Source organism: Triticum dicoccoides, chromosome 7A (assembly GCF_002162155.2).
Source record: "Triticum dicoccoides isolate Atlit2015 ecotype Zavitan chromosome 7A, WEW_v2.0, whole genome shotgun sequence".
NCBI classification, from domain to species: Eukaryota; Viridiplantae; Streptophyta; class Magnoliopsida; order Poales; family Poaceae; genus Triticum; species Triticum dicoccoides.
This window is the reverse complement of record NC_041392.1, coordinates 273,023,205-273,167,383: the sequence shown is the minus strand read 5'-3', so window position 1 is coordinate 273,167,383 and position 144,179 is coordinate 273,023,205.

Sequence of the window (144,179 nt, the reverse complement as noted above, 5' to 3'; positions counted from 1 at the left end):
TGCCGCACCGGGAACGAGGGATTCCGCACCGGGAGCAATTCGCCAGGGACGGGAGAACCACTCCAGGTGATGCCGTTTGCGAGATCCTGGATGTGGCATTGCAGTGCATCTGGATCTCTCTAGCAGTGCGCTGCGTGTCCTCGTGCGGTTCATCCACGGGCGCCAGGGATCACCTCCCACCTCCAATCTTTACCCTCACACCCCAGCCCACATGCAGTTCAGTCGATGTGTTCGTGCTGTGCGGAGTGCATCTGCGTGCAGTCGGCCGGCCGGCGGTGTGGAGCGCATGTGTGTAGTACCCACGGTGATGTTCACCGCTGCGTGGTGCTTCAGTGCAGTTTGCAGTTTTCAGAGGAGTTCACTTTTATTATTTTTGGAGGAATTGTTTTTCCAAAATCGTAAGGACATGGTTTATACTTTGGTAAAAATCGATGCAGTTTATTAAGAAAACCTTTGCGGTGCACTTTGCAAAACAAGAAGGCCGTGAAGTTCAAGGGTACTCTGATGCATTACGCACCCGCGGTTATGTTAACTATATACTTTGCAACTATATTTTGCAGGAAGAGACAAGCACGCAAAAAATTGATGCACCCGACTAACGCTGACCATGTAGTCTAATAACATTGTTCATGTAGTCTAGTTGAATTTACAAAAAAGGTTAAAAATGATAAAACAAGTATGTCGTTCACTTCTATATATGTTGTGTTCACATGCCCTTGTCACTGCGGTCCACTCTCGCTTATGAAAAACCTTAGAAAAATGGACAAAAAGAAAATATGCTTATGAAAACCCTTAGAAAAAAGGATAAAAAGAAAAATATGCAGTGCGCTTGCCCGTCCGATGAAGTGCGGGTTTTAGTCTAAAGAAGTGCACTCCACCTCGTTTGGTAAAATTTACATCCCACAAAAAAGAAATCATGCAATGCACTTTGTCTGTCCAATGAAGTGTGTTTTTAGTCTAAATAAGTGTGTTTTTCTGTCTGATGCAGTACGGCTCGTTTACGGTAGTCTCGAGGTTCACTTTTCATATTATTGTGGTTCACCAACACTCGACATGAAGTGCACTCCACCTCGTTTAGGAAAATTTGCGTCCCACAAAAAGGAAACCATGCAGTGCACTTGTTTGTCAAATGAAGTGCGGTTGTTCGTCCGATGCAGTGCGGTTTTCAGTCGGATGAAGTACCCACGTCGATTTGGGTGTCATGAAAAACAGAGTGTCCGCATTCCGGTAAATTTAAAACTGCTCTTAAACCGTAAAGAATTAGAGAGAGTGTTCTACATGAAAAAGTTGCGTCTCGTTGATATCTTTCCAACGGCATATCATTTGAATCATTTCGACAACCGGTTTGTAAAAATTTCGTGAAAAACGGCCGCTGCCACTCATCGTCCGCCGCACGATTTTCAAAATTAACTTAAAACTGTAAGGAATCTCAAAACCATTTCTACATATGGAAGTTGCGCCTTGTCCATAGCTTTCCAGCGACGTATTACACACCTCGTTTCGATAAATGGTTCAAAAACTAGAGCAAAAACAGTACCGAAAATTGCAAAAAATTAAAAAAAGAATTCCGCGATTTAGTAAATTCGAAACTGCTCTTGAACCGTAACGAATTAGAGAAAATAATAGATATGAAAAAGATGCGCCTCGATGATATCTTTCCAATGGCGTATCATTTTCCTTATTCCGATGAGCGGTTTAGGAAAAATCACGAAAATACGCTCGCTATCACTCGTCATCCACCGCACTATTTTTGAAACTGCTCTTAAACCGAGAGGAATCTCGAAAAGTGTTCAACATGATGAAGTTGCGCCTAATCAATAGCTTTTCAACGATATATTATACACCTTTTTCCTATAAACGGTTAAAAAATTAGAGCGAAAACAGTACCGGAAAAACATTGCGTGCAGTTTTTTCGACACGAAGTTCACTCGTGTGAGTACTGCAGCACACTTGGTTCAAACAATGACGTGCACTTGCATTGAGCATGCAGTGCGGAAGTGTTATCAGAATAACTATTCTGATAATATTATCAGAATAGACCGGCTATATATATATAGTGTTACTATTCATCATCCAGGGTGCAGAATAAGTTATTCTTCACCCGAGGTAATCTTACAATCATTTCATAATTAAATTATGTTTCGAATTCAAATAGTTACATTCCTATTGATTCACTATGTAAAATTTGACATAAGAAAATAAAAATATAGGTCATAAGACAAGAAAATTTGCAGTTTATGTGTATTTTACACTATGTTTTTACGTTTTTAATTTTACATAACATAATTTTTTTACGATGATTATATTTTTTTACGGTCTCTTTTCACGTCGGAAATAAGGCAAAACTTACGGAACGTAAAATTACGGTCCATTGATGGTAAAATAGAGGGGGGTGAAGAATAACTATTCCTCACCCAGGGTGATGAATAGCGCGACCCTATATATATAGACACACACACACACACACATATATATGTGTGTGTGTGTGTGTGTGTGTGTGTGTGTTCTGTCCTCTACAACATTTACTTATAGCTATGTTTTCAAGTTGCCATCTTCTGCTCTAAGTGAATGTGGTCGGACCCTAACCCCTTCTGTTCTTATCCCTCAAATTCTCTCTGTCTCTTCATATGCATTCCGTTGAAACGTGTCGAATGTCTTCACCGTGTCCTTGTCAGCTGAAGATACAAATACACACATTTAAAACTAGTTTTAATGTTCTTATCCTTTTTTCCTGAATACCGGAGAAGCCAGAACGACCACCCGACAAACCAGGCGCGCGTGGGGACGTGGCTCAACCTTCAATAAGTTGCATGTCGACCACGTGTCCTTCAGATGGGAACCATCAGGGGCACCTACGTAATTGCATTGCGCCACCCTCCTCCTTATAAATACTTCTCCCCTCGCGGTCATTATCTCTTCTCCCCCTCGCCGTCTCGCTCAAATCCTAGCGCCACTGCTAGCCTCAGTCGATGCCGGAGACGAAGCGCTTTGATGCCGCAACCTCTCTGACGCCGTCTTCACGCCGGCCACAGACATCGTCTTCTCCGTTGCTGCCGTAGGTGTCTTCCGCCGCCAAGTTATGGCGCGGGAGATTGGACTACTGGACCTCCTTCCGCCTCATCTAGTAGTTCATTGTGCGGTAAATAAGACTCACTTTTTACCATTTATTTGATCTGCTAAACTGTCCACATCTTCTAAGAGTTGTTTCTACACTTCCAAATCTATATCTTTTTGTTTCTGCATCTCATAACTTGCAAGCATGTTCATTCATGTATCACAACTAGTTAGATTCCTCACTTGTACTTATTCATGGATTCGTACAACTCTGGAACCAACTCACATCAATAAGTGAGTGTCTTCGCGCTATGAGGTCAATGTCTTCAAACTAATTTATCTTCAAAATCTTCTCAGAATGCATATGACCTCTTACCCTTCCCTCGCATCTCTAATGCTGTCACAGGTACATGTTAGTGGGAGAATCATTTGGTTCTCATAGTCTGCATTCATTTGTAGAGTTCTTACAACATCACATTGAATCACCTAAAGCCAACTCTTGTCCGACAAGCAGATTGAAGCCAAACACTGTTGTGAAGCCTTTCATTCTGAATCCAATGGCTGGAGGAAAGTCTGCCAAGAAGGGTGGCAAGAAACCCGGGACAACACTGCATTGGACTTGCCATCGGATCTCTATGAACAGTACAAGTCTGACCCGGAGGAAACCTATGGTGAACGCAAAACTCGAGTCCAATAGATTCGAAGATATTGGGCAGAGGAATGGTTTCAGTACCATTTTGTTACACCAAAGTACGCAAAGAAGAATGGTGTAAGGCCACCATGGGCCGATATTGTGTACAGAAAGCTGCACCCCAAGACGAAGGCTGAAACCATTGCAAAAGGCTTCTATCCTTGCATGGTCAAAGGACCTCAGCCTAAAGATGCTGACCCATCCAGTCTCCGATGGTGTCGTGAATATGAATTGTTTGAGCAAATCTTCAGTTCTCAAGGGCGTCTGCAGCACAGAACAAGAAGGACCTGGGGATTGACTTCAACCCTGGTCCAGCAGCTCCAAGGCCAGATGGCAATCGTGAAGCTGATCAGAACATCATTGGTCCATTCAATAGTTTTGATGGGCTCCTCTCCCACATAGCTTCACAAAGGGCCACCGTTGAAGAAGCTGCTGGTGAAGAGGAACATGCTGAAGTTCTTGAGCCCCCGAAGCCAAAGAAGAAGGCTAAGGCTTGAAAAGCGTCAAATGTGAAGTCATTGAAATATGCACCTCCTGGATCTGGTGTGTAGTCTGAGGATCAATATCGCATCTCCAAGAAATCCAAGAAGCCCAAGAAGATTTCTAGACACGACCTCACCCCTGCTAGCATTCTATGAAATGAAGAGAGTGTTATAGATCTGTCAAGTGATGAAGATCTTGCTGATGATGCTCTGGAAATGCTCATCAAGAGCAAGCAGGAGGCCGAAATCTTCAAGGATTTTCCTCTCTTTGATGCAAATATTCTCAACAATTTCATCGATGAATGGTTTGAAGATCCTACTCTCACTATTGATGACCTACATCTGCCCATAGACATCAGTGTCACATTTCAGGGCTACATAGCCAAGGAACTTGCCATAACTCAGATATTGTTGAACTGAAAAACAAAATTGACTATGAGAAGGCCCAGTTCAAGAAGGATATGGCAAAGATCAGTGTCATTGATGTTCAAAACTTCAAGCAGATTATGATTGACCTCAAGGCCTAGTTCAAAAAGAAACATGAGAAAGCCAAAGGCTCACGTGAGCACGCGAAGCACTATGCTCAGAAATGCGTCCAGGCTCACAATGAGGCTGTGAAGAGAAAGGCTCTTGGGCGTACATCATTGACCCCAAGCTGGCTGCCAAGAAGAAGAAGAAGCCTGCTGAAGCTGAACCCGAAGCCCCAAGGCAGGAAATACCAAGCATTATCTTCCCTGCCAGTATGACTGGCTTGAAGCCAAAGATCCCTTCAACATCTTCTGAACAGGGAAACACTAAGATGATTGAGGCCGAAGCCAAGAAGAGGAAGCACCATGATACTTCTGATGCTGCTCCCTCTAAGAAGAAGCTGAAGATAAAGTCTTCAAAGTCTTCACGCAAAGAACATGCTGCTCCCCAAGAACCATTGCTCGCTGAGCCTATCTCTATCGCACTGCCAGCGTTCACCAATCGCGAGCGTCGTCTCGTCGTGCATGAGCCTGCTTCCACAGAGGCTCATGAGTCTGAAGATATTCAAGCTGCTGACTCCACCGCAGTTGAAGACATTGGTCATGATGACAATGTTGAAGATGATGAAGTCCTTCCTCAGATCCTACCCAACTCGGTATCATCGCCTGCTCCTACGAGCAGTGAACTGATAAGCATTGGCGGTCCCACAACGCCAATCACACAAGATGTATTCTAGGAAGAGAAACACCTCAACTCCCCGTTGCATGAAGTCATTCCTTGCACTCCACCTGCTCATGTCACCGCTCCGGTACTTGAGACACCCAAGAGACTCCAGAAGACATGGAGAAGATCACTCCTTCACCACAGGCGTCGCCATCTTTCTGAAGGCTTCACAGAGGCCCTAGGCCCATGGTCTCCATGTCCAGCATTCCTGAAGATGATGTGCAAGCCACAAGCTCAGTAGCATGTCAAGTGTTCCCTGAAGCCATCCCTTCGGCGACTGCTCAAGAATCTGAAGCCAAAGTGGCTGAAGATATTCTGGCTGCATCAGCCGATGAAGAAAAAGAAGACCGTGAAGTCATTCCCCCTACCATTGATCCCGTTGTTCAAGAAGAAGAGGTGATTGTGCCAGACCCTCCAGTCCATGAAGCCAGTGAAGTTGAGGCAAATGTGGCTGCCACCACCACCACTAATGAAGCCAATGACATTCTCATGGCTGAAGATAATGTGCAGCCCGAAGTCATTGCTGCCACAGAAGACAATGTGCAGCCATCCACCTCGGATGTGGCCGTTCCTCCCCCTATGCCTCACACCATGGAACGTGCGTACAATCATGGTGAGCTCATTACTATTCGATGGCCAATCTTGATACCATCCACCGCTCCTGATCCCCAATATGACTATTATGTGGAGCAAAGGCCTCAAACACATAAGCCAAAGCCTAGGCTGCCAAGGCTTCCAAGTGTTGTCACTATGCAAAGTCTCCTTCAGTGTGCTCAGCTTCAGAGAGCACACCACATTCTTTGACTCGGCCAAAAATCCATACAAGAAGCCAAAGATCTCCTCTGACAGGTTTTGGAGCCACCAGTAATGCAGCTAATACTCATGCATTCTATACAATCATGACAGAATCTTTCCCCACAAGAGTTTGGATTGTGATGCCATTGCTGGGCTGCCATGCCTTGAAGAGGCTCTTGACTGCTTCCAAGAAGTTGGGCTGCTCCCATTTGTCGTCGACAAGGAGCACTGGAATGAAGAGCTACTACTACAATTCTTTGCCACCCTCCATATATCAGGCTACAACATGGATCTAAAGACATGGGTCCTTGAGTGGATGTCAGGTGATGTTCATCATGTAGCCAAAGCTCAAGATATCATCAAGCTCACTTCCCTGCTCACTCCTGGTGATTTGTATGAGCCAGGTTGTCAACGCCATGAGAAAGAATTGTAGAGTATATTCCAAAGGCATGAGCCCAATATGAGTCAAATGCTCAGTATGATGAAGTCATTGCCCAATGATGCTGAATATCCCAAGGAGTTCTATGTCAAGGACCTCGAGTACCTACCCCAAACCATTTATCACATTCTGAGGCATACTCTGTGGCCTATCAAGGGACATTCTCCGGACGCCAAGCTTGAAGGCACCATGAAGACATTGGTCTTCTACAACATCAATGGCATCAGGTTCAACACTCAAGACTTCTTCATTCGACAGTTGGACGCTTCTGGCATTGATCTGTTTGGCCTCAAGTTTTATGCTCCATGGGTCATGCGGCTGATAAAGCTTCACTCAACCATCGACTATCAAGTTTTAGCTCACAACCATGTTGTATTCTTGCCTGAAGTGGACATGTCCCATGAAGCTATCTATCATGTACCTACCAAGGAGCCAATACGCGAAGACAACGCTGCCTTTCAAAGCTTCATTCAGCCTATTGAAGGTGTTCATGTTCCAAATCCTCCTGCTCCTGCTGGTCCTCTTGCTAGTCAACTTTGTTTGCCGCATTTTGCGAACACTGATGCAATAGCCATCACGGTATCTCAAAGGCCTCAGAAGCATGCTCGTGTCCTGAATGACAGAGAGCTTCTTGTATCACTTCACCAGAAGCAGGATATGCATCATGACTGGCTGAAGCGCTAGATGCAGAGTCTGCTCATTGATGTCAATTGTATTCGCAACCTTGCAACCAAGAATTCTTTTGTTGCACATGAAGCCTGTCGACGGTCCTGGAAGAGCCTCAAAATGCTTTGTTCTGAAGACGATCTTCGAGAAGATGGCTTCACTAAACGTTACAAGTTTTATTCCAGGCCTCCCCAATCAGCAAGCTGGCGTCCAACTCCTTCCCTTGAAGAATCTGAATATTCATCTTCGGCTCCCACTGTTGCTGCACGAGTCATAGATGAAGAGGACGACGCCACTTCACCGGTGATGGATTCATTGCGTCACGATTCTGCATCAGGCCCCTCTGCACCGCCCAACTCCAACGTCGACACTGCTGGGAACGATTAGATGCTCTATGTCTTCAAACCTTTTTGGTCCTTACTGACAAAAGGGGGAGAAGCATATGAGTTTATAGTCTTCAAGTGGGTCCATATGGGTTGGGTGCTTATTTTTGCTAAGTTCTTACAACTCTCATTCTTGAAACTGCTGGCTTTTGAGTTGTAATACTTAAACTTGATGGTCGTCTGCCACTTTTGCTGCTACCTTATGATGCGATGATAAATCCTGCATGAAGTCATTCTGCAGACGCCCATTTCTCATGCATTTCATTATCTTCATTACTTTATGTATGCATGATGAATTGTCTTCATGTGTTGAAGAGGATCTCCACAAAGGCACAAAGTAAAAACTGCCATGTGCATTTGCATTCAAAAGCAAAACATTTATATGCACACTTCAAGGGGAGCCTCTTCCAGCCTATGAAGACAATGCCCATGTACTTCAACTTTCACATACTTTTATCCCCGTTGAAAACTTCAACCAGATTGTCATAAATCACCAAAAAGGGGGAGATTGTAAGTGCATGTAGTGCCACCCCTAGTTGGTTTTGGAGTATTGACGACAAACATGGTCAAGGGACTAATGTGTTTGTGAGAATTGCAGGATAACACAGGTAGTAGTCCCGCATTGATTCGGTTTACCCACCAGAGATGACCCCTAAAAATGTATGAAGACATTGAAGACAATGGTGGTTCGTGAAGACATTCACGTTGAAGATAATGACCTATGAAGACATTCACTTGAAGACTATGGAGTGCGAAGACATAGTTCATTTCGTAGTTTCCTTTTCTTCTTTATTGAGTCATAGGAACCACCGTACTGTTAAGTGAGGTCCAAGTGAACAAAGTCAGATGACTGAAGTGATACTCAACCAAAATCCTATGTCTTCGAGCAACGACAATGAGAGCAAATCTTATCCAGAGTTGGATGAGCCAGCTTTGCTTGTAACCCAAGCCAAGCTATCATGTGTGTTTGAAATCTGACCGTTGGATGATACGTCTCTGTCGTATCTACTTTTCCAAACACTTTTGCCCTTGTTTTGGACTCTAACTTGCATGGTTTGAATGGAACTAACTCGGACTGATAATGTTTTCAGCAGAATTGCCATGGTGTTATTTTTGTGCAGAAATAAAAGTTCTCGGAATGACCTAAAAATCAACGGAGATTATTTTTGGAATATATAAAAAATACTGGAAGAAAAATCCACGTCAGGGGGCCCACACCCTGTCCACGAGGGTGGGGGCGCGCCTACCCCCTGGGTGCGCCCCCTGCCTCGTGGGCCCCCTGACGGTCCATCGACCTCAACTCCAACTCCATATATTCGTGTTCGGGGAGAGAAAAATCAGAGAGAAGGATTCATCACGTTTTACGGTACGGAGCCGCCGCCAAGCCCTAAACTCTCTCGGGAGGGCTGATCTGGAGTCCGTTCGGGGCTCCAGAGAGGGGAATCCGTCGCCATCGTCATCATTAACCTTCCTCCATCACCAATTTCATGATGCTCACCGCCGTGCGTGAGTAATTCCATCGTAGGCTTGCTGGATGGTGATGGGTTGGATGAGATTTATCATGTAATCGAGTTAGTTTTGTTAGGGTATGATCCCTAGTATCCACTACGTTCTGAGATTGATGTTGCTATGACTTTGCTATGCTTAATGCTTGTCACTAGGGCCCGAGTGCCATGATTTTAGATCTGAACCTATTATGTTTTCATGAATATATGTGAGTTCTTGATCCTATCTTGCAACTCTATAGTCACCTATTATGTGTTATGATCCGTTAACCCCGAAGTGACAATAATCGGGACCATTACCGGTGATGACCGTAGTTTGAGGAGTTCATGTATTCACTATGTGTTAATGCTTTGGTCCGATACTCTATTAAAAGGAGGCCTTAATATCCCTTAGTTTACAATAGGACCCCACTGCCACGGGAGGGTAGGACAAAAGATGTCATGCAAGTTCTTTTCCATAAGCATGTATGACTATATTCGGAATACATGCCTACATTACATTGATGAACTGGAGCTAGTTCTGTGTGACCCTATGTTATAACTGTTGCATGATCGATCGCATCCGACATAATTCTCCATCACCGATCCAATGCCTACGAGCTTTTCATATATTGTTCTTCGGTTATTTACTTTTCCATTGTCACTGTTACAATCACTGTAAAACCCAAAAATATTACTTTTGCTACCGTTACCACTTCTATCATATTACTTTGCTACTAAACACTTTTCTATAGATATTAAGTTTCCAGGTGTGGTTGAATTGACAGCTCAGCTGCTAATACTTGAGAATATTCTCTGGATCCCCTTGTGTCGAATCAATAAATTTGGGTTGAATACTCTACCCTCGAAAACTGTTGCGATCCCCTATACTTGTGGGTTATCAAGACTATTTTCTGGCGCCATTGCTGGGGAGCATAGCTCTATTCTTTGAGTCACTTGGAATTTATATCTGCTGATCACTATGAAGAACTTGAAAGATCAAAGAACCAAGATTTATCCCTCAACTACGAGGGGATGTAAGGAACTGCCATCTAGCTCTGCACTTGATTCACCTTCTGTTTTGAGTAAACTTGCGACACCTACACCTGTTATTCATTCTGATATGTCGCATGCTATTGATGATGCCACTTCTGCTTTGCACAATACTTATGATGAAACTACTTCTATGCTTGATAATACTGTGCCACTAGGTGAATTTCTTGATGAACAACTTGCTAGGGCTAGAGAGAATGAAATTATTGAAACTGATAATATTGATGAAAGTGATGATGAAGATTCTCCCCCTAGATATGAATTGCCTGTTGTTCCTGAAGGTTATGTTATGGATGAAGAACCTGCAAGAGACTTCTTAGCTTGCAATGATAGATCTGATCTTAAGAAATTATTAGCAAAGCTTAAAGAAAAGTCTTTGAATGCTAGAATGAAATATGACCCTGCATTTGCTACTTCACCTATCTTTATTACTCATAAGGATTATGATTTCTTGATCTTGAGTTAATTACTTTGGTTGAATCTGATCCTTTCTATGGATATGAATCTGAAATTGTTGTGGCACATCTTACTAAATTAAATGATACAACCACCCTATTCACTAATGATGAGAAAACTCGCTTTTACTTTATCCTTAAGTTGTGTCCGTTCTCATTAAAGAGTGATGCTAAGACATGGTTTAATTCTCTTGATCCTGGTTGTGTGCGTAGTCCCCAGGATATGATTTATTACTTCTCTGCTAAATATTTCCCTGCTCATAAGAAACAAGCCGCCTTAAGGGAAATATATATTTTTGTGCAAATTGAAGAAGAGAGTCTCCCACAAGCTTGTGGGAGGCTTCTCCGATTACTTAATGCTTTGCCTGATCATCCTGTTAAGAAAAATGAAATACTTGATATCTTTTATAATGGACTAACCGATGCTTCCAGAGACCACCCGGATAGTTGTGTTGGTTGTGTTTTCAGGGAAAGAACTGTTGATCAAGCTGAATTGTTATTGAATAATATGTTGACTAATGAAAATAATTGGACACTTCCTGAACCAACTCCTAAGCCAACTCCGAAGAAAAGGGGTATTCTATTTCTCAGTCCTGAAGATATGCAAGAGGCAAAGAAATCTATGAAAGAAAAAGGTATTAAAGCTGAAGATGTTAAGAATTTACCACCTATTGAAGAAATACATGGTCTTGATAACCCAACACAGGTAGTAAAGGTAAATTCTCTCTATAGTTTCGATAAATGCGAAATCCCATTTACTAAGTTTGCTAGCCAGTGCTTGGGTGAGTTTGATGACTTTATGATTAAACAAGAAAATTTCAATGCTTATGTTGGTAGACAATTGAAACACAATGTTGATATGCTTGAACACTTGAGTGATTCTATGGCTAATGTTAAAGGTGAACTTAAACTTATTAGTAAACATGCTTCTATGGTTACCACTCAAGTAGAACAAGTAATTAAGGCTTAGAATGATTTGCTCAATGAATTAAATAATAAGAAGAATGATAATGATGTTAGAGTTATGACTAGAGGTGGTAAAATGACTCAGGAACCTTTGTATCCTGAGGGCCATCCTAAGAGAATTGAGCAAGATTCTTAGAGAACTAATATTGATGCACCTAGTCCTTCTAAGAGGAAGAAAAAGGAGAATGATAGGACTTTGCATGCTTCAAGTGAACCTATTGTTGACACACCTAAGAATCCCAATGATATTTCTATTTCTGATGCTGAAACACAATCTGGTAATGAACATGAACCTAGTGGTAATGTTAATGATGATGTTCATGTTGATGCTCAACCTAGCAATGATAATTATGTAGAGATTGAACCTATTGTTGATCTTGATAACCCACAATCAAAGAATCAACGTTATGATAAGAGAGACTTTGTTGCTAGGAAGCACGACAAAGAGACCCATGGGTTCATAAACCCATGCCTTTTCCTCCTAAACCATCCAAGAAAAAGGATGATGAGGATTTTGAGCGCTTTGCTGAAATGATTAGACCTATCTTTTTGCATATGCATTTAGCTGATATGATTAAAATGAATCCTTATGCTAAGTATATGAAGGAAATTCTTACAAATAAAAGAAAGATACCAGAAGCTGAAATTTCCACCATGCTTGCTTATTACACTTTTAAGGGTGGAATACCAAAGAAACTTGGAGATCCAGGAGTACCACCTATACCATGCTCCATTAAAAGAAACTATGTTAAAATTGCTTTATGTGATCTTGGAGCCGGTGTTAGTGTTATGCATCTCTCTTTGTATCGTAGACTTGATTTGAATAATTTGACACCCACTGAAATATCTTTGCAAATGGTTGATAAATCAACTGTTGTACCTGTCGGTATGTGTGAGGATGTGCCTGTTGTGGTTGCAAACATTACTATTTTAATGGACTTTGTTATTCTTGATATTCCCGAGGACGATAGTATGTCGATTATCCTTGGTAGACCATTTTTGAATACTGCAGGGGATGTTATTGATTGCAATAAAGGCAATGTCACTTTTCATGTCAATGGTAATGAGCATACAGTACACTTTCCGAGGAAACAACCTCAAGTCCACAATATTAATTCTATTGGAAAAATTACAACAATTACTATTAGAGGTTTTGAATTTCCTCTTCCTACTGTCAAGAAGAAATATGATATTCTTATTGTTGGGGATGTGCATATCCCTGTTGAAGTAACCTAGTGTTATTCAAAATTTCTCCGGTTTCATGATATTCGAAATGAGTTTGTTAACAAGACCTGATCAACCTTGTTAGTGGATTCCTTTTGATGAGCATGAGATGGATGAATTTAGAAAACACAACCTTCTGTACCATCTTTTTACTTTCTGTTATTTATATTAAATAAAGAAAAAAAATAGTACTTTCCGTCTGTTTTCTGAATTATCCGTGTAATAAAAAATACCCCAAAAATAAAAGTTCTCCAAATGACGTGAAAATTAAATATGATTTTTCTAGAATATTTGAGAATATCTGGCACTGAGAACACAGCAGGGGGAGCAGCCACGTGCCCACGAGGGTGGAGGGCGCGCCCACCCCCTGGGCGTGCCCCGTGCCTCATGGACCCCACGTGGGTCCCCTCCACTTATTCCAGCCACTATGCACTCCTCTTCCTCCCCAAAAAATCACTAGCCAGCTCAAACCCGAGTTCTTGCTCATCTTGCTGCCATTTTCGATCTCCTTGCTCAAAGCTCCATTCACAAAAATTCTTTGGGGGATTGTTCTTTGGTATGTGACTCCTCCAATGGTCCAATTAGTTTTTGTTCTAGTGCTTTATTCATTGCAAATTTTTGCTGCTTAGGTGACCCTGTTCTTGAGCTTGCATGCCAAATTTATGTGGTCAAAAGTAGTTTTAATGCATGATATGGCCTCTAGGCACTTGTAGGAGTAGTTGCTATCAATTTTGTTGAGTTTGGCTTACTTTTATTTTAAGTTATTATTTTTTTCAGAAATTTTCAGAAAAATATGAAGAGATTTTTGAGGGGCTCATCGAGCTGAAGCTCGAAGGATAAGCAAAGTGAAGAGAACAAGAAGCCCAAGTATAATCTCCCTCGTACTGTGGAGGTTCGGCCATGCGAATGGCCTTGTGATGAGTTCTTGAAAGAGGCCGTGATTCATGAAGATTTTTATCATTTGGCTGAGAATGCAGGCCTCACCGCCTTCCTCCACGACCAGCGTGAACAGTATCTCTTACTCACCAATATCTTTGTGCAAAATTTTCATTTCCATGCTAGGATATCACCACCTTCGGTGGAATTTTATTTATATGATGTGCATAAGGAGATGTCACTTTATGATTTTTGTCGGGTTTGTTTGATACCGTTTGTGGGCAGCATAGAGGAACCACATCGTAATGATGTGGATGGATTTATTGATATGATTGTTGTAGGGGAAACGAGGAAAGTTTCCGATGCAAGAATTACTAGCATACATTTTCCTGTTCTACGTTACTTTGCAATATTTGCTAGTAGATGCTTAATTGGTCGCGGGAACTGTGGAAACCTCATTGCCCCGGATATTGTTATTTTGCGCCATGCCTTGTTTCAGGATACTGCTTTCAGTTTGGGCGCTATTGTTGCTAAACGGTTAAATCTGAACCATACTAAGGGCCCCATCTTAGGAGGCATCTTTGCCTCTCGCCTTGCTGCACACTTTAACATACCTATCAGACATTATGAGAAAGAGGAAAAGTTGTTGCCTCCTATTGCTCTAGGTTATAAGAGTATGGTAGCACATGAGTTTATTGTTAAGGATAGAAATAAGACACTCAAATATAAGTTGATATTTAACAAAAAATATTGGGAGTTTATTACCTTGCCTACGCCCTCTTTGTTTAACATATTTTCAGGCATATACCTTGTTCCGCCGGAGGACATTCTTGCCTACCAGAACGTTGTTGAGGAAATCGTTAACTGGTAGCTGCTCGGTTGGCTAGCGAGTAGGGGATTAATCGGCTAACCGGCAAGTTAATCGGCCATTTAATCAATTAATTGGACGATTTTTCGGTTTATCGGCTACTCGGTGACCCTATGAGTAGGGATTAATCGGAAAGTTAACTGGTTAATCGGATGAATTCTTGAACATGGCCAGAACCAGATGACAGCTGCAGAGCTGGAACCACCATCTGACCCTCACCATTAGTCCGTTTACTAGTGGAATCCGGAGGAGATCGCTAGCCAGTGGCAATCCGAGGACCCTTCTCAGTACGACCCCAACTACAACTTTGATCCATGGGCATAGACCAACTTAGGCCAAAAGCCTAAGCTTGGGGGAGTACGTATCTCTCACCGACATTACATTCATGTTCACACACTCATGCTAGTTGTCGGTGCTCATACTTTTTCATTGTATCATCCATGCTAGTTTATTTTCTTTTTACGCCTTCTTCTTGTGTGTTTGAAAAGCCTTAAGAAAAACCAAAACAATTAGTTGTAGCTTTTAGTTAGTTTACTTTTCATGCCTGTAGTAGTAGTAATTAAAAAGAAAACCCAAAAAGATTTCTCGTTCTTCTTTTGCTTGTTGGGAGCTTTCCCGTGTAAATAGTTTTGTTTCTTTCCTTTCCTTTGGGATCGAGAGGAGAAGACCATGATGAAAATGTTGAGTGGCTCTCATATGCATTATTGTTGATCTAACAAAGAGCCCATATTACCTTGTCTTCTCTCTTGAATTGAATGCTTGCAGATTCCAGCTTAATCCAATGCACGTGCACTATTATTATTATCCACACCGTTCGGTTGTGCAAGTGAAAGGCAATAATGACGATATATGATGAACTCATTGAGATGAGAAAAGCTGGTATGAACTCGACCTCTCTTGTTTTTGTAAATATGATTAGTTCATCATTCCTGATTCAGCCTATTATGAAAGAAACATGTTTGCAATGACAATTAGAGATTATAGTTGCTTATGCCATGCTTAATTAGCTAGGAGTTTATAATGGTTTACCTTGCGTGCCAACATGCTATTAAAATGGTTGTGATGTGGTATGATGGGGTGGTATCCTCCTTTGAACGATTCGAGTGGCTTGACTTGGCACATGTTCATGCATGTAGTTGAAACAAAATCAACATAGCCTCTACGATATCTATGTTCATGGTGAATTATATCCTACTCATGCTTGCATTCGGTGTTGATTAATTTTAATGCATGTTCATGACTCTTGTCGCTCTCTAGCTCGTCGCTTCCCAGTCTTTTTCTAGCCTTCACTTGTACTAAGCGGGAATACTGCTTGTGCATCCAATTCCATAAACCTCAAAGTTATTCCATATGAGTCCACCATACCTACCTATATACGGTATCTACCTGTCGTTCCAAGTAAATTTGTATGTGCCAAACTCTAAACCTGCAAATAAACATTATGTTTTGTATGCTCGAATAGCTCATGTATCAACTAGGGTTGTCTGTATCTTCCATGCTAGGCGGGTTATTCTCAAGAGGAGTGGACTTCACTCCTCATTCACGAGAAAATGGCTGGTCACCGGGATGCCCAGTCCCATGCTCAAATCAAATCAAAATAATTGCAAACAAAACTCCCCCAGGATTGTTGTTAGTTGGAGGCACCCGTTGTTTTGGGCAAGCCATGGATTGATGCTTGTTGGTGGTGGGGGAGTATAAACTTTACCATTCTTCTTGGGAACCGCCTATAATGTGTGTAGCATGGATGATATCAAGATCTCTCGGTTGTTATGTTGACAATGAAAGTATACCGTTGAAAATATTATTCATATCTATTTCAAAATCGAGCTCTGGCACCTCTACAAATCCCTGCTTCCCTCTGCGAAGGGCCTATCCATTTACTTTTATGTTGAGTCATCATCCTCTTATTAAAAAGCACTAGTTGGAGAGCACCGCTGTCATTTGCATCCATTACTTTTAGTTTACATTGAGTATGACTTGACTGGATCTCTTTTACCATGAATTACAATGTCTACTCAGTCCTTGATCTTTAAAGGTGCTCTGCATTTATGTTTTGCGGTCTCAGAAAGGGCTAGCGAGATACCATTTTGTTATATCATATTCTTATTGTTTTGAGAAAGTGTTTTCATCCGAGATTTATTATTATTGGTCGCTAGTTGATTATGCCATTGATATGAGTAAACATGAGACCTAAGTGTTATTGTGAATATGGTTAGTTCATAATCTTTGCTGAAAACTTGTATGCTGGCTTTACATATTTGCAACAACAAGAGCAAACAGAGTTTGTAAAAAATTTTCTTTATCACTTTCAATTTATCAACTGAATTGCTTGAGGACAAGCGAAGGTTTAAGCTTGGGGGAGTTGATACGTCTCCGTCGTATCTACTTTTCCAAACACTTTTGCCCTTGTTTTGGACTCTAACTTGCATGATTTGAATGGAACTAACCCGGACTGACGCTATTTTCAGCAGAATTGCCATGGCATTATTTTTGTGCAGAAATAAAAGTTCTCGAAATGACCTGAAAATCAATAGAGATTATTTTTGGAATATTTAAAAAATACTGGAAGAAGAATCCACGTCAGGGGCCCACACCCTGTCCACGAGGGTGGGGGGCGTGCTTACCCCCCTGGGCGCGCCCCTTGCCTCAGAGGGCCCTGACGCTCCACCGACCTCAACTCCAACTCAATATATTCGTGTTCGGGGAGAAAAAAAATCAGAGATAATTATTCATCCCGTTTTATGATACAGAGCCGCTGCCAAGCCCTAAACTCTCTCAAGAGGGCTGATCTGGAGTCCGTTCGGTGCTCCAGAGAAGGGAATCCGTCGCCATCATCATCATCAACCTTCCTCCATCACCAATTTCATGATGCTCACCGCCGTGCGTGAGTAATTCCATCGTAGGCTTGCTGGACGGTGATGGGTTGGATGAGATTTATCATGTAATCGCGTTAGTTTTGTTAGGGTTTGATCCCTAGTATCCACTATGTTCTGAGATTGATGTTGCTATGACTTCGCTATGCTTAATGCTTGTCACTAGGGCCCGAGTGCCATGATTTCAGATCTGAACCTATTATGTTTTCATGAATATATGTGAGTTCTTGATCCTATCTTGCAACTCTATAGTCACCTATTATGTGTTATGATCCGTTAACCCCGAAGTGACAATAATTGGGACCATTACCGGTGATGACCGTAGTTTGAGGAGTTCATGTATTCACTATGTGTTAATGCTTTGTCTGGTACTCTATTAAAAGGAGGCCTTAATATCCCTTAGTTTCCAATAGGACCCCGCTGCTACGGGAGGGTAGGACAAAAGATGCCATGCAAGTCCTTTTCCATAAGCACGTATGACTATATTCGGAATACATGCCTACATTACATTGATGAACTGGAGCTAGTTCCGTGTGACCCTATGTTATAACTGTTGCATGATCGATCACATCCAACATAATTCTCCATCATCGATCCAATGCTTACGAGCTTTTCATATATTGTTCTTCGCTTATTTACTTTTCCGTTGTTACTGTTACAATCACTATAAAACCCAAAAATATTACTTTTGCTACCGTTACCACTGCTATCATATTACTTTGCTACGAAACACTTTGCTGCAGATATTAAGTTTCCAGGTGTGGTTGAATTGACAACTCAGCTGCTAATACTTGAGAATATTGTCTGGATCCCCTTATGTCGAATCAATAAATTTGGGTTGAATACTCTACTGTCGAAAACTATTGTGATCCCCTATACTTGTGAGTTATCATTGGACACATGTTGGTTCCTTAGTGACCCAGGTTCATTTCAGACATATCATGTCGGGTTGCCTCCTGGCTATAAATAGCCCACCCCCACACCATAAGTTGGTGGCTGCTCAGAGTTAGTGCACGGCTTTTGTCATTTGAGAGCAACCCACCTTTGGAGCCTTTGAGAGAGAGTGCCTTGCGAGGACAAAGCCCAAAATACCTAGAGCCAAAGAGTGTTAGGCATCACTGAAGTCTTCCTGTCCGCGTGACATGAAGACTTATTACACTTGAGGACTGTGCATCCTCCAGCTGGTTAGGCGTCACGTTCTGAGGATCCAAGAGTCATTGTGGATCGCCAGTGAATGGAGTCTGAAGGTTTGGAAGTCTACCTTGAAGACTTACCAGAGTGAGTGGCGAGGACTGTGTGTCCTTAGTTGAAGGGGAATAAGGTGAAGACACAGTCTTCTGAGTTCAATCCCAGCCTCCCTAACCAGACGTACAATTGTCACAGCAACTGGAACCAGTCTACCAAATCCTTGTCTTCACCAAGCTACTGGTTCTATCCTCTACCTTCTTGACATTTCAGTTTGTCTTTGTGAAGTCATTGCTTGTTTGTCTGATCTATTTGACTTCACTGTGCGAAGACTATTACCTATTTTACTTCACACTGTCTTCCATTCCGATCCGCACTACCTAGCTGCTATTAGTCTTCATGCTTTCTCTACATTGCTTACTTGACTATGGCATGTCTAGTGTAGTTCATCTTCCGCTGCATATCATTTAGGTTCTATTACTTGTTTGTCTTCAAAAGACCTTGTGTCTTGAAGACTTTCATAAAAATCGCCTATTCACCCCCTCTAGTCGATAACTAGCACTTTCAACCACGCATTAACATCTCAACTAATTAGGCGCCGGGGTGTTACTGCCTGGATTTTTTTTTTCAGTCACGCCCAATGGAAATCAGGGCCAATCGGGATTCACCTAGATCCCAGCGATTCCAGATGTACGCCCTCTAAACCGTGATGAATACTACAGTTGACATGTAGGAACAGTATTCATGTCTAATGGTATGATGTGCAAGAAGGGGTTGCCAAAATTATATGTATGATTTATTTTGGTGGAACAAGCACGCCATGTTATATGTATTAGTGATGCCTCCTTTTCTTGCACCTGGGTACGATTTATTTTGGTGGCAGATTGAATTTTGTTCATCTCAAATTAAACCTTCACTTAACTATCTTTGTTGTAGTTTTTTATACTCACTTAAGTGCAGTCCTTTACCTTTGAATTTGATAGCTATTAGTATAGAAGTTACAATTTACTCCATCCATCATGTTACAGTAAAAGTGCTCCTCCCAATAGGTCATTATGTAACAACTAAAATTTTAAGCCAGCGCCTTATATGTATTTGCAGAGTCTATGATAGATATAGAAGCATCAAAATTAAATATACACCCATCCCAAATATGTTGACATTTTGCCAATTGTTTTTCTTCCTATTAACATATTCATGAAAAGATTCACTGAGGTGGCCAAATACAATACTTTTGTCTAATACATATACACCCTTCCATTTTGGTTAATAGTTAGACATATTTTTGTTAATTGTCCTAAATGATCTTGATATTTCATTTGCTGACACATTTTTTTCTTGCCTGCTGCGTCTTTTCCATTTGGAGAAGGCATGGTAAATTATTATTGCACCCTATTCTTTCTTTGATGATTTTTCTTACACTTATATATACCTAGCAGAATGTGGTAATATATGTTAGTAGTTCCATGTTGTGTTTCTTATCAAGTATTTACATACGCTCTGAATTTAGTGCTCCATGCTTTGAATTTTAAAGGATTGATTCCTGTAAATGTTTGCATCTTACAATATTTCATCGGCCATTGGTTTCATAACTGAATGTAATATTAGTTTGCATCCATGCAGCAAAGAAAAGAAATTCACATCGATATAGTAGTCATGTGTGATGCAGCAAAGGTGACCCATTCATTATTGTCTGTGAGACTCCATAACCAAAGTGAGGCTTTTTTTCATTTGCTGGAGAAGCATGATGCTTTAGGATAGTCCATGCTTTATAACTGAAATGCGCTTCAGTTAGTTTTGTTGTAAAATGATTGTTCACTTGGTATTTTTTTAGGAATGGTTCACTTAGTTTTTTTAAAATACTTCTATATAATACATAAGTTCATTCCACATTTTGTTTTGTAGTGTAGTTGCAAACTTAAAGATGGTCATTTTGTGGTTAATGCATCTCCAAAGTAATTGTGGTTGTTGGTTGTATCGACATTCTAAGTTCCTAAATGAACTTTGCATTCTTTTACAGATAACAAAAAACTTTCACATTGATGAGAATGATTCTTAATATGGGGTGCTAGGGATCAGGACAAATTCTGATAGTGAGCCACATTTACAAGCATTCAAACAACTTTTTTATCTTGATGGTTGGTGTTTCCTCAACCTTTGAGATTTATTATGCATGGGATTCATTTTGACCTTGCGGTAATATACAAGGCATGTAGTAAATGGGTTTCTATACATTCTATCTTACTCAAAATATTATATATATATATATATATATAATTTTTTGCACGTAATTTTATAAATAGGTGCCTACATATTCCCACAGCAACGTGGGGTATTATCTAGTATCTCCAAAACCAATACCACCTTTTTTTATATGCACATTTTCCACCACGCAAACAATGCATTCTCCTATGTGTCGCATCATTGATACGTCTCCAACGTATCTATAATTTTTTATTGTTCCATGCTATTATATTAACTGTTTTGGATGTTTTATATTGATATGTCTCCAATGTATCTATAATTTTTATTGTTCCATGCTATTATATTATCTGTTATGGATGTTTAATGGGCTTTAATATGCTCTTTTATATTATTTTTGGGACTAACCTATTAACCGGAGGCCCAGTGCTAGTTTCTGTCTTTTTGCCTATTTTAGAGTTTCGCTGAAAAGGAATACCAAACGGAATCAAAACGGAATAAAACCTTCGCGATGATCTTTCTTGGAGCGAAAGCAAACCAGAAGACTTGTAGTTCAAGTCTGGAACGCCACGAGGCAGGAGGGCGCGCCCCCACCCTCGTGGGACCCTCATAGCTCCACCGACATACTTCTTCCACCTATATATACTCTTATACCCTAGACACATCGCAGAGGGCCACGAAACCACTTTCCACCGCCACAACCTTATGTACCTGTGAGATCCCATCTTGGGGCCTCTTCCGGCAATCTGTCGGAGGGGGAATCGATCACGGAGGGCTTCTACATCAACACCATAGCCTCTCCAATGAAGCGTGAGTAGTTTACCACAGACCTTCGGGTCCATAGTTTTTAGCTAGATGGATTCTTCTCTCTCTTTGATTCTCAATACAAAGTTCTCCTCTATGTTCTTGGAGATCTATTCGATGTAATACTCTTTTGCGGTGTGTTTGCCGAGATCTGATGAATTGTGGGTTTATGAACAAGATTATCTATGAATATTATTTGGTTCTTCCCTGAATTCTAATATGCATGATTTGATATCTTTGCAAGTCTCTTCGAATTATCGGTTTAGTTTGGCCTACTAGATTGATCTTTCTTGCAACGGGAGAAGTGCATAGCTTTGGGTGCAATCTTGCGGTGTCCTTTCCCAGTGACAGTAGGGGCTGCAAGGAACGTATTGTATTGTTCCCATCAAGGATAAAAAGATCGGGTTTATATCATATTGTTTGAGTTTATCCCTCTACATCATGTCATCTTGCTTAATGCGTTAATATGTTCTTATGAACTTAATACTCTAGATGCATGCTGGATAGCGGTCGATGTGTGGAGTAATAGTAGTAGATGTAGAATCGTTTCGATCTACTTGACACGGACGTGATGCCTATATTCATGATCATTGCCTTAGATATTCTCATAACTATGCGCTTTTCTATCAATTGCTCGGCAGTAATTTGTTCACCCACCTTAACACATGCTATCTTGAGAGAAGACACTAGTGAAACCTATGGCCCCCGGGTCTCTTTCTTATTGTATTGCATATCTTTTATTTACATCGCATCTTGTTTACTATTTTTCAATCTTTACTTTCCAATCTATACAACAAAAATACCAAAAATATTTACCTTACTATCTTTATTAGATCTCACTTTTGCGAGTGACCGTGAAGGAATTGACAACCCCTTTATCGCGTTGGTTGCAAGGTTCTTGATTGTTTGTGCAGGTACTAGGTGACTTGTGCATTGTCTCCTACTGGATTGATACCTTGGTTCTCAAAAACTGAGGGAAATACTAACGCTACTTTGCTGCATCACCCTTTCCTCTTCAAGGGAAAACCAACGCATGCTCAATAGGTAGCAAGAAGAATTTCTAGCACCGTTGCCGGGGAGATCTACGCCAAGTCAAGACATACCAAAGTACCCATCATAAACTCTTCTCCCTTGCATTACATTATTTCCCATTTGCCTCTCGTTTTCTCCTCCCCCACTTCTAAAACGATTTTCGAAAACCTTTGCCTTTAATTCGCCCCTCTTCCGTTCATCTCTTTTTTGCTTGCTTCTTGTGTGCTTGTGTGTTGGATTGACTGTTTGTCATGATGGCTCAAGATAATACCAAACTGTGTGACTTTTCCAATACCAACAACAATGATTTTATTAGCACTCCGGTTGCTCCTACTACCGATGCTGAATCTTGTGAAATTAATACCGCTTTGTTGAATCTTGTTATGAAAGATCAATTTTCTGGACTTCCTAGTGAAAATGCCGCTACCCATCTAAACAACTTTGTTGATTTGTGTGATATGCAAAAGAAGAAAGATGTGGATAATGATATTGTTAAATTGAAGCTATTTCCGTTTTCTCTTAGATATCATGCTAAAACTTGGTTCTCTTCTTTGCCTAAAAATAGTATTGATTCATGGAATAAGTGCAAAGATGCTTTTATCTCTAAGTATTTTCCTCCCACTAAGATCATCTCTCTTAGGAACGATATTATGATTTTTAAGCAACTTGATCATGAGCATGTTGCACAAGCTTGGGAGAGGATGAAATTAATGATACATAATTTCCCTACACATGGTTTGAATTTGTGGATGATCATACAATTTTTTTATGCTGTATTGAATTTTGCTTCTAGAAATCTTTTAGATTCGGCCGTGGGAGGCACTTTTATGGAAATCACTTTAGGAGAAGCTACTAAACTCCTAGACAATATTATGGTTAATTATTCTCAATGGCACACCGAAAGATCCACTAGTAAAAAAGTTCATGCGATTGAAGAGATTAATGTTTTGAGTGGAAAGATGGATGAACTTATGAAATTGTTTGCTAATAAAAGTGTTTCTTCCGATCCTAATGATATGCCTTTGTCTACTTTGACTGAGAATAATAATGAATCTATGGTGTGAATTTTGTTGGTAGGAACAATTTTGGTAACAACGCGTATAGAGGAAACTTTAATTCTAGGCCGTTTCCTAGTAATTCCTCTAATAATTATGGTAGTTCCTACAACAACTCTTATGGAAATTTTAATAAGATGCCCTCTAATTTTGAGACTAGTGTTAAAGAATTTATGAATTTGCAAAAGAATTTCAATGCTTTGGTTGAAGAAAAATTGCTTAAGATTGACGAGTTGGCTAGGAACATGGATAGAATTTCTCTTGATGTTGATTCTTTGAAACTTAGATCTATTCCACCTAAGCATGACATCAATGAGTCTCTCAAAGACATGAGAATATCCATTGATGAGTGCAAAGAAATAACCGTTAGGATGCGTGGTAAAAAAGATTGCTTTGTGAAAGCGTGTTCTTCTAGTTATCATGATAATAATGATGAAGATCTAAAAGTGATTGATGTGACTCCTATTAAATCTTTGTTTTCCAATATGAATCTTGATAAAGATGGGACTGGAGATGAGTCAACTTTAGTTAAAAGGCGTCCCAATGATTCGGAGTTTTTAGATCTTGATGCAAAAATTAATAAAAGTGGGATTGAAGAGGTCAAAACTTTACATAGCAATGAACCCACTATTTTTGATTTCAAGGAATTTAATTATGATAATTTCTCTTTGATAGATTGTATTTCCTTGTTGCAATTTGTGTTAAATTCTCCTCATGCTTATAATCAAAATAAAGCTTTTACTAAACATATCGTTGATGCTTTAATGCAATCCTATGAAGAAAAGATTGAACTAGAAGTTTCTATCCCTAGAAAACTTTATGATGAGTGGGAACCTACTATTAAAATTAAGATTAAAGATTATGAATGCTATGCTTTGGGTTCTGGTGTTTCCACGATTCCAAAAACTTTGTGTGATGAGCTATGTTTCCGTGAATTTGATGACTGTTCTTTAAATTTGCATCTTACGGATTCCACCATTAAGAAACCTATGGGAAGGATTAATGATGTTCTTATTGTTGCAAATAGGAATTATGTGCCCGTAGATTTCATTGATCTTGATATATATTGTAATCCTACATGTCATATTATTCTTGGTAGACCTTTCCTTAGAACGACTGGTGCAATTATTGACATGAAAGAAGGAAATATTAGATTCCAATTTCCGTCAAGGAAAGGCATGGAATAATTTCCTAGGAAGAAAATTAAATTGCCTTATGAATCTATTATGAGAGCCACTTATGGATTGCATACCAAAGATGACAATACCTAGATCTATTCTTGTTTTTATGCCTAGCTAGGGGCGTTAAACGATAGCGCTTGTTGGGAGGCAACCCAATTTATTTTTGTTCTTTGATTTTTGTTCCTGTTTAGTAATAAATAATTCATCTAGCCTCTGTTATGATTTTGTTTTTCATGTTTTAATTAGTGTTTGTGCCAAGTAAAGCCTTTAGGATCATCTTGGGTGATTGTTGTTTGATCTTGCTGATAAAAATAGAAAGTATGCGCTCACGAAAATAATTTTCATTTTTTACCAGAGAGCGTTAAAATACCAATTCCAAATGCAGTAGATCAATATCCTGGTCGTCCTAATTTTTCAGAATTTTTGGAGTTACAGAAGTATTTGAAACCTCCAGATTGCTACAGACTGTTCTGTTTTTGACAGATTCTGTTTTTTCGTGTGTTGTTTGCTTATTTTGATGCATCTATGGCTAGTATCGGGGGGTATGAACCATAGAGAAGTTGGAATACAGTAGGTTTACCACCAATATGAATAAATAATGTGTTCATTATAGTACCTTAAAGTGGTGGTTTATTTTCTTATACTAACGGAGCTCATGAGATTTTATGTTGAAGTTTTGTGTTGTGAAGTTTTCAAGTTTTTGGGTAAGATTTGATGGATTTTGGAATAAGGAGTGGCAAGAGCCTAAGCTTGGGGATGCCCAAGGCACCACAAGGTAAAATTCAAGGACAACCAAAAGCCTAAGCTTGGGGATGCCCCGGAAGGCATCCCCTCTTTCGTTTTCGTCTATCGGTAACTTTACTTGAGGCTATATTTTTATTCACCACATGATATGTGTTTTGCTTGGAGCATCTTGTATGATTTGAGTCTTTACTTTTTTACCACAATCATCCTTGCTGTACACACCTTTTGGGAGAGACGCGCATGAATCGGAATTTATTAGAGTACTCTATGTGCTTCACTTATATCTTTTGAGCTAGATAATTTTGCTCTAGTGCTTCACTTATATCTTTTTAGAGCACGGTGGTGGTTTTATTTTATAGAAATTATTGATCTCTCATGATTCACTTATATTATTTTGAGAGTCTTTTAGAACAGCATGGTAATTTGCTTCGGCTATAAAATTAGTCCTAATATGACGGGCATCCAAGATGGGTATAATAAGAACTTTCATATAAAGTGCATTGAATACTATGAGAAGTTTGATTCCTTATGATTGTTTTGAGATATGAAGATGGTGATATTAGAGTCATGCTAGTTGAGTAGTTGTGAATTTGAGAGATACTTGTGTTAAAGTTTGTGATTCCCGTAGCATGCACGTATGGTGAACCGTTATGTGATGAAGTCGGAGCATGATTTATTTGTTGAGTGTCTTCCTTATGAGTGGCGGTCGGGGACGAGTGATGGTCTTTTCCTACCAATCTATCCCCCTAGGAGCATGCGTGTAGTACTTCGTTTCGATAACTAATAGATTTTTGCAATAAGTATGTGAGTTCTTTATGACTAATGTTGAGTCCATGGATTATACGCACTCTCACCCTTCCACCATAGCTAGCCTCTCTAGTACCGCGCAACTTTCACCGGTACCATAAACCCACTATTTAGCTTCCTAAAAACAGCCACCATACCTACCTGTTATGGCATTTCCATAGCCATTCCGAGATATATTGCCATGCAACTTTCCACCGTTTCGTTTATTATGACACGCTCCATCATTGTCATATTGCCTTGCATGATCATGTAGTTGACATAGTATTTGTGGCAAAGCCACCATTCATAAATTTTCATACATGTCACTCTTGAATCATTGCACATCCCGGTACACCGCCGATGGCATTCACATAGAGTCATATTTTGTTCTAAGTATCGAGTTGTAAGTAAATAAAAGTGTGATGATCATCATTATTGGAGCATTGTCCTAGTGAGGAAAGGGTGATGGAGACTATGATTCCCCACAAGTCGGGATGAGACTCCGGACGAAAAAAAGAAGAAGAAAAAGAGGCAAAAAAGAAAAGGCCCAAATAAAAAATGAGAGAAAAAGAGAGAAGGGACAATGCTACTATCCTTTTCCCACACTTTGTGCCTCAAATTAGCACCATGATCTTCATGATAGAGAGTCTCCTATTTTGTCATTTTCATATACTAGTGGGAATTTTCATTATAGAACTTGGCTTGTATATTCCAATGATGGGCTTCCTCAAAATGCCCTAGGTCTTCATGAGCAAGTGAGTTGGATGCACACCCACTTAGTTTCTTTTTGTGCTTTCATACACTTATAACTCTAGTGCATCCGTTGCATGGCAATCTCTACTCACTCACATTCATATCTATTGATGGGCATCTCCATAGCCCGTTGATACGCCTAGTTGATGTGAGACTATCTTCTCCTTTTTGTCTTCTCCACAACCACCATTCTATTCCACCTATAGTGCCTATGTCCATGGCTCACGCTCATGTAGTGCATGAAGATTGAAAAACTTTGAGAGCATCAAAAGTATGAAACATTTCTTGGCTTGTCATCGGGGTTCTGCATTATTTAAATATTTTGTGTGATGAAGATAGAGCATAGCCGGACTATATGATTTTGTAGGGATAGCTTTCTTTGGCCATGTTATTTTGAGAAAACATGATTACTTTGTCAGTATGCTTGAAGTATTATTATTTTTATGCCAATATTAAACTTTTGTTTTGAATCTTTTGGATCTGAACATGCATGCCACAACAAAGAAAATTACATTGATAATTATGTTAGGTAGTATTCCACATCAAAAATTCTGTTTTTATCATTTACCCACTCAAGGACGAGCATGAATTAAGCTTGGGGATGCTTGATACGTCTCCAACGTATCTATAATTTTGATTGTTCCATGCTATTATATTATTTGTTTTGGATGTTTAATGGGCTTTAATATGCTCTTTTATATTATTTTTGGGACTAACCTATTAACCAGAGGCCCAGTGCCAGTTTTTATTTTTTTGCCTATTTAGGAGTTTCACAGAAAAGGAATACCAAATGGAATCCAAACGGAATGAAACCTTCACGATGATCTTTCTTGGACCGACAGCAAATCAGAAGATCTGGAGTTGAAGTCTGGAACGTCATGAGGCAGGAGGGTGCACCTAGGGGGGTAGGCGCGCCCCCACACTCGTGGGCCCCTCATATCTCCACTAACGTACTTCTTCCGCCTATATATACTCTTATACCCTAAAAACATCGCAGAGGGCCATGAAACCACTTTTCCACCGCCACAACCTTCTGTACCCATGAGATCCCATCTTGGGGCCTCTTCCGGCGATCTGCCGGAGGGGGAATCGATCATGGAGAGCTTCTACATCAACACCATAGCCTCTCCGATGAAGCATGAGTAGTTTACCATAGACCTTCTGGTCCATAGTTATTAGCTAGATGGCTTCTTCTCTCTCTTTGATTCTCAATACAAAGTTCTCCTTGATGTTCTTGGAGATCTATTCGATGTAATACTCTTTTGCGGTGTGTTTGCCGAGATCCGATGAATTATGGGTTTATGAACAAGATTATCTATGAATATTATTTGGTTCTTCTCTGAATTCTTATATGCATGATTTGATATCTTTTTAAGTCTCTTTGAATTATCGGTTTAGTTTGGCCTACTAGATTGATCTTTCTTGCAATGGGAAAAGTGCTTAGCTTTGGTTTCAATCTTGCTATGTCCTTTCCCAATGACAGTAGGGGCAGCAAAGCACGTATTGTATTGTTGCCATCAAGGATAAAAAGATGGGGTTTATATCATATTGTTTGAGTTTTTCCCTCTACATCATGTCATCTTGCTTAACGCGTTACTCTGTTCTTGTGAACTTAATATTCTAGATGCATGCTGGATAGCGGTCGATGTGTGGAGTAATAGTAATAGATGCAAAATCGTTTCGATATACTTGACACAGACGTGATGCATATATTCATGATCATTGCCTTAGATATTCTCATAACTATGCGCTTTTCTATCAATTGCTCGGCAGTAATTTGTTCACCCACCGTAATACGTGCTATCTTGAGAGAAGCCACTAGTGAAACCTATGGCCCTCGGGTCTCTTTCTTATTATATTGCATCTCTTTTATTTACATCGGATATCGTTACTATTTTACAATCTTTACTTTCCAATCTATAGAACAAAAATACCAAAAATATTTACCTTACTATCTTTATTAGATCTCACTTTTGCGAGTGACCGTGAAGGGATTGACAACCCCTTTATCGCGTTGGTTGCAAGGTTCCTGATTGTTTGTGCGGGTACTAGGTGACTTGTGCGTTGTTTCCTACTGGATTGATACCTTGGTTCTCAAAAACTGAGGGAAATACTTACGCTACTTTGCTGCGTCACCCTTTCCTCTTCAAGGGAAAACCAACGCATGCTCAAGAGGTAGCATATATGCTCTAATATGCTATTTTATATTATTTTGGGGACTAACCTATTAACTTAGAGCCCAGTGCAAGTTTTTGTTTTTTCCTTGTTTTTGAGTTTCGCAGAAAAGGAATAACAAATGGAGTCCAAACGGAATGAAACCTTCGCGATGATTTTTCTTGGACCATAAGACAACCATGAGACTTGGATATGAAGTCGGAGGAGCCACGAGGCGGCCACAAGGACGGAGGGCACGCCTAGGCGGGTAGGGCGTTCCCCCACCCTTGTGGGCCCCCGTGACCCTCCTGACCTAATTCTTTCGCCTTTGTATTCCCAAATATCCCCAAACCACCAGAGGCATCCACGGAAACACTTTTCCACTGCCGCAACCTTATGTACCTGTGAGATCCCATCTAGGGACCTTTTTCGGCACCCTGCGGAGGGGGATTCGATCACGGAGGGATTCTACATCAACTCTATTGCCCTTCTGATGAAGCGTGAGTAGTTTACCACATACCTACTGGTCCATAGCTAGTAGCTAGATGGCTTCTTCTCTCTCTTTGATTCTCAATACCATGTTCTCCTCGATGTTCTTGGAGATCTATTCAATGTAATAATTTTTTGTGGTGTGTTTGCCGAGATCCGATGAATTGTGGATTTATGATGAGCTTATCTATGAATATTATTTGAATCTTCTATGAATTCTTTTATGCATGATTTGATATCTTTGTAATTCTCTTTGAACTATCGGTTTGGTTTGGCCAACTAGATTGTTTTTTCTTGTAATGGGAGAAGTGCTTAGCTTTGGGTTCAATCTTGTGGTGTCCTTTCCCAGTGACAGTAGGGTGAGCAAGGCACATATTGTATTGTTGCCATCGAGGATAAAAAGATGGGGTTTTCATCATATTGCTTGAGTTAATTCCTCTACATCATGTCATCTTACTTAATGTGTTACTCTGTTCTTTATGAACTTAATACTCTAGATGCATGCTGGATAGCGATCAATGTGTGGAGTAATAGTAGTAGATGCAGAATCGTTTCAGTCTACTTGACACGGACGTGATGCGTATATTCATGATCATTGCCTTAGATATTGTCATAACTTTGCACTTTTCTATCAATTGCTCGGCAGTAATTTGTTCACCCACCGTATTATTTGCTATCTTGAGAGAAGCCTCTAGTGAAACCTATGGCCCCCGGGTCTATTTTCCATCATATATGTTTCCGATCTACTATTTTGCAATATTTTACTTTCCGATCTATAAACCTAAAATACCAAAAATATTTACTTTATATTTTATCCATCTCTATCAGATCTCACTTTTGCAAGTAACTGTGAAGGGATTGACAACCCCTTTATCGCGTCGGGTGCAAGTTGTTTGACGGTGGAGGAGATTGCCTCCAGTGATGAAGGTGAAGAGGAGGAGGAGGACGAGGACGGCGAAGACGATGCGCCGGATGATGGAGGCGACAACCAGCCTCATCCTGACCATGTCTCGACCAATGGGCGGCATGTTGACGAGCCAACTGCCGCTGGTGTCGACCAGGCCAAGACCGACCAGGTGGCCGCTCCACCACCCGGAGCCTCGACCTCCACCGACCCCCCAATCCGGCTTCTTCTCCTCTGGCCTAGGCGACCAAGTTATCTTTTCTTCCTGTTTTGTAATTTCTTTTGAACAGACTTGTTATATTTGCGCAGTTCCACCCGCTGGGGTGTATTCAAACTCTGTTGAATGCTGGCCAAGGGTCTTTTGCTATGTAAATTATCTTTGCCAATTTCCAACTTGCCTTGCTCATCTGCTCTTTTGACTTTTTCCTTTGTCGCCTTCCCTTAACTGCCATCTTGTCAGCCAGTCAGCCACTCTGCGGTCTGTGGCTGGGTCAAGTACTTATCCGTTTTTTGGGAAGGCAAGTACTTAGCCTTTGTAGAGCATAGCAAGTTAAGTTGTCGAAACCGGCCGACCGGCTGCTCAACAGCCGGTCGGCAAGGCGGGGAGCCGACTTGGCCTATGCAAATGTTTTGGTCCTTAGCCATTTTTCGTGTGGGCACCATTTCCTGCCTTTAACTCTTGCCAGACGGACAGTCGCTCTGCGAGCTGCGGCTGATGGCAAGAGAGGGCTTAGGTGCCGGCACACTACTTTTCCGATTGCAGGTAACATAGGCATAGTACAAGGCGGCAAACCCCCGGGCCGACTGGTCGAACCCGGTGCCAGGCAGAATAACGAAGTAACACATTCATAGACATCACTGAGCTTCGGGCGGCTGGGTACCTGGCAAAGGAAATTGCCCACCGTCTTCTATCCCAAGGACAAATCATTCCCATGCCGAAGCCCGACGAGAGGGTAGTGTTTGTCGGTGTCAAAACCGGCGGATCTCGGGTAGGGGTCCCGAACTGTGCGTCTAAGGTGAATGGTAACAGGAGGCAGGGGACATGATGTTTTACCCAGGTTCGGGCCCTCTCGATGGAGGTAAAACCCTACGTCCTGCTTGATTGTTCTAGATGATATGAGTATTACAAGAGTTGATCTACCACGAGATCAGAGAGGCTAAACCCTAGAAGCTAGCCTATGGTATGATTGTATCTTGTCCTACGGACCTAAACCCTCCGGTTTATATAGACACCAGAGGGGGCTGGGGTTACACAAGGTTAGTTTACAAAGGAGGAGATATACATATCCGTATTGCCTAGCTTGCCTTCCATGCCATGTAAAGTCCCATCCGGACACGAGATGAAGTCTTCAATCTTGTATCTTCATAGTCCAACAGTCCGACAAAGGATATAGTATGGCTGTCCGGAGACCCCCTAATCCAGGACTCCCTCAGTAGCCCCCGAACCAGGCTTCAATGACATCAAGTCCGGCACGCAGTATTGTCTTCGGCATTGCAAGGCGGGTTCTTCTCAAATTTTGAATGTTTGTCAAGTAGTGTCTGGACCCATAAATGTTGGACTTCTTGGCTTCTGCGCCCAATAAGGGCTATCTTCCATGCGTCGAATGAATACGAGGAGCCAGGGCATTTTTACATTCACCCCCTAGCCAGATAAATAAATTGTCTATTAAAGGGATGGGGATTCTTAGATCCAATCCATACCATCCTCCCACAGCGAGAATCCATCGGAGCGCGCTTCAGAAAAATCCATTCCAACATGGCCGACCACCGCAGCTCCTCCTCCTGCCCCCGTAGCCCTAGGCCCGGTGATTGGGAGAGATGTTCCATCCCACATAGTCGATTAGTCGAACTACAGACTCAGGGATTTCTCCCTCCAGCGTATATGGTTCTCGTCCGAGACGGGCTCGCCACCTACAATGGCGGGGAGCAAGCGGAGAGCTTCCCCAGCCCCTCTACGGGGGAGCGGGTGTGCCTTGTTCCCTACTTATTAAGGGGACTCGGATTTCCAATTCATCCGTTCCTCCGTGGGCTCCTGGAGTTTTACGGCCTCCAACTGCATAATTTCACCCCTGCTTCCATATTACACATCGCCGGCTACGTTGCCCTTTGCGAGTTATTCCTGGGCTGTGAGGCTCATTTTGAGCTGTGGAAGTGGTTATTTTGCCACGTCCCTCGCACATAGAAGGGGTCACTTTATCAAGTGGGCGGAACCGAAATATGGCGCATCGCCGAAACCGGATACCTGTCCGGTACTCCGAAGAAGACGTCCGAAGACTGGCCTTCGGAATGGTTTTATATGGAGGGTGTCCCTCTTCCGGACCCTGTTCGGCGGGGTCTTCATGAGTTCAACAATGCTCCTATGAAGAAACGCCGAAGCTGGCGCCCACGGAGCCCCCAGGAGGAAGACAACGGAGAAGTCCTTTACCTGATGAACCGGATTAAAGCGTTGGCTCAATCAGGATTGACAGTAATCGAAGTTATGTCAATATGCATAATGCGGGGAGTGCAGCCACATCAATATCGAGGGCACCCCCTGTGGTGTTTTAACAGGGAAGATGATGCCACCCATTCCGGGCGTAAGGGACTGGACTCCGCTGCTGCTTTAACAAAAATTCTGTCCGAGTTGTTCAAGGGAGAGGAAGAGGAGTTCATCCGCATCAAGCCACGGGATGGATTCTCCATGTACAACCCTCCAAGTTGGGTGAGTTATATCTCCTTACTCCCATTCTTCCCGCATTTTTTGTCGTAGGTACTTACCTTGCCATTTTACGGCATGAACTGCGAAAAGCTGTAAGGGAGGTCAACAGCCCATCTCCACAACCAGAGGACCCTAACCGAGCCCTCGGTCCCGGACTCAAAGAAGATCCGGACATACTCGTGGAGCTGATAGATAGGCAGTTCTATCAATTGAGCTGTGATGATGCCATGGTGGCCATTACGGCCAACTATCCCGGACTGCTCCCTGCATCGCACGTCAGAAAAACCAAAATCCCAACTCCAAAAACTAGGATCCCCTTTTAGACACTTCACCTACCATATACATATGGTGTTTTACAAGGAAGGCATTCGGGACGCCATGCCGAACCCACAGCAACTCGCCAACAAGAGGCACTGAGGCCGGGTAGCCCAAAAAGGAAGGCGGTCAGGACTGAGACACCGGCGCAGAGGTATGACAAAAACCACGCTCCGTGGTAGTCATCTTTCTCAAAATGTAATGACGTCCATGTTTCTTTAATAGAAAAAACGCTCGCCGGACTATGTCGGGAGAGGCTGCCGATCATGCTTCCACTATTCGGGCTCCAGGGCCGGACATAGAGGCGGAAGCCGACATGGGGCGGACGCCGGATACTCCTCCTATAGAGGATGCGGATAGACTGTCTGCTACAAATTCAGAAGTGGAGAGCTCCATGAATCATAGGCGTCTCCAGGCCGTACTCCATGACGCTTGCTTCTCACCAGAGGCATTTGATGCCTTCAATTCTGGAGACGCATACCTCCGTGCTGCTCAAAATGGTCTAGCCAGAGCCACGGACCAGTATGTAAGGGATGTATGTATCAGTAGCCCCTGAGACTTGAAACAGTTGACGCAACTGATTTAAGGATCAATATTTGTGCAGGTTCTTACCGAGAAGAATTCCCAACTGTCTCAAGAGCTGGACGAGTGTAAGGCCTAGCTGGAAGCCGCTGTTGCCGCATTGAAGGAGTCCAAAAAGGGTCCCCCTAGTAACTCTTGTGTCTATTGCAAATAATATCAGTACCAGGTAGTATGCGGCGTACATGCACACCTAACAATAGATGTTGCAGGTGGCCCCGGAGTGAATCCGGAGGCCGTGGAGGCGGATACGGCACGTGATGATCGATAGCGAAACGCTGGCGAGCGCGTGCTGATGCGAGTCAGGCAGGAGAAAAACGATCTCCAAGATGCCAATATCCGGCTGGGCGTGGAACTGAAGGATGTCCGAGCCCAGCTTGCGGACTACGTGAAGGAGAATAAACGGCTTCAACGCGGCATTTTTAGTAAGTGCTTGAATGAACTTTTTAAAGGAGTTTGGCGAAGAAGCCTACTAACATCGTTATATCTGCAGGTATGCTGACGGGTCGTCCCGCGGAGGAGATGCCTGGGTCCTCGGGTGATCTTCTGCCAGAGCTCTCACAACTGCACGAACAAGTTCGGCAGGTGATGCAGAGTATTGCCCAAGCCTTGTGGCCGTCCGCGTCCCCGCCAGGAGGCATGGGGAAGCTTATAGAGAAGCTGAAGGGAGCACAGTGGCGCTTCCGGTTATGGAAGATATCGGCCTGTCAACAGGGTGCACGGGAAGCCTGGGCTATGATGAAGACACGATACACCAAGGCTGACCCAAACCACATGGCCGAGGTCGGACCTGTGGGGCCCGACGGGAAAGAAATCCCTGTCAGTTTAGTGTATGATCAAGTAGAGTTAGCCGCACAAGTATTCCCAACAGGATTGTAGGCTAGACAACCTGTTGGATGGTATAGAAGAAGAATTTAATCAGTCTTAGTGACTGTGTACTTCAAGTGACATATGTAATGTCCCTAGCCGGATTGTAAATCATTTGTCATGGCGGACCTTTTCGCTTCGACCACTGGACCAGATAGTCCGGAGTGTATCCGAATACCCACTCGGTTATATAAAAACCGGGGTATGCATGGAAACCAGGCGTAGGGGTCATAAGTGCTTGAACAGACAAGTACCCAACTAGCTATGTTATATTACATGGGTAGTAAGAAACATCTTCTAGGGAGAATAGTTCCGTTAAGGGTTCCTTTCCCTGGGTACGCATGCCCTGATGTGCATGTCCGAACTGCGAGTCGCGGGTTAAAAACATGTGAGGGTGTGTAGGAATTTAAATGAAAGTCATCTTTTATTCACCGACCAAATATTCCCTTAAGAACACTAGCTTTCGGCTTCACCCAGTCTGAGGTACACATCCGGCTGACCCGAAAGTAACAATTGCAGAGGTGCTCCCCTGATGCCCTAGCCGAATTAACGGGAACGTAGGGCATAAACACAAGAGCCAGGTAACCCAGCTTGGCCAAAACTTAAGTCATATCGATGCATATAATGGCGAAAAAAGGTACATGTGGAAGAATGACACATGTGCGGGGCATGAAGCCCGGAAAAATAATTAGATTAAGCTTCTGTATAGGAAGCCCCCAGGTATATTGAGCGCGGTTAGCGCATCAAGATTGTGTAACCAAGACACAAGTTTAGCCCTTAAGGGCTTTGAAGAGAAAAGAGAAAAAGAAAGAGGAAAAAACATATGTGCAAAAAATTCATGGAGGTAAGGAGACGAACATAGAGTCCGGCGCTAGGCGTAGAATCTTCAGAGTCTGGGTGCGTTCCATGGGTTTGGCTCGAGTCGGTTATTCGATGCATCCCGCAGACGGTACGCTCCACCGGTCAGAACCTGGTCAATAATGAAGGGACCTTCCCATTTGGGCTTGAGCTTGTTCTTTTTCTTCTCCGGCAGGCGCAGAACTACTTCACCAGCGTTATAGGTTTTGGCCCGCACTTCTCTGCTTTGATACCTTCGAGCCTGTTGTTGATAGAATGCAGAATGGGATTTTGCCACGTCGCGCTCCTCCTCCAGGGCATCCAAACTGTCCTGCCGATCGAGCTCGGCCTCTCTTTCTTCGTACATGCGCACTCGAGGTGAGTCATGAATTATGTCGCAAGGCAGTACCGCCTCAGCGCCGTACACCATAAAAAATGGTGTGTATCCGGTAGTGCAATTCGGCGTGGTCCGCAGCCCCCATAGTACGGAGTCGAGCTCCTCTACCCAATGGGTGTCTGATTCCTTTAAGGACCAGACTAATCTGGGTTTAATGCCACTCATGATAAGACCATTCGCGCGTTCGACTTGACCGTTAGTTTGTGGATGATAGACAGAAGCATAATCGAGCTTGATGCCCATGTTGTTGCACCAAAGTTTCACCTCGTCGGATGTAAAGTTTGTGCCGTTGTCAGTGATGATGCTGTGGGGAATGCCATAACGGTGTACAACCCCAGATATGAAGTCTATCACCGGTCCTGATTCAGCCGTTTTGACAGGTTTGGCTTCTATCCATTTGGTGAATTTGTCCACCATGACCAATAAGTATTTTCTCTTATGGGTTCCCCCTTTGAGGGCTCCGACCATATCGAGCCCCCAGACCGCGAAGGGCCAAGTAATGTGGATGGTTTGGAGGGCGGTAGGTGGCATGTGGCTTTGGTTTGCAAAAAGCTGGCAACCAACACAATGTTGAACCAGATGCTGTGCATCTGCCTGGGCCGTCGGTCAATAAAAACCTGTACGGAAGGCCTTACTTACAAGGGCCCGGGCTGCTGCGTGGTGGCCGCCGAGTCCGGCATGGATTTCTGCCAACAGCTTCCGCCCTTCCTCTTCGGAGATGCACCTTTGAAGGACTCCAGTTGTGCTTTTCTTATAAAGCTCTCCCTCATGGACCTTGTAGGCTTTAGATCGCCGCACTATGCAGCGAGCCTCATTTTGGTCCTCGGGTAATTCCTGTCTAGTTAGGTAGGCCATAAATGGTTCTGTCCATGGGGCGATGACGGCCATTATCACCTGGGCTGACGGTGTTATTTCGGTAGCAGAGCCTCCGATTGTGTCAGAGTATTCGGTATCTGGGGTTGTGGCCGAGACCGGACTAACTTTGCCAGTGTCCCCTTCCCATACCATGGATGGTTTAAACAGTCTTTCCAGGAAGATGTTTGGTGGGACAGGGTCGCATTTAGCGCCGATACAAGCTAGGATGTCCGCTGCCTGGTTGTTTTCCAGAGCCACGTGGTGGAATTCCAGCCCCTCGAACCGGGCTGACATTTTGAGGACGGCGTTGCGATATGCCGCCATTTTCAGATCCTTGGCATCAAAGTCTCCATTTATTTGGAAATTGCGAGGTTCAAGTCCCCACACACCTCTAGGCGTTGGATACCCATGGAGACTGCCATCCGGAGCCGTGTAGTAGGGCCTCGTATTCGGCTGTGTTATTGGAGTCCGTATATAGTATTTGGAGCACGTATTGCACCGTGTCTCCGGCGGGGGACGCCAGGACGATGCCAGCCCCTAGACCAGCTAGCAGTTTAGAGCCGTCGAAGTGCATGATCCAATTGGAGTATGCGCCGTACTCTTTAGGGAGTTCGGCTTTTGTCCATTCGGCTATGAAATCGGCCAGTACTTGCGACTTAATGGCTTGTCGTGGCTTATATGTTATGTCGAACGGGAGGAGTTCAATAGCCCATTTGGCAATCCGGCCCGTGGCATCACAATTGTTTATTATGTCACTGAGTGGTACTTCGCATGCCACTGTGTTCGAACACTCTTGAAAGTAGTGTCGTAGTTTCTGGGATGCCATAAATATTGCGTATGCTATCTTTTGGTAATGTGGGTACCATGATTTGCATGGGGTGAGGACAGTGGATACATAATATACTGGCTTTTGAAGCGGGAATTTATGTCCGCCCGTCTCTCATTCGACGACGAGCACCGCGCTTACAACTTGGTGAGTTGCCGCTATATATAATAGCATTGGTTAGCCAATAGTTGGCGCAGCCAGGATTGGGTTGGCGGCCAGGATGGCTTTGATTTCTTCCAGTCCGGCTATGGCTGCGTCCGTCCACTCGAAGTGTTCGGCGCGCCTAAGAAGGCGATAAATGGGAAGTGCCTTTTCTCCTAATCGGGAGATAAAGCGGCTTAAAGCCGCCATGCATCCAGTCAATTTTTGGATTTGCTTGAGGTTAGTTGGGATAGCCAACTATGACATAGCTCGGAGTTTAGCCGGATTTGCTTCAATTTCTCTACTGGAGACGATGAAGCCCAGGAGCTTTCCGGTGGGAACGCCAAAGACGCATTTTTCCGGATTGAGCTTAATGTCGTACGTTCGGAGATTGGTGAACGTGAGCTTCAAGTCGTCTATTAAAGAGTCGACGTGTCTGGTTTTAATGACCACGTTGTCTACGTATGCCTCCACAGTCTTGCCGGTCTGCTTTTCCAGACATGTCTGGATTATGCGCTGATATGTTGCGCTGGCGTTTTTGATCCCAAAGGGCATTGTGTTGAAGCAGAAGGAACCGTATGGTGTTATAAATGCCGTTGCGGCTTGATCAGACTCTGCCATCTTAATCTGGTGGTAACCGGAGTATGCGTCTAGGAAGCGCAGTGATTCATGTCCTGCGGTAGCGTCGATGATTTGATCAATGCGAGGGAGTGGGAAGGGATCCTTTGGGCAAGCCTTGTTAAGGTCTTTGAAGTCGACACATAGGCGCCAGGATTTGTCCTTCTTTTGTACCATCACCAGGTTTGCTAGCCAATCCGGATGTTTTATTTCTTTAATGAATCCGGCTTCCAGTAGCTTGGCCAGCTCCTCTCCCTGGCTTGTCGCGTAGGTTCAGAGAAACACCGAAGAGTCTACTTGACCGGCTTGAATCCTTTTAGAATATTAAGGCTATGCTCGGCCAATCTGCGTGGGATTCCTGGCATGTCTGAAGGATGCCAGGCGAATATGTCCCAATTCTCGCGCAGAAACTCCCGTAGTGCGGCGTCTACAGCGGGGTCTAACTGTGCCCCAATGGATGTTGTTTTTGTAGGGTCCGTTGGATGGACTTGGAATTTAACTATTTCATCCGCTGGTTTAAAGGAGGTGGACTTGGATCTTTTGTCTAGTATCACGTCGTCCCTGTCCACCGTGGAGCGCAGCACGGTTAACTCCTCCGCCACAAGGGCTTCGGATAATGCCTCGAGGGCTAGTGCGGTTGTTTTGTTCTCGGCGCGGAGTGCTATGTCCGGATCACTAGCTAGAGTGATAATTCCCTTGGGTCCGGGCATTTTGAGCTTCCTGTACCCGTAATGGGGTATGGCTTGAAAAATCGTGAATGCCTCCCGCCCTAGAAGGGTGTGGTATCCGCTACTGAACGGGGCCACTTGGAATGTAATTTCTTCGGACCTGTAATTCTCCGGAGTGCGGAATACCACATCAAGTGTGATTTTCCCAGCGCAACGTGCCTCCCGACTAGGGATGATTCCTCGGAAGGTCGTACTGCTTTGCTCAATGCGGTTTCTGTCTATGTCCATCTTTTGGAGAGTTTCCTCATAGATGAGGTTTAATCCGCTCCCGCCATACATGAGCACCTTAGTGAGCCGTGTCGCTCCATGGATTTATTGCTGCCACGTGGCAGACTTCGGCAAGGCCACGGAGTGATCGCTTATGCCTATTATTTGAGGCGAAGGACTCGAAGATTGTTAATACTGTGTTGTTATCCGTGGGGAGGTGCTTTGAGGTATTTTGGGTGAGAAGATCCTCACCGCTTTTGGACACCTGCCGGAGTACCCAACATGCTCTAATGCTGTGTGTTGATATGGTATCCGCTGTACTATGGATTTTGCAAGGCCCGTTGAGCCATCCCTCCAATACGGTTCCACGCCCTGTAGTGGGCTTTTGCTTCTTTGTAATTGAGTCGGGCTACTTATAATAGTGCGCCCTTTTAGTTTGGACTGGGGGTTTTGTCAAAGCCGGATTATCCCAAAATTGCGTTTGGGTTTTCTAGGCACTCTCCATCGCATAGTATTTCCGTACAATGTCTGCCAAGTCAGCGAAGTGTGCTATGTCACGGTGACTTATGGCATTGAGGACTCCCTTGTCCGTGCAATTGTTGCAAAAGAACAAAATTGCATCTTCCTCGCGACAGTCCTTGACCTTGTTCATTACAAGGAGGAATCTAGCCCAATAGTGATGTACTGTCTCTTGGGGCGCTTGCCTAATATGGGAAAGATAGTTTGTATCTGGGTGGGTGGGTGGATTTAAGTCCATACCTTGACCCAATCCATGATCCGGGGGCAGGGGAGTTTCCGATCTTGGAAGTTCGGGCTTCGGGATATTGCCCTGCGGGTTCGGTGTGCGGCCTGATTCTGGATTCAGGGATAGGGCGGCGTCCTCCTGCGAGCGCGTATCTTGTTCGGAGAGCTCGGGAATCCAGACATAGTTCGTCCTCAGGATAGAGGGAGAATCACCGCATTGCTCCTCCACCACCGCTATTTGATGGGTGACCGGTGGAGAGTTAATCTCCCTTTGGTCGGGTTTAAGCCCGATCCGATCATAGTCCGTAGTGACTCCCAGAGCGGCAATGCGATCCAAGAGCTCATTCAAAGAGGAGAGCTCCATTGGATCCATCTGCTCGGCAAATTTTGGGCCGATGTGGAGGCTATTTTCGTTGACCCGAGAGGTCATCGTCGGCGCAGTGGCTGAGCGGGCGGTCATGACGAAGCCGCCTAGTCGGAGAGTTTGGCCTACAGCCAGGGCTCCCCTAGAGGTGATGTTGTCCTTGACAACAAGGCGAGCCATCTTCCTTATGATGACGACATGATGGAACTCTCAATGAAAGCACCAATGTCGGTGTCAAAACCAGCGGATCTCGGGTAGGGGGTCCCGAACTGTGCGTCTAAGGCGGATGGTAACAGGAGGTAGGGGACACGATGTTTTACCTAGGTTCGGGCCCTCTTGATGGAGGTAATACCCTACGTCCTACTTGACTGTCCTTGATGATATGAGTATTACAAGAGTTGATCTACCACGAGATCGGAGAGGCTAAACCCTAGAAGCTAGCCTATGGTATGATTGTATCTTGTCCTACGGACCTAAACCCTCCGGTTTATATAGACACCGGAGGGGGCTAGGGTTACACAAGGTTGGTTTACAAAGGAGGGGATATACATATCCGTATTGCCTAGCTTGCCTTCCACGCCAAGTAAAGACCCATCCGGACACGAGACAAAGTCTTCAATCTTGTATCTTCATAGTCCAACAATCCGGCAAAGAATATAGTCCGGCTGTCCGGAGACCCCCTAATCCAGGACTCCCTCAGTGTTCCTCCCCCATTTCCTCCGCGGGCTAGGGTTTCCACTCCACCCCTTCGTCCGCGGGATAATGTTCTACTACGGGATGGACTTCCATGATCTATCCCCGAACTCCTTCCTCAATACCTCGGTATTTATCATCGTGTGTGAGGCCTTCCTCTTCATCCACCCCCACTTAGGGCTATGGCTGAAAACCTTTAACGTGAAGCCCAAGGTGGTGGACGGACAGCACGCAGAGTGCGGGGGCGCCATGGTGAGCAAGCTCACTAATGTCTCTTAGCCAAAAGGCACATTCGTGGAGTCTATCAAGGAATGGCAGAAACAATGGTTCTACATCACCGAACCCCGCGACGCCACCTGGGCCGCGACTGCCGCATTCAACTCCGGCGCTCCTATGCAACTTACCTCCTGGGTCATGAAGAGACCAAACTGGTGTTCGTCAGACGAGCTGATTGCGCTGCAAACGCGCATTCAAAGCATGATCGATAGGGACATCGAGCTCGTCGACATAATTCAAGTGATGCTGGTGCGCAGGATCCTCCCCTGCCAGAGTCGAAGCCGCCCTCTATGGGATTTCAACCCGAAAAAGCGCCACACCTTGGAAAGGCTCTTTGAAATAGCTCACAAAGATACCTGGAAGTTGCTCTTCAAGGGCAATGAGATACCACCGGCCACAGATTCGGACCATGGCCACAACATAAAATGTTATTTTCAACACATCCCCTACTTGCTTGTTTCAAGGGTGATATCTAAGCTTTTATTATCATTTCTTTTTCAGTACTAGTTGAAGAAGGCGAAGCAGATACGGTGTCCGGCTCCCCTGCCTGAAGAACCAGTCACCCCGCGCTTAGCGAAGATGCTGGAGTCGGCGCCTTATAAGGCACCAGAGAAGAAGGCCACAGGAAAGGCCAAGGGGGTCTGGAGTGGCCCCCGCCGCAAGGGCACTTCAGACGTGACGTCTGAAGACAAGGCCCGTTCCCCTGCCGCCGAAGATGACGAGGATGAGGAGGAAAGCGACTCTCCCCTTGATGGGGGGAGGAAGAAGAGGGCGACCTCCACGACTATGGTGGTGGAGGCGCCCAAGAAGGGGACAATAGCTCCCTGCAATCCTCGTCAGGAGGGTCGATGGATTCCAAGGCGATGGCCAGCGATTTGCCGCCAGCCGCTCACTCCCCCAAGGCCAAGGATGATGCAGAGGTGCTGTCTCGAAGGACTGTTCCAGGCGGGGGAGAGGCTCAGGAGGTGCCAGAAGGTGAAAATCCTGCCGCCGGACACCAAGGGGAATCAATCCCCATGGAGACTGGTGGGGAGGGCCGAACTTAGTTTGACCCTCAGCCAGACTCAATTCCGGAGACCGAGGCTGCTCTGAAATCCGGCACGCTACCTCCTTCGAAAGAAGGGAGGATGCCAGTTCCCCCGGTGACCCCTGTCCAACCAGGGGCACCGGATAATCTGCTGGACGCGCTGCGAGGCGCTTCCATTGTGGATTAACATCGTGTCCTTATGGGCACGGTAATTGAAAGGGTTCAGTCCGTCAAGAGTGGACTAACCAAAGCCTACAGCAGCCTATTAACAGGTTTTGAGGTAAGCAGCGCAAAAAGGAGAAAATCCCCAAATATAGACAGTAGCCCCTGAGACACTATTCGGTTTTCGAAAAGAAAAACAGGACAAAGGATCAATCTCCTATTGCAGGAAACTAACTAAATCTGTCTGAAATGTATGCACATGCGTCGATGTTGGCCACAGCCTCGCATATTGCCGAAGTCTCTGGAGGAGGAGCTGGGCCAGGTGAAGAGGCAACTCCAGGAAAGACAAGGTAAGTAATAACCTATTATGGATTCAAAAAACGGGGGAAAATGATATGCAATGATCCGAATACCATGATGTGAACAGAGGCGACGACCGAGGTCGAGGCCCTGAAAGCGGCCCTAGTCAAAGCCGAGGGGAGGGCTGTCAAGGAGCAGGCCGCCTGTAAGAGGCTTAAGGCCCGGGTCAACGAAGTCCAACAGCAGCTCCAGGACGCGATGAAGAAGTGCAAGACCTTGGAGCATAATGTGTCGGCTCAAGAGGCCGAACTTACCGAGGCTCGTAAGAGTGCGGAGGTGGCCCAAATTGAAGCCCAGGGCGCCCTCCATGAGATCCAGGAGGCTAAAAAGATCGTGGCAGGTAAGGCATTCAATATGCAAAGCAAGAGTGTGAAGAGGTAATTTCTTTTACTAACCCGAATTCGGATCTAGGGGCCTTTGCTGATCTGCCACGCAGTGTGATCGATGCTGCGGAGCTTTTCTGAGCCGAAGAAGGGAGCTCCGCGGAGAAGCTGTTCTGGTCGCAATATTGTGCACCAGAACATCCGGTGCCCTTCAGCGATTAGCTGAAACAGCTGGTCGAGCTGCATAGGGTGGACGAACCGGCTATGGAGGATATGATAGTCCGGCTGTGGCCAGCCGAAGCTATTCCCAGCAGCTACTTCGGCCTCATGAAGAAGTTGGTGGATGCATGTCCTCGGCTAGATGTCATCAAGCGGTTCGTGTGCATCGAGGGCGCGCGTCTGGCCTTCTCTTATTGCAAGGTCTGGCGGGCGAAGCTGGACGCTGCCAAGCTAGTGACCGGGGGGCCGCTGGAGGGCACGGAGTACCGCACAGCCGAGCGATACTTCGGCGATGTCTTAGAGGGGTCCCGCATTGTTGTGGATCATTGTGGGAAGGACACCATCTTTTAATGAATGTATTCGAGCCCCCTCCGCCTTGTATGATGAAATAAAATGTTTATGCAATATAATGCTTGTTATGTTTTTAAAATTTTACTTCCTGTGCAGCCGTGTTGTATAAAATCTGAGGATTAACCAGTCGTCGGCTTCTGCCCCCATGTAGGTAGTACGGGGGTGTTTGGTATGGAATCTAAAAAATCTTAATCCAATTAGATGGTCCTTGAAGGAGTTGTTTAGCGCAACGAACCAGGCAACTAGACTATGCGGCTGTAATGCCCTCACTTAGCCATAGGAGTACGACAATAAAAACATGGGCGCAACCCCTAGTATCCGAACTAGAGTGCTATAAGCGTCTGATCAGGAAGTACCAATCCTTCGCGTAATGCAGAAGAAATCTCCAACGATTTGCAACCTCAGAACAGCTGACCAGCTCTCGCCGCATCATGACAGTCAGTTTTCGGCTTTCTCTACTGAGGTGCTCCTTTGGATAAACCAAGGCACAATCGTAGTAGTTCCCCCTTTACTACCTTAGCCGATGTAGTGGAACGTAAGGTAGCAAGCACAGGAGCCGGGGAACCCAACTATTGACTAGAGACATGATTCGGAGCCAATGCATATAATGCTAAATTTGGGGTGCCGAACTATACTTATAAAAAGTGTTCGGACTTTTGTTGCCATAATGTGGGGTGCTATGAAGCCCTTGGCAAGCATGAAACATACCAAAGTGTATGGGTGCTACCTGATAGGGTTATCCACAAGGGAGCTGAAAAAGAGAAAGAAGAAAGAACATAGAAAAGGTACAAAAAAGCAGGAGTCCTACAGCTCCAGCCGCAAACTATTCTCATTGTAATTTAATTAGTATGTCAAGGCGTATTGATACAGGTAGTGCGATAAGCAATATGCTATTTGACATGCCGAAACCAAGGGAGAGCTGCATGAGGGTCCTGAAAAACAGGTAAAGTTATTGTTAACGAAATCACCTAAAAAGTCCCCCATATGTCTGCGGTTCTCGCCGTCTTGGTGTGTTTATCCTTTAAGAGGACCGCTGACCAGACCATCAGAAGGTGCCTGTGGGATTGAGACCTGTAAAAGGAAACAAGTAAAAATGAAAGTATATGTTTATCCGACGTCGGTTGAGCCGTACAACGAACCACAAGCTAGTTATGCCTGCATCGATGCGCATGGGATTTTGAGTGCGTAATTATGTACGCGCGGCACAAATGCCACCACTTGATCGGAAATGCGACGGAGGCCAGATTGCTAGTCGAGCTCCTGATGAGCCGAGCTCTCCTGCTGCAGAGTAGTTCAGACCCTCTTAACAGTGTCTGCGGGCTCGGCAGCCGAATTAAGGTTCTGCTTGAGAAGGCCGCTCTGTACTTCTGCTGCTAAGGCAGCTGTGTGCTCTTCTGTACGGAGGGAGCGTTCCGTATTTCCATTAACCGTTATGATGCCGCGTGGACTGGGCATCTTGAGCTTGAGATAAGCATAGTGTGGTACTGCGTTGAATCGAGCAAACGCAGTTCGTCTGAGTAGTGCGTGATAGCCCTGCGAAAGGGGACGGTATCGAAGATTAACTCCTCACTTTGGAAGTTGTCCGGAGATCCAAAGGGAACCTCTAGTGTGATTGAGCCCGTACAGCGGGCCTCTACACCTGGTATGACTCCTTTGAAGGTAGTCCTGGTGGGCTTGATCCGGGATGGGTTAATGCCCATTTTTCGCGTTGTATCCTGATAGAGCGGGTTAAGGCTGCTACCTTCGTCCATAAGGACACGAGTCAGGTGGAACCCGTCAATTATCGAGTCTAAGACCAGTGCGGCTAAGCCACCGAGACAGATACTGGTCGGATGATCCCGACGACCAAAGGTGATCGAGCATGACGGCCATGGATTAAATTTTGGGGCGACTAGCTCTATCGCGTAGACGTCCCTGGCGCACGCTTGCGCTCCCTCTTGGGGATGTGGGTAGCATATATCATGTTCACCGTTTTGACCTGAGGGGGAAACTTCTTCTGTCCCCCTGTGTTCGGTTGCTGGGGCTCTTCATCATTGTCATTGCTTTGCGATCCCTTTTCCCTATTCTCGGTGTTTAATTTGCCGGCCTGTTTGAAAACCCAGCAATCTCTATTTGTCTGATTGGGTGGCTTGTCTGGGGTGCCATGAATCTGGCACGGACGATCGAGTATGCGATCCAAGCTAGATGGCCAGAATTGTTCTTTTGGAATGGCTTCTTCCGCTGACAGGACTTAGGCCCCCTGAATCCGGCATTGCCTGTCATGTCCTCGGTGTTATCACTGTTGTTTCGACGCTTGTATCTGTTGTGTCAAGACTTGTCTTTGCTAGTTTTAGCTTCAGGGGTGCCGATGTCGCTTGCATTGTTTTTGCTATGGGCCAACCAACTGTCCTCGCCCGCACAAAAGTGGGTCATGAGTGTCGTGAGGGATGCCATGGTTTTGGCTTTTCTTGGCCGAGGTGGCGAGTGAGCCATTCGTCTCGGATGCTGTGCTTGAAGGCTGCTAGGGCTTCGGCATCCGAACAATCAACGATTTGGTTCTTTTTAGTTAAGAACCTAGTCTGGAATTTCCTGGTGGACTCTCCGGGCTGTCGAACTATATGGCTTAAGTCACCAGCGTCCGGAGGTCGAATGTATGTACCTTGGAAGTTATCGAGGAAAGCCTCTTCCAAGTCCTCCCAGCTGCCAATAGAAATTGCAAGCAGACTGTTGAGCCAGTGCCGAGCTGGCCCTTTGAGTTTTAAAGGGAGGTATTTGATGGCGTGGAGGTCGTCGCCGCAGGCCATATGAATGTGGAGAATGAAGTCTTCGATCCACACCGCGGGGTCCGTGGTTCCATCGTATGATTCTATATTCACAGGTTTGAACCCTTCTGGGAATTCATGATCTAGGACCTCATCAGTGAAGCAATGAGGGTGTGCGGCGCCTCTATATCGGGTCGTATCGCGACGTAGCTGGGATGGAGTCCGTTTGTGGTTTTCGGCCCGCACGTGACTAAGTTTGTCATGTCCGAATAGGTGGTCGTTGTCGTGTGTCGAGGCACGCCCTCGCAATCCGTAGATTGATCTAGTGTGTCCTGGTTTATTGTTCAGGGTTTTTCGGAGGTCATATGTATGCCCCTGGGCTAGTTTACCTCCGCCTGTGCACTGAGGCGGGGCTGGGTGGTGTTCGGCGTGAGTTGCCGTTTTGTCTTGACCACGTGGTGGTTGGTCAGCCGCATTGTACGATGGATGTATGTAGTTCGGCGCCTCCTCGTCAAACTGAGGTAGCAATTTGCGCTTTGGGTAGCTTTTGGTTGGGCGCTTGAGGCCGTACTCTTCGGCTGCTAGGATATCGGTCCATTTATCATTGAGCAGATCTTACTCAGCTTGAAGCTGCTGCTGCTTCTTTTTCAGGCTCCTTGCAGTGGCAATTAGCTGGCGCTTGAAGCGCTCCTGCTCAAGAGGTTCCTCAGGCACGATGAAATCCTCGGTACCGAGGCTCACCTCGTCCTCGGAGAGCGGAAGGTAGTTATCGTCCTCTGAATCTTCGTGCATGGCCTGTTTACCAGGGCTAACCTACCCGCCTTCCCGTTCATCTTGTTCATTAGCTGTATCGACGGGGTCTTCGTTGTCTTCGGCACCTTCTGGAGTGTTGTCTTCTCCTGTGCCGGTGTTGCTATCTTTACTGTGGCGTGACTTAGAGCGGCGCCGCTGCCGTCGGCGCTTGGACTGTATTTCAGAAGGTTTATCCTCAGCTGGATCTTCCTTGTCCTCGCCGCTGTTCTCCTTTGGTGCATCCACCATGTATACATCATACGAGGAAGTGGCCGTCCAGGGTCCGATGAACAGTGGATTCTGGGCCTCTTCTTCTCCGGCATCGTCGTCCATACCGTCGATGTCTTCAGAGTCGTAATCAAGTTCGTCAATCAAATCCTCGACCGTGGCTATGAAGTGGGTGGCGGGTGGGAAGCAAAATTCTCCATCGTCAGCCCCTAGTTCGAGCCGGATATAGTTCAGCTGCGAGTCCTTCGCCAAGGACAGGTTTTTTAATGAGTTTAGCACATCACCCAAAGGCGAGTGCTGGAAGATGTCTGCGGCGCTGAATTCGAAGATCGACAAATGATCAAGCTCGGCGTCCACGGGCTCACGTGGTTCGGAACTTACGACCGGAGACGAGTCCGGGGTTTCGCTAACGAAAACGTCGTGAGAGGTTAAGTCCATGTGCGGCTCCAACGCCGTGGAATCTGTGGCCTCCGTAGTGGGGTTGATCCCCCCATCCTTGGATGGCGCAGCTTGCTCCGGATCTAGGGACAGAGCGATTACAGGAGCAATCTCCTGGGTGCGGCTTGATGACAGATTTAGGTCATGATCATCGGGGTGACCGGGAGCGGCTACCGCAGTCTCGAATCTGGCGAAGATCAAGTCTCCATGGATGTCCGCAACGTAGTTCAAGCTCCCAAATCTGACCTGATGGCCAGGGGCGTAGCTTTCGATCTGCTCCAGATGGCCAAATGAGTTGGCCCGCAGTGCGAAGCCGCCGAACACGAAGATCTGTCCGGGGAGGAAAGTTTCACCTTGGACAGCGTCATTATTGATGATCGAAGGGGCCATCAAACCTTTTGGTGACAACACAGTGGAACTCTCAATGAAAGCAGCAATGTCGGTGTCAAAACCGGCGGATCTCAGGTAGGCGGTCCTGAACTGTGCGTCTAAGGTCGATGGTAACAGGAGACAATGGACACGATGTTTACCCAGGTTCGGGCCCTCTCTATGGAGGTAATACCCTACGTCCTGCTTGATTGATATTGATGAATATGAGTATTACAAGAGTTGATCTACCTCGAGATCTTAGTGGCTAAACCCTAGAGGTCTAGCTTGTATGGCTATGATAATGAGTCTCCTATCCGGACTAAGTCCTTCGGTTTATATAGACACCAGGAGGATCTAGGGTTACACAAGGTCGGTTACAAAGAAAGGAATCTACATATCCGGTCGCCAAGCTTGCCTTCCATGCCAAGGAGAGTCCCATCCGGACACGGGTGCAGTCTTCGGTCTTCGTATCTTCACAGCGCATCAGTCCGGCCCATGGCCAACAGGCCGGACGCCCAAGGACCCCTTAGTCCAGGACTCCCTCGAGGACCACATGAGACTTCAGGAGTCCGGGCTACCCCTTGAGGCACGAAGAACGGTGCTCGAGGTCCTGACAGGTGTCCCATTGCCAGATGACATGCCAAGGAAGAGTTGCCTTCTGTACCGCTGCTTGAACAAGGCGACATTCATTGAGCAGATGCCTTCCTTCGATGAGTGGGGGCTACGTCCGGTCGGCCTCATGGGGCCCCGTGAGAACCCCATCATCGTGGTTCCTCTCCCTGCTGCTGGCGTCGAGCTCGCCCCAAGTGTTGATGCAGGGGGCAAGCTCCACTGGGGGCCGATGGTGAAGGTGTCGAGATGCTGATGCCGCCCATGGCTCCTGAGGCGTCATCCTCAGGAACTCGCGACTCTTGCCCTGGGGCGGCGGTTGAGGAGGCGGCGCGGCCTGCGTCTCCTAAGGCCGGGGCTCCTGAGACCTCGACAGGTCGCTGTGAGGCAGGGCATGATGGCTCCCCTCAGCTTGGCGCTCCTGAGGCTGCCCCTTCGAGCGCTTCTGTGACGCCCTGAGACCGATGCGCCAGGTGTCTTCCAGTTATTCGCCGTCGTTGCCATGTCATTTGCTTGCATGTTGCATCTTGTCATGTCATCATGTGCACTGCATCATCATGTTTTCAAAACCTGCATCCGTCCGGGTTTCCCCCAGTTCTTTCTGTTGTCCGTTCTGAGCCCAGACACACTTGCACGTGCCCGCGGCACGTCCAAAATATTATTTTATAAGTGGCCGTAATATGTTCTCGGATTGGGTTGAAAGTTGGCGTGCGGTCTTATTATAGTGTAGGTAGGACGCCTGCCAAGTTTCATTGCATTCGGAGTCCGTCTGACGCCCCAACGATTAACTATAGCGACAATATAGTCGGTTAAACGTCGGACGTTTTCGGTCTCCGGAATCGGTTGCCGAGCTGCCTTTCTTTCCTCTCCTCTCAGCCCAAGGCTTTCTGCACAGCCCACTACCATTGACCGCCAGGCCCTACCTAACCTCTCTCGTCAGCCCGCGGCCATCCTCGCGCGCGTCCGAAAGTTGTCCCGAACCCGACCCGGGCAGTCATCACCCTTGGGTCTGGATCATCCCCAAACATCTACAAAATGTCTCCGTTTTTGTTAATTGGACTTCCTAACATATTTTTTTCTCGACCGTCTGATTAAGATCGGAGGGACCAAATGCCCCTAAACTTAGCCCCTTTTGCTACATATAGATCAACCAATAGCCTATTTTGGGCAAACCCTAGAAATTAGGAGGCTTGTCCCATCAGTCCAATTCAGCCGCCGCCACATTCCAAATCCCCCTCGATACCTCCCCCTGCCCGATCCAACCAACCAGTGCTCCTCCTTGGATCCCGCAGCGCACCCACCAACCAGAGCTTCTCCTGATCCTCTTTGTCCCATCCACCCCATCGATCGACTTGTCCCTCTCCCGCAAGCCTCAATCCCGCAGCCTCTCCCTCAACCGGACGTCACCGCCGGCGATCAGCACCCCCAGGCCGGGCTCGTCTCCCTTCTCCTCGGTCGTCTCTTTCCGTTTCTCCTTCCCCGTGCTCACCTTGCTCTCCCGTCATTGTCTGCTTGCAGGGAATGAGGAGCACGTCGTCCGACGCCATGGACGGCCTTGAGCTCGTCCCCAACGCCGGCCTCCTCTGCTGGAATCTCCAGCCTCATCCCGCCTCCGTCTCCCCTGGTTATGCGAGAACTCGAGGACGTGGACAAGCCCCTTGCCTTGTCTCGATCCCGTGGATCCGAATGCCCAACGCCGCTCATCGTCGTACGCCAGGATTTTGCACCCCGCCGAGTTTCCTGCCGCGCCGCTGGAGCTCCATTCCCGTGCCCAGATCCGTCGGATCATGCCGTCCCAGTCCCTTTCGGCCGGTCCTCGCCGGAGCCCTCGCCGGTCTTCGTGCCATTGCCGGCCTCCCCTGCATCCTGCATCGAGCAGGAGAAGAACGCATGCAGCCAGCACCTCCGCTCGCCTGTGTTGACCCGAGCGCTGCGATGGCCTGTCTCCTTGCCTCGATCCGGCCCAACTCCCCCAAGCCCGCCAGCGCCAGATCGAACCAAGGCCCAGCTGCGCCCCAGCGTGCCTCCTCTTCACCGAATTGGGCCAGGCCCAGGGTGAGCAGCCCCCCAAGCGCCCCCTCCTCTTATTTTTTTTCACCTGTTGGGCCAGACAATTCGGCCCGCGTATGTTTTTTCTAGCATCTGTGATTTGTCTATTTATTCCAGAGACTACTGTTTTTGTAGAAAACCCCTCCATGCTCATGCATATAATAACTTCAGAATCGTGCATCGAATTAAAATAAATTATATATGAAACTTGCTTAGAATTTTGTGTAGATTAATAATTTACAACTTTCATCCTTGTTAAAAATGTTTTAAATGATGTTTGCTTATATTTTGCCTATTGCCATGTTAAAATGCTTTATTTCATAACTAAATAACCGTAGCTCCAAACTTAACAAACTTTATATGTAAATGGGGTAGAAAAATGCCTAGTTTAACATGGTGACATTACTTTGCATGTTAAACAACTCTAAAATATGGTTTAGGGAAGAACAGTACCATAACCAAAATATGCACATGAGGATTTTTCCGGACTTGTTGTTTGTTGTTCCGGCCTCATTTAAACTTGCCTAGATAGGTAGTTTTGTTGTGCTTCACCCTCTTGCCATGTTAATCAACATTTAATCTTGTTGGGTACATAAACGAGATCAAACTAAATAACTTGAATGTGGTGTTTCATCAATATGCAATGGAGCTGCATATTGAGCTCCACTTAATTTGTAGGGTTGTTTGTGCACTTTGCCATGCCATGCTTCATTAAACCAGACATGCATCGTACTTGGTTGTGCATCATGCCATGTTCATGTGGTGGTTGTTTACTATGTGGTTTGCTTCTTTCCGGTGTTGCTTCTTTGGGTTGGTTCCGATAATGTCGCGTTTGTGAGGTTTCGTTCGACTTCGTCCGCTTGTCTTCTTCATGGACTCATTCTTCTTCCTTGCGGGATTTCAAGCAAGATGACCATACCCTCGAAATCACTTCTATCTTTGCTTGCTAGTTGCTCGCTCTTTTGCTATGCCTATGCTACGATACCTACCACTTGCTTTATCATGCCTCCCATATTGTTAAGCCAAGCCTCTAACCCACCTTGTCCTAGCAAACCGTTGTTTGGCTATGTTACCGCTTTGCTCAGCCCCTCTTATAGCGTTGTTAGTTGCAGGTGAAGATTGGAGTTTGTTCCTTGTTGGAACATGGTTATTTTGTTGGGATATCACAATATCTCTTATTTAATTAATGCATCTATATACTTGGTAAAGGGTGGAAGGCTCGGCCTTATGCCTGGTGTTTTATTCCACTCTTGCCGCCCTAGTTTCCGTCATATCGGTGTTATGTTCCCGGATTTTGCGTTCCTTACACGGTTGGGTTATAATGGGAACCCCTTGACAGTTCGCTTTGAATAAAACTCCTCTAGCAAGGCCCAACCTTAGTTTTACTATTTGCCTCACCACCACCTACTTTCCCTTGGGAGTCGCGCTCCCGAGGGTCATCTTATTTTAACTCCCCGGGCCAGTGCTCCCTTGAGTGTTGGTCTGAACTGAGCTGCCTGCGGGGCCACCTCGGGGAAACTTGAGGGTTGGTTTTACTCGTAGCTAACCTCATCTGAGTGTGCCCTGAGAACGAGATATGTGCAGCTCCTATCGCGATTTGTCGGCACATTCGGGCGGCTTTTGCTGGACTTGTTTTACCATTGTCGAGGATGTCTTGTAACCGGGATGTCGAGTCTGATCGGATTGTCTTGGGAGAAGGAATATCCTTCGTTGACCGTGAGAGCTTGTGATGGGCTAAGTTGGGACACCCCTGCAGGGATTGAACTTTCAAAAGCCGTGCCCGTGGTTATGGGCAGATGGGAATTTGTTAATGTCCGATTGTAGAAAACCTGAAACTTAACTTAATTAAAATGCATCAACCGCGTGTGTAACCGTGATGGTCTCTTCTCGGCAGAGTTCGGGAAGTGAGCACGATGTGGGAGTTATGTTTGACGTAGGTTGTTATAGGATCACTTCTTGATCATATTTTCTCAAACATGCTTTGCCTTCTCTTCTCGCTCTCATTTGCGTATGGTAGCCACCATATATGCTAGTCGCTTGCTGTAGCTCCACCTCATACCTTTTACCCTACCTACAAGCTTAAATAGTCTTGATCGCGAGGGTGTGAGATTGCTGAGTCCCCGTGACTCACAGATACTTCCAAAACCAGCTTGCAGGTGCCGTTGAACCATGCAGGTGACGCAACCAAGCTCAAGGAGGAGCTCGATGAAGATTGTGTTTGCTATGTTGTTCCGTTTCCAGTTGATCAGTAGTGGAGCCCAGTTGGGATGATCGGGGATCTGTGTAGCATTTGGGGTAGTCTTCTTTTATTTTGGTTCCGTAGTCGGACCTTGAGTGTATCTGGATGATGTAATGCTTTATTCATGTAGTTGTGTGAAGTGGCAATTGTAAGCCAACTATGTATCTTTTTCCCTTATGTAATACATGGGTTGTGTGAAGATTACCTCACTTGCGACATTGCTTTCAATGCGGTTATGCCTCTAAGTCGTGCTTCGACACGTGGGAGATATAGTCGCATCGAGGGCGTTACAAGTTGGTAATCAGAGCCTTCCCCGACTTTAGGAGCCCCCTGCTTGATCAAATCGCTAGCGTTGTTGAGTCTAGAAAAATGTTTTGAGTCATTTAGGATTATATATATCAGAGAGTTAGGAATTCTTTTTACTCCTCAGTCCCTTTGTCGCTCTGGTGAGGCATCCTGACGTAGAGTTTTGACTCTTCTCTTCTCAAATTTCACTAATTGTTTTAGGAACACGCGGGTATCTTGGAATCGTTCTGATGGTTTTGTAACGAGAACATTGTTCTTGGTGCCTCCTGACATTTAGGGGTTGTGGCAGTGTCCCGGGGAGTTGAGCTCCGAGGTGTTGTTGTCACAATTTTATCATTGCAGTTCTGGAATACCTGAGTTTCACCGACATTGAAAATCTCTTTTATGCAGTTGTTGGTGAGATAACCTCGACACCACCCAGTACTGGGGCGGGAGTTCGGGAGTATTGCCATAACTTGTATAAGGGATGCTTTTCGAAGGTTGAGGTAAATGATTTCCGAAGGTTTCTTGGTTATGTGTTGAAGGATGGATACAGCTGGATGTAGGATTTGTTAGTTTTGGGTGAGATATTATGCTTCCCCTGTATCCCCGACACCTGATTGCATAACCGGGAAAATTTCGGGAGTTTATTAGTGGGAATTCAAGTAGCTCTTAGGATATTCTTTCCGACAGATGTATGATATGAAGTTGGGGTTCAACGTCTTGTGGTCCGCCTATCCACGGTTGGTTTTACAGTGGTCTCGTTGTGTCTTAAAGAGTCCTAGGCTATGCTGACTCGGGGACGCTTCGTATGTCATGTGCACTTCCTTGTGCATGATGGTGTTGTACGATCGAGCCCGTGTAGGCCCCACCATGAAAACTTCGGACGAAATCTCTATCATATATTTGTTCTGGCTTATTTTGCAAGCCAATCCTTGGTTTTGTTTTCAGTTGTGGTATTCAAGTTTGCTTCAATGTCAAGTGTTGATTCCATACCTTTCCTAAGCGGTGTTCTCATGTTCATATGTGAATACCAATCCTTCATGATAATCGAGATGGTCATGTCAATCCCTTTTCAACCGGCGTGTCTCTCTTCAAGTAGATCCGTTCATTTTCAACATTTGCTAGATCCAATCTCAGTTTTCGTCAACGGTGTTGTTTAATTCGTCCCAAATTGCCTTTGTTTTCCCACCCTCCCACCCTTTTTTCTTCAAGGACTTAGATTTCTTAATCAAGTATCATCTTATTGATGGGAAGCCTCTCCATTCCCTTTTCCGTTAATGTTCTTATCCGGTGATTATCATGAAGATTCTAACGGAGCCTCAAGTTCATCATTTTCATTCTTTTCATCTCCGGTGGATTCAAGTCAAGACTTGTCGATCATATCCTTTTATCGTTTCAAATTCTTACTTATGCCGGTGCACCTCTTAATCTTCCCCGCTTGCTATTCAATTGTTCCAGAGTGTTCAAGATATCTCGAAGATTTGTGTTTCCACTCTGCTTTCGTAATCATTTCAAGCCCTTTCGTGATTGTTATCTCATTCTAGCCATTTAATTCAACCGGTGCTTTCTCTCTTCTAAATCTTTCAACGGTGTTTCTTTTGAGTGGGCCCTAACCCACAGGTCTTTTTCCAGGATCTTACCCGACTCTTCTAATTTTTACCGGAGCTGCTCAAATTCTTTTCCAAGTTTCACCTAAGAATGAATTATCATCAATCAAATATCTTTCTCCAAGGTCGGTTAAATTCTTCTCATCGTTGGCTCAACCTTTCCATTTTTCATCCCGGAGTATCGCAACAATTTGGTGGTGTTTCTCATCGTCATTCTCAGATTTTGAAGACCGAAGAAGAGTTTTTCCTCAAAACTTGTCCATTCTCTCGAAGATTCGTGGTTCTAGCCTAATGCTATCCTCTCTTTATTGTTTCGATTGTGAGAATTATTTTCACCCATCCGAAGCATTTCAAGAGTATTTCAGTTTGTTGTCTACGAAGCCCATCATTTCAGAAGATTTATTCATTCTAGCTTTCAGCTCTCGTTCTCCAAACCTTACCGGTGCATCATTCAAGCATTCTCTAATCAGCTCGTCATCTCTTCGTTCTCATATATCTAAATCCTCTCAAGTATCCTCGTTCATTTCATAATTCTTCCCGATGTTCCTTTATATTTTATTCGTTCATTTCAAATTATTACGGTGGTTCATTCAAGATTCTCTTCTTTCGTTTATCATATCAATTTATTTGTTATTTCTATCCTCCCGGTGTTTTCGTTGAAGACCTTATCAAGTTATCGATACCTCTCTTAATCCTTTTCCACGAGAATAAGTAGTATGCCAAATCCATTTACTCGTCATCAATTAAAATTGATGAAGGATAAGCATAATGTAATTCTTATTCTTCTTTCATCGGGTGAATTCAACTCCTTATTCAGGAGTGGTTCATCATATCACATTCTCGGTTCGAGATGCTTTATCTTTTATCCCAATGTTACGAGCTTCCACTTTATCTAGTCACAAAGTTTCTTCTAACCATTGCAAGGTTTCACTTTGTGTTTTCAACTTCTCTTCTGCTCGTTATCCTTTTACTACCGGAGTTCTTCATGAAGGTTTTACATGATGGTTCTCCAATGATTTAATTCCTTCTCGAAGTGATCATCAAGATTCTTTTCAGAGGAGCTCAAGCATTCTTCATCTTGCAATCCGGAGTGCAATTTTTTCTTTGGTATCATTGGAGGTGGTATTATGTCATTCTTGATAATTTGAGTTCATGTTTCATGATTCACATGTTGTTAAGAATGAGGTATTTTAAATCCATCAATCCCTTTGTTGGAGTTATCTTGGGTTATATTTCACCTAAAGCTTTCCCTAAGGATTGTTGCTATTTATGGTGCTTATAAATGACCCAAGTTCTTCATTTATCCTCCCGGTGAAATAAGTTTCTTGTCTCCTTGTTCATATCAATCCAATCTTGTTTCCATTTATGGCAGGTTTTCACCTCGAGTTCTTGAGATGTTTTACATAAGCCCTCAACAAGCTTAATCTTTTCGTTGTTGGTTTTCCAACGATTCCATTCGACCCTTCTCCTAAAGATGCCTTTTCAAGCTCTTCTGTGGCAGAAGTTGGCATTTTCTTCTCCATTCTCCTAGTTCAATTATCTATCTTCTATTCTTTCATTCCGGAGGCATTGTGATGTTGTTCTTTTCACCCGTCATCTCATTTTTGCCAAAGATCATGTTCTTTTCATGCCTATCCATTTAACCGGAGTGTTGTGCCCTTTTGCTCAAGTTCTTTTCGCCTTATCTAGCCTTGCATCTCTATCAACCGGAGTGCTGTCTGAGATCTTTCTTACCCCTTGTTCCATTCATTCAATAGTTCTGGAGGTAGTATGTTGTGATTTCATCAAGTATCTTCTCATATTACCAAGTTCTTATTCAATTCCGTTTATTTTCGGTCGGAGTGCTGCCCAAATTACATCATTCTTATCCCTTGTCTATCTTGTTTTAACCGAAGTGTTGTGGCTATCATTCCTTTTCTAACCGGAGTAACATCCAAGTGCTTTCATTTTGCCAAGTTCATATATTTGTCTTCTTGTTTCAACCGGAGTGCTTGAATGTACCTCTTGCTCGTTGTAACACTTTTCTTATGCCTTTCAACCTACAAGGTTCTAGTAATGTTCCTTGTTCCTCATTTCTAACAGAGTGTTTTCAACTTTGTTCATCTCCATTGTATTTTTTCTCGAAGTTGTTCAACCTCTCAAGGTTCATTGGTTTCACTCGTTTGTCAAAGAAGCAACTTAGTTTTACCCTCCTCTTTCTCTTCCGTTGTCCCTCCGGTGCCATTCGAGATCTCGGGACGATATCCTCTCGTAGTGGTGGAGTGTTGTGACGCCCCGAGACCGATGCGCCAGGTGTCTTCCAGTTATTCGCCATCGTTGCCACATCATTTGCTTGTGTGTTGCATCTTGTCATGTCATCATGTGCATTGCATCATCATGTTTTCAAAACCTACATCCGTCCGGGTTTCCCCCAGTTCTTTCCGTTGTCCGTTCTCAGCCCAGACACACTTGCACGCGCCCGCGGCACATCCGAAATATTATTTTATAAGTGGCCGGAAAATGTTCTCGGATTGGGTTGAAAGTTGGCGTGCGGTCTTATTATAGTGTAGGTAGGCCGCCTGCCAAGTTTCATCGCATTCGGAGTCCATCTGACGCCCCAACGATTTACTATAGCGACGGTATAGCCGGTCAAACGTCGGACGTTTTCGGTCTCTAGAAACGGTTGCCGGGCTGCCTTTCTTTCCTCTCCTCTCAGCCCAAGGCTTTCTGCACAGCCCACTACCACTAACCGCCAGGCCCTACCTAACCTCTCTCGTCAGCCCGTGGTCATCCTCACGCACGTCCGAAAGTTGTCCCGAACCCGACCCGGGCAGTCATCACCCTTGGGTCTGGATCATCCCCAAACATCTACAAAACGTCTCCATTTTTGTTAATTGGACTTCCTAACATATTTTTTCTCGACCGTCCGATTAAGATCGGAGGGACCAAATGCCCCTAAATTTAGCCCCTTTTGCTATATATAGATCAACCAATAGCCTATTTTGGGCAAACCCTAGAAATTAGGAGGCTTGTCCCATCAGTCCAATTCAGCCGCCGCCACATTCCAAATCCCCCTCAAAACCTCCCCCTGCCCGATCCAACCAACCAGTGCTCCTCCTTGGATCTCGCAGCGCACCCACCAACCAGATATTCTCCCGATCCTCTCTGTCCCATCCACCCCATCCATCAACTTGTCCCTCTCCCGCAAGCCTCAATCCCGCCGCCTCTCCCTCAACCGGACGTCGCCGCCAGCGATCAGCACCCCAGGCCGGCCTCGTCTCCCTTCTCCTCGGTCGTCTCTTTCCATTTCTCCTTCCCTGTGCTCACCTCGCTCTCCCGTTGTTGTCTGCCTGCACGGAACGAGGAGCACGTCGTCTGACGCCATGGACGGCCTCGAGCTCGTCCCCAACGCCGGCCTCCTCTGCTGGAATCTCCAGCCTCATCCCGCCTTCGTCTCCCCTGGTTATGCGAGAACTCGAGGACGAGGACGAGCCCCTTGCCTCGTCTCGATCCCGTGGATCTGAATGCCCTGCGCCGCTTGTCGTCGTCCGCCAGGATTCTGCGCCCCGCCGAGTTCCCTGCCGCCGGATCCCGCCGTCCGAGTCCCTTCCAGCCGGTCGTCGCCGGAGCCCTCGCCGGGCTTTGCGCCATCGCCGGCCTCCCTTGCATCCTGCATCGAGCAGGAGAAGAACGCACGCAGCCAGCGCCTCAGCTCGCCTGTGTTGACCCGAGCGCTGTGATGGCCTGTCTCCTTGCCTCGATCCAGCCCAACTCCCCCAAGCCCGCCAGCGCCAGATCGAACCAAGGCCCAACTGCGCCCCAGCGTGCCTCCTCTTCACCGAATTGGCCAGGCCCAGGGTGAGCAGCCCCCAAGCGCCCCCTCCTCTTGTTTTTTTCACCTGTTGGGCCAGCCAATTCGGCCCGCGTATGTTTTTTCTAGCATTTGTGATTTGTCTATTTATTCCAGAGACTGCAGTTTTTGCAGAAAACCCCTCCATGTTCATGCATATAATAACTTCAGAATCGTGCATCGAATTAAAATAAATTATATATGAAACTTGCTTAGAATTTTGTGTAGATTAATAATTTGCAACTTTCATCCTTGTTAAAAATGTTTTAAATGATGTTTGCTTATATTTTGCCTATTGCCATGTTAAAATGCTTTATTTCATAACTAAATAACGTAGCTCCAAACTTAACAAACTTTATATGTAAATGGGGTAGAAAAATCCCTAGTTTAACATGGTGACATTACTTTTCATGTTAAAAACTCTAAAATATGGTTTAGGGCAGAACAGTACCATAACCAAAATATGAACATGAGGATTTTTCCAGACTTGTTGTTTGTTGTTCCGGCCTCATTTAAACTTGCCTAGATAGGTAGTTTTGTTGTGCTTCACCCTCTTGCCATGTTAATCAACATTTAATCTTGTTGGGTACATAAACGAGATCGAACTAAATAACTTGAATGTGGTGTTTCGTCAATATGCAACGGAGCTGCATATTGAGCTCCACTTAATTTGTAGGGTTGTTTGGGCACTTTTCCATGCCATGCTTCATTAAACCGGACATGCATCATACTTGGTTGTGCATCATGCCATGTTCATGTGGTGGTTGTTTACTATGTGGTTTGCTTCTTTCCGGTGTTGCTTCTTCGGGTTGGTTCCGATAACGCCGCGTTTGTGAGGTTTTGTTCGACTTCGTCCGCTTGTCTTCTTCATGAACTCGTTCTTCTTCCTTGCGGGATTTCAGGCAAGATGACCATACCCTCGAAATCACTTCTATCTTTCCTTGCTAGTTGCTCGCTCTTTTGCTATGCCTATGCTGCGATACCTACCACTTTCTTTATCATGCCTCCCATATTGTTAAGCCAACCCTCTAACCCACCTTGTCCTAGCAAACCGTTGTTTGGCTATGTTACCGCTTTGCTCAGCCCCTCTTATAGCGTTGTTAGTTGTAAGTGAAGATTGGAGTTTGTTCCTTGTTGGAACATGGTTATTTTGTTGGGATATCACAATATCTCTTATGTAATTAATGCATCTATATACTTGGTAAAGGGTGGAAGGCTCGGCCTTATGCCTGGTGTTTTGTTCCACTCTTGTTGCCCTAGTTTCCGTCATATCGGTGTTATGTTCCCGGATTTTGCGTTCCTTACACGGTTGGGTTATGATGGGAACCCCTTGACAGTTCGCTTTGAATAAAACTCCTCCAGCAAGGCCTAACCTTGGTTTTACAATTTGCCTCACCACCACCTACTTTTCCCTTGGGAGTCGTGCTCCCGAGGGTCATCTTATTTTAACCCCGCCGGGCCAGTGCTCCTCTGAGTGTTGGTCCGAACTTAGCTACCTGCGGGGCCACCTTAGGGAAACTTGAGGGTTGGTTTTACTCGTAGCCAGTATCATCTGAGTGTGCCCTGAGAACGAGATATGTGCAGCTCCTATCGGGATTTGTCGGCACATTCGGGCGGCTTTTGCTGAACTTGTTTTACCATTGTCAAGGATGTCCTGTAACCGGGATGCCGAGTCTGATCAGATTGTCTTGGGAGAAGGAATATCCTTTGTTGACCGTGAGAGCTTGTGATGGGCTAAGTTGGGACACCCCTGCAGGGATTGAACTTTCGAAAGCCGTGCCCGCGGTTATGGGCAGATGGGAATTTGTTAATGTCCGGTTGTAGAAAACCTGAAACTTAACTTAATTAAAATGCATCAACCGCGTGTGTAACCGTGATGGTCTCTTCTCGGCGGAGTTCGGGAAGTGAACACGGTGTTGGAGTTATGTTTGACGTAGGTTGTTATAGGATCACTTCTTGACCATATTTTCTCGAACGTGCTTTGCCTTCTATTCTTGCTCTCATTTGCGTAAGGTAGCCACCATATATGCTAGTCGCTTGCTGCAGCTCCACCTCATACTCCCTCCGTTTCTTTTTACTCTGCATATAAGATTTGGTCAAAGTCAAACTACACAAAGTTTGACCAAATTTATATAAAAAAATATTAACATCTACAATACTAAAACTATATATTATGAAAATATGTTTCATGGTGCATCTGACAATATTGATTTCATATTGTGAATGTTTATATTTTTTATATAAAGTTAGTCAAACTCTATAAAACTTGACTTTGACCAAACCTTATATGCGGACTAAAAAGAAACGGAGGGAGTACCTTTTCCTCTACCTATAAGCTTAAATAGTCTTGATCGCGAGGGTGTGAGATTGCTGAGTCCCCGTGACTCACAGATACTTCCAAAACCAGCTTGCAGGTGCCGTTGAACCGTGCAGGTGACGCAACCAAGCTCAAGGAGGAGCTCGATGAAGATTGTGTTCGCTATGTTGTTCCGTTTCCAGTTGATCAGTAGTGGAGCCTAGTTGGGACGATCGGGGATCTGTGTAGCATTTGGGGTAGTCTTCTTTTATTTTGGTTCCGTAGTCGGACCTTGAGTGTATATGGATGATGTAATGCTTTATTCATGTAATTGTGTGAAGTGGCGATTGTAAGCCAACTATGTATCTTTTTCCCTTATGTAATGCATGGGTTGTGTGAAGATTACCTCACTTGCGACATTGCTTTCAATGCGGTTATGCCTCTAAGTCGTGCTTCGACACGTGGGAGATATAGCCGCATCGAGGGCGTTACAGCTTCTCCAGTCGCGCCTCGTGTGGGCCACCACGTCCAGCGCTTTGGTCGGCTCTGCGTGGACTTTGAAGAGCTCCACAAGAGGAAGGGGTCCCCAAGCAGCGGCACCTTCGGTCCGTTAAAACGGAGAAAGTACATCACCGTTGATGAGTAAGTACCTTATCTTGGTGATTCTCTGCGTGCTGCTTCCCTTCCTGACGATATCTCTTCAGGATTCCTTCCGCCAAGGCTGCAAGATCTCCTGAGAAGCAGCCTCCTCTCACCTTGCTTCTCCCGCTAGACTCGAGCGCTTCAAGCCCGCGCTCTGCTCATGGTGTGGAGCCTGTTGGAAATATGCCCTAGAGGCAATAATAAATTGGTTCTTATTATATTTCCTTGTTCATGATAATCGTTTATTATCCATGCTAGAATTGTATTGATAGGAAACTCAGATACATGTGTGGATACATAGACAACACCATGTCCCTAGTAAGCCTCTAGTTCACTAGCTCGTTGATCAATAGATGGTTACGGTTTCCTGACCATGGACATTGGATGTCATTGATAACGGGATCACATCATTAGGAGAATGATGTGATGGACAAGACGCAATCCTAAGCCTAGCACAAGATCATGTAGTTCGTATGCTAAAGATTTTCTAATGTCAAGTATCATTTCCTTAGACCATGAGATTGTGCAACTCCCGGATACTGTAGGAGTGCTTTGGGTGTGCCAAACGTCACAACGTAACTGGGTGGCTATAAAGGTACACTACTGGTATCTCCGAAAGTGTCTGTTGGGTTGGCACGAATTGAGACTGGGATTTGTCACTCCGTGTAAACGGAGAGGTATCTCTGGGCCCACTCGGTAGGACATCATCATAATGTGCACAATGTGATCAAGGAGTTGATCACGGGATGATGTGTTACGGAACGAGTAAAGAGACTTGCCAGTAACGAGATTGAACAAGGTATCGGGATACGTACGATCGAATCTCGGGCAAGTATCGTACCGCTAGACAAAGGGAATTGTATACGGGATTGATTAAGTCCTCGACATCGTGGTTCATCCGATGAGATCATCGTGGAACATGTGGGAGCCAACATGGGTATCCAGATCCCGCTGTTGGTTATTGACCGGAGAGTCATCTCAGTCATGTCTGCATGTCTCCCGAACCCGTAGAGTCTACACACTTAAGGTTCGATGACGCTACGGTTATAGGGAAAGTATGTACGCGGTTACCGAATGTTGTTCGGAGTCCTGGATGAGATCCGGATGTCACGAGGAGTTCCGGAATGGTTCGGAGGTAAAGATTTATATATGGGAAGTCCTGTTTTGGTCACCGGAAAAGTTTCGGGTTTTATCGGTAACGTACCGGGACCACCGGGAGGGTCCAGGGGGTCCACCAAGTGGGGCCACAAGCCCCGGAGGGCTGCATGGGCCAAGTGTGGGAGGGGACCAGCCCCAGGTGGGCTGGTGCGCCCCCCCACAAGGGCCCAAGGCGCCTAAAGGGGAGGAGGGGGGCAAACCCTAAGGGCAGATGGGCCTTAGGGCCCATGCCTGGTGCGCCTCCCTCTCCCCCTCCCCTTGGCCGCCCCCTAGATGGGATCTAGGGGCTGCCGCCACCCCTAGGGAGGGAACCCTAGGTGGGGGCGCAGCCCCTCCCCTTCCCCTATATATACTTGAGGTTTGGGCTGCCCAAGACACACGAGTTCCTCTCCTTCTTGGCCCAGCCCTACCCCTCTCCCTCCTCGTCTCTTGCGGTGCTTGGCGAAGCCCTGCTGGAGTACCACGCTCCTCCACCACCACCACGCCGTCGTGCTGCTGCTGGATGGAGTCTTCCCCAACCTCTCCTTCTCCCCTTGCTGGATCAAGGCGTAGGAGACGTCACCGGGCTGTACGTGTGTTGAACACGGAGGTGCCGTCCGTTCGGCACTAGGATCTTCGGTGATTTGGATCACGACGAGTACGACTCCATCAACCCCGTTCACTTGAACGCTTCCACGTAGCGATCTACAAGGGTATGTAGATGCACTCTCCTTCCCTCGTTGGTAGACTTCTCCATAGATTGATCTTGGTGATGCGTAGAAAATTTTGAATTTCTGCTACGCTCCCCAACAGTGGCATCATGAGCTAGGTCTATGCGTAGTTTCTATGCACGATTAGAACACAAAGTAGTTGTGGGCGTTGATTTTGTTCAGTATGCTTACCGTTACTAGTCCAATCTTGATTCAGCGGCATCGTGGGATGACGCGGCCTGGACCGACCTTACACGTACTCTTACGTGAGACTGGTTCCACCGACTAACATGCACTAGTTGCATAAGGTGGCTAGCGGGTGTCTGTCTCTCCCACTTTAGTCGGATCGGATTCGATGAAAAGGGTCCTTATGAAGGGTAAATAGAAATTGGCATATCACGTTGTGGTTTTTGCGTAGGTAAGAAACGTTCTTGCTAGAAACCCATAGCAGCCACGTAAAACATGCAAACAACAATTAGAGGACGTCTAACTTGTTTTTGCAGGGTATGCTATGTGATGTGATATGGCCAAGAAGAATGTGATGAATGATATGTGATGTATGAGATTGATCATGTTCTTGTAATAGGAATCACGACTTGCATGTCGATGTGTATGACAACCGGCAGGAGCCATAGGAGTTGTCTTTATTTATTGTATGACCTGCGTGTCATTGTACAACACCATGTAATTACTTTACTTTATTGCTAACCGGTAGCCATAGTAGTAGAAGTAATAAGTTGGCGAGACAACTTCATGGAGACACAATGATGGGGATCATGATGATGGAGATCATGGTGTCATGCCGACGACAATGATGATCATGGAGCCCCGAAGATGGAGATCAAAAGGAGCAATATGATATTGGCCATATCATGTCACTATTTGATTGCATGTGATGTTTATCATGTTTATACATCTTATTTGCTTAGAACGACGGTAGTAAATAAGATGATCCCTCATTAAAATTTCAAGAAAGTGTTCCCCCTAACTGTGCACCGTTGCGAAAGTTCGTCGTTTCGAAGCACCACGTGATGATCGGGTGTGATAGATTCTTACGTTCACATACAATGGGTGTAAGCCAAATTTACACACGTGAAACACTTAGGTTGACTTGACGAGCCTAGCATGTACAGACATGGCCTCGGAACACAAGATACCGAAAGGTCGAGCATGAGTCATATGGTAGATACGATCAACATGAAGATGTTCACCGATGTTGACTAGTCCGTCTCACATGATGATCGGACACGGCCTAGTTGACTCGCATCATGTAATCACTTAGATGACTAGAGGGATGTCTATCTGAGTGGGAGTTCATAAGATGAACTTAATTATCCTGAACATAGTCAAAAGGTCTTCGCAAATTATGTCGTAGCTCGCGCTTCAGTTCTACTGTTTAGATATGTTCCTAGAGAAAATTTAGTTGAAAGTTGATAGTAGCAATTATGCGGACTAGGTCCATAAACTGAGGATTGTCCTCATTGCTTCATAGAAGGCTAATGTCCTTAATGCACCGCTCAGTGTGTTGAACCTCGAACGTCGTCTGTGGATGTTGCGAACATCTGACATACACGTTTTGATAACTACGTGATAGTTCAGTTAAACGGTTTAGAGTTGAGGCACCGAAGACGTTTTGAAACGTCTCGAAACATATGAGATGTTTTGAGGGCTGAAATTGGGATTTCAGGCTTGTGCCCACGTCAAGAGGTATAAGACCTCCGACGATTTTCTTAGCCTGCAAACTAAGGGAGAAAAGCTCAATTGTTGAGCTTGTGCTCAGATTGTCTGAGTACAACAATCATTTGAATCGAGTGGGAGTTGATCTTCCAGATGAGATAGTGATGTTTGTCCGAGGTCATTACGACCAAGCTGATAGAGCTTCGTGATGAACTATAATATATCAGGGACATATATGATGATCCTTGAGATATTCGCGATGTTTGACACCACAAAAGTAGAAATCAAGAAGGAGCATCAATTGTTGATGGTTGGTGAAACCACTAGTTTCAAGAAGGGCAAGGGCAAAAAAGGGATACTTCATGAAACGGCAATTCAGCTGCTGCTCTAGTGAAGAAACCCAAGGTTGAACCCAAACCTGAGACTAAGTGCTTCTATAATAAGGGGAACAGTCACTGAAGCAGAACCACCCTAGATACTTAGTAGATGAGAAGGCTGGCAAGGTCGACAGAAGTATATTGGATATGCATTATAATGTGTACTTTACTAGTACTCCTAGTAGCACCAGGGTATTAGATACCGGTTCGATTGCTAAGTGTTAGTAACTCAAAACAAAAGGCTATGGAATAAACGGAGACTAGCTAAAAGGTGAGATGACGATATGTGTTGGAAATATTTCCAAGGTTGATCAAATATCGTACGCTCCCTCTACCATCGAGATTGGTATTAAAACCTAAATAATTGTTATTTGGCGTTTGCGTTGAGCATAGACATGATTGGATTATGTCTATCGCGATGCGGTTATTCATTTAAGGAGAATAATGGTTACTCTGTTTATTTGAATAATACCATCCCGATCGTAGTGATACACATTTTCATGCCAAAGGTATAAGATAGTAATGATAGTAGCACACAAATGTGGCACTGCAATTTGAGTCATATTGGTATAAAACGCATGAAGAAGCTCCATGTTGATGGATCTTTGGACTCACTCATTTTGAAAGGAATGAGACATGCGAACCATGTTTGTTGGTAGATATGCATAAAGAAACTCTATACAGATGGATCGTTTGGACTCACTTGATTTTGAATCACTTGAGACATGCAAATCATACCACATGGGCAAGATGACTGAAAGCCTCGTTTTCAGTAAAATGGAACTAGAAAGCAACTTGTTGGAAGTAATACATTTTGATGTGTGCAGTCCAATGAGTGCTGAGGCGTGTAGTGGATATCGTTATGTTCTTACTTCACACATGATTTGAGTAGATGTTGAGTATATTTACTTGATGAATCACGAGTCTGAATTATTGAAAGGTTCAAGTAATTTCAGGGTAAAGTTGAAAGATCGTAGTGACAAGAGGATAAAATATCTATGATATGATCATAGAGATGAATATCTGAATTACGAGTTTGGCACAGAGTTAAGACATTGTGGAAATTGTTTCACAACTAATACAGCCTGGAACACCATAGTGTGATGGTGTGTCTGAACATCATAACTGCACCCTATTGGATATGATGCATACCATGATGTCTCTTATCGAATTACCACGATAGTTTATGGTTTAGGCATTAGAGACAACCACATTCACTTTAAATAGGGCACCACGTAATTCCGATGAGATGACACCGTATGAACTATGGTTTAGGGAAACCTAAGTTGTCATTTCTTAAAAGTTTGGGGCTGCAACGCTTATGTGAAAAAGTTTCAGGCAGATAGGCTCGAACCCAAAGCGGATAAATGCATCTTCATAGGACACCCAAAACAGTTGGGTATACCTCCTATCTCAGATCCGAAAGCAATAAGGGATTGTTTCTAGAATCGGGTCCTTTCTCGAGGAAAAGTTTCTCTCGAAAGAATTGAGTGGGAGGATGGTGGAGACTTGATGAGGTTATTGAACCGTCTCTTCAACTAGTGTGTGGCAGGGCACATGGAGTTGTTCCTGTAGCACCTACACCAATTGAAGTGGAAGCTTATGATAGTGATCATGAAACTTCAGATCAAGTTACTACCAAACCTCGTGGGATGACAAGGATGCGCACTACTTCAGAGTGGTACGTAATCCTATCTTGGAAGTCATGTTTCTAGACAACAATGAACCTACGAGCTATGGAGAAGCGATGGTGGGCCTGGATTCCAAAATGGCTCGAGGCCATATCATCCGAGAGAGGATCCATATATGAAAACAAAGTGTAGACTTTGAAAGAACTACTTGATGGTCGTAAGGCTGTTAGGTACATATGGATTTTAAAAGGAAGACGGACAATGATGGTAAGTATCACCATTAAGAAAGCTCGACTTGTCGTTAAGATGTTTTCCGACAAGTTCAAGGAGTTGACTACGATGAGACTTTCTCAGTCGTAGCGATGCTAAGAGTCTGTTGGAATTATATTAGCGATTACTGCATTATTTATGAAATCTTGCAGATAGGATGTCAAAACATTGTTTCCTCGACGATTTTCTTGAGGAAAGGTTGTATGTGATACAACCGGAAGGTTTTGTCAATCCTAAAAGATGCTAATAAGTATGCAAAGCTCTAGCAATCCTTCTAAGGACTGGAGTAAGCATCTCGGAGTTGGAATGTATGCTTTGATGAGATGATCAAAGATTTTGGGTGTATACAAAGTTTATGAGAAACTTGTATTTCCAAAGAAGTGAGTGGGAGCACTATAGAATTTCCGATGAGTATATGTTGTTAACATATTGTTGATCGGAAATGATGTAGAATTTCTGGAAAGCATGCAGAGTTATTTGGAAAGTGTTTTTCAATGGAAAACCTGGATTAAGCCACTTGAACATTGAGCATCAAGATCTATAAGGATAGATCAAAACGCTTAATGGTACTTTCAAATGAGCACATACCTTGACATGATCTTGAAGGTGTTCAAGATGGATCGGCAAAGAAGGAGTTCTTGGCTGTGTTATAAGGTGTGAACATTGAGTAAGACTCGAAACCTGACCGCGGCAGAATAGAGAGAAAGGACGAAGGTCGTCCCCTATGCTTTAGACGTAGGCTCTACAGTATGCTATGCTGTGTACCGCACCTGAAGTGTGCCTTGCCATGAGTCAATCAAGGGGCACAAGAGTGATCCAAGAATGGATCACAGGACATCAGTCAAAGTTATCCTTAGTAACTAGTGGACTAAGGAATTTTCTCGATTATGGAGGTGGTAAAAGAGTTCGTCGTAAAGGGTTACACCGATGCAAACTTTGACACTAATCTAGATTATTCTGAGTAGTAAACTGGATTCATATAGTAGAACAATTATTTGGAATAGCTCCAAATAGAACGTGGTAGCTGCATCTGGGAGATGACATAGAAATTTGCGAAGTACATATGAATCTGAATGCTGCAGACCCGTTGACTGAAACCTCTCTCACAAGCATAACATGATCAAATCCAGAACTCTTTGGGTGTTAGTCACATGGGGATGTGACCTTGAGTGTTAATCACATATCGATGTGAACTGGATTATTGACTCTAGTGCGAGTGGGAGACTGTTGGAAATATGCCCTAGATGCAATAATAAATTGGTTATTATTATATTTCCTTGTTCATGATAATCGTTTATTATCCATGCTAGAATTGTATTGATAGGAAACTCAGATACATGTGTGGATACATAGACAACACCATGTCCCTAGTAAGCCTCTAGTTGACGAGCTCGTTAATCAATAGATGGTTACGGTTTCCTGACCATGGACATTGGACGTCATTGATAACGGGATCACATCATTAGGAGAATGATGTGATGGACAAGACCCAATCCTAAGCATAGCACAAGATCATGTAGTTCATATGCTAAAGCTTTTCTAATGTCAAGTATCATTTCCTTAGACCATGAGATTGTGCAACTCCCGGATACCGTAGGAGTGCTTTGGGTGTGCCAAACGTCACAACGTAACTGGGTGGCTATAAAGGTACACTACTGGTATCTCCGAAAGTGTCTGTTGGGTTGGCACGAATCGAGACTGGGATTTGTCACTCCGTGTAAACGGAGAGGTATCTCTGGGCCCACTCGGTAGGACATCATCATAATGTGCACAATGTGATCAAGGAGTTGATCACAAGATGATGTGTTACGGAACGAGTAAAGAGACTTGCCGGTAACGAGATTGAACAAGGTATCGGGATACCGACGATCGAATAGACAAAGGGAATTGTATATGGGATTGATTAAGTCCTCGACATCGTGGTTCATCCGATGAGATCATCGTGGAACATGTGGGAGCCAACATGGGTATCCAGATCCCGCTGTTGGTTATTGACCGGAGAGTCATCTCGGTCATGTCTGCATGTCTCCCGAACCCATAGGGTCTACACACTTAAGGTTCGATGACGCTAGGGTTATAGGGAAAGTATGTACGCGGTTACCGAATGTTGTTTGGAGTCCCGGATGAGATCCCGGACATCACGAGGAGTTCCGGAATGGTCCGGAGGTAAATATTTATATATGGGAAGTCCTGTTTTGGTCACCGGAAAAGTTTCGGGTTTTATCGGTAACGTACCCGGGACCACCGGGAGGGTCCCGGGGGTCCACCAAGTGGGGCCACAAGCCCCAAAGGGCTGCATGGGCCAAGTGTGGGAGGGGACCAGCCCTAGGTGGGCTGGTGCACCCCCCCCCCCACAAGGGCCCAAGGCGCCTAAAGGGGTGGAGGGGGGCAAACCCTAAGGGCAGATGGGCCATAGGGCCCATGCCTGGTGCGCCTCCCTCTCCTCCTCCCCTTGGCCGCCCCCTAGATGGGATCTAGGGGCTGCCGCCACCCCTAGGGAGGGAACCCTAGGTGGGGGCGCAGCCCCTCCCCTTCCCCTATATATACTTGAGGTTTGGGCTGCCCAAGACACACGAGATCCTCTCCTTCTTGGCGCATCCCTACCCCTCTCCCTCCTCGTCTCTTGCGGTGCTTGGCGAAGCCCTGCTGGAGTACCACGCTCCTCCACCACCACCACGCTGTTGTGTTGCTGCTGGATGGAGTCTTCCCCAACCTCTCCTTCTCCCCTTGCTGGATCAAGGCGTAGGAGACGTCACCGGGCTGTACGTGTGTTGAACACGGAGGTGCCGTCCGTTCGGCACTAGGATCATCGATGATTTGGATCACGACGAGTACGACTCCATCAACCCCGTTCACTTGAACGCTTCCGCGTAGCGATCTACAAGGGTATGTAGATGCACTCTCCTTCCCTCGTTGGTATACTTCTCCATAGATTGATCTTGGTGATGCGTAGAAAATTTTGAATTTCTGCTACGTTCCCCAACAGAGCCAACTGGGGAAGCCAGCCCGTCGACAGGGCGTCTTGAGCTTGCACCTTCGTTGTCCCTCCTCCGCGGCCTTGCTTGGAATATAGCAAGCGTGCCAAGGGTTCCTCCCCTAGTCGTGGACGGCGGCTGGATGGCTTCGGTCTTGGGCTCCTCTTCAAGCAGCGGGCCTTCACTCGTTCGGGCTCCTCGTGAGGCCTGGCCTGCAACTGGTGGGTGCTAGCCCCCAGCCCCCTGCTGAAAGGGGGCGAGTTGCTTCGGGCCCCATCCGCTGTCCCTGCGGCGTAGGATGAAATCAGCAGCATGCTCGAGTCGGCGCAAGAAAGGAGCGTCGTTCGCCATGAGCTCTTTCAGGAGGCGATGGGCGCGATGAACCGGCTTGGTGAAGAGCTCGTGGATGTGGACGCGCGTCTAGTGGCCGAGGGTCTCCGGCTAGTAGAGGTGTGGCACAAGTTGAAGGTGGCCATCAACCTCAGGCGCCACCAGCACGAGCTTGATAACGCGAGGGCCGAGGCATCCCTCGCGACCTTGCACGAGGCCTGCTCCCGAGCCTTGACCGCCGCCACGAGATCACAGAGAGACACACGTGGGAGCTCCACGCCTGGAGCACCTCCTTGGAGCAGCAAGTGGAGGCGCGCAGAGTCGCCCTGGCGTCTATGAGGGGGACGCCCATCGAAGAGGAAGAGATCCGGAAGCCCGATGAAGTGTTGGCGCTGGAAGCCATGGAGCGCAGCCTTGAGTTTGAGAAACTAGATACGGGGGAGCATCAAGTCGCCCTAGCGGAGGATGTCGTTGGCGCGCGCGAGGCCAAGGTCGAGGAGGAGATCAATCGCCGGGTGGCCGAGGCTCACGCGGATCTCGAGGGCAGGTACGACCTGAAGCTGAAGCTCGTGGAAGCTGAGGCCGCTGGTAGGACTGCTGCCCTCAAGTCCAGGTTGACCGAGGTGGAGCAATGCGAGGAGGCCGCCGCAGCCGCCCTGGTCTTGGCGCAGGCCGAACTGGCCTCCGCCCGCGCCGAGCTGATCCCTCTTCATCAGGGGGTTGCTGACGCCGAGTTCGTCGCGTAACAGAACATGGAGGAAGAGCTTCAACGGCGGACACTGGAGCGCATGCATGCCCCCATGCTCCAAGACCTCAGGAACAGGGCCAACATCACCCTGGGCCACATCTGTGATGAGAATGCTCCTCATCCCCACGCGAACGACTATGCCAGCCACCTCTGCTTCTTCACTGACGTGGTGACGCGCCTAGAGAACCGTTCCGAGAGGGCTCGCCAACTTGTCGAAGAGAGGAGTCGCGGCCTGCTCGCGCGTGCGTTCTCCCGCGTCTTCAGCCATCTCCAGAATGCCGAGCCCAACTTCGATTTTGACGCCGCCATCGCTCCTGTACCCGAGGCCATCTGGGTCAACCTGTCACGATGGGTGGAAGACAATGTGGACGTGCTGGTCAGGGCCTCACTTCTGATGATGATGGGGTGGTGGCCGTGGCGGACGCGAGCGACGTGGTCGACGATGGTGATGGTGGCACTGGTGGAGGTGACGGTGATGCCAGCGATGGTGGCAGCGATGCTAGCGACGCGTCTGAGGGCAATCCGGGGGACGCGACAAGCAACATGTCTGACTGGTCCCGTGTTTCCTAGGTGTGTGTCCTGCACACAGAAGCTCGGGCGCAGCCCTTGAAGTTGTAAGAGCATTTTTGGAGGGGAAGCCCCTCATGTTAATTTGCTACTGCCTCTATCTTGTTAGGTCAAGTTGAATATGTGTCTTCGTGGACTCACGTATCCTGGGGCAAAGTTGCTGTTGCGGTTTACCTTAGCTTGGACGAGCCCAAACCGGCTCATGAGGTTGCGAGTTTCTGGGAAGCTCCTGAGGAACTCGTTGAGACACCCGAGGGGGCTGCGTGATAAGCCTGCACTAGCCGCAGTGCGACATGCGCGTGGCGCGTGTGCGTCTTGCCCAGCCCCGCTCGCGAGGGGCCCGCAAGGGAGGAGCAACATGCGCGAAATCCAAAATAAGATAAGAACCAGATAGCAAGAAATCGCTCCAACGAGAAAAGGCACCCCCCGCGCGCATCAATGAATATTCAAGTTCAACTCAAATCCAAATCCAGAAGGCAAGGCTACAAAAAAGGGATCCAAAGCAAATGGCCGCGTCCGACACCTAGTCTAGTCTTCTTGTCTTGAGTCTTCTCACCAGCGTGGAGCTAAGTGCTGCCACTAGGACGTGGGAGGGAGCCCCCGAGGCCCGAGGGCGGCACTCCTGAGACTCCAGAGCGTGTACAGCCCCACTCGTTATTACGTGAGAGTGTCACGGGCGGCGATCTTCACAGGCATGAGCCTTACTTCATATCGCCAGATGAGGGGCCCGCCTTGCGCCTCCCTCGGCCACCGTTGGGGGCGACCGGAGACCAGGACAACCCCAAAGGGGCAAAGGGGACGCCAGTGGCACTCTCGTTGACCACGGGTCCTCTGCCAGGGGTAGGCTCTGGAGCACCTCCCTGGCAAAGGGCCTACCTCCGGAGGATGCCTTGCTCCGCGTGGCGCTAGGGAGGGCCTTCGTCCCGGCTTCCTTCCCGCAGTCCCCAGCGTGCCACCCCTAGCGAGAGGGAGGCCGACGAGTCGGGACCGCCATCTGCTGCTGTGACCTGATCCGCCTGCACACCATGGTTAGCATAGGCCTACTCCCGAGGAATTAGTGGTACCCTGTAGTTGGTGTCGTCAGCGCGGTTGGTGAGGCTTCCTGAGGGGTCCTGAAAGGCGCCGGCTTCTAGCGCCTCCTCCTCCCAGCCTGGCTCAAGGGACGAGCCGGGGTCGTCTTCCAGCATGTAGTCCTTGTCCACCATGCGGGGCATGTAGGCCTCCGAGGCCGCCGCCTCGAAGACCTTGCCGTAGTGCCCCACACTCCACGTCACCTGACCTAGTGTGCCGCCTTGAGGATGGCAGGGTTGCAACCCACCCGGACCGTAGGTGGCAGCGCCCGTGCTCGCGCCCAGCAGAGGTGGCGCGGGCGCGAGCGGGCGTGCAGCTCCGTTGGCTCTGCCGGTGTCGATGAAGCCTGGTGGTGCGCCTGTAGGCACTCGGGCGCGGCGTGGCCCGCCATGCGACCCGGCCGCAGCTTGTGGCATGAGAAGAGAACAGAAGGGCGGTGCTCCTAAAGCTGTGGCATCCAGTAGATCGGCGACGCATTCCAGCAGTGCACCCCGGCCGCTCTCCATCAGCCGGCACCGTAGCAGCTCTCGTGCCACCGTGAGTGCAGCTCTTATGTTTGCCTGCTCCCTCCGGGTGTGCGGCGCCGTCGCCGCGGCATGGCTTGCGGCCCTTGTAGCAGCTCGCACCTGTCGTGGAGTGAGGGTGGACGGTGCTTGGCCGCGCCGCCCGCGCCCCGCAGCGTCAGGTGGCGCGCGCGTCACATAGAGCATGGGGTTGAGGTTTTCCTGGGAAAGCGGCACCGCCCGGACTGGCCAGGCTGCCCAGCGGTCGGCGTTGGTCCTTGAGTCGCCGGACACCGGAACTGTAGAGCGTCGGTGAATCGACTGGCGGAAGAGATGCTCCGGCGCACCCCTGACTGGCCTTGGTCGTCATGGCTCACGCCGTTGGAACCTCGCCAGGTTTGCCTTGCCTTGAACTCTCCACCCCTCGCGAGCCAGCCTGGTGAGGCCGCTCCTGAGGAGGTCTTGTGTCGTCCACCTCGCGAGGCTTGGCCCCTCGCGAGGGTCTTGAATGCTTGTTGGTGAAGATGGGCCGTATGGGCCCGCTCGCAGAGCCACGCCATGGGCCGCAGGCAGGAAAGTCTGGGGACCCCTGTTCCCAGAACGCCGACATCAGCTTCTTAGTGGCAAAGTGGACGCCAAATCACATCTTCTGGTAGTGGGGTAGTTCTGCTTTGAGGTGGACATCACCTTGCTCAAGTAATACACAGGCCTCTGGACCAGTTGTGCCCTGCCGGCCTCTGGGCGCTCCACTAGCATGACAGTGCTGACCACCCAGCTGGTGGCGGGGATGTAGAGGTACATGGGCTCTTTGGCAGCCGGGGCTTGTCGGATTTCGGGTTCCGGCAGACCCATGAGGTTCGAACACTGGGTGCGCGCGGAGATCTCTCCCCTACCGATCTGCGTCCAATCTCCTCGCGTGATTTGAGCTGGAAACAACGAACAACACAAGGGACACAAGGTTTATACTGGTTCGGGCCACCGTTGTGGTGTAATACCCTACCCCAGTGTGTGGTGTGGTGGATTGCCTCAAGGGCTGATGAGGAACAGTACAAGGGAGGAACAGCCTCGCGAGAGGTGTTCTTGAGCTGGTGCGATGAACTGCTTGGGTGAGTTCAATCGCCTCTCTCTCTCTGCTAGGGCTCTACCAGATTTCTAGATGTCCCTCTACTCTGTGTGGCTAGTTCTACTTATAAAGGCCCTGGGCCTCTCCCCAAATAATGAGCGAGAAGGGCGCCAACAACTGGCCATTTTGAAGGGGAACATCTAGTACAAGTTATCCTGACCAAAGGTGGTCTTCGTCTGCCAAAAGTACTGGTGATGACGCCGTCTTGGGCTCCACGGTGACCTCCATCCTGCTGCTCTGCTGGTCTTGGTCTCGTTGCACCGGAATGGTAACCTTTGCCCGATGCCTTGGCATGTGCTTGCCCCCTTTGCACCAAAGGGGAAACGAGGACACTACGCAGGCCGGCACCTGCCTGGTCTCGAACGTCATGGCTTGCGTCACGGGCTCCTCGCGAGGTACCCCTGCCTTGATCTCTCTGCCTCCTCGCGAGCCTGCCTGACGAGGCTACCTCCAAGGAAGCTTCCTGTCATCCTCCCCGTGATGCTTGGCCCCTCGCGAGGGTCTTGAGCTTGAGCTGATGAAGATGGGCCGCGCTGGGCCCCCACTTGAGCCACGCCGCAGGCCGCAGGCAGGCAAGTCTAGGGACCCCCATTCCCAGAATGCCGACAGTAGCCCCCGGGCCCAAGGCACGCCCGGGCTTGGCCTAGCAGGAAAGCGAAGGGGCAAGCGCGAAGCACCGCGGGCCCTAACAGCCTGCGACCTTAGGCGCCGCGTGGTGATTGATTGGACGTGGGCGTCCGCGCTTCCCCACGACGCCTCGGCGACCGCACGACTTGATAAGTCCCTGCATGCAAAGAAACCGATCATGATTACCTGCGATCGTGGTGCTCGGCGGTTGGCCTCCTCCGACTATAAGTACGGGGCCGCGCGAGCCCCTTCAGCCCGTCCCTTCTTGCTGCTCCTTTTCTTGTTCTTGGCTACTCGCCGTCCCCATGGCCCCAAAGAGGTTCTCAGCCACGGAGAAAGGAAAGGCCCCCCAGGCAAGGCCTGACCCCCCCGGCCAAGTGCGGCCGAGGCCGCCCTCGCAAGTATACCACGGTCCCCGTGGTGGCCTCCCGCGGCCATGGAGGCGGTTCCCTAGGCGGTGGTGAGCGCCCGGTTGCCGACGGGGGGCACGCCGTGGGTGTGCGCCCCCTAGGCCACGCTTTCACTCTACGGAGGTGCTGCCGGAGTTCGTCGTGTAGTCGGCGGACCCATCCAGCACCCGGCTCCAGCTTCCCCGTTTCTTCGTAGATGAACTGCCAGCCAGCGATCGGTGCGGCTTCTGGCTCCAGGAAGAAGGCTGCAGCAGCAGGGCCTCCTGGGCTTCGCTGGAGGTCTCCATTTCTGGGAATGGGGCTCTGACACGCGGCTGGCAAACGTTTGCCCTCGTGTGTGGCCTGGGCCGGTGGTGCACCCTGTACTTCAAGTTTGATGGCGACGCCACCCTCTACGTGAGGGTGTTCAGGGAAGATGGTCGCCGTGCCGGGTGCTGCCCTGAAGACGACGACCGTGGGCGCGTGCCCAGCCCCGGCACTGTCCAGGATGAAGATAGCGACTGGCGTACAGGAGGTGGTGCTTGGGGTTCGCTGAGCTTCGGCGACCCCCTCTCAAACAGCAGCTCCTCTAGTGGTGGCCGCGACCAGCCCCCGCGTCGTCGTGCCCGCCTAGGTGAAGGTAGCGGGTCAGCCCGCCTCGTGCCTCGGTGAAGCGAGAGGAGGGATCCGCCTGAGCCCCATGAGCATCTCGAGACTTCGCTGTGGGGTGGCGCAGGACGAATCGCACCCGTTTTGTTTTCTTTCTTACCCTGCGCAGAAATAGAAAGTAATGTAGGGCCCCGCGGGGGCGTGTTAGAACTACTGTTGTTTAACCATCGTGCTGTTTCCGTTATTTCTGCGCTGTGTTTCCGCGCCGCGCACCCATGTGCGGGAACTATTTTAGCTCGGTGGGGCTTGGCGCGGTCCTCGCCTCCCGAGGCCGTGGCCTCATCATGCACTTTGTGCCCTGCAAGGATCAGTAGGAGGGGTAACTTACGGTCTTGGTTGTGGGGGCAATCGGCCCAGGTCCTGCGCTCATGTTGCAATGCCCGTGGGGCACGGACTGGGAGGGGTGCTCCCGCAGAGGACTCGGATAGGAAAGCTCCAAACGATCGGGGCAGAAAACACTCGCGAGGGCGTCTACGAACCTCCCTCACGAGACTTGAGCGAGAGAAAAGGAGGCAAGCGAGCGAGAAAGACAAAGAGTCACAAGCCAGGAATGTTAGCAACTCCAATAAAACTTCAAACGGGAATAAAGAAGCCAACTACAGAAAGCAAATGGGAAAGCCGCGTCCGGCACCTATTCTAGTCTTCGACGTCTTCTCACCAGCGTGGAGCTAAGTGCTGCCAGTGGGCGTGGGTGGGAGCCCCCGAGGCCCAAGGGCGGCACTCCGGAGACTCCGGGGCGTGTACAGCCCCACTCATTATTACGTGAGAGTGTCACGGGCAGCGAGCTTCACAGGCATTTTCCTTCTTCATAGGCACCGGGCCTTTCCCAAAACGCATTAGCTTCACAGGCATTCGCCTTCTTCACAGGCACCGGGCCTTTCCCAAATCGCAGCAGCTTCACAGGCACCGGGCCTTTCCCAAAATGCAGCAGCTTCATAGGCATTCGCCTTCTTCACAGGCACCGGGCCTTTCCCAAAACGCAGCAGCTTCACAGGCATTCGCCTTCTTCACAGGCACCGGGCCTTTCCTAGGCGCTAGGCCTCGCTCAGGGATAGAACCTCCGGAGATGTTGAATGTTCCACGCGTTCTGGACAGGTACCCCCTCCGTGGTCTCCAAGCGTGCGGAGCCAGGCCTGGAAACATGAAAAACCTTGAATGGGCCCTCCCACATGGGAGAGAGCTTGTGCAGCCCCTCCCTGGAGAGAACCCGTCTGAGCACGAGATCCCCTACCTCAAGAGTTCCGAGGTGGATGTTGCGGCAGTGGTATCATCGCAGCGCCTGTTGATACCTTGCCGCTCACAACGCGGCTTCTCAACGGCGTTCCTCCCCCAGCACGAGATCCGTCCCCCGCATGGCGTCCTGCTGCGTCTCGTCGAATGCCAAGACCCGTGCGGAGCGACGCCTGACCTCGTGAGGGAGAACAGCCTCTACTCCATAGACGAGGAAGAACGGGGTCTCGCCAGTCGGCTTGGTCGCAGTTGTGCGGATTAACCACAACACGGACTGGAGCTCGTCGTACCAGCCCCTGCCGCAGGCCTCCAGCTTCTTCTTGAAGGTCCTGGCTTTGAGGCCCCTCAGGACCTCCGTGTTGGCCCGCTCGGCCTAGCCGTTGCTCCGGGGGTGTGCTACCAAAGCGTAGCATATCTGCGTTCCAATGTTAGCACAATACGTTTTGAAGAGATTACTTGTGAATTGCGAACCGTTGTCGGTGATAATGCGGTTGGGAACCCCAAATCGGCTCACGAGGCCCTTGATGAATTTGACCGCGGAGCCTACTGGGATTGTGTGGACGGCTTCCACCTCAGCCCACTTGGTGAATTTATCCACGATGATGTAGAGGTAGCGATAGCCCCCTGGCGCCCGAGGAAACGGGCCCAGAATGTCCAGCCCCCAAACTACAAACGGCCATGAGAGGGGTATGGTCTGTAGACCCCCCGTAGGCTCATGGATCCGCTTAGCGTGAAACTGGCAGGCCTTGCAAGCCTTCACAAGCTCAACGGCATCGTTAAGCACCGTGGGCCAGTAGAATCAACTACGGAACGCCTTGCCGACTAGGGTCCATGACGACGAGTGGTGCCCACAGTCTCCGCCGTGTATGTCTGCCAGTAGCTCCTTCCCTTGCTCTCGGGAGATGCAACGTAGGGACACATCATTTGGTCGCTTCCTGTAGAGCTCTCTGTCCTTCATGCAATAAGTTGTGGCCTGCCACGCCACACGCTCCGCTTCCTCCTCATTCTCCGGTAGAGTCCCTTGCATCAGGTAGTTCTTGAGCTCTGGGATCCAACACCCTTCCTGAGGCTCTAACGCCAGGAGTAGGCGTGCCCCTAAGGCTGGGCTGTAGACCGGGGCTCCTGAGGCAGGCGGCTGAGGGAGCTCCTCCCTTGGTTGCGCGGTGCTCGACAGTGACGGAACCGCCGAGGGTTTGAAGAGTCTCTCCTCGAAGACGCCAGGCTCCTGAGGCAGCCGCCTAGATGCCCTCTTGGCAATGTCATCAGCCTCCTAATTGGTGCCGCGAGGCACATGCTGCAACTCCAGCCCCCAGAACTATTTCTCCATCTTGCGAACCTCGGCGAGGTAGGCTTCCATGTGCTCGACCTTTGGCTCATATATCTTGTTGGAGAAGTTTACGAGGAGCTGCGAATCGCCCTTGATGATGAGGCGCTTCACCCCTAAGGCAATTGCGGCCTTCAAGCCTGCTATTAGGCCTTCGTACTCTGCTATGTTGTTGGAGACCTTTTCTCCATGCTGGAAGCAAAGTTGCACAGCGTAGTAGAGTTTGTCCTGGGTAGGGGATACGAGCACTGCGCCAGCTCCCGCACCGTGTCGGGAGAACGCCCCATCAAAGTACATGACCCAGCCATCCGGTGCTTCACTTCTCGGGGAAAGTGATCGGTCTTCGCCTGCCTCGAGACCTGGCAATTCTGCCCATTCTGCCACGAAATCCGCAAGCACGGCTCCCTTGATGACTCTGGTCATACAGAATTCTAGCTGAAATGCCTGTAGCTCAATGTTCCATTCAGCAACCCTTCCAGCTGAGTTGGGGCTCCTGAGCACTCTTTCCAAGGGGTATGCTGAGACGACTTTGATGGGATGTCCTTGGAAGTAGTGGCGAAGCTTGCGTGAGGCCACTAGTAGCGCGAGGAGGAGTTTTTGAGGCATGGGATACCGTGCCCTTGCATCCCGTAGCACCGTGCTGACAAAGTACACGGGATGCTCGACGAGGTTGAGGGTGCTAGCGCAACTTGCGCCCTCCAGAGGTCGAGGCGTCTCTTGAGACGATGAAGCTCCCAGTGCTTGGTCGCCTGAAGAGGCCTCTCCTGCTCCGGGTGCGTTCTCCTGCTGCGGCTGTTCATTTCCAGCTGCGGTTGCAGCCTTCGCGAGGCCCTCCTGGCTCTGCTTTGCTTCGGTTCAGACGGTCGATGCGGTCTTGGCACATCGCTCCTCCCTGACCGCCACCAGGGCTGCGCTAGCGGAGTAGGGGGTGGCCGCAAGGTAGAGCACCAGGGCTCCCGAGGACGCGGAGCTACCATCACTGGTGGACTGGTAAGGTACCTGTTGAGGTCTTGGAATGCCTTGTCGGCCTCTTCAGTCCATTCGAAGGGGCCCTTTTTCTTCATCAGCTTGAAGAAGGGCAGCGCTCGTTCCCCCAGCTTGGAGATGAAGCGCCCCAGCGCAGTCACATGCCCGGTGAGCTTCTGCATTTCTCTAAGGGTCCTCGGCGGGCTCATGTCTTCGACTGCCTTGACCTTCTCTGGGTTGGCCTCGATGCCCCTGTGGGATACAAGGAAACCCAGGACCTTGCCCGAGGGGACTCCAAACACGCACTTCTCCGGGTTGAGCCGTAGGTCCACTTCGTGGAGGCTTGCAAAGGTTTCTTCTAGGTCCTGTATCAGGGTTCTTGCCTCACGAGACTTCACCACAATGTCATCGACGTAAGCTTCAGCGTTCCTCCCGAGCTGCTGGCCTAAGGCGATGTGCATCAGCCGCTGAAAGGTCGTGCCTGCGTTGCGCAACCCAAACGGCATGCACATATAGCAGTACACTCCACACGGGGTCAGGAAAGCCGTCTTCTCCACGTCTTCTACCGCCATCTTGATCTGGTGATAGCCCGAGAAGGCATCCAGGAAGCACAATAGGTCACACTCTATGGTGGAGTCGACTATCTGGTCAATGCGGGGGAGCGGAAATGGATCCTGCGGGCAGGCCTTGTTGAGGTTGGTGAAGTCGACGCACATGCGCTCCTTTCCTCCCTTTTTTGGCACAATGACCAGATTAGCCAGCCAATCAGGGTAGCGAACCTCGCGGATAACTCCTTCTGCCTCTAGCTTCCGAGTCTCTTGAACGATGAAAGCCCGTTTCTCAGTAGACTGCCGCCTTGCCTTCTGCTTCACGGGGCACACATTGGGGCACATGTTGAGGTGATGCTCAATCACTTCCCTTGGGACCCGTGCTAACTGATCAGGTTCCCACGCGAACACCTTCTTGTTCGCATGCAGGAACCTGATCAGGGCCTTCTCCTGCTCGGGCTCGAGGTTGGTCCCTATGGTGAAGGTGGCGCTAGTGGACCCGTCCTCGTCGACTGGTACCTACTTGGTTTCCGCCTTGTCTTGGGTGAACAACTGCTTCTTTTTAGCCGGCGCAACCCCCTTAGGCTCAAGGGCGTCGGTGCTAGTGGGCTGCGCCACCGCGGCCGCCCTGAAAACAAGCTAGAGCACCTGCATCGCATCCCTCATGTCTCCTGACACAGTGAGGACACCGCTGCTCCCGGGCATCTTCATGAGGTTGTACGCCGGGTGAGTTGCTGCCATGAACCGAGCCAAGGCCGGATAGCCGAGGATGGCATTGTAGGGGAGGCCAATGGGGGCGATGTCGAAGTCGATCAGCTCCGTGCAGAAGTTGTCGCAGGTGCCGAAGGCCACCGGGAGGCGGATCTGTCCCAAGGAGGCGGTGGAACCGGCTCCGACGCCTGAGAAAGGCCTGCTGGGTTGGAGCCGCTCCAGCGGCACATGGAGGAGGCTGAAGGCCTCCACCGAGAGCAGGTTGAGGCCGGCACCATCCTCGATGAGGGTCCTAGTGACGGCCACTTGGCAGATCGTGGGGGTGCATAGCATCGGGAGCGCGCCCGAACCAATGGGGTTGAAGGGGTGGTCCTCCGAGTCGAAGGTAAGATCGGCCTCGGGCGCCACCCAGCCCGGGGGGGGGGGCTTCTCGGCACTTGGAGGTGGTGCTGATCTGGAGGGCGGACGGCTTAACATGATGGCTCGAGGGTGGTGCCTGGGAGCCACCAAGGAGAGCTGCGACGACGGGCGGCGCTGGTGCGGCGAAACGGGCGAGGAAGAGGTCACGCAGCTCCTCCCACGAGGTGGCAGAGACCGTCGGCAGGTGGAGGAGCCACGCGCGCGGGACACCGGTAAGGACCATGGGTAACTAGTAGGCCATCACCCGGTCGTCGCCCCCGGCTCTGAGGACGGCCTCCTCAGACGCCAGCAGGAAAATCATCGAGTCCGTCGCGCCGTCGTAGCGCGGCGGCGTCTCGGGCCTGAACTTGTGCGGCCACTGCACCTGTCGCAAGGCGGGGGCCAAGGCCCGGAGCCCCCTGGCCCCAGTGTCGGCATCCGTTGCTGGAGCGGGCGGCGCGTTGTCCGCCATGAGGGCGGGATGCGATGTCGGGGGAGAGCGGGTCGTCAGGAGGGAGGACTCCGGCGCACCCTTACCTGGCGCGCCAAATGTCGGATTTCAGGTTCCGGTAGACCCTTGAGGTTCGAACACTGGGGTGCACGTGGAGATCTCTCCCCTACCGATCTGCGTCCAATCGCCTCGCGTGATTTCAGCTGGAAACAACAAACAACAAAAGGGACATAAGGTTTATACTGGTTCAGGCCACCATTGTGGTGTAATACCCTACTCCAGTGTGTGGTGTGGTGGATTGCCTCAGGGGCTGATGAGGAACAGTACAAGGGAGGAACAACCTCGCGAGAGGTGTTCTTGAGCTGGTGCGATGAACTGCTTGGGTGAGTTCAATCGCCTCTCTCTCTCTCTGCTAGGGCTCTACCAGACTTCTAGATGTCCCTCTACTCTATGTGGCTAGTTCTACTTCTAGAGGCCCTGGGCCTCTCCCCAAATAATGAGCGGGAAGGGCGCCAACAACTGGCCATTTTGAAGGGGAACATCTAGTACAAGTTATCCTGACCAAAGGTGGTCTTCGTCTGCCAAAAGTACTAGTGATGACGCCGTCTTGGGCTCCACGGTGACCTCCGTCCTACCGCTCTGCTGGTCTTGGTCTCGTTGCACCGGAATGGTAACCTTTGCCCGATGCCTTGGCCTGTGCTTGCCCCCTTTGCACCAAAGGGGAAACGAGGACACTGCGCAGGCCGGCGCCCGCCTGGTGCCCGCCTGGTCTCAAACGTCATGGCTTGCGTCACGGGCTCCTTGTGAGGTACCCCTGCCTTGATCTCTCTGCCTCCTCGCGAGCCTGCCTGACGAGGCTGCCTCTGAGGAAACTTCCTGTCGTCCGCCCCGCGAGGCTTGGCCCCTCGCAAGGGTCTGGAGCTTGAGCTGATGAAGATGGGCCGCGCTGGGCCACCACTTGAGCCATGCCGCAGGCCGCAGGCAGTCAAGTCTGGGGACCCCTGTTCCTAGAACGCCGACAGGGCTGCCAGGACAGGCGGGGTAGTCAGCATCTTCTTTAGCTGGAGAAAGGCCTCGTCCGCCTTATCACTCCACTCGAAGTGAGTGGTTTTCTTCATGAGCTAGTACAAGGGAAGAGCCTTCTCACCCAGCCGACTGATGAAGAGGCTGATGGATGCCAAGCAGCCGGTGAACTTCTGGACGTCTCGCAATCGGGTGGGCTTCTCCATCCTCTCAATGGCTTTGATCTTCATAGCGTTGCACTCAATGTCGCGTTCTGAGACCAGGAAGCCAAGGAGTTGGCCGGCTGGTACGCCAAAGATGCATTCCTCCGGGTTGAGCTTGATCTGAAACCGGAGCAGATTTTCAAAAGTTTCCTTGAGATCTTCCAACAGAGTACCACGCTTCTCCGTCTTCACCACAATATCGTCTACATAGACATGGGCATTTGTGCCGAGTTGCTTGAGGAGGCACTTCTGCATGCAACACTGAAAGGTGGCACCGCATTTCTCAAGCTGAATGTCATAGTCAAGTAGCAGAAGGCTCCGAATGGTGTGATGAAGGCGGTCTTTAGGTGGTCTGCTGGGTTCAACTTGATCTGGTGGTATCATGAATAAGCATCCAAAAAACTCATCAGCTCGCATCCGGCTGTGGAGTCTATCACTTGGTCAATCCGAGGCAAAGCAAACTGATCCTTGGGACAAGCTTTATTGAGACTGGTGTAATCAATGCACATGCGCCAGTTGTTGTTCTTCTTCAGTACAAGGAATGGGTTGGCGAGCCACTCTGGAAAAAATACTTCCATGATGAAGCCGACTGCCAGAAGCTGGGCTATCACCCCACCAACAATTCTTCTCTTCTCCTCCGACAGTCGGCAGAGGGGTTGTTTGACCGGCTTGGCATCTGACCTGACATGTAGCTTGTGCTCAGCAAAATCCGTTGGAACACCCGGCATGTCCTTGGGAGACCATGCGAAGATGTCCCGATTCTCACGGAGGAAATCAACGAGATCGCTTTCCTATTTGCTATCAAGGTTGGCCCCTATGACAGTGTGCCTTTCCGGGTGCTCTGAGTCCAAGGGAATCTTCTTTGTCTCTTTGGCCGGCTGAAAGGAGCCCTAGGTCTCTGACTCTTTGGGCTCTGGTGACATGTCCGGCTGCTTGCTGGTCATGGCCACCACCCGGTCCAGGAGCTTCTTCTCAGCAGCAATCACAAGGGACTCGGCCAGCCGGCTGCTAGCCGCAGCACAATCGGCTGACTTCTCATAGTCTCCAAATATCATGATAATGCCCTTGGTCCCTGGCATCTTCATCTTGAGGTAGGCATAGTGCGGCACCGCCATGAACTTGGCTAGAGCCGGCCGGCTTAGGAGTACATCATAAGGGATCTCGAGGTCCACCACCTCAAACCAAATCGCCTCTCGGCGGAAGTGATCTTTGTCTCCGAAAATGACATCTATCTTGACCTTGCCGATTGGTGAGCAGGACAGGTCGGGCACAATACCATGGAAAACAGTCCAGCTAGACTGGAGCTGCCTCTCTTTAATGCATAACTTTTCCATGGTATCGCGGTATAGGATGCTAGTGCTGCTCCTGCCATCTATCAGAATTCGGGAGAAATGATCAGCTCTCCTCTTTGCTGCAAGGGTGGCATCCAGCACCAGAGCATAAGAACCCGGAGAGGGCATCACCTCTGGGTGGTCAGCACGACTCCAGCTGATAGGCTTCTCGGACCAATACATGAATTTTGTAGCACTTGAAGCAACGGTGTTCACCTCTCGGTGATGCTGACGCCGAGTGCACTGATCATCAACCACACTGGTGGAGATGACGTAGGCTCCATGTTCTTCGGGGTAATCATCTTGAATTGCACCGACTGCTGGTCGAGCCACCGGCTGCTGGGGAGGAGGCGGTGGCGGGCAAGCAGGCGGAGGGCGTAGCAGTCCTTCACCCTTGGAGATTCGGGTGAGCCAGTGGCACTTCCGGGTGGTATTATTGGATGGCTTCGCACCGTTGTGGAACTTGTAGGGAGCATCAAGGGTCTGCTCGTAGGTGAAGGTGGGTAGCCAAGCAGACTTGCCGCCCTTCTGGCGTTTGGGACCGGGTTGTCCTTCAGGCTGCTGGTCTTCGACTGTCGCCACCTGCCGGCTAGCGAAAACCGGATGCAGGGCCTTGCGCTTGTTGTCGTTTGGCTGTTGCCGCCGAGTATTGTCGGCAACCGGCGTCCTGGAGGCCGGAGGGAGCACCTTCCGGAAGTGTCCACTCGGAATTCTGACTTCATGGAGGAGTCGACAGTGGCGTACTTGTTTGCTATGATCAGCAGTTCATCGAGTGTAGCAGGCTCGTTGCAGAGGAGTCGGTGCTTGAGCAAGGTGCCCTCTCAGCACCCGACATTGAAGTACTCGATCGCTTCGACCTCATGCACCCCTTCGCAGGAGTTGCGCAGTTCAGACCACTGCATCAGGTAGTCGTGAGTGGACTCATCCGGGCCTTGAACGCACAACGAGAGCTGGTGGGGCTTGGGCGGACATTTGTAGGTGCTGGTGAAGTTGCGGATGAACACTTCGGTGAAATCCACCCAGCTGTTGACGCTGTAGGGCTTGAGGTTGTTTAGCCACGTCCGGGCCGTGCACTAGAGCATGAGCGGGACATACTTCACGGCAACGCGCTTGTTGCCATTTGCTATGCTGACGGCTGTGGGGTAGTCCACCAGCCAATCCTCCGGCTTCGCGGAGCCGTTGAACTTGGGCGTGTCTCTTGGGAGCGAGAACCCTTTGGGGAAGGGCTCATCGCAAATGCGGGGGGCGAAGCAGGGCGGGCCCATCGTGTCTTCTTCTTCCAGCGCCAGGGATCGCGCCAGGTGGTCAATCCGGTGGCGGGCGTCATTCTCTCTGACTCCCTCTCGGCGGTCGAGCCGGTCTCCGAGTGTCAGGTGGTCAACAGGTGGCGGGGAAGCGCGCCTCTCCCTCCGAGGAGGCGGAGGAGGTGGATAGTCGCCCCGTTGTTCCACTGCTCGTGGGCAGCCATCTTGGTCGTGCTCATTGGTGATGCGTGTCCGGCTGCGGCTGGCAGCCAGCTCCTTGTCTCGTCTGTCGCAGACGCCACCTGTCGGCGTCCGGGAAGTTGCGCCATGCTCTTGGCGAAGGGGCGGGTTCTCCACCCGTTGGCCAGGCTCTTCTGCACGGCAGCCGGCGTCTTGCAGGGCGGCCGCCGCATCGATAAGTTCGCCCTTCAGGTGGTCCAGCTCGTCCGCTGCCGCCTGGGCAGCACGTATGTTCTCCATGGGCGTGGCGTTGATAGGGCGGTCTACTCTAAACATGCTGGCGACGGCACCGCCTCGCCGTCGGACCATGCCCATGCGGCTGGGACGCTAGTAGTCGGCGTGCCGCAAACAGCGCGGTCAACCTCGCGCTGGGAGGCCTCAGAGAGGCGTCTCATGGTAGCCAGCTTCTTGGCATTTTCAATGAGCGAGACGCGGCAGGCCTCCAGCGTGTCGGCATCAGCGTCTGCCACAATGGGCATGGACAGGTCCCGCATTGCCGCCTGCAATGGGTCCTGGCCGGCTCCTCCGAAGGCCCCATCGTGGCTGATGACAAGCACCTCCATGACGGTGCTGCCGCCGCTCTCCGCGCGAGGGAGCGGGTCATCGATGACCACCACGTTGGTGGGGAAGGAGTCGAAGGAGGCTGTGTCAGTGTCGACAAGCATCGGGAGTGGTGGAGGCAACCGACTCCAGGTCAGTGGCCGGCTCGTTGGCGATGTGGAGCTTACATAGGAGGTTGACGAAGCAGCTCTCAGAGCTGAGGGCGCCCGCATCAGGCGCGGGCTCGTCGGAGAGGCAGATCTCACCAACAAGATCGGTGAGGCAGGCTGCCATGGAGGCGACTTCCGCGCCATGCAGCGCGTCGGTGCAAGCGCCATTGGGCGTGCCGGGCTGGCTGCGCTCGCTAGGGAGGAACAAGGTTCCCGTCCAGAACAGATCTCCATACGATGGTGTACCAGGCCCCATAGTGGGTGCCAAATGTCGGGGGTGTCGTGCAACATATGCCAAAGGATGGCTAATCATGGTGGGGGATAGTAAGACGTCGCCGGTGCCAGGAAACGGGGATGAGGTGTAGACATGTACGCCGGCGAACTATACCCAGGTTCGGGGCTCTCCTAGGAGATAACACCCCTAGTCCTGCTCTGCGGGGTCTCCGCATGATCACTCAAGCAACAATTGAAGCTACAAGCTTGCTCCTTGGGTTGTTTCTCTAGAGGGGGAAGAAGAACAAGGCTAGCCCTAGCTTCCTCTCTCTATGGGTGTGTGTGATGACTAAAGTCTAAACCCTTTGCATGGGTACCCTCGGGGGTTTATATAGGCCTACCCCGAGGGGTACAACGGTAATCTGGCCGGGTGTAGGACTTGGCTATCAGTGTCTATGGTTGCAGGCTTCTCCGTCGGCTGCTAGGGCCCGTCGCCTGGTGGGTCCCGCCGGCTGTCTTGTACTTCGCCAATAGGCCGTGCCCGCCGCTTGCGGGTCTTATCGGTAGCCTAAGACTGTGGCGATGCCACTGATGATGTGTGCTTTGTCGGGGAAGGTGTGGCTACGATGCCGCCGCCTGGCGGGCATTCACTATAGCCATTCCCCATCTCTTCTGGTTAATGGCGCACAGACTCTGAGGGAGGGGGAAGGCCGCCTGCTGGGAGACGGCCTCCCCTTGAGCCGACTGGTCGAAGCCTCCCGCCTTTCGGCTTCGCACGGTCAGGTAGGGCCCGCCGCTGATACGTCTCCGACGTATCTATAATTTTTTATTGTTCCATGCTATTATATTATCTGTTTTGGATGTTTAATGGGCTTTATTATACCTTTTTATATTATTTTTGGGACTAACCTATTAACCAAAAGCCTAGTGCAAATTGTTGTTTTATTTCTATTTCAGTGTTTCGCAGAAAAGGAATATCAAACAGAATCCAAACGGAATGAAACCTTCGTGAGGATCATTTTTTGAAACAAACGGAATCCAGGAGACTTGGAGTGGGCGTCAAGGAAGCAGTGAGGAAGCCACGAGGCAGGAGGGTGCGCCCCCCACCCTCATGGGCCCCTTGCAGCTCCACCGACCTAGTTCTTTCGCCTATATATACTCTTATACCCTGAAACCTTCGGGGAGAGCCACGAAACACCTTTTCCACCGCCACAACCTTCTATACCCGTGAGATCCCATCTTGGGGCCTTTTCCGGTGATCTGCCGAAGGGGGATTCGATCACGAAGGGCTTCTACATCAAAACCATAGCCTTTATGATGATGTCTGAGTAGTTTACCACAAACCTTCGGGTCCATAGTTATTAGCTAGATGGCTTCTTCTCTCTCTTTGGATCTCAATACAAAGTTCTCCTCGATCTTCTTGGAGATCTATTTGATGTAACTCTTTTTGCGGTGTGTTTGTCGAGATCCGATGAATTGTGGGTTTATGAACTTGATTATCTATGAATATTATTTGATTCTTTTCTGAATTCTTATATGCATGATTTGGTATCTTTGCAAGTCTCTTCGAATTATCGGTTTAGTTTGGCCTACTAGATTGATCTTTCTTACAATGGGAGAAGTGCTTGGCATTGGGTTCAATCTTGCGGTGCTCGATCCCAGTGACTGAAAGGGAAACGACACGTATTGTATTGTTGCCATCGAGGATAAAAAGATGGGGTTTATATCATATTGCTTGATTTTATCCCTCTACATCATGTCATCTTGCCTAATGCATTACTCCGTTCTTATGAACTTAATACTCTAGATGCATGCTGGATAGCGGTCGATGTGTGGAGTAATAGTAGTAGATGCAGAATCGTTTCGGTCTACTTGTCACGGACATGATGCCTATATTCATGATCATTTCCTTAGATATCATCATAACTATGCGCTTTTCTATCAATTGCTCGGCAGTAATTTGTTCACCCACCGTAATACATGCTATCTTGAGAGAAGCCACTAGTGAAACCTATGGCCCCCGGGTCTACTTTACATCATATAAGTTTCCAATCTACAATTCTAGTTTACTATTTATTTTGAAATCTTTATTTTCCAATCTATACCACAAAAATACCAAAAATATTGATCTTATTATCTTTATCAGATCTCACTTTCGTAAGTGACCGTGAAGGGATTGACAACCCCTTTACCGCGTTGGTTGCGAGGTTCTTGTTTGTTTGTGCAAGTACTAGGCGACTTGCGTGTAGTCTCCTACTGGATTGATACCTTGGTTCTCAAAAACCAAGGGAAATACTTATGCTACTTTGCTGCATCACCCTTTCCTCTTCAAGGGAAAACCAACGCATGCTCAAGAGGTAGCAAGAAGGATTTCTGGCGCCGTTGCTGGGGATATTTGCACCAAGTCAAGTCAAGATTTGATCTCCCCTCAACTAGCCATTTCTGGAGCTGTTGTCGGCGAGATTTGCACCAAGTCAAGTCAAGATTTGATGTCCCGTCAACTAGCCATTTCTGGCGCCGTTGCCGGGGAGATCTACGCACAAGTCAAGACATGCCAAGTACCCATCACAAACACTTATCCTTCGCATTACATTATTTGCCATTCGCCTCTCGTTTTCCTCCCCCCACTTCACCCTTGTCGTTTTATTCGCCTCTTTTCCGTTCGCCTATTTTTTCGTTCGTATCTTTTTGCTTGCTTCTTGTGTGTCCTTGTGTTAGATCATTTGTTTTGTTGTTATGGCTAGTCATTCTATCACCGTTAATACTCCTGATTTTGAAGTTATCCACTTCAAAAAAAGACAAGGAGAAAACTTAAAAGATGCTTGGTATGGGATGGTAGAATCTTATCGTAGTTGCACCATAGAGGGAGATTTCAAGATTTTCTTCGCAATTTTTATGTTGGGCTTACCTTACCCCATAGACAACTCCTTGATTTTTCCGCCAAAGGGAACTTTATTGAAGTTGACCCTAGTATTGCTTACGAAATTATAGAGGGGATAGTAGGAGTACTTCCCCCACAAAAGGAACTTCACCTTACACAATAAGGAACCCAAATCTTAGAGAAATTATGTGAACTGAAAATTTTTATTGAACCTCTTAAAAATGTTGGTGGAAATCTTAACTGCATGGATATGTTGATTACACTTTGCAATAAGTGGTTGGATGCTCTATATCTAAAGATCTCCGAGCATGAAGGGAAACGTAAGGAACCTCTCGGATCCGAACATAACTCCATTAAAAAGATAAACACCAAAGATGGCAATACCTAGATCTATTCTTGTTTTTATGCCTAGCTAGGGGCGTTAAACGATAGCGCTTGTTGGGAGGCAACCCAATTTTATTTTTATTCCTTACTTTTTGTTCCTATTTAGTAATAAACAAATCATCTATCCTCTGTTATGATTGTGTTTTTATGCTTTAATTAGTGTTTGTGCCAAGTAAAGCCTTTAGGATCTTCTTGGATGGTTGTTATTTGATCTTGCTGAAAAAAACAAAAAGTATGCGCTCACGCGAACAATTTTCATTTTTAACCAGTGGGCGATAAAATACTGATTCCAACTGCAGTAGGTCAATATACAAATTATTTAGGTCTTACTAATTTTGTATAATTTTTGGAGTTACATAAGTATTCGGAACCTACAGCTTACTACAGACTGTTCAGTTTTTGACAGATTCTGTTTTTCGTGTGTTGATTGCTTATTTTGATGAACCTATGGCCAGTATCGGGGGGTATATGGACCATAGAGAAGTTGGAATACAGTAGGTTTAACACCAATATAAATAAAGAATGAGTTCATTACAGTACCTTAAGGTGGTAGTTTGTTTTCTTATACTAACGGAGCTCATGAGATTTTCTGTTGAGTTTTGTGTTGTGAAGTTTTCAAGTTTTTCGGTAAATATTTGATGGATTATGGAATAAGGAGTGGAAAGAGCCTAAGCTTGGGGATGCCCAAGGCACCCCAAGGTAAAATTTAAGGACAACCAAAAGCCTAAGCTTGGGGATGCCCCGGAAGGCATCCCCTCTTTCGTGTTTGTCTATCGATAACTTTACTTGAGGCTATATTTTTATTCACCACATGATATGTGTTTTGCTTGGAGCGTCTTGTATGATTTGAGTCTTTGATTTTTAGTTTACCACAATCATCCTTGCTATACACACCTTTTGGGAGAGACACAAATGAATCAGAATTTATTAGAATACTCTATGTGCTTCACTTATATCTCTTGAGCTAGATAATTTTGCTCTATTGCTTCACTTATATTTTTTAGAGCATGGTGGTGGTTTTATTTTGTAGAAATTATTGATCTCTCATGCTTCACTTATATTATTTTGAGAGTCTTCTAGAACAACATGGTAATTTGCTTTGGCTATAAAACTAGTCCTAATATGATAGGCATTCAAGATGGGTATTATAAAAACTTTCATATAGAGTGCATTGAATACTATGATTCTTGATAGATGTTTTGAGATATAAAGGTGGTAATGTTAGAGTCATGCTAGTTGGGCAATTGTGAAATTGATAAATACTTTTGTTAAAGTTGGCAAGTCCCCTATCATGCACGTATAGTAAACGTTGTGTGACAAATTTGAAGCATGGGGTGTTCTTTGAGTGCTTTCCTTATGAGTGGCGGTCGGGGATGAGCGATGGTCTTTTCCTACCAATCTATCCCTCTAGAGGCATGCGTAGTAGTACTTTGCTTCGAGGGCTAATAAACTTTTGCAATAAGTATACGAGTTCTTTATGACTAATGTGAGTCCATGGATCATACGCACTCTTACCTTTCCGCAATTTGCTAGCCTCTACAGTACCGTGCTTTGCCCTTTCTCACCTCGAGAGTTGGTGCAAACTTCGCCGGTGCATCCAAACCCCGTGATACGATACACTCTATCACACATAAGCCTCCTTATATCTTCCTCAAAACAGCCATCATACCTACCTATTATGGCATTTCCATAGCCATTCCGAGATATATTGCCATGCAACTTTCCACCATTCCGTTTATTATGACACGCTCCATCATTGTCATATTGCTTTTCATGATCATGTAGTTGACATCGTATTTGTGGCAAAGCCACTTTCATAATTCTTTCATACATGTCGCTCTTGATTCATCGCATATCCCGGTACACCACCGGAGGCATTCACATAGAGTCATATTTTTGTTCTAGTATCGAGTTGTAACATTGAGTTATGAGTAAATAAAAGTGTGATGATCATCATTATTAGAGCATTGTCCCGTGTGAGGTGAAATAAATAAATAAAAAGAGGCCAAAGAAGCCCAAATAAAAAAAGAGGACAAAGAAGCCCAAATAAAAAAATGAGAGAAAAAGAGAGAAGGGACAATGTTACTATCGTTTTTCCACACTTGTGCTTCAAAATAGCACCATGGTCTTCATGATAGAGGGTTTCTTATTTTTTTCACTTTCATATACTAGTGGGAATTTTTCATTATAGAACTTGGCTTGTATATTCCAATGATGGGCTTCCTCAAAATTCCCTAGGTCTTCGTGAGCAAGCAAGTTGGATGCACACCCATTTAGTTTCTTTTGATGAGGTTTCATACACTTATAGCTCTAGTGCATCTGTTGCATGGCAATCCCTACTCCTCGCATTGACATCAATTGATGGGCATCTCCATAGCCCGTTGATTAGCCGCGTCAATGTGAGACTTTCTCCTTTTTTTTCTTCTCACATAACCCCCATCATCATATACTATTGCACCTATAGTGCTATATCCATGGCTTGTGCTCATGTATTGTGTAAGGGTTGAAAAGGCTGAAGTGCGTTAAAAAGTACTCCCTCCGTTCCTAAATATCTATCTTTCTAAATATTTAAACAAGTGACTATATACGGAGCAAAATGAGTGAATCTACACTCTAAAATATGTCTATATACATCCGTATGTGGAAGTCCATTTGAAATCTCTAAAACGACAAATATTTAGGAACAGAGGGGGTATGAATCAATTACTCGGCTTGTCATCGGGGTTATGCATGAGGGGAGCATTTTGTGTGATGAAAGTGAAGCATGTCCAAACTATATGATTTTGTAGGGATAAGCTTTCTTTGGCTATGTTATTTTGATAAGACATAATTGCTTGGTTAGCAAGCTTGAAGTATTACTATTTTTATGTCAATACTAAACTTTTCTCTTGAATCTTTTGGATCTGAACATTCATGCCACAATAAAGAGAATTACATTGAAAATTATGTATTGAGCATTCCACATCAAAAATTCTGTTTTTATCATTTACCTACTCGAGGACGAATAGGAATTAAGCTTGGGGATGCTTGATACGTCTCCAACGTATCTATAATTTTTGATTGTTCCATGCTATTATATTATCTGTTTTGGATGTTTAATGGGCTTTATTATACCTTTTTATATTATTTTTGGGACTAACCTATTAACTGAAAGCCCAGTGCAAATTGTTGTTTTTTTGCCTATTTCAGTGTTTCGTAGAAAAGGAATATCAAACAGAATCAAACCTTCGCGAGGATCGTTTTTGGAACAAACGCAATCCAGGAGACTTGGAGTGGACGTCAAGGAAGCAACGAGGAATCCACGAGGCAGGAGGGCGCGCCCCCACCCTCGTGGCCCCTCACAGCTCCAACGACATACTTCTTTCACCTATATATACTCTTATACCCTGAAACCTTCGGGGAGAGCCACGAAACACCTTTTCCACCGCCGCAACCTTCTGTACCCGTGAGATCCCATCTTGGAGCTTTTCCGGAGATCTGCCAGAGGGGATTGGGGGGCTTCTACATCAACACCATAGCCTCTTCGATGATGTGTGAGTAGTTTACCACAGACCTTCGGGTCCATAGTTATTAGCTAGATGGCTTCTTCTCTCTCTTTGGATCTCAATACAAATTTCTCCTCGATCTTCTTGGAGATCTATTTGATGTAACTCTTTTTGCGGTGTGTTTGTCGAGATCCGATGAATTGTGGGTTTATGAACTTGATTATCTATGAATATTATTTGATTCTTCTCTGAATTCTTATATGCATGATTTGATATCTTTGCAAGTCTCTTCGAATTATCGGTTTAGTTTGGCCTACTAGATTGATCTTTCTTGCAATGGGAGAAGTGCTTGGCTTTGGGTTCAATCTTGCGGTGCTCGATCCCAGTGACAAAAAGGGAAACGACATGTATTGTATTGTTGCCATCGAGGATAAAAAGATGGGGTTTATATCACATTGCTTGAGTTTATCCCTCTACATCATGTCATCTTGCCTAATGTGTTACTCCGTCCTTATGAACTTAATACTCTAGATGCATGTTGGATAGCAGTCGATATGTGGAGTAATAGTAGTAGATGCAGAATCTTTTCGGTCTACTTGTCACGGACATGATGCCTATATTCATGATCATTGCCTTAGATATCATCATAACTATGCGCTTTTCTATCAATTGCTCGGCAGTAATTTGTTAACCCACCATAATACATGCTATCTTGAGAGAAGCCACTTGTGAAACCTATGGCCCCCGAGTCTACTTTACATCATATAAGTTTCCAATCTACAATTCTAGTTTACTATTTATTTTTGCAATCTTTATTTTCCAATCTATACCTCAAAAATACCAAAAATATTTATCTTATTATCTTTATCAGATCTCACTTTCGTAAGCGCCCGCGAAGGGATTGACAACCCCTTTATCGCGTTGGTTGAGAGGTTCTTGTTTGTTTGTGTAGGTACTAGGCGACTTGCATGTAGTCTCCTACTAGATTGATACCTTGGTTCTCAAAAACTCAGGGAAATACTTATGCTACTTTGCTGCATCACCCTTTCCTCTTCAAGGGAAAACCAACGCATGCTCAAGAGGTAGCAGCCGCCAGTGGGCCATACCGATAGCCTGTAGTGGGGGCATGGCCCTCTCTGCCATGGGTGATGTCATGGGCCGCGTGGCAACAGTGCCACGCTGGACGGGGACGTCCGTCCGGTACGCTGCACTATGGCCACGCTCCGCCTTGGATTCGAGGGTGGCAGATGGTACTGTAGCCACACCCGTCTTGTCGCCTTAATGTGGTGCAATCTTTGAGGGCATGAGGGGCCGCCTGCTAGGAGCCAGCCTCTCTGGAGGCCGCCTGCCAGGAGTCGTCCCATCTCATGGCCTTCTTTTGAAGAGCGCCGCCATCTGGCAGCCGGCCGACTCTACCAGCCGGCCCAGAGAAGGCGCTACTTCGTCCTTGGGGTTTGAGGGGCGCAGCCGGCCCCGATGTCTTGAATCGCCATGGGGAGCAGATGAGGCTACCCGTGGTCGTTTACTCCTACACATGTTATGTCCAATTAATTTTTTTCGCTGGTTCTACAATGCATGTAACCTACTCATGCCAACATTTTAGTGCATTCCAAATGTCTATACTACCGCTGCAATTTGAACTGAATTTGAGTTCGTTTCTCTATTTCAATAAGAATCTACAATCATGATTGTTGCCAACTTCAACCATCATTCGTGTATTACCTTAACAACACAACACATGATTACTATAGAGATAGATATGAACTATGTGTACTATATGAACTCGAATTCAATTTTTTGAATACACTTGATGTTGATTCCAAATAATAGTACATTTGATGTACTAACTAGATATTCATAATCTCAACCATGTTCCATATGTACACCATGTTTATCACACAAAGTATATATAGTGCCCCGCCCCCTACATTATGACAAGTATTTAGCCCTGAGCTGTAAAAGCCACACATTAGCCCAAATTATAATCAATGTTCTACATTATGATATCTTCTTCAAGTATCTATATCCACTTTTTTATAATGAATTATGATCTATGTTCGTCTTTAACACCTTCACGATCCTCTTCTCTTTGTAGCTATCTAGAGCTAATTTTCTATCGTGCATGCACACGCCCGCCCCTCTCACCCTCCCTCAGCGTCCCCTCATCGCGCACGTTCATTATTTCTCTTTAGGTCGTTCACTCGCGGTGTGTGTAGGCCCCCCGACTCCTTCTTTCCGGTACACACCGGTCGATATACCTCTCTAGCCAAGTGTGCCTATCACAAACACATACTTCCCCTCTTCTGTCCTCACCGTCCATGCCCCCTATGTCCAATACGGTTCCACGCAGGTGCACACTCCCGCCCCTCTTTTCATCGATCTCATACTCGCACACTCCTCCCCCTTGACATAGTAGGCCTCTCGCACCACCTCCTAGCCGCACCCCTCTCCCCCTGTCTGTCCCTCCGGAACTTATTTGCTTCTAACACATGCATGCATGTATACGTACGGATCTCCCTACATATAACTAGGTCGACTATAATTCTTCTTCCCCATGCACCGATAGACTTACCTCACTAGTTATGTCTCTCCCTTTCTCGGACACACGACGGTTGATCTTCCTATGTAGTTATGTATGCTTAATCCTTGCATACCTCCCGACCCGTCTCTCACATGCACGTGCATAGACAGACAGACATCCCCTCCCTCTCTTATTGATATTGCACTCGTACCCTCCATTTGTCTAGCAGGCCTCTCCCACCATTTGTGAGACGCCACTCCACCACCAACCCTACCTTTGTATTTCTCCCAACCTTATTCCTCTGCTACACATATCCATGGATGCTGATCAATCTCCCTCTATACATAGCTAGGTCTCTCTCCTTCTCCACACATATACTAGTCGATCTACCTCTCCATAGTTAGGTCTCTACCCCCTCCCCCCCCCCCACACAGATAGTCGAACGTTGTAGGTAGGTATCCATGCCACAGAGAAAAACTGCACCTCTGCCCTCTCAAATTCTAGTAGGCCAGCCACCATGTATCTTTGACATGGGCAAACACAAATTCGATGGCACTCTTTATCAATCGCGCAGCCACACACTTCATCCCTATTTTTGATTCTATCGATATCTCACGCCGATGATCCCTCCACTCTCTTCTCGTGGATCGCTCCCTCTATATATGATACATCCTTGACTCTGTTTCACACACATTGCATATGTTACGTTTTTTGTTTGAGATATCATTGGCACATTGCCTCGGTTTCGCACAAACCATCTCTCTCACACCCACCTACGTATGTACCTGCACCTAAAGAAGAGGTGCACGCAGGACACACGTACTACGTCTCGTTCCCGGCCACACCCGCGCGGGTACACAGTGGAGTTTGTTTCTGTATGGAAAGGCAGCCCATGTGATAATTTGACGAGTGTAGCGGTTGTTTACTCGAAGGAGGGTCAGATACCACGCCTAGACGGAACAAAGTTTCACTTGACGCGTTAGTATTAAATAAAGTTATATATTCCTCCTCAATGGCGCGTAGTACTGATATGTCTCCAACGTATCTATAAGTTTTTATTGCTCCATGCTATTATATTATCTATTTTGGATGTTAATGGGCTTTATTTTACACTTTTATATCATTTTGGGACTAACCTACTAACCGGAGGCCCAACCCAAATTGCTGTTTTTTGCCTATTTTAGAGTTTCGAAGAAAAGGAATATCAGACGGAGTACAAACAGAATGAAACCTTCGGGAACGTGATTTTCTCAACGAACATGGTCCAAGAGACTTGGAGTGGGCGTCAAGAAACAATGGAGGCAGCCACGAGGCAGGGGGCGCGCCTACCCCCCTGGGCGCGCCCTCCACCCTCGTGGGCCCTCTATTGCTCCACCGACGTACTTCTTCCTCCTATATATATCCACGTACCCCCAAACATCCAGGAGCACCACGAAAACCTAATTCCACCGCCGCAACCTTCTGTACCCGAGAGATCCCATCTTGGGGCCTTTTTCGGAGCTCCACCGGAGGGGGCATTGATCACCGAGGGCCTCTACATCAACTCCATGGCCTCTCCGGTGATGTGTGAGTAGTTTACTTCAGACCTACGGGTCCACAGTTATTAGCTAGATGGTTTCTTCTCTCTCTTTGGATCTCAATAAAAAGTTCTCCTCGATCTTCTTGGAGATCTATTCGATGTAATCTTCTTTTGCGGTGTGTTTGTCGAGATCCGATGAATTGTGGGTTTATGATCCAGTTTATCTATGAACAATATTTGATTCTCCTCTAAATTCTTTTATGTATGATTGGTTTATCTTTGCAAGTCTCTTTGAATTATCAATTTGGTTTGGCCTACTAGATTGTTCTTTTTGCAATGGGAGAAGTGCTTAGCTTTGGGTTCAATCTTGCGGTGTTCGACCCCAGTGACAGAAAGGGAACCGACACGTATTGTATTGTTGCCATCGAGGATAAAAAGATGGGGTTTATATCATATTTCATGAGTTTATCCCTCTACATCATGTCATCTTACTTAAAGCATTACTCTGTTCTCTTAAACTTAATACTCTAGATGCATGTTGGATAGCGGTCGATGTGTGGACTAATAGTAGTAGATGCAGAATCATTTCGGTCTACTTGTCTCGGACGTGATGCCTATATACATGACTGATTGAATTTTGGATGATCAAGTTGCTTAAAAATTTATGGATGATTATACAGAATTTTTATGCCGGATTGAATTTTGCTTCTAGAAATCTTTTAGATTCGGCCGCGAGAGGCACTTTTATGGAAATCACTTTTATGGTTAATTATTCTCAATGGCACACTGAAAGATCTACTAGTAAAAAAATTCATGCAATTGAAGAGATCAATGTTTTGAGTGGAAAGATGGATGAACTTATGAAATTGTTTGCTAATAAGAGTGCACCTACTGATCCTAATGATATGCCTTTGTCTACTTTGATTGAGAATAATAATGAATCTATGGATGTGAATTTTGTTGGTAGGAACAATTTTGGTAATAACGCGTATAGAGGTAATTTTAATTATAGTCCATTTCCTAGTAATTCCTCTAATAATTATGGTAATTCCTACAACAATTCTTATGGAAATTATAATAAGATGCCCTCTGATTTTGAATCTAGTATTAAAGAATTTATTACTTCACAAAAGAGTTTCAATGCTTTGATTGAAGAAAAATTGCTTAAGATTGATGAGTTGGCTAGGAACGTGGATAGAATTTCTCTTGATGTTGATTCTTTGAAACTTAGATCTATTCCACCTAAGCATGATATAAATGAGTCTCTCAAAGCCATGAGAATTTCCATTGATGAGTGCAAAGAAAGAACCGCTAGGATGCGTGCTAAGAAAGATTGCTTTGTGAAAGCATGTTCTTCTAGTTTTCATGATAATAAGGATGAAGATCTAAAAGTTATTGATGTGTCTCCCATTAAATATTTGTTTTGCAATAGGAATCTTGATAATGATGGGGCTGAATATGAGCCACCTTTATCTAGAAGGCGTTCCAAAAATTCCGAGTCTTTAGATCTTGATGCTAGAATTGCTAAAAGTGGGATTGAAGAGATTAAAATGTTAGCTATCAATGAACCCACTATTTTGGATTTCAAGGAATTTGATTATGATAATTGCTCTTTGATAGATTGTATTTCCTTGTTGCAATCCGTGCTAAATTCTCCTCATGCTTATAGTCAAAATAAAGCTTTTTCTAAACATATCGTTGATGCTTTGATGCAATCTTATGAAGAAAAACTTGAGTTGGAAGTTTCTATCCCTAGAAAACTTTATGATTAGTGGGAACCTACAATAAGAATTAAAAGATCATGAGTATTATGCCTTGTGTGATTTGGGTGCTAGTGTTTCCACGATTTCAAAAACTTTGTGTGATTTGCTAGGTTTTCGTGATTTTGATGATTGTTCTTTAAACTTGCACCTTGCGGATTCCATTATTAAGAAACCCATGGGAAGAATTAATGATGTTCTTATTGTTGCAAATAGGAATTATATGCCCGCAGATTTCATTGTTCTTGACATAGATTGCAATCCTTCATGTCCTATTATTCTTGGTAGACCTTTCCTTAGAACGATTGGTGCAATTATTGATATGAAGGAAGGGAATATTAAATTCCAATTTCCACTTAGGAAAGGCACGGAACACTTCCCTAGAAATAAAGTTAAATTATCATATGAATCTATTATGAGATCCACTTATGGATTGCCTACCAAAGATAGCAATACCTAGATCTATCTTCGCTTTTACGCCTAGCTAGGGGCGTTAAACGATAGCGCTTGTTGGGAGGCAACCCAATTTTATTTTTATTCCCTGCTTTTTGCTCCTGTTTAGTAATAAATAATTTATCTAGCCTCTGTTTTGGTTGTGTTTTTTGTGTTTAATTAGTGTTTGTGCCAAGTAGAACTGTTGGGAAGACTTGGGGAAAGTCTTTTTGATCTTGCTGTAAAAAAAAGAAACTTTAGCGCTCACGAGAATTGCTGACATTTTTATTTGGAAAGTGATATTTAGTTAATTATTTTTGAAGATGATTAATAGATAAATTCCTCACGTCCAGAAATTTATTTTATAATTTTTTGGGTTCTAGAAGTTTGTGTTAGCTACAGATTACTACAGATTGTGCTGTTTTTGACATATTCTGTTTTTCGTGTGTTGTTTGCTTATTTTGATGAATCTGTGGCTAGTAAAAGATTTTATAAACCATAGAGAAGTTGGAATACAGTAGGTTTAACACCAATATAAATCAAGAATGAGTTCATTATAGTACCTTGAAGTGGTGTTTTGTTTTCTTTCGCTAATAGAGCTCACGAGATTTTCTATTTTGAGTTTTGTGTTGTGAAGTTTTCAAGTTTTGGGTAAAGATTTGATGGATTATGGAACAAGGAGTGGCAATAGACTAAGCTTGGGGATGCCCATGGCACCCCAAGGTAAAATTCAAGGACACCAAAAAGCCTAAGCTTGGGGATGCCCCGGAAGGCATCCCCTCTTTCGTCTTTGTCTATCGGTAACTTTATTTGGGCTATATTTTTATTCACCACATGATATGTGTTTTGCTTGGAGAGTCTTGTATGATTTAAGTCTTTGTTTTTTAGTTTACCACAATCATGCTTGATGTACACACCTTTTGAGAGAGACTCACATGATTTGAAATTTATTAGAATACTCTATGTGCTTCACTTATATCTTTTGAGCTATATAGTTTTTGCTCTAGTGCTTCACTTATATATTTTAGAGCAGAGCGGTGGTTTTGTTTTATAGAAACTATTGTTCTCTCATGCTACACTTATATTATTTTGAGAGTCCTTTAGAACAACATGGCAATAATAAAAACTTATATACAAGTGCATTTAATACTATGAGAAGTTTGATACTTGATAATTGTTTTGAGATATGGTGATGGTGATATTAGAGTCATGCTAGTTGAGTAGTTGTGAATTTGAGAAATACTTGTGTTAAAGTTTGTGATTCCCGTAGCATGCACGTATGGTGAACAGTTATGTGATGAAGTTGGAGCATGATTTGTTTATTGATTGTCTTCCTTATGAGTGGCGGTCGGGGACGAGCGATGCTCTTTTCCTACCAATTTATCCCCCTAGGATCATGCACGTAATACTTTTCTTTGATAACTTGTAGATTTTTGCAATAAGTATGTGAGTTCTTTATGACTAATGTTGAGTCCATGGATTATACGCACTCTCACCCTTCCACCATTGCTAGCCTCTCTGGTATCGCGCAACTTTCGGCGGTACCATAAACCCACCATATACCTTCCTCAAAACAGCCACCATACCTACCTATTATGGCATTTCCATAGCCATTCTCAGATATATTGCCATGCAACTTTCCATCGTTCCGTTATTATGACACGCTTCATCATTGTGATATTGCTTGCATGGTCATGTAGTTGACATCGTATTTGTGGCAAAGCCATCGTTCATAATTTTAATATATGTCTCTCATGCATCATTGAACATCCCGATACACCGCCGGAGGCATTCACATAGAGTAATATTTTGTTCTAAGTATCGAGTTTGAATTTTTGAGTTGTAAGTAAATAAAGTGTGATGATCATCATTATTAGAGCATTGTCCCAGTGAGGAAAGGATGATGGAGACTATGATTCCCCCACAAGTCGGGATGAGACTCCGGACGAAAAAAAGAGAAAAAAAGAGGCCAAAAAAAAAGAAAGAAGGCCCAAAAAAAGAAAATGAGAGAAAAGGAGAGAAGGGACAATGCTACTATCCTTTTCCACACTTGTGCTTCAAAGTAGCACCATGATCTTCATGATAGAGAGTCTCCTATGATATCACTTTCATATACTAGTGGGAATTTTACATTATAGAACTTGGCTTGTATATTCCAATGATGGGCTTCCTCTAATTGCCCTAGGTCTTCACGAGCAAGCAAGTTGGATGCACACCCACTTAGTTTCTTTTGTTGAGCTTTCATATACTTATAGCTCTAGTGCATCCGTTGCATGGCAATCCCTACTCACCTACATGGATATCTATTAATGGGCATCTCCATAGCCCGTTGATACGCCTAGTTGATGTGAGACTATCTTCTCCTTTTTGTCTTCTCCACAACCACCATTCTATTCCACCATATAGTGCTATATCCATGGCTCACTCTCATGTATTGCGTGAAGATTGAAAAAGTTTGAGAACATCAAAAGTATGAAACAATTGCTTGGCTTGTCATCGGGGTTGTGCATGATTTAAATATTTTGTGTGGTGAAGATAGAGCATAGCCAGACTATATGATTTTGCAGGGATAACTTTCTTTGGCCATGCTATTTTTAGAAGACATAATTGCTTAGTTAGTATGCTTGAAGTATTATTATTTTTATGTATTAAACTTTTATCTTGAATCTTACGGATCTGAACATTCATGACACAATAAAGAAAAATTACATTGAGAAATATGTTAGAAAGCATTCCAGACCAAAAATTCTTCTTTTATCATTTACCTACTCGAGGACAAGCAGGAATTAAGCTTGAGGATGCTTGATACGTCTCCAACGTATCTATAATTTTTGATTGCTCCATGCTATTATATTATCTATTTTGGATGTTAATGGGCTTTATTTTACACTTTTGTATCATTTTTGGGACTAGCCTACTAACCGGAGGCCCAACCCAAATTGCTGTTTTTTTGCCTATTTTAGGGTTTCGAAGAAAAGGAATATCAAACGGAGTCCAAACGGAATGAAACCTTCGGGAATGTGATTTTCTCAACGAACGTGATCCATGAGACTTGGAGTGGGCGTCAAGAAACAACAGAGGCAGCCACGAGGCAGGGGGTGCGCCTACCCCCTGGGCGCGCCCTCCACCCTCATGGGCCCTCCGTTGCTCCACCGACGTACTTCTTCCTCCTATATATATATATCCATGTACCCCCCCAAACATCCAGGAGCACCACGAAAACCTAATTCCACCGCCGCAACCTTCTGTACCCGAGAGATCCCATCTTGGCACCTTTTCCGGAGCTCCACCGGAGGGGGCATTGATCACGGAGGGCCTCTACATCAACTCCATGGCCTCTCCGGTGATGTGTGAGCAGTTTAGTTCAGACCTACGGGTCCATAGTTATTAGCTAGATGGCTTCTTCTCTCTCTTTGGATCTCAATACAAAGTTCTCCTTGATCTTCTTGGAGATCTATTCGATGTAATCTTGTTTTGCGGTGTGTTTGTCGAGATCCGATGAATTGTGGGTTTATGATCCAGTTTATCTATGAACAATATTTGATTCTCCTCTGAATTCTTTTATGTATGATTGGTTTATCTTTGCAAGTCTCTTCGAATTATCAGTTTGTTTGGCCTACTAGATTGATCTTTCTTGCAATGGGAGAACTTCTTAGCTTTGGGTTCAATCTTGCGGTGTTTGATCCCAGTGATAGAAAGGGAACCGACACGTATTGTATTGTCGCCATCGAGGATAAAAAGATGGGGTTTATATCATATTGCATGAGTTTATCCCTCTACATCATGTCATCTTACTTAAAGCATTACTCTGTTCTCTTGAACTTAATACTCTAGATGCATGCTGGATAGCGATCGATGCGTGGAGTAATAGTAGTAGATGCAGAATCGTTTCGGTCTACTTGTCTCGGACGTGATTCCTATATACATGATCATACCTAGATATTCTCATAACTATGCTCAATTCTATCAATTGCTCGACAGTAATTCGTTTACCCACCGTAATACTTATGCTCTTGAGAGAAGCCAGTAGTGAAACCTATGGCCCCTGGGCCTATCTTCCATCATATTAATCTTCCAATATTTAGTTATTTCTATTGGCGTTTATTTTACTTTGCATCTTTTATTTCTCTTTATCATAAAAATACCAAAAATATTATCTTATCACATCTATCAGATCTCACTCTCGTAAGTGACCGTGAAGGGATTGACAACCCCTTTATCGCGTTGGTTGCGAGGTTCTTATTTGTTTGTGTAGGTGCGTGGGACTTGAGCATGATCTCCTACTAGATTGATACCTTGGTTCTCAGGGAAATACTTATGCTACTTTGCTGCATCACCCTTTCCTCTTCAAGGGAAAACCAACGCAGTGCTCAAGAGGTAGCAAGTACAGAATATAAAACGATTGCCGTGGGGAAAATGGAAAAATCCGCTCCACTATATACAATGGAGCCTGGCTGTCGTGGTTGTCTCTTGTCACACCATCTCACACAAGGCGGCGGTGGCCTCTCTCTCTCACCATTGGTCAGTGATCTGGCCTCATCCCGTCCGCCAGCGAAAAGGGAGGATGTGCATCATTTCTCCGTTCGACGATGTTGAGGCAGCACGTCCCGATCTGCGGTACCCACCGTTCTCTCTGACCAAGCTCCGTCGCGGTAGAGCCTTCACCACCTTCTCGCTGCCGCAGTATGGGCAGATCCCGGCCGCCGCCACCCTCTTAGTAACATCCCAACGACCCTTAGGTACATCTTCCTCCAGTGTTGCTCCACTTCCCATCTTCCCACGTTGCTGCATGCGGATCTTCTTTAGTTGTTTGCTTAAAACGTATCTCGGCCGGCGTACTTTCCATCTTGCAATCTCGTCCTCAAACCATTTTTGATAAACTACCATGCTGCTATATTTCCCTTATTACATGGAATATGCTTATTTTTTGTAGGCTTATGTGTCTTCAACTCGTGTTATTCGCTAGTAATTGTTTCCTTTCTACCTCGTTTTTGCAAACAGGGCTATCCATTTCACCTTGTTGCTATTGCGACCTTTTGGTGAACTGCACATATCACTTTTTTCTTAAGAGTGTTTTGTGCAGTTCCGCCAAAATGTCACACGGGCAACATTTTTACATTTCTGTGGGACTGCAGAAAGGGAAATTGGTTTTGCTATCCTCCTCATCCAACTCCGTGCCTAATCTTCTCCAACAAGTAGTTAGTCCTAAAGAGAGATCGCAGAGGTGATTGGCTTCTATTTGTGTGTGTTATGTTTCATCATCTAGTTCCACTATTATTGTAATCACACTGACTGGATATCTTTGCAAACAAGGATGGTCAGCTTGATTTTAGTGGAGCTGCACATAATGATCGGATTGTGGTGTCCTCCATACACCCCCTTTTTGGCTACAATGCTGGGTGAAACTAGCTGCCAAGCAATGAACATTGTGCCCAGGAAATGGACCCATGCCTACAAACAACATCGATCAACTATATACTTTTCTTTATTTGTACACCTTCTCACAACTTTGTCTTCAGTTGTGATGCAAATATTGGCGCTGATCTGCGAACCATTGAGATGCATTAGCAGCCATGGTAGTTTCATTTGTATTTGAAGGAATGTTGTAACGAGATAATCTTGAGGCAAGAGGACACATGAATCCTAAGTTGAAACCTTTTTTTCCTGTGGGAACCAAAGTTGAAACCTTCATATCATCACAGTACAATTTCACTAAAATTATGCGCACATATAAACAAATCCTGAAGGACTGGTAGCAATGCCAGAAACAACTCAACTTCGTTTCGCCGACATGTGGGACATCCTTCATCCGGCTCCACGTGTCATGCATCAATATTGAGTGCACAACTGTAGGGAAGGATTCACCCTGGTCGTTGCGTCGCATTAGTAATGACTAGTGAGCAATCAAATCACAGAGCCCCACCTTTGCCACAGTAAGTTGCTCGGACGAAGCAACCATCATTTCTCTGTTCCTTGAATCCGTCGGTACTCCCATATTCCTAGAGTAATAAGTTGCTCGGGCGAAGCAACCATCACTTCACCTTTCCCACAGTAAGTACCTCCTTGGGGCCACTGAAAAATCACTTTTCTCTCTCCATCAAGTGCATTTATGGTCAATCTAACCCTGTCACCGAAACACCTCTTTGGCTACAGTTAGTTCAGGGTTAGTCATGAGTTAGTCTAACCTCTAGCTAAGTTAGAGTATCCAAACGGGAGCAGTATAGGACATGCAAGTTGCTCAAAGCATACAGTCAAATTCGTACGTGAAAGGATCTTTTTTCTTTTTGAAAACGAAATGTGAAAGGATCTTCGAATGATATAATTTTCAAATTATATAAAATCTTATCAATAGTCAAAGGCATCCTCGAAGAATACATTAGGCCCTACTCCCTCCATCTAGGTGTATAAGTCACCTTACGAAAACCAAATAATCCCAAAATACTTAGGCGCGGTGCATTAACTCCCACCTCGTTTCTTGTTTCTTGACATATCCACCAATAAGAGATGTGGGGCGTGCATGTTTTCAATGACTTAGAGTACCAAACACGACATGCAATGGTTATTTCATTGCATGCAATGCTATTAATTAGCAAATAAATATTAATTTCTCTCATTTTCCCCTCTTCCTTGGTCACGGTGCACAATCTAAGATGACTTATTCACTAGACGGAGGGAGTATATAAAATCTTACCAATAGTCAAAACCAAGTGTTACTACTACACCAAACAAGTTCAAAATGAGAAACTGGACCCACTCACGGCATGACACGCCTATCTCATTTGGTACATCGGTCAAAGCGCTTCCTCTTCTTGGCATAACAATAGAGTACAGTAATTTTTTTTAGAATGCTCTTGGCATGTCGCTAACAAGTGATGAGTTAACCGACCTCAATAGACGGCAAAAACGCCAGCCCGCCACACTTTGAGAGAGACGAGGAGCGAGAAGCGATACGGGCTGGTGGATTACTAGAACTAGGTGTTGCACAGAGGCCAAGAAATATGGTGATAGCGTGGGTTGGCCACGTACAGTATGATGTAACTACACTGGGCTTCCGTGTTTCGTACTCTTCCGGTCTGCTGTGGAGATGATTGGTTGATTTTATATTGCTAAATAATATAAAATATTATGAGTGCAGACGCTCCACCATGAGGTTCCTTGCTCCTTCTCGGTCGTTGAGAATCTATGTTCTTCCACTCTCTTTTTTACACGAGCTTTGTTCATCCTTTTGCCAACACGCGAGACATCTACATCAAGGTGCACGTTTCATGCAAGAAAATAGAGATAAGCAATGCGTAAGTGAGTCGTGCACTGCGATGGCACCTAGTACTACATAATATTTTTCCTCCTCGATGGCACGTGAATAGTGCACGTACTCAATCACAGAGCAGGGGATGGTAGCCATGGACATGGTCGGCCCTTTTTGGAGAGAGTACTAAATACGTATTAAATTTGATGTGTCCCGTCAACTCGCAGAACGACGAGAAGCACACAATGAATGATGGAGCACGGGATGGTAGCCATGGACATGGTCAACCATTTTTGGAGACTACTTTTGATGTGTCCGGTCTACTCGAAAATGAGGAGAAGCTTTGCTTAGTACACTATCGACTGTAGTACCATCATCATTGTTCGACTTCCGGAATAGGCGAAGAGCCAAGCGCACTGTCACCTACTCACAGTATAACCGGCCGTGTTTGCACAATTTTTTTAACATAGTACCTGAGTGTATTGCTCCAGTGGTCATCACACGTGAGCCAATCGATTTGCACCCTTCCACTCTCCATTTTGTCTTGCGTTCCTTCCTCCGTCCAGCATGCTGACAAGTGGGACCAATGCTCATGTATGCCAACGTGGTAGTTAATTATTTTGCAAGAGTCAGCTATCACACCCTTTCGATGCCATGTCAATGTACCCACTAGAAACAAGTTATACTTGTTCGGTTCAACCACCTCCCTAGGTGTTTGGAGAGAAATTGGCCTACGCCGCCTGCCCACCTATAGAACCGCCTCACACTTAATGTTTATTTGCTAATTAATAGCATGGCATGCAATGAACTAACCAGTGCATGTCGTGTTTGCTAGTCTCAAGTCATTAAAAGCATGCACACCCACATCTCTTATTGGTTGATATGTCAAGAAACAAGAAACGAGGTAGAACTTCATGCACCATGCCTAAGTATTTTGGGATTATTTGATTTTCGTAAGATGACACCTAGACGGAGGGAGTATTATACTTGAAGGCTACAAGGTTGGCTATAGATGACGTGGCAGTGTCATGTAGCCATCAGCTGGTTATACTATTAACCATGCTCTTATAATACTCCTATATTTAGGAACGGAGGGAGTAGTTGGCATTCATGATACTACCTATAATACCCCCATTACAACCAGCCTGGTAGAATTAAAATACCTAATCTAAATGGTCGCCGCCCGATCTCTTTGTCCTCCTCCAGCATCCGGCAGAAGAAGAATCGAGCAAGACACCGGCGAATACCCTCGGCGGTGTCCTTCATGGGATACAATCGGCGGCGGCCTCCTGTGTTCTACTTTTCCTCGATGATGGCGGTGAGCGGGGACATGCTTCCTGTCACCTCGTCCACATCTGCGTAGCCGCATCACCTTGTTGACATCTGCGGCGGCTTATTTCTTTGCCTGCATGTCGCGGTTACGCGCGTGTCGACGGCGGATGGCGCAGTGGCAGACACTGGAGGCGCTGTACGATGCGGCGGCGTCGAGGGCAGCGACGATGCCCGTGCCGCCATGCTCCACGACAAGCCGGCGTGGATCAAGTCGGCACTCTTCCTCGAGCCGTATTTGAGAGGCTAACTTGCGGAACCACGCGCTGGCTTAGTGCGGCAACTGCCTCTGACGGGCTAGGCGAGGTAGGTGGAGAAGCGAGCTGTCGGGCTCGGCCGGCCATCCAGACGGCTTTTCTGCCGGAGATCTGCTCTTCTTGCTCGTCGGATGCCGCCGAAAGAGTGGACAAAATGGTGAAAGGAGGAGCTTAGCCAACATCCTGCTCCTGAACGGACGTGTGTGGCTGGAGTTGGTTTCTCGCATTCCACGCGGGTTTCTATATCTATACTATCTTCTTCTTCTATTCTTCTATTTCTATCTTCTATCTATATATAGTGTACCAATTTTAAGTAGGACTAAGAGCATCAATCATAACCGTTGATCTTCTAGATCCAATGGCCAATATCAGTAGGATTCACATGAACAGTACACTGCTGCTACCTCACCTGTGTTATAGAATAATCATGTACCCTTCTATAAAAAAGAAGCCCATAACTAGCTCCAATGGGCTATGTTGCCACATGACCACCAGATGGTTTGATTGAGCCCAATCGAGATGGTTTAGTACGAGAATGTGGATATTTATCAAAAAAAAGAACACATGCAAAAAGTGAAGCAACGTGCAGTTCTTGTTAAATGAACGTACCGTTTTATGGCATGAATACTACTTCCCACTTTTACAATATTGAACTAATATCAACATTTATACATCACTATAATTTATTTTTCTTTGAATCTATTAGCACATATATTACTTCTTTTCCCTTTTACCAAAACCACTCTGTTATATTAAGACGTGCCTTGCCCGTGTATACATACTAGTCTATATATAGTGTACCAATGTTAAGTAGGACTAAGAACATCAATCATAACTCCGTACGTTCATCGTGATGCAAGAGGTGCGAGCCGAGGAACACTGTTGGAGACACCCCCCATAATTTTCCTCATCATCATCTGAGTCCTAGAAGATCTCACCCACATCATCATTAGGCATGCATCCGCCTCATAGACAACGTGCACAGAAGGAGTAGAGGCGACTGGGGATGCACCACGTCGTGGGCACTCCGTACGTGCTCGTGTGCGTGCAGCATGCGTGCTTTTCCATCGATGCTAGCTCTAAGGCCGAGGTTGCGGTCGTCTCCGGCTAGTCATTGAGCAACAATGGCAAAGAGGTGCTGCGAGAGATGCGTAGGCGCCGTTGTGTGCAAGCTTCGCCGTAGCACGACGAACCGGACGTCGCCGCAGATGGCGCACGCCTCCATGCAGTCGCGTGTGTGCGCATGCATGTGTTATTCACGTGCATTCTGCGGCCATGTGTGTGTGCATGCATGTGTTGTGTACGTGCGTTGTGTGCTCCATGATGTGCGCGTTTGTGCATGAGTTGGATCGGCATGAGTTAGTGCGTTGGCGTGTGTACATGCATGGCTGCATGCGTCCTGTAAATGTGTGGCTTCTTGCGTGGTTATCAATACTTCCTCCGTCTCGGTTTATAAGACATGCGTGTCGTTCTAGGTTGACAATTTAACTAGCTAAACATGTATCATATTGTATGAAAAATATATGTTTAAAACTACATCCAGTTAAGAATCTAATGATATACTTTTGGTGACATATAACTCATATTTAGTTAGTCAAATCGATGACCTAGAACTACGCACACGCCCTATAAACCGATACAGAGGGAGTATACACTAATAAAATATCTTCAACTTAGCATCCTGATGTATCGTCTCTAGTGGTTAGCAAAGAGTTCATGTTCTTTTATTTGTTTATAGGTGGGCAGGTAGCAAAAAATAGGGGAAAACATGCAAGGTTCCTTGCAAATGCTCCACCGTGAGGTTCCTTACTCCTTCTCGGTCGTCGGGAATCTATGTTCTTCCCCTCTTTTTTTACGTGAGCTTTGTTCGTCCTTTTGCCAACACGCGAGACATCTAGCATCAAGGTGCACGTGTCATGCAAGAAAATGCAGATAATCAGATAAGCAGTGTGTAAGTGAGTCGTGCACTTCGATGACACCTACTCCTACTACGCAATATTTTTTCTCCTCGATGGCATGTGAATAGTGCATGTACTCAACGATGGAGCACATGATTGTAGCCATGACATGGTCAGCCCTTTTTTGGAGAGAGTATGTACTAAATAACTTTGATGTGTCCCTTCAACTCGCAGAACGATGAGAAGCTTGCTTACTACTCCTTCTCCCTCGCCAACGCATGCGCGGTGGCTCACAGCATGAGGAGAAACTTTTGCTTACAAGCGGTGGACGTGCAGTAGTTCATTTGGTGTAAGATTGCGAGAAGTACTACTGTAGTACCACCATTATTGTTCGACTTCCGAAATAGGTGAAGAGCCAAGCGCAAGGCTAGTCATAGTGGGAGTAACATAAGTAGGAGTACATCCTTTTTTATTCTAGAAACAACCACACGTGAATATTGGACGGTAGCAGCACATCAACTGAATCAAAAATCGAAACCTTCCCACCCGGCGCCAGCTGAGCTCGCCGCTCCACATTGATGGCAGGTCAGGGAGACACGACCTCTCACTGCTTCCGCCATTGAAGCAGCGCGCCAATCGAGGACACCGCCCGCTGCACGCCTGGCATTTCAGACTACACATACTTTGTGAGACAAAATGTGGGGCCATTATTAATGATATAGTATTATACTAAAGGGACTAACTATTGTAAGCAGGCTACGCATAATACTAGATGATGTGTCAGCTTCATATAGCTGGATGTTGGCTATACTATTAACCAAGCTCTAAGTGTGGTGTGAGTTGGAAAATTTATTAAGTCATTAATTAATAATTAACGGACGCCTTAATTACTCAGCCGTTTCTGATTCTTTTGGATAGTGGGGCTATTATTGACTTGGACGTGGGGTTTGGGCCAAATGCCTACTATTATGTAGCACTTGGTCTTACTCGCACGACCGACCTGACATGCTCCACCCTAGCCACCGCTGTAGCATATGGTTTCGCACCATTCCAGATCTTAGCGCCGCCATGCAATTCTTCTCCATCCCTCCTTCCGGCGTGCACCGCGAGAAGGGACAACAGTCCTTCGGACCCCGCCATCCTGTACGGGAGAGGGGCGATCAGGTTTTTGGGGAGCACATTCATGTGACTACTGCCAGTGACGACTTCCTCAAGGACAGCCTTCTTCCCCGACCTCGGTAACCTCTTCATCAACGACATGAGTGACAACATCAACCACAACGGTTCTGCTCCCGCTGTACAGTATGTGATTCTGTCCTCCTGGTTTAGTCCGCATCATTACTTTGATCTTTGCAATTGTCGTCATGATCTATTTACTGTTGATTCAGATTACATCTCATAGTAAATTGCTCATATATTCAACAATCCAATCCAAAAACCTGATTATAGGCAATTTACTCCGAGTGGTTTTGCTGCGCTTTTGAAGCCGCCTAGTTTTAAGGGGGTGCAATATAAAAGGTGGTGCACAAGAGCAATATATTGGTTTCAGATCATGTACTGCTATGACGCCACTAAGGGTAAGCCTGAGGGTGATCTTAATCCTACACAACAGGAAGCTTTTGAGAACATGGATACCCTCTTCAAAGCCGCCCTGGTGAGTGTTCTTGAAGATTCCATTATGGATTCATATATGTCATTTGACAGCGGCAAAGACATGTGGGCTGCGCTCAAGGCCACGTTTGGGACCTCGGGCGCTGGCAACGAGTTGTACGTCATGGAGCTATTATGTGACTACAAGATGACTGATGAGCACTCTGTTGTTCAGCAGACTCATGAGATACAGTCACTCGCTAAGGAACTTGAGTACTTCAAGTGTGTGTTGCTAGGCAAATTTTTTGTTGGGACCATCATTGCCAAGCTTCCACCTTCGTGGAATGATTTTGCTACTTCTTTGAAAAACAAGAGACATGAGTTTCTTGTTTTGAATCTCATCAGCACTCTTCATTTTGAAGAGAAAGCGAGAGCAAAAGACACACGTGCTTGGGTTGTTGAGGGAGCTTCTAGTGCCCACATGGTACACGAGAAGAACTTCCAGCCCAACCAACCCCAAAACAACAAGAAAAAATCTCAGGGGAAAGGCAAGTTTGATGCAAAGTACAAGCCGTCACATTCTACCAAATTCAAGAAGAATTCTCATAACGGGAAGGGATACAAACCTCAATTTTGGTAGCACCGCACAAAACTTATATGGTTGCATCTACCTACTGTCAGCTAACCTCATGGTGCTCCAGGTATTCCTACATTCGTAACTAGGTACAATCACCACCACAAGATGAAATAAGCTTATTCGTACGTTGACTTGCTGATTGCAGTGCGGAACGATCATGTCATGTGTGGAGTAGCAAACAAGCAGTGCAGCCAAAGGTGGAAATCAACCAAGGACTTATGAAATTATATATAATCTTCCTCAGGCAGGTCAGTACCCCCTTCGTCCAGATGATCATGTTTTCTCATGTCAAGCTATTGATATGTGCTACTATTTTGCAACACCGTTTAAGTATAGCTATTGTTTTCCTATCTTTTTAGATTCGGGACAATGAAGATGATTTCAGGGGAACTACACAATATGGACTCATGTTGAGTCATCTCTATTGCCTCATGTGTTTGCTGCAAATGTGTCAGCATCAATTGCAAGATGAGGCAGCTAGCTAGCTGTGGAGTTGCCAACATGCTCAAACTGCTCGCAACATTGAGAAGAAACAAGCATGCCTAGGAAATTAATGTGTGCGTAGGGAGGCCCTTTACTCAGAGAAGCATCGACCGATTTTATTTATTTCCACACCTTCTCACAACTTTGTATTGGTTATAGTATGGTGAATCATCGAGATGCATAAACATGCTGAACTTTTGTTCTTTTGAATGTTAGTATGCATACCGTATCTTCTGAAGCTTAGTTTAATGTAAATGTTGACTAGCCTGTGAACCTTCACAATCTAGTAAGTATATTGTAGGCCTGTTATTTGACACCTCACTTTGCCGCGCTATGCGACGAGTGTGAGTGTCTGCATCCAGTACCGCATCCTCTAATTTGGTGGATGCCAAGTTGAAAAAGGTTATCGATGAGTAGCCATAAGCTGGAGGCGTCTCTTTTTTTTCTTTCGAATGGGCAATAAGCTGGAGAGTGTCTCGGGCTGCCTCTAGCACAAGGCCCTCCAATAAAATATACGGGCAGCCGACTGGGCTGATACAAAAGCCTATCCATCTTAAAGCCCATTTGTTTTTGTTTTTTGCGAGGAGAAGCCCATATTTCTTGAAGAGGGGGAGATCCCAGGAAAACCCTCCTTCCTCCTCGCTTCCACTTACGCTTCCGTCTCGCCCCAATTCCCCCCGCTCCCCATCTTCCCCAGTCTTCCAAAAAAACTGCTCACCTTCTTCCTCACTCGTACAGAAAACTCCTGCTCCTCTTCTTCCACTCCTACAAAAAACCCCCAGCCCTCCTTCTTCCCCACTAGCACTGCCACTAGGCTCGTCTCTGGCTACTCTGCTCAAATACGTGAGCTCGGCGCGACGCCCACAAGGAAAATGGAGTCAGCTGGCCCCAGTGCCAAGAAGATGAGGCTCCCGCCAGCAGTGACGCCGGCTGTAGATCCCGCACCTGGCACCGCGGGGAGACGTGGCGAGCCCCCCTCCCCCCACACATGGATCTGAGGAACTGGTGGAATCTCCGGTGGACTACATCAGCGATCTCCCGGACGTCATCCTTGAGGAGATCATCTCGCTTCTCCCCACCAAGGATTGCTGCCGCACAGAAGTCCTCTCAACTCGGTGGCGCCCTCTATGGCGCACCACGCCCCTTAATCTCGACTGTCGTCAGATATCTGTCCTTCCTGAATTTGATCTCCTTAGAGCCATCATCTCCTCTCACCAGCAGGGCCCCGTTCAACGCCTCTACATCCTGACACGCTACCTGCTGTCCATACCCGACACGGTGGACGCTTGGCTAACATCCCTTGAATTCAGAAAACTCCAGCAGTTTGAGTTCTACCATTACCATGAAAGTTTCATACCACGAACATAACAAGAATTCGTGCCCACACCATCATTGTCCATCTCACGGTTTTCCTCCTCTCTCCACACCGCCACCTTTGCCCGGTGCCATCTACCAGACGATCTGCTACAAATGCTTCGACTCCCACTACTAAAAATACTTTCGCTTGTGGTGGTTTATCTGTCGGAGGCCTCACTGCACAGAATCATCCACTCCAGTTGCCCTGCCCTGGAGCGCTTTCTGATTGTTTTGGGAATAGGAATCCCTATCAGTTGTCTCTAAATAAAGTCGCCTCACCTTAAAAGCATTGGAATTTGTTTTGAAGGACAACAGCTCATCATCGAAGATGCCCCTTCACTTGAACGATTGCTCCTTGATAATTGTTATAAACCTTCACAAATAATTGTCGTCTCTGCGCTCAAACTAGAGACCTTGGGTGTAATTCGTGATCCGTTTAATGATCACAAAGAGTTGGTGTTTGGCTCCTCACTTTTTCAGGTACCGTATATTATCATCTACACATTTTTAATCATAAGATGCATTTTTCATTTGTGTGCATAAGTTTTATATCATCTTGGAGTACACTTTGGGTACTAACATTATGTTATATCCTCAATGAAGAGTTTGTCCATGGATAGCCTATCAATGCTGCTAGATTCTGTCAAGATCTTATATATCGGAATGTATAGTTATCATCTGAACATAATTATTGGCTTGCTACGATGCTTTCGGTCTTTGGAGAATTTATATATGGAGGTGATGATTTCATGCACACTGAAAGACTTTATATATTGTACTAGAATTAACCATTCAGCTGTTACTCTTTTGACATACTCTTTTTTCATACCTTAACTGTTTTCAAATCTTCATGTCTACTTAGGTACTGCAAGTACATGGACAAAAACGTATAACTAATGGGTGGCGTAATAAGCACCAGAATTTTCTTAGTTCTCATGACATTCGTTTGAGGACAATAACGATGGAAGGATATGCATCCAACCAGGCAAACAGAAGATTTGTCACATTCTTCCTGTTGAATGCGAGGTTACTATTGTCCCTGAGGCTTAAGTTTTACCGCAAGAGATTTCTCACGGACGGACACGTTGAAGAGCAAAAAAAGAAGTTCCAGGTGGACAAATGGGCTTCTAAACATGCACGACTTCTATTTACAACAAGTTGTAGTCATCATGCAATAAATTTTTATGCACAGGATGTTGATTTTATGGATCAGACCGATCCATTTGTTTGTGACTGCGAAAAAGAGTGGTTGGGTTATGATACGCCCATTTTGCATCATGCTTTTATATCGATATTTATTGCATTATGGGCTGTTATTACACATTATGTCACAATACATATGCCTATTCTCTCTTATTTTACAAGATTTGCAAGAAGAGGGAGAATGCCGGCAGCTGGAATTCTAGGCTGGAAAAGGAGCAAATATTAGAGACCTATTATGCACAACTCCAAAAGTCTTGAAACTCCATGGAAGATAATTTTGGAATATATAAAAAATATTGGGCGAAGAAAGCACCGAAGGGGGGCCACCCACCATCCACGAGGGTGGGGGGCGCGCCCTACCCCCTGGGCGCGCCCCCTGTCTCATGGGCCCCCTGGCAGGCCTCCGGTGCCCATCTTTGGCTATATGAAGTCTTTCGCCTTGGAAAAAATCATAAGCAAGCTTTCGGGATGAAACACCGCCGCCACGAGGCGGAACCTTGGCGAAACCAATCTAGGGCTCCGGCAGAGCTGTTCTGTCGGGGAAACATCCTTCCGGGAGGGGGAAATCATCACCATCATCATCACCATCGGTCCTCTCATCGGGAGGGGGTCAATCTCCATCAACATCTTCACCAGCACCATCTCATCTCAAACCCTAGTTCATCTCTTGTATCCAATCTTTGTCCCAAAACCTCATATTGGTACCTGTGGGTTGCTAGTAGTGTTGATTACTCCTTGTAGTTGATGCTAGTTGGTTTATTTGGTGGAAGATCATATGTTCAGATCCTTTATGCATATTAATACCCCTCTGATTATGAACATGAATATGATTTGTGAGTAGTTATGTTTGTTCCTGAGGACATGGGAGAAGTCTTGCTATAAGTAGTCATGTGAATTTGGTATTCGTTTGATATTTTGATAAGATGTATGTTGTCTTTCCTCTAGTGGTGTCATGTGAACGTCGACTACATGACACTTCACCATTGTTTGGGCCTAGGGGAAGGCACTGGGAATTACTAAGTAGATGATGGGTTGCAAGAGTGACAGAAGCTTAAACCCTAGTTTATGCGTTGCTTCGTAAGGGGCTGATTTGGATCCATATGTTTCATGCTATGGTTAGATTTACCTTAATACTTCTGTTGTAGTTGCGGATGCTTGCAAGAGGGGTTAATCATAAGTGGGATGCTTGTAGAAGTAAGGGCAGTACCCAAGCACCGGTCCACCCACATATCAAATTATCAAAGTACCGAACGCGAATCCTATGAGCGTGATGAAAACTAGCTTGACGATAATTCCCATTTGTCTTCGGGAGCGCTTTCCTTTATATAAGAGTTTGTCCAGGGGTGTCATTTGCTACAAAAAGGATTGGGCCATCTTGCTGCACCTTATTTACTTCTATTACCTTTTACCCATTACAAATTACCTTATCACAAAACTATCTGTTACCGATAATTTCAGTGCTTGCAGAGAATACCTTACTGAAAACTGCTTACCATTTCCTTCCGCTCCTCGTTGGGTTCGACACTCTTACTTATTGAAAGGAATAGATAGATACCCTATACTTGTGGGTCATTAAGACACTTTTCTGGCACCGTTGCCGGGGACTAAAGCGCCTTTGGTAGGTGGAATTTGGTAAGGAAAAATTTATATAGTGTGCTGAAATTTACTGTCACTTTTTACTATGGAACATAATCCTTTGAGGGGCTTGTTCTGGGTATCTTCACCCCGACCAGTAGAGCAAAGAATTGCTCCTCAACCTACCGACCCTTCTGAAAATGTTTACTTTGAAATTCCTTCGTGTATGATAGAGAAACTGCTGACTAACCCTTTTACAGGAGATGGAACATTACATCCCAATTTGCACTTAATCTATGTGGATGAAGTTTGTGGATTATTTAAGCTTGTAGGTATGCCCAAGGATGTTATCAAGAAGAAGGTCTTCCCTTTATCTTTGAAGGGAAAGGCATTGACATGGTTTAGGCTATGTGATGATATTGGATCATGTAACTACAGCCGATTGAAATTGGAATTTCATCAGAAGTTTTATCCTATGCATCTGGTTCATCGTGATCGTAATTATATATATACTTTTTGGCTTCACGAAGGAGAAAGCATCGCTCAAGCTTGGGGGAGGCTTAATTCAATGTTATATTCATGCCCCAATCATGAGCTCTCAAGAGAAATTATTATTCAAAATTTTTATGCTCGTCTTTCTCTCAATAATCGCTCCATGCTCGACACTTCCTGTACTGGATCTTTTATGATGAAGACTATTGAATTCAGATGGGATTTATTGGAAAGAATTAAATGCAACTCTAAAGATTAGGAACTCGACGAAGGTAAGGAGTCAGGTATACCACCTAAGTTTGATTGTGTTAAATCTTTTATGGATACCGATGCTTTTCATGAATATAGCACTAAATATGGACTTGACTCTGAGATTGTAGCTTCTTTCTGTGAATCATTTGCTACTCATGTTGATCTCCCTAAGGAGAAGTGGCTTAAATATCATCCTCCCATCAAAGTAAAAGTAGATGAACCTATTAAATTTGAAGAAAAGACTATCACTTATAATGTTGATCCTATTGTTCCTACCGCTTATATTGAGAAACCACCTTTCTCTGCTAGAATAAAGATCATGCTAGAGCTTCAACTGTGGTTCGGAAGAGTAATACTAGAACACCTACACCCTTTGAGCAAATTAAAGTTGAACATACTATTTCTATGGTTAAAGATCTCTTGTCTGATAATATTGATGGGCATGCTATTTACTTCTGTGATGAAGCTGCTAGAATTGCTAGACACGATACTAGAAATAAGCATATACTTGTTGTAGGCATGCCTGTTATTTCTGTTAAAATAGGAGATCATTGCTATGATGGCTTATGTGATATGGGTGCTAGTGCGAGTGCAATACCTCATTCTTTATATGAAGAATTATGCATGATATTGCACCTGCTGAGATAGAAGGTATTGATGTTACAATTAAGCTTGCCAATAGAGATACTGTTTCACCGATTGGGATTGTTAGAGATGTTGAAGTCTTGTGTGGGAAAGTTAAATATCCTGCTAATTTTCTTGTTCTTGGTTCCCCACAAGATGACTTTTGTCCCATTATATTTGGTAGACCCTTCTTGAATACTGTTAATGCTAAGATAGACTGCAAAAGGATATTGTTTCTGTTGGTTTAGGGGATTTGTCTCATGATTTTAATTTTGCTAAATTTTGTAGACAACCCCATGATAAAGAATTGCCTAGTAAAGATGAAATTATTGATCTTGCTTCTATTGTCATGCGTCCTAATGATCCTTTAGAACAATATTTGTTGGACCATGAAAATGATATGTTTATGAATGAAAGAAGGGAAATCGATGAAGTATTCTTTAAACAGGGACCTATTTTGAAACACAACTTACCTGTTGAAATTCTAGTGGATCCTCCTCCACCCAAGGGTGATCCCATGTCTGAGCTTAAATCGTTGCATGATACTCTTAAATATGCTTATCTTGATGAAAAGAAGACATTTCCGATTATTATTAGTGCTAACCTTTCAGAGCAGGAAGAAGATAAATTATTGAAAACTCTAAAGAAGCACCGTGCTGCAATTGGATATACTCTAGATGATCTTAACGGCATTAGTCCCACTCTATGCCAGCACAAAATAAAATTAGAGGAAGACGCTAAACCGGTTGTTGATCACCAATGATGGTTAAATCCTAAGATGAAAGACGTGGTAAGAAAAGAAATACTAAAGCTTCTGGAGGTAGGTATAATTTATCCTATTGCTGATAGTGAGTGGGTAAGTCATGTCCATTGTGTCCCTAAGAAGGGAGGTATTACTGTTGTTCCTAATGATAAGATGAATTGATCCCACAAAGAATTGTTACAGGTTATAGAATGGTAATTGAATTCTGCAAATTAAATAAAGCTACTAAAAAGGATCATTACCCTTTACCTTTTATTGATCAAATGCTAGAAAGATTATCCAAACATACATATTTTTGCTTTCTAGATGGTTATTCTGGTTTCTCTCAAATACATGTGTCAAAAGAGGATCAAGAAAAGACCACCTTTACTTGCCCTTTTGGTACCTTTGCTTATAGACGTATGCCTTTTGGTTTATGTAATGCACCTGCTACCTTTCAAAGATGTATGATTGCTATATTCTCTGACTTTCGTAAAAAGATTGTTGAGGTATTCATGGATGATTTTTCCATTTATGGAACTTATTTTGATAATTTCTTAAGCAACCTTGATCGAGTTTTGCAGAGATGTGAAGAAACTAATCTTGTCTTGAATTGGGAGTTAACGAATTTATAGTCCGTCCCCATTAACCACTCGGACATCGACCCAGGAAGAATTTATTCTAGGGTTTTTGCTAATCTATGATTAACCTCCTTTCATAATACTCCCTACCCCCAGGGGAAGTCGAATCCCCGCTGCCTCCTTAAGTGCCACTTCATGGTTAATGAAGGTATTGTCTTGGGGCATAAAATTTCTGAAAGAGGTATTGAAGTTGATAAAGCTAAAGTTGATGCTATTGAAAAGATGTCGTGTCCAAAGGACATTAAAGGTATAAGAAGTTTCCTTGGTCATGTCGGTTTTTATAGGAGGTTCATTAAAGGCTTCTAAAAAATTTCCTGAATAATCTCTTACAAAAAGATGTTCCTTTTGTCTTTGATGATGATTGTGTAGAAGCATTTGAAATACTTAAGAAAGCCTTGATTTACGCACCCATTGTTCAGCCACCCGATTGGAATTTACCCTTTGAAATTATGTGTGATGCTAGTGATTATGCTATAGGTGATGTTCTAGGACAAAGAGTTGATAATAAATTAAATGTTATACAATATGCTAGTAAAACTCTAGACAGAGCCCAGAGAAATTATGCTACTACTGAAAAAGAATTTTAGCAGTTGTATTTGCTTGTAATAAGTTCAGACCTTATATTGTTGATTCTAAAGTAACTATTCACACTGATCATGCTGCTATTAAATATATTATGGAAAAAAGAAAGATGCTAAACCTAGACTTATTAGATGGGTTCTCCTACTACAAGAATTTGATTTGCATATTATTGATAGAAAGGGAGCTGAGAACCCTGTTGCAGACAACTTGTCTAGCTTAGAGAACATTCTTGATGACCCACTTCCTATAGATGATAGCTTTCCTGATGAACAGTTAGCTGTCATAAATGCTTCTTGTACTGCTCCATGGTATGTTGATTATGCCAATTACATTGTTGCTAAATTTATACCACCTAGTTTCACATTCCAGCAAAAGAAAAGGTTTTTCTATGATTTAAGACACTACTTATGGGATGATCCACACCTTTATAAAGGAGTAGACGGTGTTATTAGACATTGTGTACCTGAGCATGAACAGGAATAGATCCTACGCAAGTGTCACTCTAAGGCTTATGGAGGACACCATGCTGGAGATAGAACTTCACATAAGGTATTGCAATCCAGTTTTTATTGGCATACTCTCTTCAAGGATGCCCGTAAGTTTGTCTTGTCTTGTGATGAATGTCAAATAATTGGTAATATTAGTAGATGTCATGAAATGCCTATGAATTATTCACTTGTTATTGAACCATTTGATGTTTGGGGCTTTGATTATATGGGACTGTTTCCTTCCTCTAATGGGTATACACATATTTTAGTTGTTTGATTATGTTACTAAGTGGGTAGAAGGTATTTCAACTAGTAGTGCTGATCATAACACCTCTATTAAGATGCTTAAAGAAGTTATTTTTCTGAGGTTTGGAGTCCCTAGATACTTAATGACTGATGGTGGTTCACATTTTATTCATGGTGCTTTTCGTAAGATGCTTGCTAAGTATGATGTTAATTATAGAATTGCATCTCCATATCATCCACAGTCTAGTGGTCAAGTAGAAGTGAGTAATAAAGAGCTTAAATTAATTTTGCAAAAGACTATCAATAGGTCTAGAAAGAATTGGTCCAAGAAACTTGATGATGCATTATGGGCCTATAGAACTGCATATAAAAATCCTATGGGTATGTCTCCATATAAAATGGCTTATGCAAAAGCATGTCACTTACCTCTCGAACTTGAACATAAGGCATATTCGGCCATTAAAGAGCTCAACTATGACTTCAAACTTGCCGGTGAGAAGAGACTATTTGACATTAGCTCACTTGATGATTGGAGAACCCAGGCCTATGGACATGCCAAACTGTTTAAAGAAAAAGTTAAAAGATGGCATGACAAAAGGATACAAAATCGTGATTTTAACGTAGGTGATTATGTATTTTTATACAACTCTCATTTAAGATTTTTTGCAGGAAAACTCCTCTCTAAGTGGGAAGGTCCTTACATTATCAAGGAGGTCTATCGTTCCAATGCCATAAAAATCAATAACTTCAAAGGCACAAATCCGAGGGTGATGAACGGTCAAAGAATCAAACATTATATCTCCGGCAATCCTATAAATGTTGAAACTAATGTTATTGAAACCATAACCCCGGAGGAGTATATAAGGGACACCTTCCAGAATGTTTTAGCCTCCGAAAAGGAAGAGGTATGTGGTACGGTAAGTAAACCGACTCCAAAGCAGTTCTAATAGCAATTTTTCTCCGTTTTGGAATATTTAAGAAAATAGGAAAATAAGAAGCAGTCCGGAAAGGACACAAGGGGTCCACGAGGGTGGAGGGTGCGCCCTACCCCCTGGGCGCGCCCCCTTACCTCGTGGGCACCTCGTGTGCCCTCTGGACTCTGTTTTCTTGCATGATACTTCTTTTGGTCGGTAAAAATTCACTATATAATCTCCCGAAGGTTTTGACCATCATACCATGCAAATATCCTCTGTTTTTGTTTCGAGCTATTTCTACAGCAGATTTAGAGCAAGATGTCATCTCAAGACTCCAACGGAGAGAGCTATGTCTCACATCTCATTGCTGACCCAAAGACCTATGGGGACCTATCCCCTTGTGGTCGAACTACGGATGATGAGGAGGATGCTCATTTGAGGAGGATGAATGATTCAAGTTTGGAGGAGTAGGATGTTCCTCTACCTCAACCTGGGGATATGCACGTGAAGTTCAAGAAGTCTAGTCTCCCCAAGAGGGCTAAACTATCTAACAACCGATCTATTCCTTCTTGTTTTCGGCAGAAAAGCAAAGGAGATTTACGTGACAAGATCTTGAAGCTGGAATCGGAGGTCGATAATTTAAAGGCAGAGATCGCTCTTCTCAATTACAATATGAAAAAGCTAAAGGCACAATTGTCATCATCATCACCATCTCCTTCACCTCCGAAGAAAGACGCATAAATACATGGGTATGGGCACTCCCCTTGGAAACTGCCAAGCTTGGGGGAGTGCCCCGATATCGTATCACCATCACACTTTTATCTTTACCTTTTTTCTTAGTGCGATCCTTTTGGTTATATCTTGATCTAGTAGAATAAAGTTTTTGTATGATCTAGTTTTGAGTTTTGCTTTATGATCCTTCTATGTAATCGAGTCCGTGAGCTATATATCATAAAGATTACTGTTGAGTCAAGGGTTTGGTTATCTTGATATGATCTTGAGAAAAAAGATAAAGAATAAAAAGAAATAAAGAGATCATATTGATCTTATGGAGAGTAATGAACATATAAAGAGTATGATGAATAAAAGTTGTTGAGAGTTGACAAACATAGTTTTGGTCATCATTGCAATTAATAGGAAGTAATAAAGAAAGAAAGGTGTTCACATATAAATATACTATCTTGGACATCTTTTATGATTGTGAGCACTCATTAAAATATGATATGCTAAAAACTTGATGTTGGACAAGGAAGACAACGTAATGGGTTATGTTTTCTTACATCTGAAATAAATTATATTGTCATGGATCATCCAACATGTTGATCTTGCCTTTCCCCCTCATGCTAGCCAAATTCTTTGCACCAAGTAGAGATACTACTTGTGCTTCCAAATATCCTTAAACCCAGTTTGGCCATGAGAGTCCACCTTATCTACCTATGGATTGAGTAAGATCCTTCAAGTAAGTTGTCATTGTTGCAAGCAATAAAAATTGCTCTCTAAATATGTATGATTTATTAGTGTGGAGAAAATAAGATTTATACAATCTTGTGATGTGGAAGAAATAAAAGTGACGGACTGCATAATTAAGGTCCATATCACAAGTGGCAATATAAAGTGACATTCTTTTGCATTAAGATTTCGTGCATCCAACCATAAAAACACATGACAACCTCTGCTTCCCTCTGCGAAGGGCCTATCTTTTATTTTTGTCTTATACCTTATACAAGAGTCATGGTGATCTTCACCTTTCCTTTATACATTTTATCCTTTGGCAAGCACTGTGTGTTGGAAAGATCCTGATATATATAGCTAATTGGATGAGGGTTTTCATAAACTATTATTGTTGACATTACCCTTGAGGTAAAAGGTTGGGAGGCAAAACTATAAGTACCTATCTTTCACTGTGTCCGATTAAAGCTTCATACCCATAAGTATTGCGTGAGTGTTAGCAATTGTGAAAGACTAAATGATAGTTGAGTATGTGGACTTGCTGAAAAGCTCTTATATTGACTATTTCCGATGTTATGATAAATTGCAATTGCTTCAATGACTGAGATTATAGTTTGGTAGTTTTCAATGAAGTTTCCAATTCATACTTGAAATTGGAATGAATTGTTACTTTAGCATAAGAAACCATATGACAATATGTATATATATATATATATATATATATATATATATATATATATATATATATATATATATATATATGTTGCTGTTATAAGAATGATCATGATGCCCTCATGTCCATATTTTATTTTATCGACACCTCTATCTCTAAACATGTGAACATATTTTTTGATATCAACTTCCGCTTGAGGACAAGCGAGGTCTAAGCTTGGGGGCGTTGATACGTCCATTTTGCATCATGCTTTTATATCGATATTTATTGCATTATGGGCTGTTATTACACATTATGTCACAATATTTATGCCTATTATCTCTTATTTTACAAGGTTTGCACGAAGAGGGAGAATGCCGGCAGCTGGAATTCTGGGCTGGAAAAGGAGAAAATATTAGAGAACTATTCTGCACAACTCCAAAAGTCCTGAAACTCCAAGGAAGACAGTTTTGGAATATATAAAAAATATTGGGCGAAGAAAGCACCGGAGGGGGCCACCCACCATCCACAAGGGTGGGGGCGCGCCCTACCCCCTGGGCATGCCCCCTGTCTCATGGGCCCCCTGGCAGGCCCCTGGTGCCCATCTTTGGCTATATGAAGTATTTTGCCCTAGAAAAAAATCATAAGCAAGCTTTCGCAATGAAACACCACCGCCACGAGGCAGAAGCTTGGCGGAACCAATCTAGGGCTCCGATGGAGCTGTTCTGCCGGGGAAACATCCCTCCGGGAGGGGGAAATTGTCACCATCGTCATCACCATCGATCCTCTCATCGGGAGGGGGTCAATCTCCATCAACCTCTTCACCAACACCATCTCATCTCAAACCCTAGTTCGTCTCTTGTATCCAATCTTTGTCCCAGAACCTCAGATTGGTACATGTGGGTTACTATTAGTGTTGATTACTCCTTGTAGTTGATGCTAGTTGGTTTATTTGGTGGAATATCATATGTTCAGATCCTTTATGCATATTAATACCCCTCTAATTATCAACATGAATATGATTTGTGAGTAGTTACGTTTGTTCCTGAGGACATGGGATAAGTCTTTCTATAAGTAGTCATGTGAATTTGGTATTCGTTTGATATTTGGATGAGATGTATGTTGTCTTTCCTCCAGTGGTATCATGTGAACATCGACTACATGACACTTCACCATTGTTTGGGCCTAGGGGAAGGCATTGGGAAGTAATAAGTAGATGATGGGTTGCTAGAGTGACAGAAGCTTAAACCCTAGTTTATGCGTTGCTTCGTAAGGGGCTGATTTGTATCCATATGTTTCATGCTATGGTTAGGTTTACCTTAATACTTCTTTCGTAGTTGCGGATGCTTGCAAGAGGGGTTAATCATAAGTGGGATGCTTGTCCAAGTAAGGGCAGCACCCAAGCACCGGTCCACCCACATATCAAATTATCAAAGTACTAAACGTGAATCATATGAGCGTGATGAAAACTAGCTTGACGATAATTCCCATGTGTCCTCGGGAGCGCTTTCCTTTATATAAGAGTTTGCCCAGGTTTGTCCTTTGCTACAAAAAGGATTGGGACATCTTGCTTCACCTTATTTACTTGCATTACTTGTTACCCGTTACGAATTACCTTATCACAAAACTATCTGTTACCGATAATTTATGTGCTTGCAGAGAATACCTTACTGAAAACTGCTTATCATTTCCTTCTGCTCCTCGTTGGGTTCGACACTCTTACTTATAGAAAGGACTACGATAGAACCCCTATACTTGTGGGTCATCATGTTAGATGTTACTGCCATGTTCAATCTAGGTTTTGTCTAAAAATTTGATGAACAATTAATCCTTGGGCTTTTTGTACCGTTTGTAAGCTTGAGTTGCATGTTGTTGCCCTCGTACTCCCCTCCACCTACCACTACACTGCTGCATCTTCCACAACTGTTGTTCCTTCCCATCCGAGGCCTCACCGTCGTTCTCCGCCTTGGTTCGCTCGCTGTGCCCGCCTCCGTCTGGCATTGTCAACATGGTCAACAACCAAGAGGAATCAGGAGATGACTGATACGTCCATTTTGCATCATGCTTTTATATCGATATTTATTGCATCATGGGCTGTTATTACACATTATGTCACAATACTTATGCCTTTTCTCTCTTATTTTACAAGGTTTACATGAAGAGGGGGAATGCCGGCAGTTGGAATTCTGGGCTAGAAAAGGAGCAAATATTAGAGACCTATTCTGCACATCTCCAAAAGTCCTGAAACTCCATGAGAATTATTTTCAAAATATATAAAAAATATAGGGCGAAAGAAGTACCAAAGGGGGTCCACCCACCGTCCACGAGGGTGGGGGCCCGCACTACCCCCTAGGCGTGCCCCCTGCCTTGTGGGCCCCCTGGTGGCCCTCTGATGCCCAGCTTTGGCTATATGGAGTCTTTCATCGAGAAAAAAAATCATAAGCTAGCTCACGGAATGAAACTCCGCCGCCACGAGGCGGAACCTTCGCGGAACCAATCTAGGGCTCCGGCAGAGCTGTTCTCTTGGGGAAACTTCCCTCCGGGAGGGGGAAATCATCACCATCGTCATCACCAACGATCCTCTCATCAGGAGGGGGTCAATCTCCATCAACATCTTCACCAACACCATCTCATCTCAAACCCTAGTTCATCTCTTGTATCCAAACCTCAGATTGGTACCTGTGGGTTGCTAGTAGTGTTGATTACTCCTTGTAGTTGATGCTACTTGGTTTACTTGGTGGAAGATCATATGTTCAGATCCATTATGCATATTAATACCCCTCTGATTATGAACATGAATATGATTTGTGAGTAGTTACGTTTGTTCCTAAGGACATGGGAAAAGTCTTGCTATAAGTAGTCATGTGAATTTGGTATTCGTTCAATATTTTGATGAGATGTATGTTGTCTTTCCTCTAGTGGTGTCATGTGAACATCGACTACATGACACTTCACCATTGTTTGGGCCTAGAGGAGGGCATTGGGAAGTAATAAGTAGATGATGGGTTGCTAGAGTGATAGAAACTTAAACCCTAGTTTATGCGTTGCTTCGTAAGGGGCTGATTTGGATCCATATGTTTCATGATATGGTTAGGTTTACCTTAATACTTCTGTTGTAGTTGCGGATGCTTGCAAGAGGGGTTAATCACAAGTGGGATGCTTGTCCAAGTAAGGGCAGTACCCAAGCACCGGTCCACCCACATATCAAATTATCAAAGTACTAAACGCGAATCATATGAACGTGATGAAAACTAGATTGACGGTAATTCCCATGTGTCCTGGGGAGCGCTTTACTTTATATAAGAGTTTGTCCAGGCTTGTCCTTTGCTACAAAAAGGATTGGGCCATCTTGCTGCACCTTATTTACTTGCATTACTTGTCACTCGTTACAAATTACCTTATCACAAAACTATCCGTTACCGATAATTTCAGTGCTTGCAGAGAATACCTTACTGAAAACTGCTTATCATTTCCTTCTTCTCCTCGTTGGGTTCGACACTCTTACTTATAGAAAGGACTACGATAGAACCCCTATACTTGTGGGTCATCATGTTAGATGTTACTGCCATGTTCAATCTGGGTTTTGTCAAAAAAATTGATGAACAATTAATCCTTGGGCTTTTTGTACCGTTTGTAAGCTTGAGTTGCATGTTGTTGCCCTCGTACTCCCCTCCGCCTACCACTACACTGCTGCATCTTACACAGCTGTTGTTCCTTCCCATCCGAGGCCTCACCGTCGTTCTCCGCCTTGGTTCGCTCGCTGTGCCCGCCTCCGTCTGGCGTTGTCAACATGGTCAACAACCAAGAGGAATCAGGAGATGACTGATACGTCCATTTTGCATCATGCTTTTATATCGATATTTATTACATCATGGGCTATTATTACACATTATGTCACAATACTTATGCCTTTTCTCTCTTATTTTACAAGGTTTACATGAAGAGGGGGAATGCCAGCAGTTGGAATTCTGGGCTAGAAAAGGAGCAAATATTAGAGACCTATTCTGCACATCTCCAAAAGTCCTGAAACTCCACGGGAATTATTTTCAAAATATATACAAAATATTGGGCGAAAGAAGTACCAGAGGGGGTCCACCCACCGTCCACGAGGGTGGGGGCCCGCACTACCCCCTGGGCGCGCTCCCTGCCTTGTGAGCCCCCTACTGGCCCTCTGATGCCCAGCTTTGGCTATATGGAGTGTTTCATCGAGAAAAAAATCATAAGCTAGCTCACGGAATGAAACTCTGCCGCCACGAGGCGGAAACTTGGCAGAACCAATCTAGGGCTCCGGCAGAGCTGTTCTCCCGGAGAAACCTCCCTCCGGGAGGGGGAAATCATCACCATCGTTATCACCAACGATCCTCTCATCAGGAGGGGGTCAACCTCCATCAACATCTTCACCAGCACAATCTCATCTCAAACCCTAGTTCATCTCTTGTATCCAATCTTTGTATCCAAACCTCAGATTGGTACCTGTGGGTTGCTAGTAGTGTTGATTACTCCTTGTAGTTGATGCTACTTGGTTTACTTGGTGGAAGATCATATGTTCATATCCATTATGCATATTAATACCCCTCTGATTATGAACATGAATATGATTTGTGAGTAGTTAGGTTTGTTCCTAAGGACATGGGAGAAGTCTTGCTATAAGTAGTCATGTGAATTTGGTATTCCTTTGATATTTTGATGAGATGTATGTTGTCTTTCTTCTAGTGGTGTCATGTGAACATCGACTACATGACACTTCACCATTGTTTGGGCCTAGAGGAGGGCATTGGGAAGTAATAAGTAGATGATGGGTTGCTAGAGTGACAGAAGCTTAAACCCTAGTTTATGCGTTGCTTCGTAAGGGGCTGATTTGGATCCATATGTTTCATGCTATGGTTAGGTTTACCTTAATACTTCTGTTGTAGTTGCGGATGCTTGCAAGAGGGGTTAATCATAAGTGGGATGCTTGTCCAAGTAAGGGCAGTACCCAAGCACCGGTCCACCCACATATCAAATTATCAAAGTACTAAATGTGAATCATATGAACGTGATGAAAACTAGATTGACGATAATTCCCATGTGTCCTCGGGAGCGCTTTACTTTATATAAGAGTTTGTCCAGGCTTGTCCTTTGCTACAAAAAGGATTGGGCCATCTTGCTGCACCTTATTTACTTGCATTACTTGTTACTCGTTATAAATTACCTTATCACAAAACTATATGTTACCGATAATTTCAGTGCTTGCAGAGAATACCTTACTGAAAACTGCTAATCATTTCCTTCTGCCCCTCGTTGGGTTCGACATTCTTACTTATAGAAAATGCTATGATAGATCCCCTACACTTGTGGGTCATCAAGACTCTTTTCTGGCGCCATTGCCGGGGAGTGAAGCGCCTTTGGTAGGTGGAATTTGGTAAGGAAAAAATTATATAGTGTGCTGAAATTTACTATCACTTGTTACTATGGAACATAATCCTTTGAGGTGCTTGTTCGGGGTGTCTTCACCCCGACCAGTAGATCAAAGAGTTTCTCCTCAACCTACTGAACCTACTGAAAATTTTTACTTTGAAATTCCTTCGGGTATGATAGAGAAACTGCTAGCTAATCCTTTCACAGGTGATGGAACATTACATCCCGATTTGCACCTAATCTATGTGGATGAAGTTTGTGGATTATTTAAGCTTACAGGTATGCCCGAGGATGTTATCAAGAAGAAGGTATTACCTTTATCTTTGAAGGGAGATGCATTGACATGGTTTAGGCTATGTGATGATATTGGATCATGGAACTACCAACGATTGAAATTGGAATTTAATTAGAAGTTTTATCCTATGCATTTGGTTCATCATGATGGTAATTATATATATAATTTTTGGCCTCGCGAAGGAGAAAGCGTTGCTCAAGCTTGGGGGAGGCTTAAGTCAATGTTATATTCATGCCCCAATCATGATCTCTCAAAAGAAATGATTATTCAAAAATTTTATGCTCGGCTTTCTCTCAGTAATCGCTCCATGCTCGATACTTCTTGTACTGGATCTTTTATGATGAAGACTATTGAATTCAAATGGGATTTATTGGAGAGAATTAAATGCAACTCTGAATATTGGGACCTCGACGAAGGTAAGGAGTCAGGTATAACACCTAAGTTTGATTGTGTTAGATCTTTTATGGATACCGATGCTTTCCGTGAATTTAGCACTAAATATGGACTTGACTCTGAGATAGTAGCTTCTTTCTGTGAATCCTTTGCTACTCATGTTGATCTCCCTAAGGAGAAGTGGTTTAAATATAATCCTCCCCTTGAAGTGAAAGTAGTTGCAACTATTAAAGTTGAAGAAAAGACCATCACTTAAAATGATCCTGTTATTCGTACTACTTATTTGAGAAACCACCTTTCCCTGTTAGAATAAAGGATCATGGTAAAGCTTCAACTGTGGCTAAAAAAAGTAATATTAAGACACCTAAACCCCCTGAGCAAATTAGAGTTGAACCTAGTGTTTCTATGATTAAAGATCCCTTGGCCGATAATATTGATGGGCATGCTATTTACTTCTGCAATGAATCTGCTAGAATTGCTAGACCTGATACTAAAAATAAACATAGACTTATTGTAGGCGTGCTTGTTATTTCTATTAAAATAGGAGATCATTACTATCATGGCTTATGTGATATGGATGCTAGTGCAAGTGCAATACCTCATTCCTTATACAAAGAAATTATGCATGATATTGCACCTGCTGAGATAGAAGAGATTGATGTTACAATTAAGCTTGCCAATAGAGATACTATTTCACCAGTTGGGATTGTTAGATATGTTGAAGTCTTGTGTGGGAAAGTTAATTATCCTGCCGATTTTCTTGTTCTTGGTTCCCCACAAGATGACTTTTGTCCCATTTTATTTGGTAGACCCTTCTTGAATACTATTAATGATAAGATAGATTGCAATAAGGATATTGTTTCTATTGGTTTAGGGGATATGTCTCATGAGTTTAGTTTTGCTAAATTTCGTAGAAAACCACATGATAAAGAATTGCCTAGTAAAGATGAAATTATTGGTCTTGCTTCTATTATCGTGCCTCCTAGTGATCCTTTAGAACAATATTTGCTAGATCATGAAAAATGATATGTTTATGAATGAAAGAAGGGAAATAGATGAAGTATTCTTTAAAAAGGGACATATTTTGAAACACAACTTGCCTGTTGAAATCTTAGGGGATCCTCCTCCACCCAAGGGTGACCCGTGTTTGAGCTTAAACCTTTATCTGATACTCTTAAATATGCTTATCTTGATGAGAAAGAGATATATCCTGTTATTATTAGTGCTAACCTTTTAGAGCATGAGGAAAAGAAATTATTGAAAATTTTGAAGAAGCACCATGCTGCTATTGGATACACTCTTGATGATCTTAAGGGCATTAGTCCCACTTTATGCCAGCACAAAATAAAATTGGAGAAGGATTCTAAACCGGTTGTTGATAACCAATGATGGTTAAATCCTAAGATGAAATAAGTGGTAAGAAAAGAAATACTAAAGCTTCTGGAGGCAGGTATAATTTATCCCGTTGCTGATAGTCAGTGGGTAAGTCATGTCCATTGTGTCCCTAAGAAGGGAGGTATTACTGTTGTTCCTAATGATAAAGATGAATTGATCCCACAAAGAATTGTTACAGGTTATAGAATGGTAATTGATTTCCGCAAATTAAATAAATCTACTAAAAATGATCATTACCCTTTACCTTTTATTGATCAACTGCTAGAAAGATTATCCAAACATACACATTTTTGCTTTCTAGATGGTTATTCTGCTTTCTCTCAAATTCCTGTATCAAAATAGGATCAAGAAAAGACAACGTTCACTTTCCCTTTCGGTACCTTTGCTTATAGACGTATGCCTTTTGGTTTATGTAATGCACCTGCTACCTTTCAAAGATGTATGACTGCTATATTCTCTGACTTCTGTGAAAAGATTGTTGAGGTATTCATGGATGATTTCTCTGATCGAGTTTTACAGAGACGTGAAGAGACTAATCTTGTCTTGAATTGGGAGAAGTGCCACTTTATGGTTAATGAAGGTATTGTCTTGGGGCATAAAATTTCTGAAAGAGGTATTGAAGTTGATAAAGCTAAAGTTGATGCTATTGAAAAGATGCTGTGTCCCAAGGACATTAAAGGTATAAGAAGTTTCCTTGGTCATGCCGGTTTTGTTAGGAGGTTCATTAAGGACTTTTCTAAAATTTCTCGGCCTCTCACTAACCTCTTACAAAAAGATGTCCCTTTTGTCTTTGATGATGATTGTGTAGAAGCATATGAAATACTTAAGAAAGCTTTGGTTTCTGCACCTATTGTTCAACCTCCTGATTGGAATTTACCATTTGAAATTATGTGTGATGCTAGTGATTAGGCTATAGGGGTTGTTCTAGGACAAAGAGTTGATAAGAAATTAAATGTTATCCAATATGCTAGTAAAACTCTAGACTGTGCTCAAAGAAATTATGCTACTACTGAAAAATAATTTTTAGCAGATGTGTTTGCTTGTAATAAGTTTAGACCTTATATTGTTGATTCTAAAGTAGTTGTTCACACTGATCATGCTACTATTAAATATCTTGTGGAAAAGAAAGATGTTAAACCTAGATTTATTAGATGGGTTCTCTTGCTACAAGAATTTGATTTGCATATCATTGATAGAAAGGGAGCTGAGAACCCCGTTGTAGACAACTTGTCTAGGTTAGCGAATGTTCTTGATGACCCACTACCTATTGATGATAGCTTTCCTGATGAACAATTAGCTTTCATAAATGCCTCTCGTACTGCTCCATGGTATGCTGATTATGCTAATTACATTTTTGCTAAATTTATACCACCTAGTTTCACATACCAGCAAAAGAAAAAGTTCTTCTATGATTTAAGACATTACTTCTGGGATGACCCACATCTTTATAAAGAAGGAGTAGATGGTGTTATTAGACGTTGTGTACCTGAGCATGAACAAGAACAGATCCTACGCAAGTGCCACTCCGAGGCTTATGGAGGACACCATGTTGGAGATAGAACTGCACATAAGGTATTGCCATCCATTTTTATTGGCCTACTCTCTTCAAGGATGCCCTTAAGTTTGTTTTGTCTTGTGATGAATGCCAAAGAATTGGTAATATTAGTAGACGTCAAGAAATGCCTATGAATTATTCACTTGTTATTGAACCATTTGATGTTTGGGGCTTTGATTATATGGGATCGTTTCCTTCCTCTAATGGGTATACACATATTTTAGTTGTTGTTGATTACGTTAATAAGTGGGTAGAAGCTATTCCAACTAGTAGTGCTGATCATAACACCTCTATTAAGATGCTTAAAGAAGTTATTTTTCCGAGGTTTGGAGTCCCTAGATACTTAATGACTGATGGTGGTTCACATTTTATTCATGGTGCTTTTGTAACATCCCAAATTTTCAATTTGGAATGTTATACATAGGTCATCCATGCATATCATATTTTATTGCATTTCCGTTCCACAATCCTCGAAATCCTAAGAAACTCAAGGACCCTCGAAGAGAGTTGGGGATTTCCCGGTTTTCATATTTGATTTTTATCAAATAATGAAACGAGGATTTTGATTTTAATTATTTTTCTCTCCGAAAAATATTTCACATTAAAATATAAGAGAGGAGATAATATGAATTCTCCAAAATAATTTAAATATTGGAGGAAAAATATTAAAAAAAAATTCCGGTTTTCATATTTGATTTTTATCAAATAATGAAATGATCTGGAGGAAATTAAGAAACAGATCAAGGAGTTATTGGAGAAAGGTTACATTCGAAGAAGTTCATCACCTTGGGGAGCCCCAGTGCTTTTGGTTGAGAAGAAGGATAAATCCCTAAGGATGGTTGTTGATTATCGAGCTTTGAATGAAGTGACAATTAAGAACAAGTACCCACAGCCGATGATCAATGATCTGTTTGATCAGTTGCAAGGAGCTAAAGTGTTTTCAAAGATCGACCTACGATCGGGATATCATCAGTTGAAGATTCAAGAGAAGGATATACCAAAGACAACGTTCACCACGCGGTATGGATTATACGAATATACGGTCATGTCGTTTGGACTGACAAACGCCCCTGCCTATTTCATGAGCATGATGAACAAGGTGTTCATGGAATATTTGCACAAGTTTGTTGTGGTGTTCATTGATGATATTATGGTATACTCGAAGAATGAAGAGGAGCACAAGGAGCATTTGCGGTTAGTTCTCGAGAAACTCAGGGAACACCAGTTGTATGCTAAGTTTAGCAAATGCAAATTTTGGTTGAGGGAAGTCGGATTCCTTGGACATGTTATATCAGGGGAAGGAATAGCAGTAGACCCCAGCAAGGTTCAGTCAGTCACTGAATGGTTGGCACCCACTTTAGTTAGCGAGATCCGCAGTTCCCTTGGACTCGTAGGATACTACCGGAGATTCATTGAGAACTTTTCCAAAATTGCGAAGCCAATGACTGAACTATTGAAGAAGGACACTAAGTTTAAATGGACAGAAGATTGTGAGGCAAGTTTCCAGGAGTTGAAGAAATGTTTGACTACAACCCTAGTGTTAACACTGCCAGATATACATAAGGAGTTCCAAGTGTATTGCGACGCCTCCCGCTTAGGACTTGGATGTGTGCATATGCAGGGGAAGAGTTGTTTCATATGCCTCACGACAACTAAAACCACATGAGCTGAATTATGCCACGCATGATCTGGAGCTAGCAGCCGTAGTGCATGCGTTGAAGACTTGGAGACATTACCTTATTGGGAACCGTTGTGATGTGTACACGGATCATAAGAGTTTGAAGTACATTTTCACACAGAAGGAGCTGAACCTTAGGCAGAGGAGATGGCTGGAGCTTATAAAGGATTACGACATGAAGCTACACTATCATCCAGGAAAGGCCAATGTCATAGCAGACGCTTTGAGCCGGAAGAGTTATGCCAATATCCTTCAAAGTAAGGGATTGTCGAAGGAGTTAGCAGAGGATATCATGGAACTTCGATTGGAGATTGTTCCAAGAGGTTTCGTTGCAACAATGGAGGTTCAGTCTACATTGTTGGGCAAGATTTGAGAAGCTCAGAAGGATGACAAAGAGATTGCCGAGATAAAGGAGAAGATGAGCAAAGGAAAGGCACAAGGTTTTCGTGAGGATGAGCACGATACCTTATGGTTTGAGGACCGAGTTTATGTGCCCAATAACCCAGAGATCAGGAAGTTAATACTTCAGGAAGCTCATGACTCACCATACTCGATACACCCCGGAAACACCAAGATGTATTTGGATTTGAAGGAACATTTCTGGTGGACTGGTATGAAGAAGGATATTGCCGAGTATGTAGCCGTATGTGATGTTTGCCAGAGAGTGAAGGCAGAGCATCAGAAGCCAGTAGGACTGTTACAGCCTATGCCGATACCCAAATGGAAGTGGGATAAACTTGGCATGGAATTTATCACCGGATTTCCCAGAACCAAAGCAGGATATGATTCTATATGGGTAGTAGTTGATCGCTTGACCAAAGTGGCTCAGTTTATCCCAATGAAAACCACCTATACAAGTGCGAAGTTGGCCAAGATATATATGTCCAGGATCATATGTCTGCATGGAGTTCCGAGGACCATCGTATCAGATAGAGGAACACAGTTTACCTCAAAGTTTTGGCATCTGTTACACCAGACTTTCGGTACGAGATTGGAGTTTAATACAGCATTTCACCCGCAGACGGATGGACAAACCGAGAGAGTCAACCAGATACTGGAAGATATGTTGAGAGCCTGTGCGCTAGATTATGGATCAAGTTGGGATGACAACTTGCCTTACACAGAGTTCTCGTACAACAATAGCTACCAAGCCAATTTGAAGATGGCACCGTTTGAAGCCCTGTATGGACGCAGGTGCAGAATGCCGTTGTGGAATGAGGTAGAGATCGGCAGTTGTTTGGACCAGACTTGATCAAGGAGTCTGAGGAGAAGGTTAAACTGATTCGTGATAGACTGAAGATTGCTCAGTCCAGGCAGAAGAGTTACGTAGACTCAAAACGCAAGGAGGTAACATATGAAATTGGAGACAGAGCATATTTGCGAGTATCACCTTTGCGAGGAGTGAAACGTTTTGGAGTTAAAGGAAAGTTAGCCCCGAGATTTGTAGGACCGTATCGTGTTTTGGAACAGATGGGAGAAGTTGCCAACAAGTTGGAGTTACCTGAGGGATTGTCAGGAGTTCACGACGTGTTCCTCGTTTCATAGTTGAAGAAGTGTCATGCTGAGATGGCCGATATACCGTCAAGAGATACAGTACCCTTGGAAGCGATTCAGTTGGACAGTGATTTGACTTATGAGGAGAAGCCAGTTAAGATTCTTGAGTTTGCGAGCCGAGTCACCCGCAGCAAGGTTATCAAGTTTTGCAAAGTTCAGTGGAGCCACCATACCGAGGATGAAGCCACCTGGGAACGAGAGGATGATCTACTCAGAGACCACCCACACCTATTTTCTAGCCAACCCGAATCTCGAGGGCGAGATTCATCTTAAGGGGGGTACGTTTGTAACATCCCAAATTTTCAATTTGGAATGTTATACATAGGTCATCCATGCATATCATGTTTTATTGCATTTCCGTTCCGCAATCCTTGAAATCCTAAGAACCTCAAGAACCCTCGGAGAGAGTTGGGGATTTCCTGGTTTTCATATTTGATTTTTATTAAATAATGAAACGAGGATTTTGATTTTAATTATTTTTCTCTCCGAAAAATATTTCACATTAAAATATAAGAGAGGAGATAATATGACTTCTCCAAAATAATTGAAATATTGGAGGAAAAATATTAAAATCATTTATTTTATTTTATTTGAGTTTATTTGGATTTTATTGCATTAGAAAAATTGCACGTTTCCAAAATTGCATTTTAGGGCCAAGAAAAAGTTCATCTCGTTCTAAATATTTTATTTAGATGATGAAATTTTATTTTGGCATTTTTAGATTTTTATTTTATTTTCTAGGATTTTATTTCTGTCGGCGAAATTGTTTTAAAAAAAATCTCCCCGTGCCGACTGGGCCGAAACCCAGCCGGGCCGCCGGCCCAAGTCGCCACCGCCGCCTCCCCACGCGCGAGCGCCGCCTCCGCCGACTCGGACACAGTCCGAGCCGGACTCCGCCTCCACCGCCGCGCCTTGCCCCTTTACTCCAAGTCGCCGCCCCCCTCCTATATATACGCGCCACCCCGGCCATCCCACCACCACACCACCACCGCCGCCCCACCGCCGCCAAGCCCCGCTGCCGCCGCCGCCGCCCGCAGCCGCCGAGCCCCGCCACCCCGCGAGCCACCGCCCTGCCGCCCAAACCCCCGCCTCGCCGGAGGTACCGCGCCAGATCCCGAGCCACCGTTTTTTTAAACCGTTCGGTTTTCTTTTAGAAACCCTAGTTCGTTTTTTTAGATCGGTTCACCGTTTTTTCTCGGTTCTTCTATTTAGCGGATGTTCGTCCGTACGTTCGTTTTAACGAACGGTTTTCGCCCGTTAGTTACAGTTAACGAACGCTCGTTCGTTAGTCTGTTCATTAGTTTTATTTTTGTCGGATTTATCCGCGATTATTTTTCGATCGCGATTTCTGATCCGATCTTAGTTTCTGTCTATCTTTTCGCTTGTTAGTCGGAATCAGGCGATTCAAGCGCCTAGATCTTCATCTCGAGACCCTCTTTCTGTTTAACCAACTTGCACAAGTTTTTGCTACTATAATATTTGACCTAGGTCCAGTTTAGTAAATGGATCTTGTTTCTTTCGTCGTTTGAGTTTCGTTGCTCCATTCGATTTGATTCTTTTTGCATACCGGAGTTCTTAAGTTGAACTTTCTGGTCAACCTCTCTTATTTGAGTTTTGCTTGTGCATCTTTGCTTGTTGCTTATGTATGTTATTGTTTGTTTGCGATAGAACACCCGGAGTGCGAAGCGTGTTACTACGAGTCTCTAGGTTTCACGGATCGTCAGCAAGGCAAGTAACACATTGATCATACTCTTTTCATACCCAGTTTTTATGCATTAGTTCCAATCCTCAAACATTGCATGATTAGGATGTCATTAAATTGTGGGTTGGGAAGTAGTTATTGAGGTAGAACCTATTGCCCTGTTACTGTCAAACCCTTGGGAGTTACTTCTACGCGTTTCTTATATTACTATGTTATGCTATGCTCGTAGACGTCATTTGGGTTTGAGTGAAATCCATGACAGATGTGAGATTGTTAATTAATGGTTCAACTTAAGGTGGCAACTTAAATAAACATCTGGGTGGATTGAGGCACCTGGGGAACCCAGTGTTGTCTGTTTTTTTGGAAATCACGGGGTACCCGTGTGATCTTCCTATGGACCGCCACCCAGGCTCAAAGGGAACTGAGATGATTCATGCTGGAAACTTCCGTGTGCAGCCACAAGCTATTATGGGCTCTAGCATAGTTGAGTAAGTTACGTGAAGCTCTTGAAGAGGTAGACCAGCAGGTAGTGGGTTTTGTAGGTTTGGTATGGTCTACCCGGAGTAGAGAGTTAACGTTTCGGAAAGACTGTGTCTCAGTCATCCGTTTCTCAAACACCATGCAGTGCGAGAAATCCAACGGAGGCGATCGAGTCTTGTGGGGAAAAGTGCGCAAACCTCTGCAGAGTGTACAATCTAATCATGGTTAGCCGTGTCCTCAGTTATGGACAATCTTGAGTATCTAGTACTTGAGTTATCACATGTATCTCATCACTCTTAATTAATATTGTTGGGTTGTTAACTACTTTAATTTGGGATTGAGTTGGGGTTACCTTCTCAATGTTGTTCAACCACCATGATAGTTAAATTAAAATCTATTCCTTTGTTGTAGGGAAAAATTGGCTTTACGCAAAACCGTAACCATAGAGCTTTCCACCAGCCAAATATGCATGTAGTGATAGCAATATTCTGTTCTTGCTCTACTGTGTTACTTTGCCAGCATAGTCCATGTGCTGACCCGTTCTCAGGCTGCAACGTATTATGTTGCAGACTTTTCAGACGAAGAGTAAGGTTCGTTAGGTCGTTGCCGTGCAACTTAGCTATGCCATTGGAGTTGATGGACTCACTTTATCTTCCAAGCCTTCTGTTGTTATCGCATTAGATGGCCTTAAGCCATATTATTGTAATAAGTTCTCTTTGGAGACATTCAATGTAATAAGTGTATGATTTCTACTCTACTATAAATCCTCGAGTACTGTGTGTGTCAGCATTACCGATCTAGGGATGACACTGAAGCACAGAGACTTGACCATCTAAGGTTGGGTCGCTACAAGATGGTATCAGAGCACACGCTGAGTGTAGGACATGGCCACTAAGATAAACCATAGGTCACTCTTCTCTACTCATTTCTGACTCCTCTCCATTTTCTACTCTTTAGGATGACGGAGATGAAGAACAAGTTTGCACAACCGGATGAAGACACACCTTTTGGACGTCACTTGAAGGAAGTCACTAGGTACTTGAACATTGGAATACCAAGCTTCACCGGGACGTACAACGCCACCCTACCAGAAGAGGAGCGCTGGACGATTCAAGTACAAGTTCCAGGAAGGACGTTCTCGCCAACTTCCAAACCCATAGAATTTTCCTTTGACGCACCAACCTGGAGTTTAGGAAAGAGCATGGCAGCCCACATTACCATGGGACACATTGGAGAAGTCTACAAGAGGGAACTCAAGGACACTATCTACCAAATATGTGGGCGCCGAGACGAGCAATGGGAAGTAATTAGCACCAGGAAAGATAGATCCATTGCACCTTTCATCCATGAGTTAAACCAGCACATTCGACGTCAGGAGAACCAGATGTGCGCAGACATGTTGGACTTGAAGAAGGCGAAGACTAGGATCATCGAGCTCGAGGAGGAACTCAAGTTTATACGCGATGGATATGAGGAGGAAATCAAGACACTACTGGAAATCAAGACCCCACACCAGTAGAAGAAGACGAAGAACCCAAGGAGATTCGCCCGGAGGACTACATCATCATCGACGACACCGATTCAGATCCTAGTGATGATGACTTTGAAGACGAAGCTGGAGCAGACATCATGGAGTCTTCCACCGATCAAAATTTCTAGATGACCACCATATATTATTAGTATACCCCCATGTAATTAGTAGTAGTAGAGCACTTTTGTGATAGTTATATACCGCTTGTATGCCCTTGCTTGATTGATTGAGTGAAATGATTGTGTTTGTCTCATATGCATATGGGCAGTGCTTCCTCATTAGACCTCATTCTATTCTGATCTCTCCCCTCTAAACCCATCAGATGCCTCCGAGACGTGACCCCGGATTTGCTTTCCCACCGGAGCTCACTCAATTGATCCAGCAACAGAATACCTTGATGCAATTACTAGTTCATAACTAGGGCAACAACAACAACATCAACAACAACCCGCCGCCAGTGGACAACCTAGCCCATTTTCTAAGGTTACAGCCGCCGGTGTTTTCCAGTAGCATCGAGCCTATAGTTGTTGATGATTGGCTACGCCGTATTAGAAGGGAGTTGACCACCGCAGGTTGCACAGATGCTGAGAAGGTGCGCTTTGCCGCACATCAGTTGGATGGACCAGCAGCCTCATGGTGGAAGAATTACATGGCCACTTTTCCTGTAGCCAATGTCACTTGGGACCAGTTTCAGCAAGCTTTCCGCACAACCCATGTCTCATATGGAGCCATGTAGATGAAGAAGCGGGAGTTCCGCAACTTACGCCAGGGGAACCGTAGTGTGGCTCAGTACGTGGATGAGTTTAGCAAGTTATCTCGCTATGCCCCTGATGATGTGGCCACAGATGCCGCGAAGCAGGAGAAATTTATGGAAGGGCTAAATGATGAGATGAGCATGCAGTTGATGGTAGCAACCTTCAACAACTACCAGGAGTTGGTAGGTAAGGCTCTTATGATTGAAGGGAAGCAGCAGCAGGTTGAGAGCCGTAAGAGGAAGTACGAACAAGGGAAGTATAACTCAGGAGCTCAGCAGAAGCCTCGCCTAACCCCAAACTCGGGAGGACTTGGTCATAACCATGGAGGTCACAAGCACACTGGAGGAGGATCGCATAATCACAATGGTGCTAAGAATGGAAATGGGAACGGAGCTAACAACAACCAGAACCGCTCCAACCCAGCCACACCCGCCAAAAGAGACCTAAGTCAAGTTACTTGCTTTAAGTGCGGGAAGACAGGGCACTACGCCAATGACTGCCCTGAAGGAAGGAATGGAAACAGAAATGGGAGCGCTGGGAAGAAGCCTAATCCATTCAGCAAAGGACAAGTTAACCACGTTAACATGGAGGAGGTTGAAGAGCAGCCGGACGCGGTAATAGGTAAGTTTTTGGTTAAGTCATTTACCGCTCTTGTTCTTTTTGATACTGGTGCATCGCATTCATACATATCAAGGGGATTCGTGGATAAGTTTAAACTACCAACCCAAACCCTTAGGACCCCTCTCCTAGTGAGTTCACCCAGATCAGAGTACATGGCTAGCCGATGGTGCGACCAGATACCCCTAACCATTGGCACACATGTTTTTCTGTCTGACCTAATTATCTTAGAGTCACAAGGATTGGATGTGATATTAGGCATGGACTGGATGACAAAGTATGGAGGAAGTATTGACTGTGCTAGTAAGTCGATCTATCTCACCACCCCGGAGGGAAAAAGGATTAAGTATGTATCTAGGCATGTGCCTAGGAGGAGCCAAGTGAATACCCTCACGGGAGTTGTTCAGGAGGAAGTGCCTATAGTGCAGGATTACCCAGATGTTATTCTAGAGGAGTTACCAGGCATGCCACCGGATAGAGACATTGAGTTTTGGATAGAGCAATTGTCAGGTACAGGGCCAATATCCAGGAGACCCTATCGGATGCCCGCAAATGATCTGGAGGAAATTAAGAAACAGATCAAGGAGTTATTAGAGAAAGGTTACATTCGAAGAAGTTCATCACCTTGGGGAGCCCCAGTGCTTTTGGTTGAGAAGAAGGATAAATCCCTAAGGATGGTTGTTGATTATCGAGCTTTGAATGAAGTGACAATTAAGAACAAGTACCCACTGCCGATGATCAATGATCTGTTTAATTAGTTGCAAGGAGCTAAAGTGTTTTCAAAGATCGACCTACGATCGGGATATCACCAGTTGAAGATTCGAGAGAAGGATATACAAAGACAACGTTCACCACGCGGTATGGATTATACGAATATACGGTCATGTCGTTTGGACTGACAAACGCCCCTGCCTATTTCATGAGCATGATGAACAAGGTGTTCATGGAATATTTGCACAAGTTTGTTGTGGTGTTCATTGATGATATTATGGTATACTCGAAGAATGAAGAGGAGCACAAGGAGCATTTGTGGTTAGTTATCGAGAAACTCAGGGAACACCAGTTGTATGCTAAGTTTAGCAAATGCGAATTTTGGTTGAGGGAAGTCGGATTCCTTGGACATGTTATATCAGGGGAAGGAATAGTAGTAGACCCCAGCAAGGTTCAGTCAGTCACTGAATGGTTGGCACCCACTTCAATTAGCGAGATCCATAGTTTTCTTGGACTCGTAGGATACTACCGGAGATTCATTGAGAACTTTTCCAAAATTGTGAAGCCAATGACTGAA